The sequence below is a fragment of the Falco peregrinus genome, chromosome 7 (assembly GCF_023634155.1).
Source record: "Falco peregrinus isolate bFalPer1 chromosome 7, bFalPer1.pri, whole genome shotgun sequence".
NCBI classification, from domain to species: Eukaryota; Metazoa; Chordata; class Aves; order Falconiformes; family Falconidae; genus Falco; species Falco peregrinus.
In genome coordinates, this window is record NC_073727.1 from 53,115,785 (window position 1) to 53,259,963 (window position 144,179).

Below are 144,179 nucleotides of genomic sequence, written 5' to 3' on the forward strand. Positions count from 1 at the left end.
TTTTCACTACATCAGTTTAGACATATTCCAAAGCATACAGAAGTTAATGAGAATTAATGGACCAACTTAATCCTTTTTATGTTATTATTGCTTTTTACATTGTATATTTGTGTTTACAGAGGCCCAATATGAGCCTGAAGCAGCTGCACATTTATCTGAATAAGCAGATTATAAAAGAAAGTGTCACTTTGTTATGGGGTTGAACTATTCCCAGAAGAGAAGGATCGAGCTCTGCACCTGGGATTGTTAGGTATCAAGCAGTGCAGATACAGAACAATAAAAAATTCATCAGATTTTGGAGAATGCAGGGTAAGTCCAGCTTTTTCCATGCTTATTGAATATTTTATATGCTGTGCTGCTTAAAAGAAAATTATCAGCAATGATTTGTGTGTTCTTATTCTGTTTTTCTGTAAGCATCAGGTTTATGGCTGTTGCTCCATCTTGTTGCTATCTCCAATAAGGAGACAGCTGGAGAAATTCTCCAGGGTTTAGGAAGATTCTTCTCCCAAAAGTCTTTCAGGAAGAGGGCTTGCCTGGGGTGGCTTCATGCTGACAGCTCTTGCGGTGTTGTGTGTCTGGCTCCGAGGCTCTGGCTGAGGCTGGCATACCAGAGCGGCTATAGATAACTTCCTAACGCTCTTTTGGGGAACCTTACTAAAACTGTCATGGCTTTCAGTTACATTTCTACTTGTTTTCAGGGGAATTTGTGAGGATTTAGCAGTGTTAAAGATCAGGTCACATCTGTGTAAGCATACTGACTTTATGCAAGTAATTAACACATAGAGTGTCTTAAAATTACATGGGTGGAAGGCTCTGTGAAAGTGCAAAGCATTTTACTTATTCATTTTGACCAGTATATACTGGAAAACTACCTGAGACAAAACACATTAGTCTATATAGCAGTTTTTGAGTGAAAACAATCTGCAAAAAACAGAGAATCCCCACAAATGCTTTACAAGGCAACCGTCAGCCTGCGCTGTGCTTCCTTGTTTGCTCCTGCCAATGCCAAGGTGCTCAGTGCAAAAGTATTTCTGCCTCACAGGGACTGCTTTTGACCTCTTTGGCCATATTTACTGAGGAACTACTCTGCCTGCTGGAGAAGGGGAGGCTTTGTGTGGCTTTGATTGAGTGTTGCAGTCCAGGAAGAATGGCAGGGATCAGGGCTGCGGGTGGGAGCTTCTGTTTACTCACCGATTCCCTGGCAATTCACAGCAACAAGGAAGCAAACATTGGAAAGGTTTGTGGTGCAGCAAGTTTTAGTGTTCAGTTCTTATCCAAACTAAAGTCAGCTACCAGCCTAGGCAGTGTTGACTTTTATAAACAAATTCTTACCTATGAAACCTCAACCATTAAGACTACACCCCCATGCCTTTCTGAGATTACAGGATACTAAACTGGTGGAGAAGATCAACTATGATGGACAGTTGTTGGGATTTTTATTTTTAGTGGGATAAAATCTGATACTGTCAAGTTAGTCACTCAGAGATCTCCTTATCAGCGTCAAAGTTGGAATATCTTCTTGCTGTTGGTGTCAGGGAGTTTTTCTCACAAAATCCAGTTCTTCATGGTTCCTTACCTGCTGTGCAGTGGGTGCAGTGCCTAAAGCGAAGTATGTGTTTGGAGAGACTCTTGGCAAGTGTCACCTGTTTCCAAATCGCACCATTCTTAGTCTTCAGATTATATTTCTCTTATTTGTATTTTGGATGAAGCATGACCAGGACAAGGAGTTTCCATGCTCCTGGTGCAAAATGTGGTGTTGGTGGGACAGGCCACCAACAGCCTTTTTATTGCTCCAGTACTCAGTAGTAACTGAGAGTAACCTTCATGCTGCTCAGCATTTGAACTTTGTACCCTATGAATAACTAAGTGATTTTTATGGGTACGTGTTGTTTCCTAGGTTTAAAAAAAAAAAAAAGTCAAACAAAAAAACCCCAACCGACTTGCATATAGCATTATACTCAGAAAAATCATTGGCAGGTTGGAAGTTTTAGCTCCACTCGAGTTTGACCTGAGGTGGGGAGGCCCAGGAATGTGGTGTTCCCTTTTAAGCTTTGGAAGGAATTGCAACATAGGGTCGTGGGCTCTACTCTTTTCTTTAAATGTGATTTCTTAGCCCATACTTTCTGATCTGTCCCTGTCCAGTCAGTCCTCTGCCTTCACTATACCAGCTTGCTTTTTTTTTTTTTTTTCACTCCTATTGAAGATTTGTTCTGTAGGGTTCTTATTTTAGCGTACAAGCACCTGCCCAGACAGCCCAGACTTCTGTTGTTTTACATTTGTAGATTTCCAAAAAGTTTCCAGTGGAAGTGCAGATTACTTTAAAGGGAGTTTAAACCTGCAAACAACATAATGTTTCCTAGCTACACATAATGTATCTGTCAAAGCAGGTATCGAACGTGGTAGGGTGTGTATACATCTTATGCAATCCACTTACATTAAAGTAGGAAGAAGACATTAAATAATTTTCCTGCTTGCGAATGAAGATCTTGGAGACTCTGCATTTCTCAAAGAATGTGAATAAACTACCATAGAAGACAAGATGGGGGAGCTCACTAGCTTCAGCTGCTGAAATATAGCCCCCACCCCAATTTTTTAAGGTAAGTAGCAAATGCCTGCCCCCTGCCTCAGAAAGACCTAAAGTGTCCAAGTGCCTAAACAGGCGAAGCAGAATGTTTGTGTTGTGCAGCTGTCTCTGCCATACCGCTCTCAGGGAGAACAGATGCAAGCTGTAGCAGTGTTAGTCTATCTTTCTGAAATAAACATTCTTGTGAGCTACTTAAACATCAGGCGGTTTTCTAGCAATGTTTTCCTTTGTGGTTTTTTTTCACTTGCCATTTGTTTTCTCTTGTTTCCTCCTGTTATCCCCATTCCCTGCTTTTTGCAGTCATCTTTGCACATTAGGCACTTTCTCTGAATTTAGAGGCTGAAGATTTAACTGAAAGACAGGGTCAGGACACTTTGGCAAATGCTTCTAGTGGTAAACAGGTTTTGGTTTGTGTTGTAACAGAGCCTTACATCTGTTCCTGTTTGTCTGAGAGTTTAGGATTTAATACTGAGAGAGCAGGCAGCACATCTGAGCCATTTCAGCTGGCAGAAGTATTGTGATTTTGTAGTTTTTTTGTATTGCATGTAACCTAACAGTATTTTCATGTGTGTATATTTATGTATACTTTTCTCTGTACATAAATAGATATATATATGTTTTACAGTTTCTGAAGTTGGAAGATACTCTACATTCAGCCTGGGCTAAAAAAAATAATCTCTTGCATGGAAAAAAAAGAAGGCAAAGCACAGGATTTACTATGTCAGTATGACATGACACATTTGTTCATGGTGGGTTTTATTGCACATCTCTAACATGGATTGCAGAAAGCAGGGCATGGAAGCAGATGCTTTTAAGGAGGAAGACCATATGTCACAGCAGACAGCCAGTGATCTGGCAAACACAGTGCCATCTTCCAAAATAATGATAGAGAAGGTCATGCCTCCTTTATCCCTGCGTTGGGTTGACAATACAAATGAGTCCTCTAGCAAGCAGTGTCCACTTTTATACAGTTCAGAAGCTAGTGGTATGATAGGCAACAGTAATGTCTCCACAGATAACTTGGGCCACAACCAAGCTTTTCAGCATGCAAGGCAATTGCGTTCTCCAGCCAGCTCTGATATTTTTCCTCAGAAGTTGACTCCCAGTGTAACCCAGGATGGAATTCATGATGCAAGTGACACCTTGGAAATGTTCACTCCTCTTCTGCTCCCTGCCTCAGAACCTGGGACGAACCACTGTGCTCCTACCTACAAAAACATGGAACAGGTTAGTTTGCTTTATACAATCATTGAATTTATAACTGCATATTATACATTTCTGATAGCTGTACAGCCACTTCAGGAAGAAAGGGCCTGTAACTTTTGTGTCTGTCTATAGGCAGGAAGCTTTACTGGCAAGCACTGGGAAGTTCATCATAACCTGGTGTCTGATGCTGTTGCTCTAATGCAGGGGTCCTCAAACTACAGCCCGCGGGCTGGATACAGCTCCCCAGGGTCCTCAATCCGGCCCCCGGTATTTACAGACACCCCCCCGCCGGGGGTTGGGGGGGGAAACCAAGCAGCCGCAGATGGCCTCCTGCCACTTCATCTGCGCGCCGGCCCCCTGGTTAAAAAGTTTGAGGACCCCTGGCCTAATGCATCTACGCAGTAAAGTGCTTTTCCCAAGAGGCAATTAATCAATTTTTCTCTTGTTTCTCTTGTTTGATAGTTAGCATTACCTACCTCCCTCTGGTGAAAAAGATTGCATGTTCTGGCTCCATGTTCTCATGTGGGTAATGGTTGTGGGGCATGTTCATGTTCTTGTTTCCATATGTCTTTCTATCAGTTCTCTTCTCATGCTCCATCTCCTTTTTACCTTTTTTTCCATTTCTTTTTCATTTTCTTCTTAGTTTTGACAAAGTGATGGACAGGCATAACTCCACAGTAACTCTTCCACTGAGTGCTCTATGTTTTTCCCATAAGACAGGAAACAATACACTGCTTTAGTTGCATATTTTAAAGAAATTTAGGTTTCCAATACAGTTGAAATTATTATTTAGGATGTGTCTATGCTGCCAGTCCTCAACACTTCCTCCACTGGAAGTCTATCATCATTTTAATATTTTTTGCTGATGGCAAAATCAGAAGTACCTGTGCTAACAAGTCTGCATCGTTTGCCTCTTGCCCTGAGCCCACTTCGCCTCAGGGCTTCTTTTCTTGACACCGTTGGTACCACCTCTGCACAACAGACAAGAGTTAGGAAAACTGTTGTTCTTCAGTCATATGTTGGGAGACCTGCAGCTGGGCTGTGCCAGTGCAGTGCCTCCCAACCATCTAAATGTCCTGTAGCTGAGGAGTGCCAAGGGGGGCATGGAGGCTGCCCTGCAGTTCCCCACTGCCCTTCTCAAGGGGATATTTAGGACCCAGTCAGGAGTCCTCACCACCTTCAGCTTTTATCTAGTGAAGACTTTAGTACTTTACACATAGGGACAGGAAACTTGTTATTCCTTGATTGCTGGGAAATTATTAGTGTAGGTAAGGCTGCAGTTGCAGATGACTTCTTGTGAGTCCGAGGACTCTGCTGCTTCTTTTCTTGGGTGACATAAACTGGATCATTAAGTTTAATGACCAGAATGTATCCTGTGATACCCTAAACTGTCAACAGCGGGTCATAAAACCTGATACTTGGTCTTGGGCATTCTTTGTTCTTTGGTGGCTTCTGGCATTTGCCTATGTGAATTATGTGAAATGTTCTCAAAAGATTCTGGTAAACAAAAAGTGAATTTGGGGTTTGCTTTGTTACATGGTGCTCCTCAAGTGGTACCAGACAGAGAGGCAGTAGAGGTAAAATGATGCTTCCAGTCAAACTGCTAGGAAGCTCCTGGCACCAACAACATGAGGGTGTCTTCATGCTGGAAGTTTTAGTTCTGCAGCAGATCTGGTACTTCACAATAGATTAAAAAAAAAAAAAAAAGACAGAAAAAAAGACTTGTCTCTTGCACTACTGATCTCTGGTTGTTTAGGTTGTTCTGGTTGACAGGACAGAAGAAACAGGTGAGTGGGAGGAGGAGTCGAATAAAGATAAACTCAGAAAAGCAGAAGGCCAAGGGAAGCTGGATAGATGTGTACCTGCAGGGAGGCATGGGGGAGTGCCTGGCCTGCAACAGGACTGAGGAACTAGTGGCAGCAATTTAGTCAGGAACAGAGTCAGTCCTTTCTCTGCCTTAGTGAAGATTTCTGTGGAGGCAAAGGTTGGACTTATTCTTCTCTCCTTTCATCCCTTATTTTAGACAATGCTCGTATTTCCTCTTAATTGCATCTGTGCTTTGTGGATATTGACTTTTGAAAGCTGCTTTTCATTGATGACACTGGTAATTTCCATTTATCAGATTGTTCAACAAACAATTAAATGTTAGGTCCTGGTACATTTTGAAGTTGTACAGTGAAGCCTGGCTTGAGGGTAGCATCTACTCTGATGTTGTTCTAACATCTTCTCAGTGCAAAACTTCTCTCCCTTTTGTGCTTTATCTTCTGTGGTAAGGAGATCCCAGCACACAGACCAGAAGAAAATGCAGGCTGATGTGAGGCTGAGTAGCAAAACCTGGCAAGGCATGGATTGCCTGCACGCTGTCAGTGTACCCTTTGAGCTGTAAAATGGCAAAAGAGTTTTAAATGCAAATGTCAACATTCTTTATTAACAGTAATACACACTTTAAGAAATACCTACCCCAAAATATGGATATGGTGATTCTTTCTGATTAAAAACCATCCAGAAATATAGTTTAATACTCTTATCTTCATGATATTTTCAGACTCCAGGGCAGCAGGACCAGGTGATGAGGCAGCAGATGGAGCAGCTGCAAAGGCTGGTGGCTGAACAGCAGAAAATCATTGCACTTTACAACCCAGGTACTCAGGGAATCCCTCCTGGTGCTGCGGCACCCTCACTTGCTAATGTTTGCACTCTAGCAGTGAAATGTGGCAGTTTCTTAAAGAGATTTGATAGTTATTTTCGGGGGGGATCTTTCTCTGACAGTTGGACTGAAACATTCATTTCTTTACGCACATTACACACAAGCTGTAAACCCCAGAAAACACTTATTTCCAGCTTTGTATATTAAAATTCCAGGAGAACCATGAGGAGTCGTCCTTTATGTTTAATAACAGACCTGTACAGACTTCTGTTGACGTACAGATTTGAATGGTACGGCAGAAAATTATAGTATAGTGGTGAGCATTACAGAAAAGCTGAAATATCCTTTTTTTCTGTACCTATATATAAAAGTCACAGCTTTTACCTAGAAATAGGAAGAGGAAGAAAGTCAACACACCATGTTTCTGTTAATAGACTCTTACCTTTAATAGTACAGCCTGTTCCTCACAGCATGATACAACTCCTTGAACAGCTTCATTTTACCAGTGGCATTGCCAGAAAATGCCATCTGCTCAGCAAATAAAAAAAGAGGAGCCCTCCCTCCCCTTCCCACCCTCTATCCACAGCAGTAGCACATCCTCCTCCATATGTGACCCCATGGTGAAAGTGGAATTAAGGGAAATCCTGTAGACTTGTGACAGCATTGTCCTGGCTTTAGCAGGGCTGCTTGTGCATAACATCAGGCAGGGAGCATCCATAAAGGCATAGGAAGGCTGGGTGATCCTTGGATTGCTGCTGCTCCTCATATGACCTGCTGGGGAGGCAGCTTCGCCTAACCCATGTGGCAGGAGCCAAAGCAGCTGAAGGCATCCCCTGACTGCATCTGTACAGTGATCTGGCATGAGTTTTCTCAGTCTGATTTCAAGCTTCTTTGCTCAGTGGAGGACCTGCAGGGGGTCTCATTCTACTAAGATCTCAGAGGATAGTCAGAAGAACTAGGAGATGGTGTGTTAGAGTTCAGTGTAGCCTCATGGGATCTTGCAAATAGCTTTTTAGAGCTAAAAAGCTACATTTTTGTTCAGCAGTTTCTTCCTGTGCTCTAACCATATATAGTGTGAAGAAGTCCTCTCAGTTAAAGACAGCCATGTCTTTTGCTGTCCATCCATGCATATATAAAAATACTTCATAGCATACATAGTTTGACTGATTTGGACAGAATCATTTATAAACAAAATTCTACTTCAGTTGCCATATAAGGAATATCTACTGTCAATGGTCAGCTCAAAACAATAGACATTACTTTAGACAGAGTTAATGATAATAATAAAATCATCAAGAATTTATGGTCTCTTGACTTCCCACTGTCCCCCACTCTGGAAACTCTAGGATTTGCCACTTATTAGTTGGCTTTAGGGAAACATGGCCTTACATTATTGCTGCCATAAAAGAAACAGAAATTTTAGCAAGTTTTATCTACCTCACTGATGTATATAATAGTAGTTATTAGCCAACAAAATAAAAGGGTTTAGAAAAGTGGAATTAAACAACATTGGCCAGGTAAATCCTTGCAGGCTTTTAACTTCCCTCTCCTCCCAGTGTAACAAAAATGTAAGAAAACAATAAACCCTAGTCTTTTTAATTTATGTATATGTATGCATAATTAGATCTGTATAAACATACCATATGGTCTCTGCTAGCTTCAAGTGTCAGTGTTTTTGAAGAATATCTGAGCTCTGGGGCTTTGCTTCATTCAGTCTCAGCTGAATGGGGTCAGAAAACCTCCTGAAGGAATGACATATTTACATACCCAGATGCATTTAGCTAGCATCTAAAGCCACAAACAACATAGTTACTTGCATGATAACTGACCAAAATCTGAAAATTCTTATTTGTTAGTGGAGGCAGTGCAGGCTGAGGGTAGCAAAGGACGTTTCATAATTTGGTCCCATTAAGCTTTAAAGAGGTAAAATATGAAGAATTACTAGGGCTATGATTTATCTTATTATGATAAAGGCAATTGCTTTAATATTCCCATGCATTCAAAGACATAATACAGTGACCAACAGTACAATCAAAACCTCATTGAACTACAGGTTGTCATTTCAATGTGTCATGATAACACAGACAGAAGTGGCTTAGCCTGCCCGCTAGCTGTGCGGTTAGAGCATCTCTCCAGAAGTAGTGAGTTGGGCTTTTTTTTGTGTCTGTGCCAGACAGGATTTCAATCCAGAGATCAATCTTTTTCCAAAAAATGGCTTAAATGGGGGCTGAGGCAATATCAGTTGCAGTCACTCTCTTCTTCTTGTTGAAGTCAGATCATAGGACAGCAGGGAATCATGATGTGGAGAAAAAAAGATAAGAAACAAACCTAGTTTTATAACCTTATAAAGGGGTCTCTTTCCTGGAAGTGGTGAGCCTGGCCTCTGGTCCCTATGCAGAACTGCTTATCTTTTCCACTTGGGAGTCTTCTAATAAAATATTAAATATTTTTTTATTTAAACATAAATATAAAAAAACCCTAGCTATCCAAAGCTGAAAGGAAAACTTTCTCCTCTTTTGCACTGAGGAGTCCCTTAGAGATATTTTGCAACACTTCACTTTCACCTGCTAAGGGACGTAAGGAGTCCTAGGGGAAATATGTGTTTCACATGCTTAGGAGTACTTTGTAATTTCTTTTTAATTCAGCATCCCCATAATGTATGATACTTTTGGTTATGACAGATAGCTGTAGCAAGCATGTTTTAGAATTTAAATAAAATAACAAAAGCAAAATTTGATTATTTCATTCTAAACATGCAAAGCACCTGGGAACATGAAAGCAACAGTGTTTTTGTGCAATACCAGTTTAGCAAGAGATTTCTAGTTTGGTGCAAAATATTTGCCTTAAGCTTCTCTAATTTTTCTTCTCTGCTAATTATTTTTAGGCTTTTCTGTTTCTCCTGGGATACCTTCCCACCTAGTAGCCACAATGCCACCCCTTCCATGCTTTCCGGTTGCTTTCACTCCTGTCCAGTTCCCATCAGAAAATTCTTCCCAAGTTGAGAGCCCAGAGTGGTTACAGACCTCTCCCTCAGCAATGCACTCTGCTTGGCAAAGCAGACCCACGCTGTTTGTTCCAAATGAAAGCAGTTCAGAAATCTCAGGAGAGCACATGCAGCTTTCAGATTCAGGTGGGTAAAAAGCACTGGAAATCTGAAGCTAAGGCTATTGTGCTGTGCCACTCCTGTGAATTTTTGCTCTTGTTGGTGAGTGTTGCTGATGTTATTGCAGGTCAGGGGAAGGTGTTTTGTCTTTACAGTGGCTTGCTATAAAAGCTTTTAAAATATTTTAAGCTTGTTTTTGCTTTTTGAATCACAGTCCTGACTCTCATACTGACAGAGAAATTTGGCCTTCTAGATATAAACGGAGCAGAAAGTCATTGAACTGGAAAAACTAAGTTATATGAAGTAGGGAGTATGTTATACTTAAGGGGAGAAGCATAAAAAGTAGAAAGTGGATATAGCTTCCAAAGATGAGAGAATAAGTTTCTTTAGCTAAGAAGGCCTGCTCTTTGTCAGCAATCTTGGTGTTTCTCACATTGATGCAGAGCGGCATTGTTTGGAGGAAAAGCAATGTAAGGTGCTACTTGGCATCTTGTCTTTGCTACACTTTGCCAGCCTTGTCATCTGTGGGAAGACATCAAGGGGCAAGAAAGAAGAAAGAGTGATTTGCAAGAAATCAAAAGTTGATTTCAGAATGAAGAGGAACAAAAAGGAGTGGGAATGAAACTGCTTAAAGGGGAAGATGATGTAAATCAGACCTGCATCCTGGATTCCTTTGAACTTTTATAGCAAGACCTGGCTGTGAAGCTGTTGAGACAGCCCTGTAGTACAATTGAGACTTTAATTTCATATTCTTCAAGCTAGCTCAGAACCAATACTCTCACTGAAAGTCTTGACTTCTTCTTCTGCCTTGCACTATGATTTTCTTGCTGGGTTAACCTGAACCTGGGTCAGTTGCCCAGTGATGTTTATCAGAGCTTCAGAAATACTTCTGCCAGCACAAACTGGGGAGGGGGGTGTGGGCTGCTGTCACATATGAGGACAGCAGAAATCTGTGAGCAAGAGCACACTAGGACAGGGGGAGGTATGGCTGCTTTTTTTTTGGCAGCAGCGCTGACTTAGACCTGCTTCATGTGTGTAAAACTAAGGCGTGAAGGTGCAGAGGCCTTAGTACATCAGGTTAACTCCTGACTGGCAGCTGGTCAGTGCAGTTGCCTTTGAAATACGCTTCGCTTGAATGTGTGCTTGAGGACTGGGCTGAACTGAGACCTTCCTGACTGTTGTGATGAGCGTGGGCTTTTTACTGCTGGAAAAATAAACGTGAGTATACCAACAGCCTGAGTAACATGTCATATTCTTATTTAAAGGGATAAGCACTGAGCCATTGCTTCCGTGTACTGAGCGCCCCACAAAAAAACTTTCCAGACAAGATGCTCAAGAAGAGAACAGAAAAGAAAACAAAGGTGAATTGCACAGCTGCTGAGACACATTGTTCTTGCCTTGCATTGGGAAGTGCTAGTCAAAAATTCCAGTGCTGGGACACGTCTCCTATTAGAGCATTCTGGAGACAGCATAGCCCCACACGTAAGGCTGTGCAGAGGCACTCATGCGGTCTGTGTCCCTTGCTGCCATCAGCCTGCTGTGTCACCTCTGCTTCCTCAGCAGTATTCTGACACAAGGCAGGTGAGAATTTTGCAGAAACGGCACTGCTTGTCTGCTGTCAGACTGGAGATTTTTGGTGTGTAGCTGGGAAAGGCTGAGGGAAGGATGGATTCCTGCTGTTGGACCAGAAAGTCCTTTCACTGTGTTGCAAAGTACTTCAGTAGCACTGGGTGCATTAATGTGACTGTGAGCTATAACGTTTCCAGCTACAGCAACAGTGTGTAGTACAAATGAGCCGGTAAAGGCTTTTTGCTGGAGTTGAAAGGCCGAACTTGAGCTAAAAAAGCAAGTCTCTATTAGCTGACACTTAGAAAAAAAGTTTAAATTAAGTGGGAGCCTTCTTGTTGTAGTGAACATAGACAGTTAAGCTTCAATAGGAAGAAGTACAAATTTTCACTTTTGTGAATAGGAAATGCTCAGTCAGAAACTTTCATGTGTACAAATAGTCCTTGTTAAACTCTTTAGTGAACTGGGCTGCAGGTCACATAATTACAGACACATGAGTAGTTCTAGCAAAGTGTCTCCACTGCAGTGTTCTGCAGCGAACACATTAACCAAGCATTACAAATCTCTAGATGCAAGGAGTACAAATCATACCATTTGCCCTTTCCTTATTTCCAGCAACTAGACTTGAGGATCAGGAGCTTCTATTTTTCCTGGGTTGCACCCTTCCACCTACTTAATTCAGTTGTGTTCTATAACGTGTTTTCAAAAACCAAAATCTTGCATGTGCTGTTGAAGAGATAAACATTTCTAATTTATTTTGTGATGTTTATTTTACATTTATTCATTCTATAAAGGCTTTGTTTTCATTGACCTTTTTTCTGCTGCTTAGATAACAGTCAATTAAAAGAAAGGAGTTCCCCTGAAACTTTTTCTGCTGTCAAAGAAGAACAAAGAGAACAAGTAAAGGAGGAGATTTCCCCATCTCCCTTTGGCATAGAGGGGAAGATGAAGACTAGAATCACAGAAGACAGGTGAGAAATTATCTTCGTCAGACAAGCTACAAAAGCATGTTTTCCTTGATTGTACACATACTGTATGTGTTATATTTGCAACACAAAGGCTCTTTCCTTTGCTTGAGAGTGGCAGGTATGCATGGGCAGAGATTTGACAGGTCTAGGGACTGGCAACTGATCTACCTCTGTATAATAGGATGCTGGTTTAGCCAGTTTAGGTGAACTGGTTTTGCAACTATGATCTTCAAAGGGTAGAAGTAAAGCAGAAGTTGGCAGGGAGAGACAACATCTTTTGTTATGCCATCATTTCTTCTGCAGTGGCCATCAGTTTGTGATGGCAGCATCAGTCTGAGTAGCTCATTCATCCTTGTCCTTGCTCTATCTCTTCAGCTGTACCAAAAACAATGTTTATGTGCCTATATAGTGAACAGGTCAGCGAAGCGATCCTTCTTAAAATTATCTGGAGAGAGGAGATATGTAACTTTTAACTTGGATCAGTTCTCTGATCTAGTTCATCACTGCATTGCAGAAGGAGTTGTACCAGCACACTGAGGGGGTGCTCATGGCTAGGCAGGAATGGGTAGGTTGGCATTAATGATGGAAGTAGAGTTGTTACCTTTCCTCAGCTGATGCAGATAGAAGTGGGAGCTTTTTTGGCACACTGAGCCTTCCATTAAGTATAAAAGAGAAGCAGCAAACTTCTAAAGAAGTATGGACTGAGAGTAACTGTTATGTGTTTTATTGCTTTAACCATGAGGGCATTGGGCAGAGAAGGAAGAGAGGGACCTCCAGAACAGAAGGCTGGGAAGAGGTGGCAGGACCATGAGCACCTCTGGGCAAGTGGGCCTGTTCACATACACCTTTTTTGGATCAGCAGTGAGCTCCTGAAATCTGTCTCCCAGTCAGCCCCACTTGTGCTTTGGTTGACGTTGTGGTCTCAGCATGAGCCAGTTGACACTGAAGCCCAGAACGTACTCCAGCTCTTCATGACATTTTCGCTATGGGACCAGGCTGCAATTGATTTGAAGTAAATTTCCTTGAAATGTGTGTTGCCTAACGTGTCCTCATCAACATGTTTTGCTCTACAAATCTAATCCTATTAGGCCATGCCAGAGCCAGACTGACAAACAAAAAAGATTGCACGTGGTGTTAGCTGTACGTGGGATATAGAACGAACAGGAATGATGTGCTGCATAACCAGTACCTCTATTACACCCAGAACTTTTTAATATTCAGCAGAAATTATTAGTAAGTGACTAAATTAAGGCTCTAAGCACATTTCCGACGAAATATGTTAATGCACGCTGTATTATGCTTAATTTTGAATCAGCGTTCAATTTGTCCCTCCACAACACTATAGACATTATTTTTCTCCTCTATTACTCTTCACCACCTAATTCAAACCACTCTGTCAGAGAGACAGTGAGTTCTTTGTGACTGTAACCAGCTTTAGTCTGGAGAAAATGTCTGAAATATTTTTCCTTTTGACAATTTTCTATTTTTAAGGAAAGACTGATACCAGTCAAAAAAATGTTACTACCTAAAAGCATAATTAATGTTTAGTCTAGACAGGATGTTTTAAAATTAGACTTAGATGTCACATAATAGTGGGTTTTTTACTAATATGCTTCACATTTGAAAAAAATTGCAGAGAACATGTCAGTTCTAAACTCAACATCAGCTCCATGAGAGTTATCAAAAGAAAATTAATTGGAGAATGTTACAAGTAAGCGCCTTCTTGTTCCTTGCCTAGACCAATCACACCAGCAGCTGGTATCAGACAGAAGACTTCTGAAGAATCTGTTGAAGAAAAACTCAAAGCAGACAATCATCTTATAGAAAAAGAGCAGAAGGAGCCGCAGGTACTGTGCTATTGGTGCATTCACTTTGGTTTTGACAAGTTCTCATGGGCTTGGGTATTGTGTGGGCTCTGTTTTGGCTCATTACATGGCAGCACATTTTTCCACTATTCTATCATGTGATACTGGAAGATTTTTCCCGAAAGTAAAACCACTGTATTACTCATTCCCAGTCATACTACCCACTGTTTCCCACTGGATTCCTCTCTTTTCACATACTTTCTGGGTCACAGTTTGTGCCTGAGTCTCAACACGCTTAGCTAAATTAGATCTTAAGGTTGATTCTGTTTATTTATTTCATAATAAATAGTCCATGCGGTCTCTTATGTGCCACTGATGCAACAACGGGGGCATTTCTGAATACAATTTTTATACAAGGATCGAGTACAGTAATACTGTTCTGCTTTTTGCCGTATGTACGGTTTGAAATGGGTTTGTCTGACACCTCTAGGTGTCAGACTCAGCACTTCGTTAGTCGTGTTGACTTGGAAGATGCACATTTTGTCACTCAGGGATTTTCTCTGTGCTCCCTGGCAAAATAGCATCTCAGGCTGATGCATTTATATATTTCTGTGTCACACTGTAAAAAACACTCACACTTCCTTTAAAAACAAAGAAAGAAAGAAAGAACTTTTTTCATCTTCTATCATATAAACACTTACCACCATTTTAACCATCTGACTCTACTAATGAATTGATAAAGGTGTCATATAGCGACTGCTTCTAAAAGTTCCTATACCTTCCCTGTAATCTCAGGGCTGTTACTTATGTACTCAGTTATCCACAGCCAGTGTCTTTAAGACTTCTGGTGTCTCAGGTTTTTCAATTAACATAAATATCTTCCTTTTTGGAGAATGATTCTCGAACTGTGATTGTCAGGATTTTTGGTGGGTTTTTTCAGAGCAAGGCAAAAGTAACACCTCGGAAGGCTTTTCTGAAACGAAAAGAAGGTATGGCAAGGCTTAAAAAGAATAAACAGAAGCTTTTAAAAGAAGACAGCAAGCATTACAGAAGAGCTGGTTTGGATTGCTGTGGTCGTTTCTCCCAGTCTGGCCAAATGGATGCAGGTATACTGCAGCCAGGGGAATGCTCTCAGTTAAATCTGCAGGTCAGTAGCTCCGTGCAGATAAGTACACATGAAAAAAAAGCAGACTGTGCTTTAGCTGAGTGGGAGATCAAAGCTCAGGCTGACTATGAAGCAAAAGTAGTTGAGCAAAGTGCAGAAGAAAAAGAAGTGATTGGGAGAGATGAAGACACAAAAGAAAATGATGTTGACTCACCGCAGAGAAGGTGGCCTGAAATCCTCCAGCCATGCCCTGAAACTGTAATAGAAATGAACCTACAAGTAGGTGAGGAAAGAGAAGCTCATCATATGGATTCTCTAGGACAAGCAGACAGAACTGATGGAAGACCTGTGAAGGGCACCCCGCAAAAGGACCTCGGCAGTGTGGATCAGCCTCGGAAGGGTCATCTTAAAGAGGGAGAAAAAAAACCCTTGGAAGTCCTGCAAAAGCATTATCCACTTCAGGATTTAGAAGGACACTGCATCAAGGAGGGGGAGTGGAAGGCAGGCCCTGCGTTCACACAGCATCAGAGGTGGGTTCAGGTATGGCCACAGGAACTTGTTTCAGGGGACCAGAGCTCTGAAAGCAAAAGACAAATCCATACTGGGTTTAAGATGGTCAATGGTAAGATAGTAAAACTTACAAGTAGCTCACCTGAGGCTGTGGGAGTGGGAAGCTCATCCTCAGCCTTGCATCAAGAGTGGCAAAGGAAGGGGACAGCTGCCTTGACCTGGCACGTTGCATCTTTGCCCTGTGAGTCAAGCTGCTTGTCCTCCAACACTGAAGATGACCCCAGACCTCACCATGTTCAGTACTGCTCCCAGCGTGAACTTCAGGGAGTCGATCACACTGACAGACATTTGGATCTCTCTGATGGTGATTATGCTAGTGATGAGCCCAGTGGAACTGAAAAAATATCTGTTAGAAGATACAGCAGATCACCCCCAAGGAAACAAGATATTCAAGCCATCTCAAGACAGCAAGGTCTCTCCTGCAGCACAAGCAGCAGCGATTCCAGTACTGGGGCTGTCAGGCTGAAAGGGAGCAAGGCTTGCTCTTCTCTTCAGCAGCCCCCCTTTCATCTCACAAGATTGAAAAGGAGAGAGCATGAGCCTGAATCAAAGAACAAGAGTAGGGCCAGGTATGCTCAGAGCCCACATCTGCCATCCTCAACAGCGGCTGGTGAGATTCGTGCTTTCGAGATTAAAGGAATCCCTACAGTGGAGGAACCACAGAAAAAACTGTTTACAGACACATTAGGTAAGAGCTACCCAAGTTTTGATTTACAATTATTTTCTATAGGGGGAAAAATTTTCTCTTGGATTTATGATTCATTCTGCCCGTGCTCCCTAGATAACATTCACCTCTGTCGGTGTCTCTCAGCCCTAAACTGGGGGGAAAAAAGAAGAGGGGAGAGAGATATTTGCAAGCCCCCTGTTGTCACTAGCCATTTTTCCTAAGTCTGTTGCTTGAGATGCACTTTCAGGTGCAGACTTTAAACCCATGAGATGAGTGAGAGGTTCAGAGAGTCCCTGGAGTCAGGAACTCCCCTGGAGTTCCTGGTACCTTAGGTATGTTCTTCCTACTAATGCCTTTACAGTGAGATGTTCATGTTTTCTATTTACCCTTCTCAGAGATAACATGACTTTAACAAAGGTGGGCAAAATAATTTCTCAAATTTGCATGTTTTGTTGCTAAGACACAGAGAGCCTCACATCAGTGGAAAATAATGACTGCCTAAGAAAATCTTCACTCACTTTGTCCTGAATGAGCTCCCGGTTCTTTGGTCAACCAAACTTTCTAGCTGTTTGGCCCAGATGGCAATGAAACAGTATCCTGCTTGAGCAAGATTTAGTCCTTTTTATTAAACTGTTTCTTGACTTTTCTTCTCTCTTGGTTTCCATTAAAGGTCTTCACCCACACTGGCTCCTCATCCCAAACCCACTGTCTGTCTCTTTATGTAGGATCAGTCAAAATCAGTTGTCCTGCCTGCAATAATCACCGGGGCAGAAATACTCTGTTCTGATGGCTCTCAATTGCTCTTTCACAACTTGCTAAGCACACTCTGTGTCAGGCTGCTGTTAAAAAGGGGTTCCTGAGGCCTCTTAGAAAGTTATACTCAAAATAAGGTTGAACAATCACGTGACATTCACATTCCTGAAAAGGAATTTGGCTTCCGACACCAATATATCCCCAAATCCGTTTCACTTATCACGCTTTGTAGGGCTTGGATTGCACTGCTAAGAACTGTGCTAGGAATAGAATACTTGCACAATTAGGCAAAGATATATTAATTTTTTTTTATAGATTAAGCAATAAAGCTTAATGCGCTTATGCAGCCTGTGGTTTTAAATACATAGAGAGTGTTCATGTGTATTCACAAAGTTCAGTGTACTAACACAGATGTCTTTATAGAAGAAACTCAGAGCATCCTTACCAGCGGATTAGAGAATGGCATATATAGCAGAGGAACCCCTGCCCTGAACAGGGTGAGAGAACAAGAGAAAGGAATGCATTTTCACAGGTAAATCTGTATACACCAGAAATTGATTTGTGTGTGCAGCGAGGCAAGTATTTCCTTTAGGATCCTTAAAATCAGGTTGCTAATTCTTATTTATTAGCTAGCTTCTTTTTGAGGGCATCTATGTTGTCTCAGAACTCAAACGCTTATTTAGCTGTCTAGATTAAAAGTAAAGCACCTAACTGAAGGGGGCCAACTCTGAAAATACTAATGCAGTTTGCATCTCAAAGCTCAGTAATGCCAAATGCTTTTTGAAAGTTGCTGAACAACTTCAGACTACACTGAAATGAATAAGAACTCAGGATAAGTTGTTTTATGGCATTGTGCCTCTGATGGAGTAAAGGGTAAATATCTCATATTCTCATAACTCATTCACATGACGTGCACCCATATTTCTGAAGTTAACAAAAAGTATATAGCATTTATCAATGACACAGCATTGTTATTTCAGGAATACCTGTCTTCAGACTAGAGGATGCATTTGGTACCATATAAATTAAGAACTTGAAAATTCAAGAGAGTTACTTTTGTAATTTGTAATTATTAAATACTGAAAATTGGTTTGGTTTGGTTTTACATCTTCATAGAAGTAAAATAGTTCCTTACCACAAAATCCCTGCAAGAAATAAGATTTGAATCTATGAGGTTTGAAATGGAAGTGCCTTCACAACTGTAACTACAGGTTATGCAAATGCCTCTAATAAAAATTGAGCATGCTCACAATAAAATCAAATGTGTATTTTTAATGTGATGAAATCTGCTAGAAGTTACTAGGTACCATCTACTGTAAACACAGGAGAGATTATTTTCCTCTTTGCATTTCAAGCCTAGTTCTTAACTAGTGCCAAATTAGCATAATTTATTGATTTGGATTTTTGTTTTAATATGTAATGCAAAGTAAAAAAATATTTTTCACATCTGCTTGTCCATTCCTCTTAATTTCAAAGACCATGGGATTAGTGCCAAAGGATATTTCTGAATTACATTTATTGGTTTGTATAATTTCCTCTTATAGCTGCCTTTCAGCAAAATACTTTCAATGACTTAAGAATAAATAGTTTCATTAAGGATCCTTCTTGCTTGTGATCTTGCAAACATATTGAAAGATGATCTCCAACTGACTGTGATAAGTGTTCCAGATGTGAATATTTGTGGGATTTGGCAGTTCATAAAACTGCTAATGAAATTAGGTGTTGCTCTTACTTTTACTGGTGTAAATTTGAGCTGTGGAGTGATGTACTGGTGCAGAATTACTGCAGTGCTGCACTCTGCCAGGACTGCATTCGCTGCCTACTGACAGTGCTGCCTCACAGATGACATGGCTTTGATTTTTTTGTAATAGTGCAGCTTTTTTTAAGAGGTTTCCATGGATTTATTCATGTCATTAGCCATAGTAGCCCCTAGCATTTCCACACAGATGTTTATCCAAAAATGCCTGCCTGGTATAATGTATACATCTTTTTGCTCACTTTTTGTAATTTATGAACTAAAACTAATTGCAAAAAGCAGCTTATCCTCCTTGACTATATTGGCCCTGTGCTGAACCATGCAATCCAAGAATCTGCTTTGCATTTTTAAACCAGTAACCCTATCAGGAACACAAGATGGCCACCACATAGGTAGCATTTCATTTATGCCATGTTGGCAACTCGTGCTTGCTGGAAGCAACAAAAATGATTTTGAGAGCAGCATGGCATGCCTGGACCTGCCCAGTCTATCCATTCTTTTGTTTCCAAGCACTTTGTTTTCAGACCTCTGCAGGCACAAACAGTGTAGGCAAGATGGTGAAAGCTGTTGGGATGTAGTGTGGTGTGTGCATCTGGTGCCTAATGGAGCCTGAGCAGTGCTCCAGGCAGCAGCCTGTGGCTCCAGCCTTGCAGCACTGAGGTAGTTGCTGCTGGCTCTTGGCATCAGTCAGAGGATTCAGTCTGGTTATTTCCTTGTCCCTTCAACAGGAACGGGCGGGTTGTTTGCCATTTTTAATACATAATTTCCTTTAGAATTGAACCTGTACTCTTTCTGGACAAACAGCAGTAGCCAACACGTTGGAGTTTTTTTCCCCTTCTACATTTCACTAAAAGACTTTGTCTTGGAACAAAGACTTTTGCGTCATGCGTGTTTTTGCCTCGCAGCCAGTATGCTGTGATGTGCCTCACAGAGGTGTGTCTGGGATGCATGCAAAAACCTGACTTAGCACAAAGTGCTTAGCCTTTTTAATGTATTTTAGATATCTGATGTGCATCTAGCTCCTATTTGTGTTTTATAGCTGGGGCATGAATGGATTTTCAGAGGCTCGAAAGAATTATGGTGTGTGCTCCTAGTGTCTTTGGTTATTACATTTCCTCAGGCCAGGATCTGTTTTCTAGCCTTGAGGCAGAGGCACAGCAGAACACCTCCAGATGACTAAGCTGTCTTACCCTGCAGACCAATGTGGTTGCATCCGAGCTGTCTGCTGGACCTGATCCCTGGCCTGCCCTAACTTCCAGACCTTGCTTGGCATGGCCCGGTGTGGTGCTGGATGGCCAAGGCGAAGGCCAGAGGTCATGCTAGCAAAATAGCGCTCTGCACTGTGCACCTGGGGTCATGCTCCAGCTCTCATTAGTTTATTTGTACAGATGTAAGTCTTGTGTGATTCCAAAGATGCTGGTATCAGCTGAGATGCTGGAAGGATAGCTACCTGGATTTTATTTACAGGGTGCAAAAAACTTAAGACAGTACTTTTCAGTGGAAGGTGTTATGTATAGATCTTACACTTCTGTTCTGGATCATTGTATTTCAGGGCAACTGGTCTGGATATGGAGCAGTGGTAGGCTGGACTTAATCATGCGGGGGCTATATTGGCTAATTCAACTGTGTTAATGTGACAAGAATTAATACTTCTATAGACTATTGCTGAGTCTTTAGCATGCCTTAATGAGAATATTAGACAGGCTTATTTAGGATAGAAAACAACCAAAGGATAAAAATTAGATAATGAATTGTAAAGAGCAGTAGGGTATGGGGATTTCATTTATCCCTTAGTATTTTTGAGAACTTTCATGTTTGTCTGCTGAAGTGCTAAACTTCATCACTGAGAGGAGGAACACATGAGGTCATGGCTGCCTCCTGCAGCTCGTGTTGCTTTTTGATTAATAGTGATGGCCAGATGGTGGCTGTAGGTCATGAAGTGAGCTGAAGCAGGAAGCTAACAAATAATTTAATATCATATTAAAACTGAACTAAGCTGTTAGATCATAGTCATACAAATATACTTTGAGGATACATAAAGATTTATACTCTTCTCCTCTTGCTGAGTTTTTAAGTGCACTTCCAGACCACTCATGCCTTGAGCCATTGAGTTCAAAGGTAAAATCTCTTCTGTATGCTGAGCTCCAACATTTAACTCTTGGAATATATTTACCTATGGAAAGTAAAGTACTTTACCCCCTTTCGTTCAGGTCCATGGCTGTTCTGATTTGTAGTAATGATGAGGCTGCTGGAAATACAGCTCAGTCCCCAGCCTTGCATGATGAAGTGCTTCATAGGTGCAATGCCGGGGAACAAGCTGTGCCTTCTGCGGATCTGCCCTAATTTAGCGTTCTCTGAATAGAAAAGGTGTTTCAAAGCCTCGAAGTTCATGGTCATTATGTTGTCAGAAAATTTCAACACAAATTGTTTTCTTCTGCTCAATAGAATAAACTGCATGAGTGTTCCCAGTGATGAAGTACCTAGATTTTGACAGGTGCTGATAACTTGTTGCCACTCCCAGCAGTATCAGCATATACGAGACATGCCCAAGCCCTCCAAAAATCATGCCCAAAGAAGGGTCCTTCATTATAGTCTTTATGCCAACTCCATATTCTTTGTTTACCTTCTGAACAGAGCGCGAATGGACCAGCTTAAGACTGTCAGGAGCCAGGAGCTGACTCACTCTTTGGAATACAATAGCAATGCAATGCACCCACTGCAGAAAGAAAAAAATGCCCACAGCAAGTTCAAAGGGACAGCTACAGTCACTGGTGAAAATGTGAAATTGGAAGAAATACAAGTAAGCTGTCTTCTGTACAATAAATATGCAGTTCTCATCAATTAATATCCTTCCATGCAGGCATCTTATGGTAGTACCTGAATCCTTCCACTTGCCACAGATGGCCAATTATTCGTGCTACTTATTGAGGACAGCTGTATATACAATTGATATGTTTTATGTTAACAGGACATTGCTTTGATTTGTGTTTTAAATGCACATCCAACTTTATTTAAGGAAAAAAACCCCAGGTTGTTCTTTCTATTTCTTAAGAAAGGTTGAGAAATTCCCATTTTACTTATAATTCCTTGCACTGATTTGCCCAGATCTGAGCTGCTCCTTGAAAAAGTTCCAACTCCTGCCACAGCGGGCTTTACATCTTCTTCATATAAGAAGCCATTGTGCCAGTGGCACAGAGGTATTGGCCATCGTTCTCTATTCTCATCCCTGAGTTGGGAGTTTGTTGATTTTTTTCTTTAAACTATCCTGATCTTTGCCTTTGAGGTATTTTGATCATATCTAGCTGTGTATCTAACAACCTAACCTGCCTAATAACAACCCCGAGTCATTTATTGTGGTTTCCTTTTGGGGATTCTAGAGGTTTGAATCCTCTATTTCAGCCTTCTTAGTGATAAAGTAATCTCTCAATATCTCTAGCTATTATCCCTATTAAAACAGCTAGACATAATATGACGAAGTAATTTTCTAGAGGAAACACTGATAAAGAGAAGAAAAAAAATGGTGAGCCATGTGAGGCAGCAATAAAGGGGGCAGCTAGAAGCTATATTTTTATAGGATAAAAGGATAGGCAATGGTAAGGCTCAGAAATGTCTGGAACAATGTTCTGCTGCAAAAGGATGTCTAAATCTGATATATTTGACAGCATACTGACAATTTCAATTATTTTCTTGACCAGAAAATTTTCAGAAAAAATAAAACTAGCAAGATAGTACTTTGTTCAAACTTTCTATACTTTCTTTATTTTTCATTTGTATATTTTTGAAATACATGTTTTTGTACCATACACATTGTGAGTGTTTTCTCTGCTTGTGTTCCATATTTCTCTAGAGGTAGCATTTAGAACAGAAAATTATTAACTGTTTCAGTGAGGTCATTTTAGTATTTTGAATAAAAATAATTTAAATGTCCTCTCTGCACAATATTGAAACATCAGCTTTCTTTCCACCTGTGATTAAAAAAAACGTGTTAGAATTTCTACCAGGGAGTAACTGTGGTTCCTGACTAGGTCTTAGCCCTAGAGATGAAGTTTGATATTTGTTCCTACCTGACAACATGAGTGAGAGTGCAAAAATTTAATTTTCCACAAAGCAATTACGAAACACTTTCTGAGTCACTTATCTGTGTGATTCTCAAGTTCAGAAGTCTGCTTCTTCTTGAAAATGGCTGATGGATATGCCAAATTCTAACCAGGCAGCTCACAGCAAAGAAAGGATGGTGATTGGGTCACAAGTGGGCAGATACAGAAGTGAAGGGAAAGTTGGAAAGGGATGAATGTGACGATTCATTGATTACAGTGCAAGCTGCACATTTCTAGCTTAACTCCACCAATATTCCATTTGCAGTATCCAGTGTTGGCTTCAGCATGGGTGAGGGAAGGAGAAGGGAGTAGAGAAATATAATGGAGATGCATGCATATGGAAAAGTCCTCTCCAAAATGCCTCAGATGTCATTACTTTCATTTTACTGAACTGAGTTGAAAATTACATATTTGAAATCCCCTGCTGTTTGTAAAGACCATTTAAATATTCAAGTACCTTTGTCACCACATGAAGCTCTGATGAACTGACACTTTTGCCATTACCCTGCATTCCTGCCTTGTTTTGAGAACATTTCCATTTAATGATGTTTGTTTGCATGATTAGTTTGCATTTCCTGATTTTCCTTCACACAGCAAGGATTTCTCTCGGCTCACTTTGTAACAACTGGTTTGTTTTAAATATAGGAGTTTAGAGGATAGTGGGGTTTTGTTGGTTTGGGAGGGTTTGGGGTTTTTTTTGGGGGGGTTGTTTGTTTTTTTCTTTGAAGAAATAATTTCAAAGACGTTCTTTTTATGTTGCAAACCTTTATATCAACGAACTTTATACTGTAGGCCAGGGGTCCTCAAACTTTTTAACCAGGGGGCCGGCGCGCGGATGAAGTGGCAGGAGGCCATCTGCGGCTGCTTGGTTTCCCCCCAACCCCTGGTGGGGGGGTTCTGTAAATACCGGGGGCCGGATTGAGGACCCTGGGGGGCCGTATCCAGCCCGCAGGCCATAGTTTGAGGACCCCTGCTGTAGACCTTTAATCAGAGCAAAACACTCCATGCTTCCTTCTGGATGGGTGAGGTGAGCATGCCTAGTGCAGAGCAGGGAATGACATCGCACACTTTTTTTCTACTGATAGATATTAAAACAGCAGATTGCTGGACTGCAGGAGGAGTTCAAGAGAAATGAGTCCTGCTGGCACGCTGCCTACAGCAAGCTGAGAGACCAGGTTGAGATGCTGACCAGACAGAACATGGAGCTTCGAGATGAGCTCAGTGTTTCAGGACATCAGAAACAAAAAGCAGAAAAAAACCCCAAAGCTGTGAATTTCATGGACAGAAAATCAGAGATCCTGGTACTGGAAGATATTATCTGTTTAGTACTATCTGGAAAATGCAGGAGTAGTTTTTCTTTGGAGCTGGCATGTGTGAATACTGTTCCACCTTTTCTGCCATGCTTAGCCTGAAGGGCGAAAAATCAGCTCTGTAGTGAGCCATGTTAAAGTACATTCTTTGTGTGGTCCTCTACCACTTTGCCTTAGATATTCATGTGGGGGGCACCTCTACAAGGTGATTCAGCCAAACTGTCTTAGACACATCAGGCCTGATGTCTCCCTCCGCTACCTAGGGAGGAAGGCTAGATAACTAATTTACATTCAGTACCTAAATTAGACAACAAAAGTCCTCTGAAATTAATTCTACTATTTATGTGTATGTATATATATATATAATGCCATTCACCTTTTCGATAAATCAGCTCTTCAGCTAGGTGCAGGCTGGTTTCTGGCAATAGATATAGTGGGACCTTTTCAATAGATATGGTAGGACCTTTTATTAAATCTCATTTCAGTTCTTATTTTGTGCTGTAAACTTTCTGGGACAAAAATGCTGTCAGTGGCCTGCCTTACAAAGGCACAAGTTGGGATTCCTGGATGGGCATTACAGTGGGGTGGAGCAGGGAGGATAATCGGGGTGGGAATTATAGCTGGCTAGTGTGAATGTCTCTGGCGACCTCCTGAAATCAAAATGGTTTAATCATAGGTTTGCAGGTTCTTTTGTAATTTCTCATTTGGTACCCAATTTGTTTATTATACTTGTAGGGTTACTTGTTACATTACTATGTAACTGGGTAACTTCATTTAAGGGAGTTAAAAGAAGGGAGAAGGATGCTTTTACCCATCTCTTTCACAGGAGACAGCAAGTCTTGGTGAAGTTAAATGGTTCAGGCTAGAATTCAAAAGACAGAAGTCTAGTTTGACTGGGTCATTTAATTCCCTGTGTATTCAAGGATGGAAAATATGTGCCTTTAAAGAAGGATCAATTTCATCCTATGTGTGTCAAGGCGACTAGAACAAATAATTATCTTCTAGACGGTGCAGTCTGGTGAGATGAATCCTACTCTTCCACAGAGTGGCTCAACTCAGGAGAAAATAAAATTGAGCCATTTACTCCTAGGTATTTCCCTAATTTGCAAATCTAATTTCTGGTAATGTATCTTTAAAAGATGTTACTACCACCAATTAACCTGTCCTTTGCTTTATGGAGTGAAGAAGTTTTGTTCTTTCTTTTTATTTGATTTTAATGTACTTGTTAATGAGATTTTCCACCTAACACTATTAAGTTCCATTGAAAATGTAATTTCAAGTCACATTTCACTTTATTCTTAGTTTTCCCAAACCCGCCTGTTCATATGGCTTATTCTTTTATAGATTGTGAAGGTCAGAAAAAAAGATTAGAGTCACATGTACAGAATGAAAAACCATAAAGATTCCAATAAAAGCAAGGATAAGAAAAAGCTAATTGACTTCTGTAGTAGGCCAGATTTCTGTATTATTTCTACTGCTTTGGGACACTCACTGGTGTAGAACTACTGCTTAAGCCACTGAAGATTTTTGCTGTGTGAAAGTAATATTAGGATGCTGTATATAAAGATGCTAGGATGCCGTATATAAACATTCTTGTGTCTGATACTGGGGAGTTTCAGTCCCTAGCAGAACAAGATGTGGAATTTCATTCATTGTGTTTAAATATAATATTTTTTATTACAACAGAAAAGCAGGTGGCTTTTAGGGTTATATGACTCTACTAGCTGTGACTTGAACTTGCAATTATGTATTTATAACAAATTCTTCACTAGGTTGCAGAAGCTATTCTGCGAGAGACAACATCATCATCCAGACAGGAAGAAAGATCATGGAGAGATAATCCCAGGAGCCACAGTGTCTGTCATGTGGGGCCGAAGACATCTTTGCAAAAACACTTCTTTAGAGATATGAATAACAAAGTATGCATTCCTATTGCCAGAAGTCACTTTTCCACAGTTTCAACTATTTATTTAAGAGAATGTTCTTTGGAATCAAAATCTGTGCAAATGAAAGTATCTGTATAAGCGTGGTCATAATTTCTTGCAGTGGGCTTGTGCTGTCACTCAGCACAATTTAGCTTGTAGGTTTTCTTCTGGTTTTGCAGTAGCAGGAAACAAAACAACTTCTCCTTTTCCAGACCTAACTGAGTTGCCTGTTATTCGCATGTATGCTCTGAATTCATTATACCAGCAACTTCACAGATTGGTTTTAGAGGGAATCACCATACCCTGCCTCAGCAAACCATAAATCCAGTATTTTGTCATTAAGGGCTTTACTTGCCAATAAGCACTGGTGGCCTTCCACCTGATAAAGTCAGTGGGAAAATCACTTAGCTTTTTACAAATTGTGACAAGTTAACACATTATGTCAAGTGAGGTGCTTGTTTCTGGCTGGTATTTCTATGACTGTTTCTCCACAGCCGGTTTACCACATTTCTTACACATCTCATTGTTTAGAATCAATTGATATCTAAATATTTTGTTGTGCTTTCCTTTCTCTTGGCTTTGTATTTCTTGTTTCTTATTATGAACATCTTTAATATTACAAGTCTCCTTTCTTCCTTTTGTTCACATTTAGTTGAAATCTGTGCTTTGTTCAAGTGAACAGTCTCTGAAATTCCTCCTACTTACTGGAAACTAATCTGATTTCACTGGCTAAAGCAAAACTTAGCTCACATACACACCACTCTCCCTGCCTGTTCAGGGATTGAAATCAAATGTAAAACTTGTCAGATGAGAAAGGAGGCAACTATTCCACTCTAGTGATCCTGACAGTGTGTGTTTTGAAAGTCGCTAGACAGCGGCTTTGGTGAATCCTGCATGGTGCCGGATATGAAAGAGAGATGATGATAAGAACAACTCTAAACTGTATATGCTTAAAAGAGCAGAATCAGTCATGTGTGAAATAGTGGCTTCAAACAGGCTGCAGATATTATGTGCCTGTCTTCAAGACTGGCTATATTTCTAAGCAATATATGTTGTTTGTAACTCAGAAGGTGCAGGGTTTCAACTGCAGGGAATTGTTTTGTTTGTTCTGTACTGACGTCGGATCTCCCCAGTCCCTTCCGCAGCTGGGATGTCTCCATTCCTCTGTTCTGCGGTGGGCAGAGTTACTAACCAGACAAGTAATGGGCAATATACTACCTGCAGTTGAAGGGGCCAGTAAAGTCAAAAAGCTGTCTTTGATAGCTTACCCTAGAAATTTTCAAGGTATGAAAGAGTTTGTTTCATCTGAACATCTCAAGTATCCTTGTGAAATGAGTTAAAGCCAGAAACATTTATTCTACATAGAGATTCCCTAAGACCCAGTGAGTTAATTTTCATCCTGTGGCACACAGCCATGTGCAAAAAAAATTGTGGCTTCAGCAACAGTTCTGAGAAGGGGGAAGATGAGGACAGCAGACTTTTGGGCTCACCATTCTCTCTGCTTTCACCAGCCAGCCAACATTGGCTCCAATCCAACTGGAATCCAGCACAAGCATGAGCTAGACTGGTGGGCATAGTGCCCAGGTGTCCTGAGTGAACTCTGAAATGTTTGACAGAGACACATGTTCTGTATCTGGTCTGAATGCAGAAGGCAGCCTTGCGGTGAATACAGTAGGTGCCAATTGTTTGAATCCGAAATTGAAGGCTCAGGTAAATGGAACATTAAACCGATGCCCAAAATCTGTGCCAAATCTGTACTTCACTAGCTCCTGTGACAAAGATAAAAAATAAGCTGGCATCCTCTGCTTTCTACCTGTTCTTCTAGTTTTGAAGTTTTGCTTTGTAATTAAAATCCATTTGTTTTGTTGTCACCAGCTAATCAGCTGATTAATTTTTATTCGGTTTTCAGTGGAGATAAAACCCAGTTGATCTGCCTTGTGCATGTTTGGAGGCTGCTTCTTCCTCCGACCCTGCCAACCCTTTGTACCAAGGGCTTCCTTTACTGGCAACTCACATGTTTCTGAGGAAGAAAAGTAAAAAGATTTATTGAGATAATTTGATGACTTTGTTTATGAAAGTGATGGAATTGAGAGAATCTTTATCAAGAACCTCATCATGTGTGATTAACCCAAATACTTAGTACTTGAGTCTTTAAAAAGTGTAGAGCTAAATTGCAGTGGTTGCCTGGGTTACAGTGATTGCTATGATTTATGAAACAATCTCTTAGAATGACATCCATCTGTATGAAAACAGAAACCACACGTAATTCACTAAACCTGTCTTTATTCCTCTGACATTATTGCCTTAAAAATTGGTATGCTAGTGTATTTAAAAATGTGTAATCTATGTGATGCATAAAAAAATGAAATCAGTAGCTTTTACAGTGGCATATGTAGCAAGCTGAAGTACCTTTACTAACGCTGTTCTGCATGGAGGCTCACCCAACTCAGTTGGTTGTTCTTTAAATACATCGTGAACAAAACTTGCCATGTTCATGGAAACACCTCTTCTTTCTTTCTGGCTTCATCCTTCTCCTTCGCTTTTGCAGTCCAATACATCCTGCTTCATGAGCTTGTTAGTTCTTGAAATTATAAAGAATGAGCACGTGCCTTTTCTCGTTATATTTTTAAGGTCTGTACAGGTTTCTGTCCCTTGGCTATGGCACCACCCATTGCATCAGTAAATGTTGACTTCTGGACACACTTTTCAGAGGGGGCTTTTAGACAGCTGATGAGACCTCCTTTTCTGAAATAAGCTTTCTAGGCAGCTCTGTGTTAAAATTCTTGCCATAAAGTATTTCCTATTTACAAGTCTTGTGTAGGTAGCTCTTTAAAAGCTTGAATTGCAATGTTCTTTCTAAAACACACCACAGCAAAAAACAAATGCTGCCACATGTTAGTGTCTGGCTGAAGCTGATGGATATTTGAGCTGCTGTGGCCCTCTTGGCACTTTCTGATGACAGTGAGCTGGCTGGCTCAAAACCAACCAGGCAGAAAAATCAGCTCATTTTTGCCTGTTTCTACTTGCTGAGCCAGGTCAGTCCCCCACTGTGCTTCCTGGTGCCACTTAAAGGAAGGGCTAGAAATGTGGCTGGGGACAGAGGAAGAGAAGTGGGACTCCAGCAGTCTGGGCTGAGATTGGCTTGAACTGCTGTGAAACTGCAGCAATGGCTTTTCAAGTTCTTTTACATCACTTGGTAGTTTTAGTCTTGAGATCTTTAGCAACAAAATGATGTCTTAGGAGCTCTTTCCTTCTATTGTCTGCAATTTCTGAGATAATATCTCTTAATCAAAAATAGTTTTAAAAGTCTTTAGTACTATACCACTTGTCTCAAGCTGAAATGCCAGGCATATTTTGACAGTTTGCCTACTCACTTGTATTTGAAATCATGATTATATTTGGAGAAGTCAGGCATATTCAGTCTGCCTGCAGAAAACATCTCCACATTTAAAATAGAAATCTTATTCCTTTTACAATGAATTCTATTGATTTCTGTACCTTTTAGCATCCTTGTCTGAAAGAGCTAACTAGTTGCCTATCTCCTGCTCAGAATGTTTTATGCTTAGAGGAAAATATTTAGCCTTTTAAAATTCTACAACTTTGTGGTGTTGCAATAGGTTTCCTTTCCTGGCTCATTCCTTGTAAGCACATCCATTTCATGGAATGTCATTTATTAACATAAATAAGAGATCACGATCCACAACAACAACAGATTGCCTAAATTTGTTTGATCAAATGAAGCAAATTTTACAGCTGTCAAAAAATGGCCATAGGGACTGTTATCAGAGAAGGAATTGTGCAGTCTTCCAGTCCTTGTGCCTTGTTAGTCCCCTGTCCCTTGAGCAATTGCTCATGGACTTGGCCAAATTATGCTGATGGTAAAAATATTCTTTCAATGGACTGCTCACACTTACCTTCCCAAGCAGCCACTCTCCAGTGTGCAACACATTTCAGAATCGAAGTACCTGATACCATTTCTATGTTGTTGTTTTTTTAATGTTTCTTTGTTTCTAAATGTCATGTGCTCACTGCCAGTCATTCACCAGCTCGATGCATTGTCTTCTGCTATCAGTTCTGGCAGGCACAGACATCATGTCTTGTCATGTCTGGAACGACTTCAACAATGTGGGCAGTGAGACAGTGCCTTTGTCTCGTGCTGCCAGGCATTTCTACATTAGGTTCAGTACCTTCAAAGTTTTGACTAGACAAGGGTGCAGCCTAAGTTTTCCTGTCATACCAATGTAATGTTTTCTTTGCAGCTTCCAACCCCTGGCAGTCATTGTGTAAATCTCAGATACCTCCTGGGGTCATGCAGGAATATTGTATGTTTCCTCTGTGCTCTGATCTAAGGTCTCCCAGAAAACGTGGGGAAGTGCTTTTGAGTAACTGTGGTCTTTCCAGTTAATCTGCTATAGTTTGTTTGAAACTGTTCACATCTGATTTCCCTCCTGTGGCTTGCATCTATCTTAGGGTCCTGCAAGGCTTGTGTCAGCTTTGATTGATAATGGCAAAATGTAAAAAGGGTGGACAACTGGCAAGTAAGAATGAACTGTCACACAATATATTTTATGGGGGTCAGCTCAGTTGCAGGATCCCCGAGAGGGATATCTTTGCTGCTGTTGGCAGCGTAGTTGGGACTGAGGGATGAGAGCCTGAGAGTAGCTGTTGGCCTCTCACTGTGTGCCTTGGGTTAACTTTGACTTACATCGTTGCCCAAGTAAAGAGAAAGGTGGGAAGGAAAAGAAGACCCCAAATAGAGAATTACATATGAAATATGCATGTGTGTCTGTGTATGCCCACATACACAAATACTTTCATAAAAGTTTTAAACAATGATGCACCTGTTGTAGGATTTTTAATGCTGTTTGAAGATGTTTATATCAGCTTAATATAAATGTATCCAAACCTTTCAGGCAACAAAAAGCTCTGTGCAAAGGGCTGATCCTTTGCAATCAGTGACAAAGGAACATCAAGAAAAGAAACCATCTAACTGCTCCCTTGGCAGAAGCTCAACACCAACTGGCAGGAGGACACCTCACCAGGGAAGACTGACACCTCTTGAACCAGAGAAAGTAAGTTTGGTTTTTCTTTTCTTTTTTATTTTTTATTTTCTTTTTACAGCATTGTTTAGTAGCTGGATTGGGATCCTGGTCCCCATATAGCTGCTGCTGGTACTGTAGGGTTTTTGCCAGAAATGTTCAACACATTGAGCCAGACTATTCATACATTAAGGTATTTAGGCATCTGCAGGGCAGGGCACAGGTGAATGCATTGAAACCTGCCCCCCTTGCCCTCAGAAAAAGTTCAGAGGTGATCACATGCACCGACACTGCATGGGCCAGTGGCTCCCTAGGGTCCAGGGGCTGGGAGCATCAGGGGGTCCCATGGGGTTGGGCAGGGCAAGGCCCATCCCACAGGCCCAACCAGGGAGGAGGGCAGGCTGGGGATGGAAGTCAGGGTCAGGCCAGGATCCCAATTGTCAAAGCCCGTGGTGATAAGACAGGTCTGGGGTCATGACAGCGTCAGCCCACGGGCCAGGGTTAGGATCCAGATCCATGAGGTGCATGGCCAGGCACAGGCGTAGCCACAGTGCAACCCAACAAGGACGAGAAATGCAGCTCTCAAGGGAAGAGTCGGGATGGGGGGTTGGGGGTGGCCCTCTCAGGCTTTTTCCAGCTCCTCCACCCGAGTCTCTCTCTCCACAACAGTCTGACCTAAGATTAGACACCCATACCACATCAGCACACAGACAGCTGAACTCCTAGGAAGGGGAAGTATGCTCTTGGCCATGTCACAGATAGATCCCATGTTACAGTGAAGCATGACTGTATGTCAGGGCTTTTCCATTTTGCTTCAGGTTGGACACCAACCCTCTCCTACTGGGAGAAGAACAGATGACAGGAAATCACCTGGAGCTGTCTTGTATCTGAGTACTGGTTTTAAGGAGCCTAACTCATCTTCCTATGTAAAAGGTAAGATTTGTGGGAACTTTCTGCTTGCTTAGAGTGGTCTGCAAATGACTTGGAGACACTGGTTCACAGCTCTTGGCTCACAGGCAATATGTTGTCACTAAAACTCTCCTGTGATTCTTAGAAGAATGATGAAATTTGTATTGAGAAGAAAGGGAGAGCAGATTGTGGTGTTGCCTGCTTACTCACTGAGTTTGTTGCCCTGGAAGCCCAGAAGATGGGAGAATGGATGTGGTCTGCACTTCGCTTTAGTCCAGGACAAAGCACCTTCAGGAGGATGGAAAGCTGTTAGCAAACATTATCAGTATAAGAAGCAATGTGCTGCAAGAATCTGAGAGCTAGCATCTTTAAAAAACCTTCTGAGATAGGTACGGAAACATGTGATTCAGCAATTTTCATATGTTTTCAATGACCCCTTTTACTTTACTTTTCTTACAGGTTCGTCTATGCCCGTTTCAGGTAGCTCAGAAGGCATGCCGCTGTCACATAACCACAGCAAGGACACTTGCAGCTTTGCACTCTGCAGTAAGAATGAAGAAACAGAGGTATTTCACCGTGTAACTCTGTACAATAACTCAGTGAGTCTGCTATCTTAGTTTTCATATACAGCATGCTAACTCCCATTCAGCTGGGGACAATACTACCCTGGCTTTATTTTCTTGCATCTACTCATGGTAAGTACACTCTTAAAACAATATTGCAATGGCTTACAAATGATATAGTAGATTTCTGTATCGAGAATTCCTGCACTACTGTTGGACATTAATAGAATTATGTTGCCAGTTAAAATTTTAATTTAGGTTCAGGAAGAAGAGACTCTTATTCTTAAAAAGACAGAAAAATTGCTAAAACCTCAGAATCAAGTGGCTTTTTTGACCACAAACAGAAGTGGTCATAACTGCATATGACAACAAAGTATCTACAGACAGTTCTGCTTTTCTGGATGCTGAAGCAAAGGTTTCAATTCTGGCTCTTATGTGACCAGCAGCTGTCTTCTTTGCATTTGCGAACTAAAATAAAACACACTGAGAAAAAGAAAACCTTACATTCCCCTTTCCTATGCTATGCAGCAGACACAGCGCTCTAGGGATGGATCTGGCAACATCAACAATTGTATTTGCAGCCTTTTACTGGAGCATATCATTGCCCTGTGGGAAGCAGTACTCTTGTTCCTTTGAATCCCACAATTCACATTACACCGTATCTTCAAACTGTAATTAACATCAGTTAGTAACTGTTCTGGATGCTATGTGCCAGATGTCAATTAACTTAAGGTTCTTTTGTGCTGTCAGACAGTGCAAAGAACACTCATTGTAACGATAAATTGGTAGTGTAACATCCTGAATAACCCTTAAGTTAGCATTACCTACAGCTAAGAACCATGTAATTTGTTTTGGAAGAGCGGGTCTGGCTAATACAGGTACTTTTCTTTGCAAATCAGTAACCCGATATCCAGAGATAGTTCTATTCTTTGTTCTTGTGTTTGTTTATTCTTTCCATTTCCTATAGTGTAGTTTTGCCAGAATGCGCTTGTCACCTCATTTTTTTGTTTTCTCTATTCTGCCTTTTGCTTTGCAAACTGAAGTTGATTGGAGTTAATGTGCAACATTTCTAGTTCTGACTAAAAGATCAAAGTTCATTACAAATGCAAGGCAATACCAAAAAGAAGGGCAGCTTTCCCCTCTGTGTATGAAGTAAATATGGGTTTGACACATTTGATTAAAATTAATGGCACTATCTTCAAAATTTCTGTTTATATAACACTGACTGTGATGTTTTCATAACGTAGCCTCCAAAATCGATAATGTCTAGAAGGTCAATGTTTCATCAAGAAAGAAGAAACAGTGAAGAAGAGGTGCAGGAAAAAATAGAGTATCGTGACGGAAAGGTGAGATAAAACAGGATGCAAAAATACTTGAAGAGATCCCCAGTAGGACTGCAGTATAGATGGGAATCACTGCTTCAAGTAGCCATAGACAATTATGTCTCCAATTAAGTGTGTGTTCCTTAAAGGAGAGCTGAAGTGTAAAGTTCAAACTATGGAAGGTAAGAAATACGTATAGATGGGCTGGTAATCAAGTAACCGAGTTACTTTCTTATCTGCCACACAGATTTGCTCTATGACTTCCACCAAGTCCTTTTTCTTTCAGCCACCTCATTTGTGAGCTGGGAGGAATATCTGTTAGTGGGGTAGTGCTGGTGTTTTTTAGTGCCAGATTACAGGCCACTCTTTCCTTGGAAGTGAATCTAATGGTAGTGAGCTGTGCCAGCAAAACGTCATCTGTGGGAGAAGTCTTTCATTATACACAGCTGGCTACACCTGGAGTAACATCAGTGGAGTTGGGCTCCATGCAGCCTGTCCAGTTTGCTCAAGCCACCTGTCAAAATCCTCAACGATTCCCCAGCTGCATCTGGAGATTACTCCCAGCTGCCCCTAGTCCTGGGAGTAGCTGGTTTCATCCCTTCCCTAGAAGTCCCTGTCTTCTAGGAGGGGATGAGTGGGCAATTCCTGCTGGCTTCCCATTGTGTTCCTTCAGTCCTCGCCACAACACTGGATAACACGTTCCTCAGTGGCCATGTCACCTTTTCCACCCAGCACCTCAGGAATGGTCTTGAAAGGCTGACTCTGTAGATGAGCCTAGGCATTGCAGATCTGGTGCGTTGCTGTTGGGAAAGGCTGTCAGCAAGGCGACTGAGCGAGCTGGTGCTAGTTTCACTGCTGACAAACAAGCACGCTTTCCAATGCTGTCACTGCTCAGCAGGGCCAGATCTGAACTCGGTCTCTTCAATTACACTGCTCCTAGCAGGCTTATCCTGTTGAAACATTCCCTTGATATTGACTGAGTTGCAACTCTGGATAAGGTTTTTAGCTAGATTAAGGCAAGACAGTAATTCAGTTTATGCACCTGTTCAGTCCTGGGCTTCTCATCCCACCCTGCCCATACAGGTGTTGATTAATGAAACCATAAGCAGTCACAGAAATGGCTTCTGCAATATAACCGTCATTCAGGGAATGTTGGTTTGAGATGCCAATTCCTTTATCGCTAATGCTGAGATGGGGCTCTGTGAAAGTTTCTGCCAATCATGATTGCCTGTGGTAGAAGTAGCAAAATGCAGTATCTGTTGTTTTGACCCTCAACAGAAAAATAATTGTGAAAAAAGTTCACTCTGACATTTTTACCACTGGATTTAATTCATAAAATTGAGTGGTCAACTAGACTTTCTTGTACAACTAGAGAGAGGTCAAAATGGAGATTGATGCCTTTAGAAAGACATATTACTTCTCATTTAAACTGTGTGGACTTCTTGTAGCAATGTCTTTTGTCATAAGTAGGTGTAAGACCATCTTCCCATTACTAACTAGTAATGTTTAAATGAAATAATTTCTAAAACCTAAAATCTTGTCCTCAGGAATCATTACAATGCCTGCTTGGGGAAATACCACATCTCTCTTTCCTTTCCCCAAGCATATTTATTCCATTATTTTCTTTTTTTGTGTTTTTTTTTGTTGGGTTTTTGTTGGGTTTTTTTTGGGGGGGGGGGAGGTGTTTTCCCATTTTGTGCAGAGTCTGTTAAAATTTGAGCCATATGGCAGAGCTATACCACATCTTCTGGTTGTCTTCTTCTTTAGACTTCACCAAATTATATTATGGGATTTGATATATGCTGAACAGAACCAGCCACCATAGTAAGTCCAGGAAAACTGATTAATCAGAGGCTATGCTAGGTATAAAGTCTTCCTTGACCAATGCATTGTTTCTAAAGCATGCTGATGGCATTATTGCCCCCTGTTGTTAAGAAGTCTTGAGCAATTTTGCAGATCTCCGCATGCAGTCACATTTAATTCTGTAGTACTGAATGTCCACACAGGGTTCTGTTACTTGAAATAAAATGGTGGTCAAGATATGTCAGCAGTCTGTGTTGATACAAGTGGTTCAGTCCTTTGGGTTCACACAATTCAGAACTGGGATCTCTTCAGTGACCTGTGTGGAAAGTGTCCCAACAGATGTGAAATAAGTACAGACAGTAACGCACAGAAGTTGGTCAAGGAAAAACCCTATTGCCACAAGGCTGTGCACCTCACCTCTCTTAAGAGAAAAACAAGGTGGTGGAGTGAGAATTTGGTCCAAGTGCTAGATGTAAGTTAATTTTGTGAAAAGAAAATTACTTTTAGCCTCTTTTACACACAGATAAGGCAAAAATAATGTATCTGTGCTGCAGAGATAGCTTTTGAAATACAAAGGCATAGCATAACTTACTTCAAGCTCCAATTTAACTGGAAGGCAGTGCAATATTACTCATTTCCTTTGATTTCATTTACATTAGATGCTTTATGTGTTTGAAGGTAGAAGAGGTGCTTACTGATGGACGTCGAATCATCACTTTCTGCAATGGTACTAAAAAAGAGATCAGTGCTGATAAAAGGATGACAACAATTAGCTTTTTTAATGGAGATGTAAAGAGGATCATGCCAGATCAGAGAGTGGTGTGTATTTTTTATTTTTTTTTTTTAAACAAAATAATTCAGTGATTTTCCAGCAAGGTCCTATCATTTTTCTTGATATATGAATTATGGGAGAAATTGATGAGGAAGGGTGTTGGTTTAACAACCCTGAGCAGTGAAACTGCTTCATGTACAAGGACAAAAGTGGAAAGAGATGAAGGTAACAGTCAAAAGAGATGAAGGTAACTGTCAAGGCAACTGCCAAAGAAGGAACAAATGGGTAGCTGGCCAAGCAGATAAAAGAGAGTGAAAGAAGGCAAAGGACAGGGGCAGTCACCTGGAGCAAGGACTGGTTTTTACACATTTGCAGGGTAGTTAGCCCAGGAGGTTCTTCCCTCTTGGCATTATGTAAATATAAATAGTTAATAAAGAGAGCTAGAGCAGAAAAAAGTGAAGCCTTGGCAGCAGTGGAACTATTTTAAATTAATAGTGCATGGGTGGGAGCCTAAGTGGAGGTGGGAAGATGACTTTCATGTGTGCACTGTTCTCTTGCATGCTGCAGAGATGAAAGTAGCATCATCTAGACACAGCCATGAGGAGGGGAGTGAATAAGAGAAAGGAACAGCAATGCAAACATAGCTACTTTTACGGATGGCAGATGCAGAAAATGACCTTGAAATGACTTTTTTAAGATGGCTTATTTTTAAGCACAATGTTATGGTTGAATCTGCTTATGCAAATATTGTGAGAATGCTGCAAACACTTCATTCTCCTTCCAGATTTATTATTATGCAGATGCACAGACAACCCACACCACATATCCAGATGGCCTGGAGGTGCTGCAGTTTCCTAATAATCAGATAGGTATGCAAGTGCTCGTAAATGTGAACTCTATGTGCAGGAAGGTTTCTGTTAAGAAAGTGTCGTCTGGTTCTGACACCAGCAGATCGGGTATTTTCTTCTCATTTTGCATTGTCTTTGCATTTCACTTCCAGTGTGCTCCATCACTTTACTGCTCAGTTTCCTCCTACAAAGCAAAGATAATAATGGGATGTAAATGTGTATTTCCTAATTTCGATTATCTGATTATTTGATTCTTTAATTTCTTTAGCAGTATGCTGGATATTATTTCCACCCTCACTATGATATCCAAAAAAAGAAATCTGATCTAGCTTTATGTAAAATAACATGAAAGAACACTAGACAGACTTTTTACATCTTCTTTTCCACAGAAAAACATTACCCTGATGGCACACAAGAAATTGTATTTCCAGATCACACAGTGAAACACCTCTATAGTGATGGATTCAAGGAAACTTTTTTCCCAGATGGTACAGTAGTAAAAGTAGAAAAGTAAGTCTCATGTTAATGACAGGAACCAGGCATCTGACACAGGTACAATGATACTGACATTTCAAACTGGTTGGAATGTGCCTGGCTGGTAAATTTCCAGATGAAAGAAGACAGGAATTGTAAGATAAGGAGGGTTTTGCTACAATGAGGCCCTGAAAATTGTTCGCTTCCACCTTGGATGCTAGGTGACTGGTTAGCACTGGCAAAGTGACTGTGAATTATTCCTCATTTAGTTCCATGTAACTTCCCACTGGCCAGGTGGGAGATCACCAGCTGTCTGTGCGGGTACTAAAAGACTCAGGGTGAGGACTCCTGAGCTCCATTCTTAGCTTTTGGGTTCCCTTTCTGATCTCGGGCAAAGCATTTCATGTATTATATCTCTATTCCTTTATGCCAAATGAGGAAAAACAACAGCAGGACTTTGCCTCTTCTGGGCTTAGGGAAAATCCTGTTGTAAGACAGATTTCCTGCTTGCAAAATGCCTTGAGGTGCCTCTGTGAAGAAGCCACGTACAATGCAGAGCTCACCAACCATCAGGTATTACACTATGTGTTGCAGTACCTTTGTGTTGAAATCTCATTGTGAGATCGGATATCTAATGCCATCCTATGTAAATTCTGAGGTGAATTATAACCTGGCTGAGGAAGTTTCCTCTTGACGTTATTTTCCTCTTTCATTGTGTCGCATTAGACAGTTCAGTGAGACAGGTTAATAACAGACAGTGCCTTCTCGTGACTTCTTCATTCATTGCTATTTCTTTCAGGAATGGAGATAAAATAGTGGTGTTCAGTAATGGCCAAAAGGAGATTCGTACTGTGCAGTTCAAGAGGCGGGAGTACCCTGACGGCACTGTAAAAACGGTGTACTGCAATGGCAGGCAGGAAACCAAGTACGCCACTGGAAGAGTTCGAATCAAAGATGAAGAGGGTAATATCATCCTAGATAAGAAGTGATTCCTGCCCTCAAAGGGCTCCAATGTACGTAAGTAGCTCAACCCATTTTCTTGGCTGATCAGAACTGTTAGGAAGATTTAAGCCTTGTGAAAATGAATGGATGGATCTGTAGGGCTGAAATTTACTTTGGCTCAGTGACGGGTGCTTCGTTTGGAATAAACTTACCTGAATGAAACGTCGCTTGAGTGAGACAAGAAGGAGATGCAGTCAGGCTCTGTTTGTGTTTTTAACATTAAAATAAATGCCCCTAGTACTTCTCATCAAAGTGTTTGTTTCATGATACTGATCACACTTTCCCTTTTCTGCTAGTTAGTTACAGAAGTGACTACAATTAAGGAGCATGGCATAAGAACCTCAGATCTACAAAGCTTTTTGAATTTCAGTTCAGTGCTGCCTTATGCTGACTAAAACAAATCTACATGGCTTTTTTGTCTCAGTCGGCCATCATGAAAAATGTGGAAGTAATTAATGTTTGGTTGGGTTCTTTGAAGCAGAAGATCCCAGCATGTATCAGGCCTTACCATGAGCTGTATGTTAGACCAAAACTCCTGAGCAGGATTTGAGTGAACAGTCACAGCTCTGGATGCTCCTTCCAACCTAAATTATTCAATAATTATATGATCATAATCTAAGAACTCTGTCTTGGGCAATTGAAGCAAAAATGTAATGTTTATTCCATCCCGGTCATTATTCCAGATGAAACAGCCCTTTATTCTTCCTCCAGCAGTCTTTCCTCAGACCTCCTCTGTGTTGCTTTGTTTTTGAATTAACCTCTCCCACTACCGCCTTTATTCTTCCAGTAATACTTTCTGGGCAGTGAATCTCTCCAGCTTTAAGGCTCTCTGGATAGCACATGATACCAGGGGGATTAATCATTTATCAAACGCTGCTTTCAGCTGCCTTCCCCATAGACTGCTTGTCCATCATCTGTCTTGAATTTTTCCAAAGCACTGAAGCATTTCCCCTATACAGCTCAGCTCATTACCTGCCCATTGACTGGGAAGACCAGTTATCTCCTTATGGTCTTTGGATTCCTGTAGCAACAAATGCACTTCAGTAGCGTGCTGCTTTAGCCTTTTCTCACACCTAAGTGCAAAATAATTGCAAGATTATGGAATTCAGTCTTTCTTCTCTTCAGTTTCCAATGGATCAGACTATCAGCAAATCACCATTCAAGTTACAGACCATCTTTGGAAGAAATAGATTGAATAGAGCAAGAAGTGTTACTAATACTGATCGTACACATGCTTCAGTTTATTAATTTGATTATGATGCCATGAACATCCATGCAGTTTGATGTTGGCTGGTGTGATAATAAAATTGCATTGATTTTCCTTTACTCCTGTATAACAAAGGAACAGTTTATAAGCCTGTGCTTTTCACTACTGAAATATTTAGTGTATGTCTTGTAAAAGAAAACTCTAATTAAAAGAAATGCAAGATAGTGTTCTTTTCAATGTTTCACCAAGATTTTCAGTTGAGTGCTGCCTTACACTGACCAAAACCCACTATGTTGATTTTTTTTTCTCAATTAAACATCATGAAAAAGGTGAATGTGATGAATGTTTTTAGTTTGGCTGGAAAACTAGATGTGATACTATTGTTTTCTAAAGGACTGCTGTTTTTATTCGCAGGAATTCCTTTTAACAAAAGGTTCCTGTTCTCCAGTTAATACGCTGACATTCCTTTTGTTTCTATAGTAATACACGAAACAGGCTTTGTTTGCAAGCCTTAAAATGCTGTTTGCCAATCAATAATCTGTGCATATAATCCCTTCTAATTGTAAATTAAATAAAAAATAATTTTATTTGTGTGCTGCTTGCTTCTTGCTTCATTAAGCATTCTTGACTGTACTTGCAGGAAGCATTTTGATCCTGAAATAATTTGTCCTACAGTCCTGCACAGGTGTAACAGATAGGGGATATGTGCAAGTCAGTCTCTGAAATTATGCATGCAGCGATGCACGTGTGCAAACACCTTGCTGATGTATGCATTGACCCTGCTGATGCATGCATTCACCTTGTTAGCACCTGCTTACGGGGAGGTTATAATGGTACCTAAGTATGGGCCTTGTTCTACTTTCTGGCAAATCAACGGCAAACCTTCCATTGGTGTAATCAAACGGTGGGACTACTGAGGATTTCACAGTATTTTTGCCAACCCCTGTCTGGCTACTGTTTTTACCAAGACATGTTTTTCAAGTAACATTTTATAATACAATAGCAAAGGGTTTATGAAAGTAAAGGCACAAATTTGGTTTGAAAAGGAGACATAAAAACACCTACATAAATGAGAAGCTCTGTCAGGTGCTATAACTTGGAATCCTTCACAGACCAGTTATGACACATGCCACATTATTTTTCACAGGCTGATTCTCACATCCTATCTCCTCCACCTTCCACTTGCATTAATTAGGTAACCAGAAGCAGTGATGGCTCTACCAGCTATAGTTCATAGTTGTAGGAACACAAATAATCCAAATTAAGTGTGACTGCATATGGACTTAAACTGTAGTAATACACATACCTACTTTACTATCTTTTTTGTCCTAGAGGGTTTATAGCAAACAAATTCTTATGAATCCTTCGGGGATGTGGCACACAGCTGGTAAGCCCCACTGCTCATCTTTCTACAGGTTTTCTGGCATTAGTGAAAGCATGCTACAGCCAGCATTTAGCCTAAATTTTGATTCAAAATTAAAATAGTGACTTCTGAACAGTTACTTCCATTCAGACGGCTGGGGGCAGCAAAGATGTACAGGGGAAGGGCGGTATTTTGATCACCATCTCAAATGCTTCAGTTCAGTGTTAGTATTTTTCCGTGCACAGATGATCACCAGTTTTAATGCAAGCAAAACAAAGCTGCCAAGCCACTGTACCCATCAGGTGGCTAATGCAGTCTGTGAGACAGAGGTTTGATCCAGTCTTCTGAACGTGGTATTTGCAGTTTATATGCTGCCCTCTGATAATGAATTTCTCTGTTATCTTGGGAAGCCTAATTATTTCTTTATTCAGAGCTTATCTGAAACAAAATACTGGAGCAGTATATAGATTTTTTAAAAACTACTTTCCATATGAACTACTACAGAAACCTTCCAGTCATAAAATGAAAGTTATTTCATACTGTTGTTTCATACAATGCAAAATTAATTTCTGGAAATGAATGTTGGGAAGCTCACCGGATTCTTCAATGATAATTTTGTGTCATTCATATTATAATGCACCTTTGTAAACTGAGTGCGTGTTGAATGCTCCATGGTGTAAAGTGACCAGTTTTTCAAGTCATAAAGACCCCTTAGTTAGGAAAAGAAAAGAAGCAAAGATCAGTAGGAAAAATAATTTCGAAAGACTGGCATTTCTGAGGATGTTTTGAGAAATGCAGTTCTCTGTTTTTATTCTGGAATTAGTTTAATATTGCAAGAAATACTTTTAAAACCAGTACTTTAATTTTAATTTTTACATTGTGTATTGTTTGAGTTATCTCTATTTGTAATACAATTCCAGTGTACATCTGCCTCCTGCCAGCTAAAATTGTTGTTTATGATGTCTATATAACCTAACATCAACACAAAAGTTAAATAGCCTACCCTTTTCTTTGTGTTCTGCTGCTCTGATGTTAACTGTTTGCTCACTAATTTATTTCCTTTATGATGCTTCTGGGTAGTGGCTGTCTGCCATGGTTTAATGCTGTGGTGGTCTGTCACGCAGAAAGGTGAGTTCCACCAGTACAGATTCCAGTCTGAGTCATCTTGCTCCTTTTTGTCGAATTCAGTCCAGCTGTGTTCCAGTAAAACCTCACAGGCTACTGCAGGGACATTCCCATGGAGATGGAACACCAATGGCCTCAAGACATCTCTTCTATCATAGTCCTCTGCCATCATCTCCACCTTATTAGCTGAAAGAAAACATCATCACCAGAAAGGAAGCAATGAAATTAATGCCACAGATTGTGCTAGCAGTCATCACCTTTGCTGTATTCTTAATACCTGTCACTCTCAACATATTCTCAAAGCATGTCGCCCCTGTGTGTTTCTATGGTCCACGACTGAGAAGTCAAAGGCCGTTTTAGCTGAAAGCTATGTAAAGGCCACTGATTCCAGACAGCTGTTAAGACAGCACAAAGCACTGACTGCTGCAAAGTTCTAGTCTCCACACTATTTACCTTGTTTTTGAGGTAGCTTACAACAGCAGTAGCTGTCCTAAAGCTTATAATTCTTGAATACTTAAGACTTTTTGGTTTTTGCAAATGCCTTCAGCCTAATGGCTGTAACTTTGCCTAGTAAAACTTACCTGACACTGCTGCATTACTGAGACATTCTACCAGCTTAGCATGTTGCCCTGCTCTGAGCAAACTCTCTTGATTAAGATTAAAAGCCCAATGCAAAACTGACGGGAGACAATAGGAAAATGCCTGTTGCTTCCAATGTTTTTTTCCTCCTCTGACATACGCTCATTTATCTCACTGATAATCTGCTGCTGCTCCTCCAGTGAGCTCCACCCCAGTTCCTGAACAGCAGGGCACATTCTTGTCTCACGACTTTCCTCTCAAGGCAAAAATGTTCCATAGAAAGGTATGTAGATTCTGAATGAAATACCATTTCTCACTATCTATAGTGGAAGCAGATGATGGTCCACATCTATTTTTATGGATAAAAAAATGTTTTTTGGGTTATTTTGGGCATAACAATTCTCAAACAGTCCATGGAGTATGCTTTTCCCTCCCCAGCTAGTTCGATATATACAAGACTCAAACTAAAACACCTGTCTTAGCCTGTCTGGTGGCATAGTGGACAAAAAGTGCCATGGATCTATAGATTCGAAAGTGTTGCTGTTTCTCTCAGTTTTAATTTCCTGAAATCCTACAGACCTGCTCATTGAGGATTAGACTCCATGTTTGGAACAGAATGTCTTGGGTGAGAGAAGAATGTTTGTACTGAGGACCATTCTGACATGACATTACCATACAGACCTCCACCTGCTATCAGAAAGTAGCAAGCAAAAGAAATACAAAGTGAGTGGGACATATGCTAGACAAGACTCCTTCACATCCAAAGTGACATCCTTTCTTTCTTCTCAGGTTGAGTTTTAGACTCCAGAATGAGTAGCCTCTGCCTTCCAAACAACTACAGAAACCCAGGGAACATGTCACACCTGTAAGTACTGCAGGCAATATGCAGCTGATTTGGCCAGGGATGTGTCTTCTATGGAAAAATTACAATCTGTTGAAATGGAAAGCTTTTTTCCAGTGAACAAAAATAATCTTTTGCCAGCTTTTTATTTAATTTCAATTTTCTTGTTTTGAAATTTTCAGAATATCTTATTTTCATTTTTTTAAAAGACAATGTTTTAGAAAGTTTTTTAAAATGTTAATTTAGTTTTAAAACTAAAACCCCAAACGTGAAATGAAATGCTTTACCATTATCAAAATGTAAGTTAACATAATTCAAAAGTTTTGCAAGTTGCAAAGCAGTTTAAAATTCTCATTATTTTATTTGTATGTGGAAAGCAATTTAAAAAATCATGCGGAGTGAAAAAGCATGTTTCTTTCTCCACTATGACATTTGGTATGATGTACCTACATCTTGGCTGCCTAATGCATTCTGCTGCTGCTAACAGGCTCTGAAGAGCTTGCAACTCTTCTACAAGCAGGTTGTGGGGTCTGTAACAAGTGCGTTACAATGCAGAGAGAAAAACCAGAAGACTCTATGGGGACTTGATGGGAGGAGGGTTTTACAGAAGAGTTTGGGTGGTATTTCAGGGAGGCTGGGAAGCTGGACAGCGGTGTTGAAATATTTTTTTATACTTTTATACTTCACCATAGGACTGTCATGTGCAGGTTAAAAATAGCCCTGGACCATCTTATATCCTGAAGCGAGGGAATCATTGCCTAAAAATGAAAGGATTTGAAGCAAGCTTTGGTTCAGGATGTGGGGAAAAAAGCTTCCATTCAAAAGGGACTTTAGGCCTCATTAATGGACTGACACTGTGGTCAAAATTTTAATATCTGCATATGATGACTTTCTATATTCCAAAGTAGTATGTAATTCTATCTTCCGGTAGTAATATGTGTATTAATATATGTAGTGATGTTTTACAGGCAGATTTGCAGTGCCCTTCCATTGCAGTTTAAGCTAGTGTTGGAAGGGAGCAACATCTAAACTGCACCGGGATTATTTCTCTGAATCCCCTCAGAGAGCAGAGGTTCCCTCCCTCTCAGACTGCAGCTGAACCCTCCTTATGAGAGCTTTCTTTGGTTGAGGAGTTTGTAGGGAACGGGAGAGAAACATGATGAGTAGGTACTGAAGAGTGGTCATGATGTAACAGGACTTACATAAAATACCATGAAGAGGAAAGTAGTCTTGCAGAGAGTGCTTCCTTTCAGACCCCAGGACGTTTGCTGCTGAGCTTGTGCACAAACCTAGTGTGGTGGCCCTAGGAAACTTTGCTTCCACTGTCATCTTTGTCATCTTTGCTTCCACTTTCTTTCCTGGGAGTTCTTTTTCCTGTCTGTTTATTAAACAGCATTATGTCACATGCTAAAACACAAAACAACAACAACAACAAAAAAAAACCCAACCCAAACCAAAACACCTATACAAAACTAAACAAGTTTTATAGTAGCTGGTTTGATTCCTTGAGCAGATTATTAATTTAAGAAAAAAAAAAGTGTAATTGAAAGTAGCCATGCTAAGAATTTGGATGAGTCAACTTACAGACTGCAGTTAGCTTTGTCTTTTCTGTACATCTCAACATTGCTATCAGCAGTGTTTCAGTGAAAGGCACTCTTGTACGTGAATCCAGCGTGTCATAAACTGTGCCATCACAGTCTCTTCTAGGTAATCACGATTTAAGCTGTTAGTAATGTCTGAACAATGAAGCCTTCTTTGGTGTTTTGTTCATATAAGCTTGTATTAATGGAACACGTTTCATACCTCTGGCATTCCAGGAGTAGTTTGCAGGAAATTGGCCCACCAAACCTAGATATGACAAATGTCAGCTTCAAATTCCCTGGTAATTAACTGCAAAGAAAATCAAATATTGTAAGTAACAACAAACATGTACCCACTTTTAAGGAAGTCATATCACTTATAAGCAGAAGCTCTTGAAATGCAATGATGAAGCAGTAACTCTAGGATTAGGCATTAGTCTAAATGAATGAACACAAATTTAACTCACTTTGCTCTGTATAAACGTGTGCCCAGATGAACACCCATCTCTTCACAGCCTGCATCCCCAGAGGGCTCTGTGTTCAGCCCGTTCTTTAATAACTTGGAAACCCACCCACGTGTCTGCAGACACTGTTCCACAATGCAAAAACTGCTCGGGCTGTCTCTGACCACCCTGGAACGTAACACCTGCCTACCCAGTGCTGGTGTTCCCGGGGATGCGCGCGTGTCACCTTGGGCTTCGTGCTGGCCACAGCTGCTTCCAGTTGCTCGGTTTTACACCTATGGGAGGAAATACAGTCCTTAACGGTCAGGCATTACAAGTGTGAGTTTGCTGGGTCAGGCACTACAGGCGTGTGTTTGCCAAGTCAGTGCAGAATGTCTCTGTAATTAAACTCGGCAGATCGACCAGCGGTCTTCCCTATCGCCTTTAAGGCGTTGGGGGATGGCAGCTTAATTTCAAGGGTCGGGACATGGCAGCTTAGCTCTGCCACCTGCCCAGGGTGGACTCCTGCCCCCAGGATGGACCCCCACCCCCAGGATGGACCCCCACCCCCGTGGGTCATGGAGGGAGCCTGCTGCACAGCGCCATGAGGCAGGTGTAGATGTCCTGGCAGCTGCAAGTGTTGGTCAAGCCCCTCGACCTCCTGTGTGTGCATCTGAGACCCTCCAGCTGCCTGGACCTTTGGTTCATGCCATAAGACACCACAGTATTATGTGCCTCATTACTTAATATATCATTATTAATTACTTGAACCTACCTTACATTGCACATGAAAACCATAATAAGTGGGCTTCCCGACACCTACATCCTCAACAGAGATTGATGTATGGCCCAGCCTCAGTCCCTGAAATCTCTGGAAGAAATGACTTGGCTGTCCTCTCTCAAGGCCTCTCTGGCATAGGTAGCCCCACTCAGTGTCCTCATTACCTTCATGTTCTCATGGTTCTCTTGTGTGCAGGCCTGACTCTCCTCCTATACCTCTGGGGAACCACAGTTTGGGACTGAGGATACCAGGGAACACAGGGCATTCTGTAGGTGAGCAATAGCAGGTTTATTACCCGTTGCCTGGTTTAGAGCTCTGGAAGGTTTCAGGCATGTGTCTGGAGGGGGATTCATTTAGCTACAACTTCAAACCCTGAAGCCAGTGTCCATTGAGATGGCCATACCTGCTCTCATAAATATCAGACTGATAAAAGCTAGTGTTTCTTTGCAGGATGAACACTGTTGTTGCCGTGGGTGAGGTAAGAGCTTGTGTGGCAGTGAAACATGGGATGAAGAAGGATGAGTCCACCTACACCGTGCTGCTGAGTGAGCCCTCAGCACAGACAGACCTATGCTGCTCACTGGCTGCCAGGCTGAAGCAGGCCCTGTGGGGTCTTCCTTGGCTGTAAAAGAGCAGAGGCCTCATGTCACAGCAACTTAACCATCATTTTGTTTCTTGCATTTCAGTGAAGAGGCGTTCCTAGCTGAACTTCTGACTGAAGTTTTTTTGATATGCTATGCAGCAAAATCCCCGTTGCCTCTATAGTAAAGAAAATCACATCAATTTTATAACTGTATACTATCCATGCATAATGATGTCCTAAACGGAAGTTTCCATTTAGGTCATGTCCAAAACAGATGGGCATCTTTATCTTCACCCTTTCCCAGGAGTAACCATGTTCACTGCATCACCATGTGTAGCTGTGGTTTTCACTACCACAGTACTGGAGTTTTTCCTCACATTACCTGTGGGGTGGAAGAGTTGGATTTCCCCCTATTTTACAATTGGGGAAAAGACTGCAGTAAGGTTCTGTGACAAATAAAGAGTGGAAAACAGCTCCCCAAACCACAGGCCACAAAGTTCTGTCTCCCACGCTGACTCTATCTGTGATACTGAGGTTCTCTCCAAGGTCAGAGCACCTTTTTTTTGCTCCTTCGTAGCTCCTCACAGTTTTAGCTTGAATCTGTGGAGTGAGGACTCATTTTCTGGGCTGCCATTGCTAAATTTTACTGCAGACAAATCCTGGGCACACTGAGTACAATACAATTAAGGAGGTGTGCTGGGTTGCCCCTGGCCACCAAGAAAGCACCCACCTGGTTGCTTGCTCGCTCACCCCACCAATGGGATTGGGGTGGGGGGTGGGGGGAGAATGAGAAGAGCAAAAGTGATAGAACTCCTGGGTTGAGATAAAGACAGTTTAATGGATGAAGCAAAACTGCGTGTGCAAGCAAAGCATAATAAGGAACTCATTCACTACTTCCCATTGTCAGGCAGGTGTCCAGCCACTTCTTGCAAAGCAGGACCTCAGCACACGTAGTGGTTGCTTTGGAAGACAAACTCCATAGCCAGGAACACGCTCACTTCCTCCTCCTTTTCCACAGGCTTTTATTGCTGAGCATGGCATTGTGTGGTACGGGATATCCCTTTGGTCAATCTGTCTCAGCTGTCCTGGTTGTGTCACCTTCTAGTTTCTTGGCCACCCACAACCTATTTACTGAGGGGGCAGAGTGACAACCTGGAAGCTGGGAGCTGTACGGCTCAGCAACAGCCTAAACATTGGTGTGTTAGCAACACTGGTTTAGTTACAAAAAACCAAAACACAGCACCATATGGGCTGCTATGAAGAAAATTTACCCCACCCCAGCCAGACCCGGTACAGGAGTAAAGAGTAAAACCTATCAAGCTGTACATCCTCTGAGGAAGGGATCATATTTTTGTTCTATAGCATCTCATGTAGCGTGTCCCGATTTCTGTGTTGGGCTGTTACAAATAATAAATGATTACATTCACACAGATCAAATTTTCACTGATATTGATCTCAAAAATCCTCTTTGCTTCACTTGCCATTGAATATTGCTGTGTAAAAGAGAATCAGAAGAGGATTTGGAGATGAGTTTCACTGTTATCGAGATGAATTCAAGTTTCTGTATCAGATGGAAGAAGGACAGGGTGAGAATCAGCAGCAGCCTAGTGAATCCATCTGTAATCTCAGGGCAGCTGGGATACTGTCAGGATTCTGCAGCCACAGTAGTTATGCCATTTGTATTTCCAACACAGAGATTAACAGCACGCCTTTGAGCTGACAGGACAAAGGCACAAGAGAAAGGTGGATCTGTGAGGGAGCCACCTGTCACCGCCTTTTCTGCAGGACATAATGAACTCTTAATACTTAATTGTATGAGACCTGGAAAAGAAGCTTATCGTTTGAAACTCCATGAATAAACACAGGTGAAGTCTGAAGGGGGAATCTAGGTGCTTGGGAACAAGAAATGTTAGATAGTAAATTAGCATGAAAGGTACAGTTATTTAAAAGCCCTAACAATTTGGGGATTTTTTTCCACATCAATTGTATTATTGATTTCTATCATGTTGTCACACCATATGGTGCCTCATCCTTCTGTTATGGTTAATAACTGAGAAGAAGTAGTTTCAAATGTTAGATTCATGGCATGCAGCAACTTAACTAGCCATGTAGTTTATTTCCAGGGGCAGCACTCATCTTGGAGATGAACAGCATTTGTCTTCAATTCCTTTTCTGCTGTCTGCCTCCCACAGAGGGTCTGATCATAGCGTCATTACCAATAATGATCATGATACCTGTACAGTGCTTTCTCATCAAGACATAGGGACACTGGCAGTAATTGCACTGTAGCATTCTTCCTGCAGTAAACCCACAAAAATCCAAATCCGGAAACAATACAGTATGGATAAAACTATACAAAAGTTGAAATGAGATGAGGGAAATCCTCACTTGAGGCACTGCTAGATGCATATAGGTCACAAGCAGATACTATAGCATTGGCCCATCCTCCTTTTCTCCTTCTCACTCTATGACTTTCAGTGTTATCTGCATCCTTTTCATGGCTGTGTTCCCCAAGTAACATGCCCTGGCTGTTTATCTTGAAAACAGCTCTGTCCATGGATGGGTAAGTGGGAAAGTTCATAATGACTGAAGTATTTGGTCATGTGCAAAGTATCTCTTTTGGGAGAAAGGTGCTGTAAGTGGTGACAATAAAACTGGAGACAGGAAAACCAAAAGGGAAAGAGTGCTGGGATAGAGGGATAACATGGACTGAAACACAGTTGTCTGTTGTCTGCTGACAAGTTTACTTACAGCAAGTGTTAAAGAATGCAGGTTAAGAACAATGTAAATCTTTATAATTGGTGGTTCCATGAAATGTTTTGTATGGTCTGCAATCAACTGAACAACTCCAGTTGCTGTCATCTTCTGATTTCACATGCGGGCTTCAGTTTTGATTGTAAAGCTATGGTAATAGGTCTCATCCACAGATACAAAATGCGAGGACTTTTAAGAGTCTTGTTTGCATTTATCAACATTTTATTGATTAAAAAAAAAAAGAGAAAACTTTTAGTAGGTCATCTGTATGAAAGGGTGAAGTCATGTAATCTTCCTTTATAAAGCTGAGATGTCAAAAGATATTTGTACTCCTAAGACATTTGCATTACACTGGCCTTGAAATCTGTTCCTTTACCACCTTTCTGGAGACAGCACACATTGGAAGACCCTTGGAGACATGTCTGTAGGAGCTGGACAGTTTGCTTTCCCTCCATTGCTCTGACCCTGTTGGATTACATGTGTGTTTCCTGGACGAGGGGTCCTACATTTCCCTTCTTTGTAGCAGTACCTGTCCCAAGGGAGCTCTGGGCTTTGAGGTATTCAACCACTCCATACATCACCATAGACAACGCAAGCACAGACAATAAAATGTACAGTTTGATGTAGACTTGCAGTTTGGTGCTATAACCAAAGGCAATGACAAATCCAACTGATTCCCAGAGACGGTAATTTGCAAAGGCAGCCTCCTTGTGTTTCTCAAATAAAGTGCCATAGAGTGCTGGAAGGAAGAAGAGACACACCTTGTGAAGATTAAGTCTACAACCATGTATTTTCTGCAAAGGGAATAAATAGACCACAGTGGGGAAGGTAGACCCTCCCTCAGGAATGTCAAAGAAAGGAAAATACAAGCTTTGTCTTAAAACATTTTCATGCTCCTGTGACTTGTTTCAAGTGAAATAACAGACCAAAAAATATAAAATAGAGACTATCAGAGAAAAAAGGAAGAAAATGGGAGGAAGGAAGAAAGGATGGGCTCTGTTGCAGTTGAGATGGCAGGAAGTTTATTTTTCAAACTATCAGCCACAGAAAAAGATGGTTCTGGCACTGACAAGTGAGTAAGTCAGAAGGAAGAGGAGATGGCCAGAAATGGTCCTTGACTCTATAGAGTCTCCATGTGTAACCATTGAGAAGGTTATACCAAGTCCTTACAGGCTTTCACAGAACAGGTGGTTTTGTCTAGGGACAACATGGCTCTCAGGGACCAAATTGCTCTTTCACTGTGGAGCAGAAAGGGTAAAGAACAATAGGGACCTCCCTGCTGCCATCCTTCAACATTTTTTGGGCAACCTGCAAGGACCCTGCATGCACCTGTTCTTCAAGCTGTTTCTTTTACCTACCTAAGAACATGCAGAGACTGTTCATGTAAAATGCATGTTCTTTGTTTTCACCAGAACTTGGCCTCAGGACCCTCCTAGGTGCAGCTAGCACAGTGTTGCTGATGGTAGTAATGTGTGCTATTCATACTTGCCGAGTTAAGGGACGTGAACTTACCCAAAACACTGAAATCAGAAAGTTGAGGAGAGTGCTACAACTGGGCTCAGATTTAATATGCGGAGGAGGTTTACCTCTCTGAGATAACTAGGTTTTCAGATTTTCAGCTCCTGGATGGTCTGGCAAAAGAATATCCTTGATGCATACAGAACCTCTGGGCAGCAACTGGAAAACTTGCTTGACATAGAGATATAGTTAAAATGATAATCCTAACGCAGTCATGTTCGGTGGGAGGCTCCCACTGTGTTCAGTCAGCTGCACACCCACAGTGGGGAGTCAGGGAAGGATTCCCAGCCTCTGGGTCCGGCTAGTCGGGCACACAGGGAAGGTGACAGAGCTTGCTTTCCCCTGGGTGCTGAGCTAGCATCAGTGGTGATAAAGAAGCGGGCGTTTCCACTGACTCAGCTGTAGTGTACAGGGAGGGAAGGAGAGGAATATCATGAACCTTGACTCTCCTCATCCGCTTTTCTATTTAACAGCACATCTTTTTGAAATATTCAGCCAAAAGGCACAGAGGAGTACAGAGTTATCTAAAAGTCTGGGTAGGCTCGACTAACCCTTCAATTTTATTAAGAAGGAGGAGACATCATCTGTATGTAAAAACTTACTACATTCTAATTACTATAAGAGGACATTTCCTGAGTATTTAATTTTAGAAATGATGGAAAATCTGGACAAGCACATCACAAGATGTACTTAGTTCATTAAACTGGCTGAGTGTAGTATAGTGTGATTTATTTGACAGTCCTTCACAGTTTTGCCTAATAAATGAACAAGTACAAGTTGTTCATGTAACTTTGCTGATACACCCTGTGTTATCTTCTGGAAAAGGAGTAGTGAGAAGAGTTTAATATAGGAAAGTTACTGATCCCATGACAATTCTATGTGTAAAGATTCTGGCTTTCAGCTAGTACTTGTTTTCCCTTGCTATTTTGAAGCCTTCTTTTCCAATCAAAACAACGTAAGGACTGAGTGAGAACCTAGTCCAAGGTTTAGCTATAGGAAGGCGTGACTCGGCAGGAAATTTCTTGTTTCCAGGATTCATTCCAGGAAAGCTACATAGGAGCACAGTGGTGGTTTGGTGGTTTTACTTCGAACTTAAACATTCGTCATTATCACAAACACTGTCAAGTGCAGTGTGGTGCAAGTTGCCAGGCTGAAGTTTTAGCAGGACCTGCCAGGCTGGCTGAGTGCAGAGGCTGCTAGGTCTGAATTCTTGCAGGTCACTTCCATGGAAGTTATCCTCCCTATTTACCGTTGCCTGTTTTCCCACTCCTTCCCCTGGTACTAGTAGGCATGGGTATATAACAGGACCGCTGGAAATCAATCCCAGACTGATTCATATCCTTTCTAAAGACGCACGTCAGTCTGGGAAAAACTTTATTTTACTGTAGTCTGCCCGATAGCTCTGCGCTAGACAATTGTTACACCCCAAGCACACTTATTGCCAGTGGGGTAACAATAGCATTTGTGTTCAGGTTAGATAAGAGAGGGCACTATACACTCCGAAATGAATCAGCTTTCATTGGAAATAAGTGAGAGTGTCCACAGACGTACACAAACATATTAGGAAACTTTTGTAAGATGAAGTGACTCACCTACTGGCAGCCCATACATCCTCTAGGGGGAACTCCAGTATTAACTATCTGCAGCAGGCCAAAGCAAGCCATCTTCTGTCACCACAGAATGACTTAAGTATGTGGCACAGTGCCACTGTATTTATTCAATGGTTAATCTACTGAGGCCCAAGCAGCTGTCGTGGGAGCTTGCCGAAGGAAGGACTGCAGAGCTTAGTCCCCAAAGCTGTTTTAGAGGTCTTATCTCACCTTTTAGACTTTGGGGCTGGAAATTTCTCATATGATGTATATCTATATAAAACTGATGAAAAGGAGAAGAGATTTAGTCCTAAATGGGCATTTCAAACTGAAGAACCTGTTTGGGGATGCAGCATTATGGAGTAATGTCACTGCACCTCTCTGATAACGTTTCATGTCATCACTTGATGTTTCATTGTGACAATGTGACAAAGCAAACTGTATAATTCTATAACTGGCAGCTGTGGAACAGCTAAAGAAGGTACAGACAAAAAAAGATACTGTGCAAGCATAAGGAACATTTGGGTTTTTCCCAACTAACACAAAGATGAAATTTGAACAAGTATCTGTCAAGAGTCTGGGAATGGACATGACCTGTTACAGTGCTGTAATAGAGGTCAGTCTTGTCACTTAGCTGCAGAGCTCACTTGCCACCAGGTGTGAAGCGTTGCCCACCATCTGTGCCTCATTGGGAGGTTGGGAACTGCAGCCACTTCCCAGCCACCTTCTCTGACACTTAGGTCCTCTGTACTTACCCCTTTTTTCCTAACAAGGGCATCAGGTCCATCTGTCTCAGGCATGCAGGGACCTTACTGAGGGGATGTCCACATCTCAAAGGACATCTCAAATGTATGTAAATCCCTGAAGAGAGGGTGCAAAAAGGATGAGCCAGGCTTTTTTCAGTGATGTTCAAGAAAAGTGGGCAAGAAGTGGTGAGCACAACCTGAAACATGGGAGATTTCCTCAGAACATCAGGAAAAACTTCCTCACTATGAGGGTGACTGAACACTGGCACAGGTTGCCCAGGGAGGGTGTGGAGTCTCCCTTCCTGGAGATATTCAAAAGCTGACTGGGCATGGTCCTGGGTAACTGGCTTTGCCTGGGTGGCCCTGCTTGAGGAAGGGGGTTGGACCAGGTGACATCCAAGTCCCTTCTAACATCAGCGCTTCTGTGATTCTAAAAGAAGCCAAATGTCTGAGGGCAAGGCTTTCTGGAAAACAGAAAAGTGGGATAAAGGACCCACCTTCCAGTGGAAAAATAAGATATGGCTGTCAAGAGTGTTGGGAAGAAGCCTGATGAGCAGTCAGGAAGACTGGCTGAAGGAGCAGGAAACAAATGAAGAGTTTTACTTCAGAGAGAGCAAATCCTCACTCTTGTCCTTCCATGAACCTCATCAATGAGGGCACTGATTTAAAATTGTACCAAAGGCACAGGACTGTGGGCTGTGATGAGAGAAGGTGCGAGTGTGTCCCTTGTATGTAATAGCTCTCCTCTAAAGGATATGAGCTGGAGCTGCTGCAGGGACAGAGAATCTGGCTGGTCACTTCCTCATGTGTAGAGGCAGGGACCCTACATGTGCTTGAAAAGAGATCACAGTGCCGGGCAAAGGACTGTGGTGTTTTCCCTTTGGCTCTCTAGGAGGGACATGACAATTTATCTAGTGGGCAAAATCATCTAAGCTGCTGCAGCGACCAGAGGGACCAGAGGGAGGGAGGCCAAGACCCGTAAGCTGGTGTGGGCCCAGATGTCTAGTTCTGTCACTTGCATATTCCTATGGCATCTGCCAAATACAAACTTGAGACAGAGGAAAATATTCATGGAATAAGAGGCAAAGTAGTGGAGCAGATGGGAGAGCATTTAACTATCTTTCTGACTTGGGCTATGGCATTGATTTAAAAAGAATGTGACTGACAGTCATGAGCAGACTTTACTTCATCATCATAGACTATAGCTCTTTCTTGCCCATTCCAGCATTTTAGAGTCTTTCTTTAGTGCCTGTAAGAGAATTTCCTCTAATTTTGACTAAGGGAAAAATTTGACTAATTCCTTAAGGAAGTTGGTTTGTATCAGCTCATTATCTGAATTCTAAGTACATAATAATTGCACTATATCATAAAGCAGAAAAAAAGATTGTAAGAACAACCATAATGCACCAGATAAGAAGTCCAATGGTATACTTCCAGTAATAGACTCCTGGGATAACAGTGTAAGAAATGAGGCAAGTATACAGTGATCTTTCCCCTCCAATATCCTCCTGATGCTGGCAATCAAAGACAGGGACTTCTGAATTGGAGATTTCCTCCGGACCACCAGGTTTTAATAGCTCCAAGAACTTTTTCCCCTGAAGTTATGTAAACCCAGCTTAAAAACATTTACATTTTTGGCAATGAATTCCATACTTTGGTTATACATTGTGTCAAAAAAAGCATTTATTTTGAATTCTATAAAGCCTGCTACCTGAGAAATTTATTTGGTGCCACTAGTTCTGTTATTAAGAGAAATAGTGAATTTCTAATTACCTTCTCCATTCTATTAATGATCTTACTGACTGCTTTCCTTACTTACCACTTGTCCAGGGTAAAGAGCTCTATTTTGTAGGTCTTCCTTCAAGTGGAAGTCTCCCATGACTCTGCTCCTTTTTATTGCCTTCTTATGCCTTTTCACATCGATTTTTGAAATGGAGCAGATCAACTACATGGATTTATTTGGTTGCGTAATGTTGCTCTCTGTGGTTTTCTCCTTCAATTTTTTCTAATAACTCCTAACAACCAATTTGCTGCTTCTTTTGTTGCTAGCCTTTGAGATCATTTTTTATCCAGAGTGCTTTCCTTTATTGCAAAAGACAGACTAAATGTATCATTCTTGTTAGGTTTCTAATTTTCTTTAAAATATGTATATTCCTCCAGAATATTTATTCTGAATACCTGTTATCATCTTCTGCAGTGTTCTTCTCTCTTCATCTTGGAAAAAATTGTTTAATGAGTATTTTACTTTCCTATTTCGAACTTGTTCCTATTTCTTCTACTTTCCCATGAGCTGACATATTACTTTTAGAAGCTGTCATAAACCCATTATCATTTTTATGCACACCTTGTTTTATAAATACAAACATGCAGATTTTTATACCTCAATAAATACATTTTATTGTCACCAGGACTTACCATTAGTTTGTGTCTGCCAAATAGCATCAGATAGGCCCCAAAGAGCAGGGAATATGAAAAACACAGCAAGCTGCTTAGGATGAGGTTTCCACAGCAGTAGTGCTATTATACAGGCGGTGTTTGTAACCATGGCTGTTGATTTAGAAAGGAAGAAGAGAAATATAAATGTGATTACAAACAGGATAGATAGTGGTAGATAACACTTCTAAATTCTTCCTCCAACTAGAGCACAAGGCAATCTTAAAATCCTTCCAGTTCAATGAGATTTTTTGCTGACTGAGTTGATATCACATGAAACGTAAGACAATGCAGTCCTTTGACAGCCTTCAATTAGTAATTGTGAGCACTTTTCTGAGCTGGGAGATCCTGGGTGCTGGTATGGCTGTTAATCCAAAGGAGAGAACTGCCACTGAGTAGAAGGGGCTGCTGAAAGACTTGCAGTCACTATGTGAAGCATGTGGGAGCTGGGAGGAAGCACTAATATGCTCTCCTTACCTAGTCCTTAAGTGTAGGTTTTCTTTCAGGACCGCAGGAGACAGTTAAGGATATCTAGAAGGTCTGGTGACTTTTTGTCTTGCTTTTTAAAAGCAGTTTGTAAATGAGCCATTGATTCCTCTGCCCACAGGTGCACCTTCACAGGCTGAGTACAAAGACCATTAAGCAGAACTGAGAGGTTCAGAGGTCTTGCTTTACTAACAGTACAGTAATAATATAGTAATTTGGGTGTAGTAGTACTATTGGGGGTTTTATACTCTAAAATGCATTTCATAGAGTGAGACATACACCTAGGACAGAGACATACAGAAGAATCTCTGAACTAGTCACTGTAAGATAAAGGGCTCCAAATTTCTTCTTCCTTGCCCAGGTTTAAAATTTCCTGTGGACCGTGGAGGAAATGCCTAGACTGTCTAAATGCACATTGACTCAGTCAGAAATGTTTCTAATAATACAGATTACTGTGTAGTGGAAGTAAGATATCAGTACACTTCAGTATGCTTAGTGGGTATAGGGACAGAAATTAAATACTTTTGGGTATTTTATATGCCTCCATTACTATGTTATACACTGGAGAGGGAGATGTTCTTAAATATACAAATCTCATGGCAACATGAAAATTACTGTCCCATACATGAGCCCTCAAGCTGTTCTAGCCTGGCATATGATTTAACTTTATTTTTCTCTCTATAGCACAAGTAGTGAAAACAACACAAGGCCAACCTTTAAAAATTTTCCTGAAATTCCCAAACCGGTTGCTAAAATTTCCAAGTTTACCATTCCCTGAGTTTCAAATCAAAAACTTATCTCATGAGCTTCTCTGTTGCTTTTGCTCCATGAAGGTGAGGAGGTTTCCCCCCCAGTGGAGAAGTCCTTCTCAGGTATAGTGTAGGCCACAACATCTGTACTGTAAGACCATTTATCATTGGTTGCATTACAGCTATAAAGCATCAAAGCTGTAGGGCACTTTCTGAATAGATAGTGCCCTCAAAAGCAGGGTGAACTATGCCACCAGCAAAGTGATGAAAGGCAGTGACCTCACCACAGTGCTTAACTGTGCTGCATCTCTTCTCATGAATGAAGTTTGCCTCCAGATTGACTTTGATTTTAATTGACAGCTGACAGAAAGCTCTCCCTTTGTAGTGCATACAAAGTGGGGAGCACTGGATTTGATATATTACATGAGATGATCAGGCCTTCATGTGACCTTTACATACCTATTGCAAATAGAAGTTTTCTACCCATGAAGTGAGAGATCTTTCCAAAGAGCAGAGAGCAGAGGGAGTTTACAGCTGAGAAGCAGATCATCACATAACCAACATAAGGTATGCCCAGGGCACAGGTCACATAGGTCTGGAAGAGAAGAGACAGTGGTGCCACATTTTCTTCAGTGAAAATATAGAGCTAAGATTCAAGGGTCTTAGCCTGAGTATTCGGTAAAGAGCCAGCACGGACAAGATCGAAAGAGCACAGCTAAAGAGTTTGCTGACAAGTCCCTGGTGTATTGACATAGTTGGCCTTCAGCAGTGATATTCCTAACCTATTTCCCAATCATGCTGGTGCCATGCAAACAGAGCAGTAACAAGCCAAAAAAATCAGAGCACAGCTCACTATGCAAATAATACTCCTGAAGGGGGCACGAGGAATTCTCTTCCCTTCCCTTCATAGCCCAAGAGATGAAAATTGACAGTCAGCACTATGGTCATTACAGAGCAGCTCACAAGAAATGAAGATGACCTCACCTGTAAGAGCATACGACCAACGGAGGTGGCCACAGAGCCTCCCTTTCAATCCATTTAAACAGAGCAGCAACCACACTCTTCTGTCTGCTTATATGTAAGGTCTGAAAGCTTAAGTGTCAAATAAGCAGCTCAGAAAGGTTGCCCCCTTTCTTTGGAGGCTTTCTCAACCAATGTCTGGAGAACACACCTGCTGTATGCCTAGGTTTGTAGAGAAACTGGAGGAGCAGAGGTGGCTTTCATCGTTTCAGTCCTTCAGGGTTTGGACCTGTTGCACTAGTGACCAGTGAGGGCTTTCGGCCAGCCACATTGAGGATTTGCCCTCTTACCGTAAAGGCTGTCAAAATAAAATACGTGGTATGTGTGCTGACTTGCACTTATCCAAACTCTAGGGAAACCAGAAGGAAGGAAGATATAAAAGCTTTGCAGACACTTGGCTTTTCTCCCAGTTTGTTATTTACAACAAGCTGAAGAGTTTGAACCTGTAGCTCTCTGCTGTGGCCTCCGCTGGTGAGTTAAGCTCTCTACAGCATTATTTTTGAGGCTGTTCCAAGGGACATATTTACTGCTGGCCTCTCCTGTTTGAAGATGTCACTCAGAGTTCATTCAAGTAGAAGTAAGCAGTAATTTAGCAAACCACAAATCACCATGGAAAACATCTTCATTTAACAAGTAAATATAGATCAGATGCAACAGTAAGACACAAAGACACAAAAAACAGTCAGGCAGAAATAGTTTTCATTGTCATCCACACCTTTGTGTAGTCACCAGCAAGAAATCCCTGTTCAAACCCACTGTACATTGTCAGAGGGATTAGAAGACACTGTCTTTTATCTTTAAGATGCTGGAAAGTTGCTAGGAACGTAGACCAAAAGGATGTTGTCTCTAGTATTTCATTCTCAGTCTCTGCTTGATCCAATTTGATCTGGTCCAGAAATATAACAATCAGCAACACAGCTAGCACACCACTAGCTGCAAAAACAAACCAAAACATTAATGAAAAACTGAGGAATGCTGGAAGAATGATGGGAAGTCGCTTGCTGCTGTTATTGTTCTGACTTAGTGCTTAGGTCTCTGTGGGATGTTTTGGCAGATGCCTTTGATTCCGCTTCAGTCTAAAGGCCATTTCTGTGTAAACACAGTGGGCTGATCTACATTCACATCTTCTGCATACAGCTGTGCACCTCGCAAATCCCCTCAGTTTAGCTGTGGCTGGCCTGTTGTGACAGCCGCTGGGCCAGCTGCACGGCCACAGAGGGTGATGGCTCACCCTTCCAGGGCAAGCCCAGGGCCGCAGGGATGGGGAGCTGGCCAGAAGCAGCTCCCTCGGGAGCTGTAAAAAGGCTTTACATCAACACAAGAGAGGAATATTCACTTCCAGTGCCAAGGTTTTCATGGCTAGGGGGAATCTTCCTTCAAATACATGGAAAGAAAAATAAAGGACTTGAAGTAGAACTGCTGTCTTGGATCCCAGTATATGTTGCTTTTTTTCTTTTTCTTTTTTTTTTTTTTAGGTCAGCTTGGAGCCGTGCTTTGAGTATGGAATATGTGCTATATTAAATATGATAGTGAACAACTCTGGATGACTTGAAAAAGATGGCAGTTACAGCTTTGAAGCTATAATTTCCTAGCAGAAGCAGTATATGAAAGAATACGTGGGGCAGTTAATCATAAAATGGTCATGTATGTATCAGTCTAGGTTTGTTGCTTGTGGAGAGAATCAGTGTGATTTTTTTTTCACGTTATCAAGTAGGTAACTGTGTCTCATGATATACATGAAGCAGCCACAGATTCACAACTAATTGCTTCGTTACAGATGCCAGGCATGATTATGTTTCCTCTCTTACCTATGCTGACTAGAATTCCATCCTAGTGGAATTCAGAGTAACAGGAGAACCACACACCTTTTCCCATCTACTTTCCCTGTTTAATGTGCTCCTATGGATACAGTGTATGGGCATGCTCTTTTCTGTGAACTTTTAATGTCCAGATACATTAGCAGATTTTCAGTAAATTGCCTCAATTTCTTATTGCTTATTATTTCTCATCCATGTCTCCTAGAAGGAAATTTTATTCTCCAGTGTCCTGGCTCTCCACCGTGGCTGAGCTGTGAACCCTTTGTGATGTAGGTCATTTCGGTTTTGCTAGGGTGTTTATTAGTGCTTATGGACTGCTTGCTGGACTTATAAGGGCAAGAGCAGAACATCCGCATCTACAGGACAAATATTCTAACAAATATGTCCAATGAATCAGGAACATTTGTAGGAGATAAGTAAATGCATGGCTTAATAGTGGTTGGTATGAACATAAATAGAAACATCCACGGTCCTTGAGAAAACTAAACAACAAAAGACTTATCCATTATTGTCTCCACCCAAGCTGGGCAAAATCTGTATTCAGCAACCAAATAGAGGAGACATCTTAAAAAATGTCTGTGAATGAAGTATTTAGCTATGCCATTTCCCTCAAGGTAGGAAAAGACATATCTTTTATGAAGAGCTTAAAAGAAAAATGAAACCCTACCGATGCAGGGTCAGTAGACAGCAGGGCTGCATTCATTTTGCATGAGCAAAGCCTAAGGGAGTGTTGTATATGTTAGTCATCATATTTAAATTTAAACTTGTGAGCCAAATCTGCCTTTAGCAGAAAGGCATCAGCTCCAGCACACTCTGGAAGGGAAGTGAGGGGATATGTTTTGCATTTTCTCACCCATTAGGAATGGAGGCTGGGGAAGCAGGGAGGGTTTGCTGCAATGCCCTTGTCCAGTGAGGGCTGGCTCTAACCAGATCACATACTCGCTGTTGGAGCATATGACAAATTCCATGCATCTGTCTCAGCGTAGAGAGTACACCTATGTGCAGAGACTGCAAAGATATTTTAATAGAGCTAAGGTGACATGTTACCTTGCCAGATACTTCCTATTTATACAGAGAATAACTTGTTTTGAGCCGGATACTTTTTGAACTTTCTTCACAGAATGAATCTTTACAGATCTATTTATATCTTTCCAATTTTTGATGGCATCAGCTTTCCTTGTCTTTGACTCCTCCTAGCCTTATGCAAGGAAGGCCTATAGCAGCTGTAGCTACTAAACGGGACATGCGCCAGTTTGCCTAGTGCTTCTTTTTATCTTCGCCTTTCACACTAAGGTATTATAATTCAAGCATCACAGCTGACAATTGACTGCAGTTGTAAAATCTCAGCAGGGATCCAAAAACCTTCCCCCAAATGATTGCAGTTCTGGGAGCCGTGGTTCTGGTCCACCTCTAATTACAGTGCAATTTTTGTGCTAAAACTGTTTTACACATGGCAGGACACCAGCCAGGCATCCCCAGGTGACTAGAAGCTGGTGAGTTCAAGTACCACTAGCTGGGCTGCTCTTAGCATCTTGGACCTCTGCCTGCATATATAAATCTGCCCAATGCCATCAGTAACTAGTTCACTATTGCTTATCCTGAAGATGGTGAATTTAAAACTGTCTCAAACATAACTGGATAAGCTGCTGTAATCCTCTAAATGCCATGTGGGCATACTTTTGATTCTAGCCTGTAGAGCAACACTGACTTTGGTTGAAACAGTGGGGTCACCACACTGGGTTTCAGATTGATTCCAGATGAAAAGTGTAAAGAATGTCTTGTTCCTTTAAATAAAAATGATACAGCACTGGAACAAAGCATTTGAAACTATTTAGGAAGGAGTTGTTTACATCTCTCACATATCTTATTTCCTTTTAGCAAATTGGATTGAAGGAGGAAGTTGGAAACTTGATCTGTAAAGTCATACTGGGTTTCACAAAGAGTAGGTTCCCCATCAGTGATATTCATTAAAGACTGCGTGGGTTACTTACCAGTGTAGGTTCCTAGCAGAGTGTAGATTAAGGAGCTGGAGGATTCTGCTGACCCGGTGGTGTTGGTGGTATCAGTCATGCAGTCATATGCTCCGCAGCATGCCAGGTTTTCTTCTGAGATTTCCACTAATTCAGTAAGAACCAAAAGAAAGGCAGGTCACAGAAGAGATCAGATGAGTACACACTATATGTGAGGACATAAGGAGAAGGGAATCCAGTGCTTGGTGATTGATCCTGCTTTCAAGTTCTTCCTAATTAGAGATGCTTAACTGCAGAATCCCCTTTAACACACAAAAATTCGGTTTAACAGAAACAGTTGCTCAAAACAGAACACTGAATTGATGGGTACATGGAGTCATAGACTAAAGCCAGAGGCTGAAATCTGAATTCAAGCTCAGTTTGCAGTATTTAAAGTTCCAGCATGTATCTGTACCTCTTAATCATAATACCCCACAAGACAGTCCTTCAGTTTACAACTCCAGTAAACGGATCGACAGCCAGAGCACATGATTCCTCTCCAGATAATTTCTGTATACATTATAGGAATGGAAAGCAGCTCAAGGCATCTTTTTGTTTTATAAATTCAAATTATGATTGCCCACTAATGCAGTCTTCCAAGAAATCAATTCTTCCTGGCTTTATTATTTTATTACTGGTTTTATTACTCTTTGTGAACATACTTGAAACTAGAACAGTTTGGCAGGGTTTACAGTAAGACCTTTGCTTTGTTCAGTCCCACCTGTGTTGTGCTGGGCACGTGTCAAAGCCATACACATGCATGCACTCATGTACCCTGTGTGAGACCACAACACCGTGCCCACTTCCTCCAGTACCTTTTCTGTAAAGAAAAAATACTAACCAAAGTGTAAACCTGAATAAGCTGCGTAGTGGGGGAGGGTGGTCAAAAACCCCATACAATTATTTCTATGCTTTCACTGAAGGATTTGTCACTAGTCCAAGCATAACAAAGGGCAAATACAGTGTACCTTAGCTGATTCCTTAAACAGGACTTGATCTGTAATTTTTCAGTTAAGGTTATTGTGTAACTACTTTTAGTGTGCTTTTCCCCATTGCTTGTGATTAAAGTTACTGCAATGTGAATCAGCCGTTTATATAGCTTCATAAACAAGTTCAGGTTCAACATCAGATAAAACCTAATAACATAAAGAAGGAAATCATTGCCTTTCTTTAGCCAGTGGCTACTGCTATACAGTTTTGAACAAACAGACCCTCAGCAAAATTACCATATGCAAAAGGTGAGTCACACTAGTGAGGTGTGGAAGAGTGTAAAACAAGTTTTTTATCTGTTCATGCATCATCTGAAGATGAAGATGTGCATGCAATTAGTGATATGGAAGCTGCAAGGCAGCTCCGTTCCTCTGGAAATAAGGCTGAAACATTGATGAGTGACAAAGGGTAACTCTTGTAATTTATATTGATTACTGTCTTCTGTTGTAGTATTACCTCATACTGTAGCGTGCCTTGCTGTGTCTGATGCAGTGATGCAGGCGTTGTGTCAAGTGTACATATGCATCTGTATTTTATGCATTTTGATTCTGCAAATACATACCATATCTTTCCAATTGCTCAGTGAAATTATATATCTTAAGTACATGGACAATATGGGTGGATATGTTAGAAGAGAGCAGAAGAAGTGAGTGGCTGGAGATCCTTACCCCCTCGCCCCCCCAAGAAGCACCCTCTAGGTCTAGGTTAAAGCTGAGTCTCACTGAGAAGGCATAGTTGGGAATTTTATGGTATGGCTGCTCATCACTGTTGTGAAGATATGTAAGGCCTTTGGCTTTGAGAGCTGTTCACAGCACACCACCCAGGAACGCAGCATTTCCTGAAATCCAATGTAATTAATATAAAAGAAATAAAAGAGTTTCTTTAGAATTTAAAGGAAGATCCCCAGATGTAAAACTAGGAGGGGATTCGCAAGACTAAAAAAAAAAAAAGAGTATTTTAATCCTCCTAATATGATATGTGCTGTGAAGCAGAGGGGAGTAAAATGGTTGCAGTCTGTGCAAACCCCATAGCTGCACCACAGCCTCTGCCCTGCAAATGAAATCAGAAGAGGCAGTCCCTCCGAAGACATTGTGTGGCTCACTGATCAGGTCAGCAGGGCTCTGTTGCGCTTGATACAGTCCTTTAGCATTCTGCTTCGATGGTGTTTCATCTACAGTTGCTTGGGTTTAGAAGAAGCATGATTTAGCCTAAGTATCACACTTTGTGACGAGTACTTTGCCATAAACCCAAGGATTCAAAGATTAAAACGTAATTCTAGTTCCCTGACATTTAGTTTTAACCTTATACCTATTTGAATACCCTCCAGAGGACATACTGTTTAACTGAGCCAGGGAAGAGAGGTAACTTCTTGCTATTCATAGTAGCAGTGTATATGGAAATCACTTTCCATGTCCATCCTGTTCTGAATTTGACAGGATAGGGAATTCATGGGAGACTGCGATGACAATACACTGTAGCACTTTGAATCTCTGAAGTGGCATCCAAGTATTAATTTATCTTCAGAACTGCCCTTTTAAAACTTACATCAATTACAAGCATGGGAAACGAGGGCAGCACTGTTAAGTGATTTCTTCAAGCTACATCGGCATCTGCTGCCTGAGCCTGAAATACAGCAGAGGAGCCCTGGCATGCAGACTCCTGCCAACAGCTTCTTCTGTTCCTTGACAATTCTGTAAAGCACTCATTTTCAGCAAGCACCAGCATCAGCTTGACTAACCTTGAATGTTTAACAGCAAATTAATCCAATACTACAAGCTTCGTGAAAGAGCTGCTTCAGTGTTTTGCCTTTTGTTTTAATCCACTTTAAATGGAAGTCAGATGTGAAAGACCGTCACTGCCATCCAGCCTATCTATGCTTTATAACACAGGAGTGGAATTCAAAAGGAATTCAATAGACTTCTATTTTTGAGCTAGTTGTCTGAACCGTCTTTATAGCCGATGAAGGGTTGATAGAAAATAGACACTTCCAGAGAGCAATTTAGCCCATGTATTTTAGATATCTAGAGCTAACTCCCATCTGAAGTGTCTGTTTTCACTGACTATGAGGGCTCAGCTACAGAAATCTACCTTTTAACTGTCTAGAACTAGCAGATGTTTATAGAAAGAAGGGCCAAGATTTTTAAATATATTTTACCTTTGGTAGAAGCTTGACTAAATATCAAGGATGAGATAAGATTTCCGCAGATGCCAGAGGACTGAAATATCAGAAAGAAGACCCCAAAGTATTGGTTGATAATGTCTTTCCCATTTTTTCCTGCTTTCTCAGCGTATAAATTGCCAGCAACAGTGAGGTAAGTGCATTTGGCAGACCAGAGTGGTGCTCCTCCTAAGCCCAGGATCACAGAGGTAGGGATTAGTGTGTACCTGCCAAAGAACACTTTATTTAGCATAGTTATTATCCATTAGCATAATAATCATTTACCCAAAGATCCAGAGGCAAAAAGAGACATCAAAGAAATAGATTTCTCCTGTGTGTGATTCAATAAATCTGTTACATGGAACCAAGAAAGGGGCAGTCCTAAGAGGTTTAGGATGTGCAAGCACCCCCTGCTGTGTCCAGGGGCTAGGCCTAGGCTGGTCAGCTCTGTGCTTACGTAATGGAGAATTAAATTGCACCTGCCCTTCAGAAGGTGGATCACAACAAATTTCCTTTGTGGAGTTGTGTCCCCTGCCACTGGAGAGCTGACGTTGTTCATCCACCTCTGAAAGGGCAAGGGCAAGGCAGGAGCTGGCTTCCTCCTGTGGTCCTCTGCTCTCAGAGCCACTGGCTGGAAGGCAGCCTTCCCTTCAGTCTTTTCAAAAACAGTCCTAAAAGTAATTTTAAACAAAATCTCTGTTCATTTTTTGTTTGTTTGTTTGTTTTGTTTTATTTTGTGTTTTTTTTTCCTTTTCTGAAGGGAAATCTCTGCTACACACATGAGCTAAAGAAGCAGCTTCAGGTAGGTGGATGGATGCATTCTTTCTGGCTTTTTGCACATTTTCACCTCTCTGCTTCACCTGCTACTGGATTTGTTTATCCATGTTTCTTGCAGGTAACACCTTTTGCATCCAACTTTCAAATCCACAACAGAGAGGTAGCATAGGAATTAAGAAAAAGAGTTTTGCCCTTACTGTTTTTGTTCAAACACAATAGACAGGGTTAAAGTATTTAAATTGTACCAGCTAGCATAGAAGTTCCCTAAGGAGAATGCGATGTAGCAGCACATAGAGCCTGTGATGGTCCACTTGCAGCCCAGCTTCTTGATGAGGATTGGAGGGAGGAACATGGATGAGAAGATGAGTGCAGCATAGATAACACTTAGGGAAGCAACGCCCAGGCCTTCTTCTGAGTGGAGACTGCTCTGCATGGACAAAAACAGTGGCTGAGACAAATTTTATCACAGGGACATGTTATTATGGCATATGGAGAGAGGCTTCAGGCAGAAATAGAGGCACACAGAAGCTGCGGCTGTGTAGTACTGTCTCTTTTCCCCAAAGCAGCCTGATTATGGATTCATGGTTTCCCTCACAATGATAGCCCATTTGTCAAAATACGATGCAAAACCAGGTGAGGATTGCTTAGAGTCAAAGCCTTGGTAAGTCAGATTTTAGATTATTTAATGTAATTCATTCGAGTTTCTCTTTGAAAACAAGCTGAATGAAGGGCAACTTCTTTTCTTGGCCTTCACTTTTTGTCTCAGGCAGGAATATCCTCAGATCTGCATTGCAAGGGCTGACTTAACAACAGTGGAAGATTATTTACTTTAAACTATGGGTCTGCTAATTTCTAAATTCTTCTGAGGCCAAGGTCCAAATACATTAATATGTTTTCAGCAGCCCTTTGTAATTGGAAGTAATTGATTTACCCATATTTTCTCAAGGGAGGAATAACATTTTACTGATCTAACCAGGTTTTATATTTTTACGCTCCAAATAGTTCTCCTCTTGGCTTGACACTGTGGAAGTTGCAATGAGAAGATCAAGATGCTGCTTAACAGTGTTTTCCTGTTTGTTTTCATTAAAAGCTGACACAATCCAATATGACTTTGGAAGGGGGAATGGATGCTGGGAGGGTAGCTTTGGAGAGTGCTGGAGGAGAGGGGGGCGGCTGGTATTTGCACTGAACATTTCCAAACACTTCCAAGCCCTGTGGTGGCTGTGTGGTCCAGCCATGCAGGACAATGGTGGCAGCTGGGCAGCACCCTTGGCAAGGAGCAGGGATCAGGACCGTGAGGTGAGGAGGTGCTCTGTTGAGCAGTGTCAACACATTTGAGAATCAGAATGGTTGTTTTGTAAACAGGCAAAGAGCTTTCCTGGTAACAGAGATCTTATTTCTGAAATACCACATGCCTGGTTTTGTCAGCTACAGCTGACAAATTAGAAGCCAGGCCTTCAAAATCATATAATTAGCTGATTTGTTACTGGTTTCTTTTGTGGGGTTTTTGGTTTTTTTGAGGCTTTTTTGGTGGTGGTGATGGTAGTGGTTGGGAATGGAAACAAATGAATAAATGACGAAAATTTTCAATGTTTCTCCTGCAGGCTCCAATATGGTAAAATAACTTATTGCTGATTGCACCTTAGCAAGTCCTCTTTAACCAGCAGAACAAAATGAAGAGAGAAGAGGGATACTTCATGAATTGGCACCACTCCCTCCTGCAGCATTAGGGAGGCTTTATGTTCCAGCACTTAACCTGAGCGTGCACCGTTTCAGGTTATGGGGCTAACTTGTGGCTTCTTGGGTTTGTCTTTCCCCTGCCTCATTAGTTTGCCCAGCTCATAACATCTCCATCCACTTTTGGGACTGTTTTTGCAGAACTTCCCTGAACTCAGAATCTGACAGTGTCAGCAAACAGAAACTGCTCAAGGAGGGGAGGAGATGTGCAGAGCAGGGCCCTCTTCCTGGAATGAGGTCAGCTCCTTGTTATTGCAAACAAATACATCATGGTATGTATCAGACTCCACCTTTAAAACATATAGATGCCCACACCAGTGAGAAAATCCAAGCTAATTGATCAGGGTCATATTTTAATATCCTGCCTAAAGTTACTCATGGATGGCTTATATCCACTTATTTGTTATCAGACCAGCAGAATCTTCTAGTTTGAGAAGTTCCTCCTTGTGATTATCTACTCTGAAGTATTCATAGACAGCAACAGTAACCCTTAGTCTTTTATTTTGGCTGTGCTAAACCAGCGAGATCTGATGGTATTCTGAGCCTTCAAGTCATTCTTGAAACCCGTCTCTGCTACTGTGGTTTAAGATGTTCATGCCAATACAAGCCACAGCTGCCTTTGATTTAAAATATTTTTTTTATTATTATGTTATATCATGATGCCAGGAATTATTGTATTATTTATACTTCAGTCATTTAATGGATTTGGCATACATTTTTATTATTCCACGTTGCTGTATAATAATAAATATAAAACAATTTAGAAATATTCAAAACAAACCCTTTCCAGAAATGGAATTTGTTTTTCATTTTGCAATGTCTTCTTTTGAGAAAAATCTCAGAAAAATTTAGTTTTCACCCAAACAACTTTTATGGGCCTAAAGAAGTAAGTCTGACACGATTATTCAAACTGTTTGAGAAGTACTAGAATAAAATATTTAAAAAATGCTATGGATCTGGATGACAAATACTAACCTGCAGCCAGCTGATGTCCTAACCCACCTCATAAAAAATAATTGCACGTGCCTTCCTCCCAGAAACTGTGGAAAGACTGACAGTTTTTGCACTACCAGGTAGGTGGCCTAATGCCCTGCCAGCCAGTGGGAGATACTCCGCTTACCTGTAGACTCTGGAGTCCTCCATAAGCAGTGAAGAGAAGTAAAAATCCAAAAGATATTACCAAAACATTCTTAAGATTCCTTTCCATGTTGATTCATACAAGACAAAAGGTCTGGCAGTAGACAGAGCTGATCCAATTATTCCAGGGGGTGCACTGAGTTGGAGAAAAACAGCTTATGTTTCGTTGGAAGAGGTCACGTCTCACTGCACTGGTAGTGGAAAAAGTTGTTAATTATTTGAGGATTGGCCAATGAACTTTACTTTTACTGATACTGAAAACTCTTTATGGAATTGTTACTCATTTACCAGTTGTGACAGAGGCAATAACGAGTGCTCCCAAAGGACATCTATCAGGTTTTATTAGATAGGTATAAAAGTCACTTGCAACACTTGGACCAATTTTAGTCTTGCAGTCATACATTATATGGCTCTCTGCTATCACTAGCAAAGGAGAAAAATGCAAGCAGTGAAATGATGCTCTGTCATAAAGATACACTAATCCATAAAGGGCGAAAACTAAAGGATCATACTGAAATCCATGTTAGGCCAATTGCTCAGCTAAGGTTAAGGAAGCATACTAGGAAATGAGATCGATTGTGTTACAGCGTTGTCTGTACACCAGCTCTATACCTGGGCAGTGCAGCGAACCAAAGTTGCTGGCTGCTTGGCAAGCGGGAGAGTCTTCCTCCTTGGTGAACTCTGTGGCTTTGGTGTTTCAAATTGACTAAGTCATACTCATGAAGATCACTATTTCCCATCTTTCCCATCAGCCCAGAAGCCAAGAAGCATGAATTTAGCAGGTACCCAGAAAAAACCCAGCCTTTGTGGGATGCACTTGCCAGGGCTACCTGATTCAAGGAGTGAAAACTTTCCTCCTAGCCAGCCCACCTTGCCCTGCGTGCCCCTGCTTTCCCCTGTTTTCAGAGCCTGCCCTTTTGAAACTGCATTGTCCTTTTGTTCTTGAGGCACTGACCATGCTGCAAGTCCTCACTGAGTTTTTGAATATTCCCCTACTGAGCAAAGTCCTCTTTGCCCCTAAGCCTGGCACGTCGAACAGACCCTTCCTGCAGCTGTAGCAGAGGAGAGATTTGAACTTGGGAGCAAAGTGGAATCCCAATAAAGTCCGTGCTATAACGTCGACAGATTCAAGCGGAGGTGGTCTTTAGGATGTCTGCAGTGTCTGGTGGCAACGCACCGCTAAGACTTGATCTAAACCCCACTAGGTGGCACGGTTTTGCTTCCCACGGGGACACTCCGGGGGGGGGGGGGGGGGGCGGAAGCTTTAACGCATTAGTTCATTTAATACATTAAAGAGGTCACAGCTAGTTTCTACTTCGGAGAAAATTCCAGTATGTGATTTTTTCATTTTCTTCTTTTGTCTTATAATCTTCTTGAATGAAATAGCACAGAAAATAAAATCTTCTAATTCTCTGTTGTTAATGGCACTTCTATATTGCAAGCCTAGATAGTGAAATGCTGGCTTTTTGTTTTCCAGACTACTATGCTCAGCATGCAAACACTTTCAAGTATATCACAATGCTGCTCTTGTTTTGCAGTATTTGTAATCCTCTACAAGGCTTATAAATGAAACTGGTGGTAGTTTTTCCAGTCTTTTTAGATTTGTAGACTCTTGCAATTTTCAGGTCAAGACATTTCAGAAAAAAATTATACCTGGTGATAACATGCTTGTTTCTGGTTTGGATCCCATAGAAACAGTCTGCAAAATTTTAGGGGTTTGAGATCACAGGTTTAAAACCACTGGAAAAATGAATGAGAAAATGTAAGAATAATGCTTAACCTAAATAAAAGTATAATTATCACCTGCTCCAGCAGAGGCAAGAACCAAGGATAGTGCAAAGTGCACTCAGTTATAAAAGGCTTTATTTTAGTGCTCTTTCTTGACATTAGCAGTAATAACAACACAGCTTTAAAAAAATCAGCATTAACTGGATGCTATTTTTAAAATGTAGTGTTGGATAGGTTATCTGATCAGCAGATCTGCTGCTTCTGCTCTGGAGGAATTCTTAACTCCTCAGTCACGTCCTCTCAGCAGCACAGCCTTGAAGAGTATACTGGGGAGGATGGTGGGGGGGGTTGTGGAGGTTTTTTTTCTCTCCTTTCAACTGATCAAAGACATTTCAGCCTATTCCACATCCCTTGCCCAGAGCTGTGGCTTATCCAACTGCCTGGTCCTGAGCCCCTCCTTAGGAATGTGCAGAGTCTTTACCAAGGTGATCTGATAAGGCAGAGGATCTCTTCCTTTGGTACCAGGCAGCGGAGGCTCTGGCAGGCCTGCTGTGTATCACCCTTGACACCTCTTTCATTCTTTCTGCCAGCCTAACTAAGATTAAGTGACCCTCAGGAGATGTGCACTGCATTTTGGGCCCAGCTTTCCTATAGGAGACTGCAGCCACCAAACTGAAATGCCTCGCAGAATGCAATCACAAAAATGTGAGATAGAAGAGGCTAGTTAATTGATGACTCCATCCCACAGCTGATTACGTTTGTTTTCCCATGTTTATTTTCTCAGTGTAAATAAGGACAGCCTTTGCTCAAAAGATTATAGTACCAGAGGCTAATCTTCGGAGGGGTTTGCGCTTCATAATTATAATGTCCCTATTTACTCTTGGCTGGTTAAATATATTGTTTAGGCAGTTACTTTAACAACAATAACAAAAAAAATTACCCTACACCCAGAACACTCACCGTAGGATTTCTGCCTTGGGAGGCTTTTAATTGATTAGCTCCTTGGTGGTATACGATGATATCCTTTGAGTCTATCTGTAGAAAAGATGAGTATTTTTATATGCCAGCTGGCCCATGGTTTGGCCACCCACATAATATGGACAAGTGTTGCAAGAGCTGTTCTCTGAGCTGACCCTAACTGGCACTGGTCTCCAAGGAGCTGACACTGACAGGAGGTGCAGGGGACATGTGCTTGCCCATGGATGCCTCCAAACAAAAGGATGGGAAGAGGGGAGAGTGGACATAGAGTCTACATGTTCCAAAATTAAACTGATTCTTCCCCTTTTTCCATGGTGAAGGCACTACAGATGTACTAGAGGGGAACATCAGCCTGCTGTCCTGAGCTGTAGCAGTACTACCAGGCCCTCAATATGCTGTCTGGCATTTGGAGCCCTCAACTGTGGTAAAGCCAGCAGATTGCATGGTCCTTCTTGGTAAGCTACAGAAAACCACCTGACTCACACTCCCAGCCGGTTGAACCCATGCTGCTGCTGTTTAACCCACCCTGTTAGACACATGAGCCCTATAATGTCTTTCCAGAGACTAAGTGGGACAGTTGGGACACTCCTTTGACTAAGCTACCACTGCCCCAATTGCCCACCTCCTGGGGCTGTCACACAGAAGACACCTTTCATGGGCTGCAGCAGTGTGAGTGTCCTGAGGCAGTAAGGTACTTCTCCAGAGAGTGGGGTAACTGTAAAACATAAGGTTGGTGCGCCAGGCAACATTAAATGGTCTAGATGTGAAAAATCTTTCACAGTTTGCAGATGGCATAGGAAAGTGTGGCTGAATCCTAGGACATGCCCAGGCACATCTAACTACTGCAGCCACTCTTTTTTCCCAAAGTCCTGTTCTCCCAGGAAATTAGCCTGTCCTGACAAACCTGCAGTGTTCTCACCTGCCAGCCCAGTGCCCGAGTTCTCCATTTTGATTAGCCCCTTCAGAAGAAAAGGGGCTAATTAAAATTCAGGGCTGCTTGGCCCAGGCTGCCTACACGGCGTTTCCTTTCTTGCTGCAAAAGCCTGGCCATGTTGCTCTGTTCTTCCCCTCCTCCTTCACCTGCACTGGTGCCCTGCTGATTTTGGAATTGATACAGGAATGGCTAAAACTGATGCACGTGCCTTACGAAACCCAGCCATTCCTGAAGGGGCTTTAGAAAATACTGGCTGTTACATGTTGAGAGAGGGTCACAACTCAGATGTGAGGTTCATAACGCAGAGCTGAACAGATTAAGCAGTAAAAGCTGGTTTTGCCTGGGAAGGGGGTCGGAAGGGACTTGCTGGTCAGTGAACTCTTACCGGCCACAAATCGGAGGAAAATAATTTTTGTTGGGCCAAAGGCTTCAGCAGTGTCAGTTGCTCCTGTGTGCCTTTAAAGGTCTAAACATCTCCCCCTCCTCCAGCATTTCAGCTCTAATTTCCAAATTTCTTGTATTTTCCTTCTCTCCTTTCAAATACTGCTCCTTTTCCATCATGCAATGCATCCACAGATGCTGTCCTTTCATCTGTTCTCCCAAGACCCCTCTACATGCATGGCTGCATAGACATTGGTATGCCATTTCTGTCTGAATCCTACCTGGAGGCACCAAACTGTCAATCTCAATCTCCCTTTATGTCCTTGATGTATGTAGTCCTTCCTTACTGCTTTTTTCCTTTTACTGTTCCCTAGCCATTACCCTGCCTTTGTCTCTCTGCTTCTTCCTTCCCTCATCTCCTGAGTGCCAATGGACTTTTTGCTTCTTAAGGGAGTTACCTGAAAACTACTGGTGATGTTCCCGTCTCACAGACTGCTACACTACTTTTAGCCTCACTAGCTGTAAGGTCTCTCTCCCTTCTCCGTCAACACTGCTCATAATATCTCATGAGGCTCTTTTCCAGCCCCATCATCTATCACTTAAGGAAGAGGAGGGCACACGCCTTGTTTTCTGGGCTGGGAGCCAGCTCATGGTAGAAGTGGGACCAAATGGAAAAAGAGCAGAGAGGGTGCAGGCCATAGGCTTGGATGAAGTTGTGACTTTTCTATCAGGAGAACCACATGGGAGACTTTCCCCACAGGACACTTGTCTGCTCTGCTAAATGCAGCTGTCTAAATAACCAATATAGCCTCCATAATAAAGGCAGGACTCAGTTTAGGATAGGATGACGTGGCTCCAGTCCAGGTTCACTGCCATGGTTTAACCACAGTGCCACACAGGTTCTCACTCCCCCACAGTAGGATGGGAGAAGAATTGGAAAAAGGTAAAACCTGTGGTTTGAGATAAGAACAGTTTAATAACTGAAATCAAGGAGGAAAAAAAACAACAAACCAAATCCCAACAATAATAATTGTAACTAAGAGGAGTGTGAGAGGGAGGAATAAAAGCCAAGGGAAACAAGTGATGCACAATACAGTTGCTCACCACCTGCTGACCGATGCCCAGCCAGTCCCCGAGCAGCGATTGTCAGCCCCTAGCCAACTCCTCCCAGTTTATATACTGAGCATGACATTGTATGATATGCAATATCCCTTTGGCTAGTTCAGGTCAGCTGTCCTGGATGTGTCCCCTCCCAGCTTCTTGTGCACCTACTGACTGGCATGAGCATGGGAAACTGAAAACTCCTTGACTTAGAGTTAAGTGCTACTTGGCAACAACTAAAAACATCAGTGTTATTAATATTATTCTCGTACTAAATCCAAAACACAGCATTGTAGAAGTGTTTCTCACTAAGAAGAAAATTAACTCTATTCCAGTCAAAACCAGGACACTCACTCAAAAATTATGAGACAGAAAAATAGTTCCCGTAACTGTTAGGCTTCTTATAGATGTTACCTCCTGTGATTTCCATCTCTCGTGGTGGGAACTTTCAATGCATGAACACATCTATGAAAGCGTTCACAGACACTAAGTCTAACCTTGGGAGAGATTCAAGCATTTCGAAGGTAAGCCCCTGCCCCTGTGTGGCAGACGACCTCTCTGCAGAGGACACCTAAGGAGATCAGCCTCTCCAGGCTGACAGCTTCCCCGTGAACAACCCCCTGTTTCTCCATCAGAAACCAGTATTGCATTCATTCTCTTATTAAAAGGTGCTTTCATCTGGTTCAGACTCAGCCTACTCACATTTTACCTCCTTAAAACTGTTGCCTGACCACTGACATTGTACATGCGCTTTGTCCTGCATTTTGGATGTTTTGAAATAGCTGGGGTAAACCCATTTCTATCCTAAACCAGTGGCTGTGACTCAGTTGGTAAGACTTAACACCCTGTTACGATCAACATGCCACTGTTGTGATCTGTGCTTTTGTAACGAAAGGCTGGGGAGGCGGGTCCTGCATATGAACAATAGACTTCTGTATGGCAGCGGCTCTGAAGTCTTAAGAGCCATTTACTGGAAACTGCTGGACTGCATACTGGTTGTTCAGATGAGCATGCACCACAAATTCCTTATACACATCCATGACGTGGGCTGGGAGGATAGGATGGGACTGTCAGCAACCCAGACCCTGTCCTTTCACCTTCCTTTTTTAGTTCAGAGCTGGCTGCTCGTGTTATTAATGTCCACTATCAAGCTAGCACAAAAAAAAAGGTCTATAATGCTTAGCCAGGAAGCCCCTGATTTTGAAAGGCTATTGCAAAGATTTGTGACCAGTTTATCAGCTTGTGGAAACAAAAGGGGGAGGAGAATGGGGCTTGATCCCAGACAGCGGGATAGCTTAAAGGCGTATCAGTGTAGCATTCCCAGGATGTGGAGGTTCTCGCTCTCCAGTGCCTGCCACCTTTCATTTGTCCGTTGGTTGTGCCCATTGGGTGGACACTGATCTAAGAGAATATTTGCCACCTATTTACCAACTTGCCATCGATGTAAATATCTATGGCAGATAAAAGGAAAAGGTAGCATAGGTCTCTCTCTATAAGCCTTGCTCCCACTCGCTTCAGCTTTCTGTCACTGAAGATGCTGTTACTACTATACGAGCAGTAGCTACCGAGCTGCAGAAGTGTAAGCAGGGGCTCTTGAGAGCGGAACATAAAAAAATGGCTGTTCTGTACAGGCCGGTGTGCAGTATGGCATGAGAGAAAGGAGTTGTTATAGGCACAAGAGATCTATTAGAATTAATCAGAATAGGCAATTTTGTTGTTTTCTTTCCTGCAGTAAATTTTGAAAATAAAACTTCTTCCCTGTCCCGGTAGGTATCACTGATTGCCTGGGGCAGGGGGTTACCTGTTTTACCTGGCCTTTTTCGTGACAGAAAATATGAGGAAGTTCCATACCCTTCCCCTGTGGTGACAGAGAGTCTCTCGCACGTCTGAGCAACAGACTCTTTCCCTTGCCCAAGTATTGGTGAATCATGCAGCTGTCCATGACACTGTTTCTCTACCAGCTATCCCTGTCCCTTTTCCTCCCATCCACAGCCCTGCCTTCTCCCACACACATCCCTCAAGTCTCAGGCCCATTAGTCTGCATCTCCTTGTGTTCAAACAAATCAAATTACCTTTTCAGGTGGCTTCCTGTACTTTGAAATTATGGAGTTATGATAGATCTCCCTGGAAACAGGTACCAGAGTCCAGGTGGGAACGTCTTGGCGGTTGCTGCTCTGAACAAGCTTCACATTTCACATCTGCTTCAGGGAGACTAGCAAGCCCTCTGTGTTATCTTTAATCTTGCGCTGATCTTTAAAGAAACTGCCCCAGTATGCTCATGAGGATTGCAAAACTCCTATCCCACCCTTCTCTGGAAACTCCTCCTCATTTTGTTAGTCCTTATGTGGGCCCTGAACCAAGAAACAATATGTTGGAAGACAGGACAGCTACAACTCCACTCTTGTATATCATCTGAAATGTGAGTAATCACTGTTTTGATTGTATTCTTGTTTGTCTATTCATTTCTTAGCAACTGTTGATATTCCACCAAATTGCCCCTGCCTCCAGAGAAGTACTGAGATCACTGATCAGTCACTCAGTCCATTTCACAGAAGCCATTCCATAACTTCAGGATGGTGGACTATCAGTCACCTCCAGCATGGTGTGGTGGACACTTAGTGGGGACTTGAAGGTGAAAAGTGACATCCTGTTACCACTAATTCCTTAGTCATTTAGCAGTACCACAGGAATAGTCACTGCATACAAATAGTTTCAGCCTGAATTGTATCTCTGGAAAGTCATCATTGTTGGTTTTTTTCCTATTAAATCACTCACAGATTCTGTTCCAGGATCCAGTGCAACCACTGGAAGACTGCTGGCTTTGGCAACAGTAGATTCAGTCCTTCATATGCCAGTGGACAATCCCCTTGGCTTTCCCACATGAGAGAGTTAAAGCTTGGTGAAGTCAGCTTAAGCAGGAGGCTAAAGACTTCCGAGCATTGTAGAACAACTCTGGAGAAATGTGGAGGAAAAACGGCGAGCTTAGTGGGCAGGAAATCTAGAAGCAATATCTAGTTCCTAACAGACTGCTAACTTCAATAGGCTCTGTGAGAAAAGGCATTTCCATTCTCTTTGCTAGATTCCCTAAGGCCAACAAGCAGACCAGAGTGGACAAAATATGTTTGTGGCTCCTTAAAAAAAAAATATATTCAATATACTTGACTGTCAGAAATTACAAAAAAAATACTAAACATGGATTTCTCCTTGCCAGTCCTCTGGAGGTATGGTAGCTTTAATTATTCAGCAGTAAAGACTGACTTGATTAAGTCTTAAACATTCTGTTCCAGAGCTAGCTTTTTAAGTGACTATGTGTTTTTCTTAAACAGACAAATAGGAAGAAATCCAGAGTATACTACAGAAAATCTCAGTGCCTCTTCATTGTGAGATGCCTACCCTGCAAGGGAGAAGAAACTTAGAGAATAAAACCACATCATACGGAGAGGGAGCACCAGGGGGTTTACTGGAGTGGTTAGAGAAAAGCCGACAAGCTAGTGGCCTCTTTTTCTGATTACCAAACCCTTAAACAAGAAAAATCTTCACATCTTCTTGTAATGATCAGAGGCAGAAGATACACATTCACACCTCTCTATTAAAAGACCAGAACACACGTGAAGAGGGTTTTAAGCATGCATTAGTCTAGTTTTATGTGTAAGTATGTCCAGTTCCTTCTGATACTTCACCTCCTTTAAGCTGAACTCTTATTGGGCTTTGAGGCTGTTTTAAACTACAGCCCCTGGGAACAGCTCTGGTGCCTTTGACCGGCATGGGAGTTAGGTGGTGTGGGACGCAAGGGCTGTTTCTCCAGAAGCCCTCCTACAATGGAGAGGAATGGTAAAAAACAAGTGGGACTTCAATATGAATTGAACTGTTTGTGGTAGCTTTTGACTGGAACTGGAGCTGTAATGAGACATGGTTTGGTACATAACGGTGCAGGCTATAACCTAGCTGTCTGCTGTGCAGAATTCCTCTGCAGAGATGATAACCCAGCCAGAAGGAGTCATCAGCTTCTTGTCCTTTGCATTGCTATTGGAGAACCACCAGGAGCTTAATCCCAGGGGCCAAAAGCATTCTGGGCTTGGTTTTAAAATGTGTATTGCTCAAGCATCTGTTTTGGGTTGCAAGCATTCTTTTACCCTTTACAAGTCAAGGTCATGATACGGGCTTATAATTAATTATACTTTTAAATCTTCCTCCTTTCTATTTAAGTTTCAGGTGTAGGTGCAGAATTCCAATGGAGATCAGCTTCTGCTAAGACAGAGCTAAATTCTTTGGCAGCATGAGTAACTCAGACCTCAGAGAAATAAATTAAATATTGCAGTCTAAAGTGTTTGCTGAAATTAAAATTCAAAATGGGTGAAAGTTCTTTCATTTCAGCTTTTAAACAGAAGGACGGCTCTCCTAAAGATGTAACCTATGAGGCATGTCAAAGGTTTTTGACATTTGAAATTATAGCTCCAGTACTGAGGGGAGGCGGTCAATTTGTAGCTTTGTGCTTTTTCTCCCTGTAAATGTGAGTAATTTCTTTTAGCCCTCAGTACATCACCAGTATATTGTTGTTTGAGGAGCTGCTTGGATTTAGTAGATGAGAATCAATACATGAGCCATTTACTGACTGTGAAATTGACTTTTATAATTGAGAGACTGCTGAAAATGTATGTATATCTGAGGGAAGCAAAAATCAAACTGCATTATATTATACGTTTGCTGCAGATCTGAAAGAAGGAAGTTGATCCTTTTGGATAAAAGTCACAGAATCACATGAATATTGGATGGAAGGGAGCACTGGATGTCACCTACTCCAACCTCCTACTCCAAGCAGTGTTGCCACCAGCACTAAGTCAGATCAGCCAAGGATTTGTTTAGCTCGGGTCTTGAAAAACCTCCAAGGATGGAGCTTTCACAGCCTTCCCCATGCTGTGCTACCCTCCTAGTGAGGAGATGTTTTCCTTTGTGTAATGTTAAAGTAATCACTCATGGTTTCTACTTATTTTCAATATTCTATTAATATTATTCTGATAGGAGAAAAGAAATCCTATCTGCACAAAATATAAAGGCATGGGAGGAAAACCTCTTTCTATGAGGCATCTCAGCTACTTAAAACAATCAGTCTAGGCTCCCTAGATGCACTTTCTATTAATAGGGAAACAGTGGCACTCCAAGACGCAGATTCAGAGGGACCTCGCTAGGTACTGGCCAGAACAAAAGACCTTCTGCTACTTCATCGCTGGAGGCAGTGGGATTGTTTATGAAATCAGCTGGCACTTAAAGTTATTGAGTCAGGGTGTGTTGTGCTCATTGTGTGTAATAGACTGAAACAGTACTGAAACATAAGTGGAAAAACTGCTGTGAGACCTGGAACAACATAACCTGGGCTGAAGTTAGTGTTCCTGTACCAAGAACCACCCCAACATTTCTCTCCAATGAAATGATACAGGATAGTGGGAGTTTCCTGCGGAAAGTTCTGCTGATGAATCGTACTCCTCAGGCAGGAAGCCCTGCTGCTGAGACTTTTCCTAGGGACAAACGTGAGCAGCGTGTTCAGACACTAGATGTTTATGGAGAGCGTCTGTTATTTTACAGACCGCTTGGATACCTTACATGGCCTTATCAGGGAAAGGAGTAGCTGGTCTACAGAATCCATGACATCTATGACAAGTACACGGTAGTATAAGCACTTGTTAGAAATGGTTGTAGTGCAAAATTAGGCTTATAGTCACAAATAGTGCCTTAAGTCTTCATTTTGGGTTCATACCTTGGATCTTTGCAGGTAATGGGCTAGTGCAAATCTCTGGGTTAAAATAGCTTTTTCTTTGGAGGACTGACAATTCAGATAGAGATACAGAGTTGGAATACCTAATGTTAGTTTTTGTAGGGTTTATATACTTTTCCTGCAGAGTTGTCAGTAGGCCCTTTTTTCTGGAGTGGAGCATTCTGGTGCTCCAAACGCTGTGGGGTTTCAGGAACTTCCTTTAAGAATTCAGAAACACTGTTTAACTTGCTGCTCAGGTTTGATGCAGTCTTTCTGTCTGGTGAACATTTTCCATCAGATCAGTTCTCAGGTATTGAACTTATTTGACACCTTCTCTCAGTAACTTCCCTTGACTTGCTCAGCATACTAATTTTCCTCAGTGATTCTTCCATATTTATTAAGAGGCTGAGTCTGACCTATGTCACAGCTGATCTTTCTTTTACCCTGCTTATCATATCATCTCCCCCCCCCATTCTCTGAGCCATGAGTCAATAAAGAGAGAAGCTGAACGTAGCAGATATAGTTGACCTGTCAACTTGAACCTGGAAACCTGCTCCTTCAGCATCTGACTGTTTAACAAAAACTGGGCGTGGCAAATTACCAAATGGAGTTCTGTCTGTGACTTTCTGCTTTTCCCTAAGAACTTTCTGTGAAGACCAATTTAGTATCACAAAGCATATAAAATGAAGAAAAAAAAGCTGCCTTCCAAAGGTTCAAAGACTCCCTTAGAAATGTGTTGGCAGAAGTTTCATGAAAAAAGAAATCAGACATCATGTTAAAAGCTGCAAAGTCAGCGTGAAGATCCATAAGGGCCAATGCACCTTCAAAAGGATGGGGTGGGGTAATGTGTAGGTACTGTGTCATGGCATTCTGTGTTTGTATGTACTTACTACTTTGAGCAACTAATACAGAAATTCCTTTATGAACAGGGGCCAGACCAATCCGGTGACCTAATTTGCATCTAATTTACATAAGCTATTGAGTTTTAAAACAAGGGAGGAATTTGACAATTTAGTAACATGAAGAAACATTTTATTTTTGTGTGGCTACTAAAATTGCACTGTATTTAGAAATGAGGCAATCAAATAACAAGTTTTTGATTCTGTTGTTCCCAAGGAGAGAGAATATGGGAACCAAGGAGGAAAGCTGAAAGAGAAAAAGAAATGTGCCGTGTGACTTAAAGAGCTCCTCTGGTTCATCCATCTGTCTCATGGCAGGATCACGTCCACCTAGGTAAGTTCTTAAAAATTTGTCGAATCTCTTCCTAAAGATGTCCAAGTAAATAAGTGGTATGGACCTCTCTTGGCAATGTGTTTCAGACCTTTTACTCTTACAAACTTCTTCAAATATATAACTTGAGTCATTCTTGCTTCTGTAGGAACCAGTTATTGGGGCCTCACAAATTCCAGGCAGAACAAGGAGGTAATTTCGACTGTCCTGCAGATTACATGCCTGTCTAAAAAGTCTTGGATGACACTTCTAATATTATCTTGAATTCTAATCCTGTCTTGCTTGTGATCTCAGTGTCATATCTTCTGCAGATGTAGTTGGTTCTTTCTCTGTTCAGGCCTTCAGGTCATGAGTGAAATCAGTAAGCAGGACTAAATCCAGAACAGATACCTACAAACCTCTTACTATGCCTTTCCACTCCAATTGTGAACCAGGCTGCCTAGTCACTGAACATAGCTCTCTGTGGGTTTGCACACAACCTGCACTAGTGTCACCAACACTCTAGCTGGTTTACGGAAATGTCACATGAACCAGGGGTGGGAACATAATGAAATAAAGATATGTGACTCCTACTGCTTCTCCTCTAGCTGCAAAGCCTGTTACCCATTATAGAAAGGAAATTGTGTTGGTGTGACATAACTTTTTTCTTAACAAATCCATTCTGGCTGCTACTTATTTTTGTTTTTCCTTCGACAAATATTTCGTAACAAAAAGACACTAATTCTTTCTTTTTTTTCTTAGTCCCCACACCCCCACCCCCCCCACCCCCACCCCAGGAATTGAAATTTTGGTGACAACCGTGCAAATTTTAATGCATTTTTCAATCTGTTTTTAAATACAGAGGTGATCTTCACTCTTCCCCTGTCTATGGAAAAAACTTTCTATACTGGAAAGAGGGATGGCAATATGCAAATCTAAGGACAGCTAATTAAATGCACAGGTGGGAAGACCTGGCTTAATACAACAAGCCATCTGTAATAAAGGTTATTGGAAAATCACTTGATAGGCATGTATATTGGAGCATGTACTTTCACTAAAGTCAATGAGTCTACTCTGATTGACAATAGCTGAGCATTACTGCCGGTATATAATTAATCTGTGGGGTTTGGGTTTTTTTCTGCTTGATTTGACATCCATTGAAAGCCAAAGTACATTAATGAGACTGTATGAATTTCCTGTAAAGGCAGGCGTATCTTCCTAGAAGCCTTGCTGATGAGCACATAGGAGTACTGTATTGCTAGTCTATCCAAAATGATTCAAAGAGTAAACAGTCCATTCCTCTTATATTTGACAGGGAAACACAGGGCAGGAGAAACAGCATATTATGAACCCTTTTTGTATTTGTGGGGAATTAGAAGCAGATCCACAGAAGAACATAAGGCTTTGCAACTCTCAAAGCATCACTCTTATGGCGCCTAGGAGAGGAGACCTGGATCTGGTCCCTGCTCCATGTTTTGCTATTTCATAGGATAGTTTTGTTTTGGTTTGGTTTGTTTTTTTTCTAGTACATAGGATAACATACAGGATCCAGTATTCAGTCTATTCAGTCTGCCCATTTCCTCTTCCCCTACAAGGTGAATACCCGTGTCACTGGATTACAAAATCATTCACATGCATACTGTTTTTCCCCCCATCTAATGCATCTTCTTATCTTTTTTTCAAGTGGGAAAGGAGGAGATGGATCATATAGCCCATAAGCTAGCAGGCTGGGCACCCTTCTCGCAAGAGGTAAGAGAAATGGGCTTAAGTCTCTGCAGAGAGAAGGGGGAATTGAATTTGTTTCTCACAGCCGGTCCTACAGAGGTGTATTAGGCACGTCTCAACATACTTGGGTAAAGACCCTCTGAGGAGATAGGTCCTATGGGAAGTATCCCCTAGCCTCTTATTGCTAATTATAGTTGTAATCTACTAAAGGCAGCCATCTGGGAAGTGGTACTATTTAAAGAACTGTAAGACTCTCTAGCTTTGGAAGGTACTGTGTAAAATCAGGTGCCATCCTGGTTTACATAGGCTGTGCTCAATTATCCACAAAATTCATGGGCTGTTGGGAGGGACTTAGGTCTTAACGTTTCCTGCCATCCTTTTATGGGTGGATGATTTGGAATCTTAAATGATAGCTTCTTCTCTTTTATTTTGCTTAACTATTTCAGATTTAAATGCTGAATTATCATATATTTGAGTGTTTTGAACTGGGACTACTGGTAGGTTTTTTTCCTTCCTAAACCCCCCAGAACTTCAATGTGCTGCATTAGAAGAACGCTATTGTTGAGACAGAAAGAAAATCCAGACCCCTCCTTTGGAGACATCACATGCAGTCCCAGTCAACCATGCTGAAGAAAAAGGCAAGGGGGGGCGGGGGGGGGGGGGCGGGGGCAAGGGAGGGAAAGATTGAGGGAAGAGAGTCTGTTAGATAGGAAGAGACAAAGACAGCAAACCAAAGGCTGAGAATCCGTGTGCTTGCTGACTACAAATAAACACACTACAGAAGGGGATTTATGTAGGTTAAAGGACAAAGTCGGTGCAAGATCAAGTAACAGTGAAGTAGCCACAGTTAAATAGAGGCTGCATATAAGCAAGCTGTCAAAGCATCAGAGGAAAGACATTCTGGGGTGTCTATCAGAGAAAGTGACCTGAGAGAAACCCAGATAATTTAAAAAATAATTGTATCGGTTTATGAAAGTGACAAATGGCACCTGTCAGACTGAATTCAGTAACCCAAGATGTCCTGCTTAGTCCTGTGTCCTATGTCAGCTTTTCAGTAAAAGGTTTATTTCTTGCTAATTTTCTGGGAGGTTTATTTTCTCCTGTGATGGAAATGCATTAAAAATATGGATTCTGATTGTTGTTCAAGTTGCAAACTGAAATATTCAGGTTCAGTATATATTACTCATTCAGGAGTGCACAATCATGCAGGAGGATACTGTTCTAGCAGCTAATAAGCTGCTGGAGGAGACTGCATTGCTTTCGGCCCCAGGCTGTCTGAAATGATTTTTCAGTGTCTTCCATTCCCTGTGCTCATGAGATCACAAAGACAGCACTACCAATTCTAAATATTCAAAATTATACCCAGAACTCTTGCTGTAACTGCTAACATCATCATTTTGTCTTTAAGACAGTAAGATTTCAAGAATCAGAAGTGTAAGATGTCATTTGCCCCTTGGTTTTGGAGAACAGTCTTCACTTTTTATAGTTATGAGGATAACAGCTTACTGTGTGTTTTAAAATAAGGGCTGAGATCCTTGTACATAGTTCGTGAAACTGGGACTTCACAAAAATACCATGTAGCATGAGAGTCAAAACAAAGCCTCCATCAGCATGCCATCTCTTTTCCCAGGCAAAAACATAAACCAAAGCAAACTCTCCAGAAGGCATTCTGGTGACCTAAGTGGTTTTATAACCCATCCTTCCTAGCAATGGGTATAGAGGAAAAAGCAGCAACATGGAGGTGCAACGTGAGAGTACTGGTTTGGTTTGGGACCAGGGATCAGGAAGGACCTAAGGGCAAGAGGCTTCCACATGCAATCTTCCTTACTGGGGGCACCCAGCTCTGCCTTTGCCTGAGCAGGCAATAGAGGAGGGACTATCCTTGGGGCTTAACAAGGAAAACTTGGCCCCTGGAAGAAGCAGCAGGAAGCAGAAAAAAATGTCTGAACCACCTATGACTTTAATTACTTATTCTTAGTAAACCAGACCCAACCACCACCAGTGCAGTCTAGAAACACTTTTTCCTGAGAGCAGCCAGTCCATGTTGATGTTCCCCAGGTACGTGTAGCACTAGAAGCAGTAATGCTGGAAGCCCCCAGGTTCTGGGCATCATGTTCCAGTTAACCAAAATCAGCCTGACACTCCTGACCGTGTCCGAACAACTGGGGAGCCTGGACACAAAGTTATGTGGCCAATTAGTCAAACATAATGTTGCAATGCTTCTTGACCTTTTAAAACTGGAATGAATTTGCCAAACAGGAAAGAGTAGGAATGAAACAGAACCAGTAATTCAGAAACCCTCTGGGTCTAATCTGTCAATGCCTTGCACCTTCAGCCTCACTTCTGGTCTCTTAGCAGAGGAATTTGTGAGTGTCAGCAAATTTCCAGGGGTGAAGAGCAGAATCCTGCAAAACCTGCTCTGCTGCTTCTGCTTGTGTGAATTAGAAGAATGTGGTGTTTTATCCCCATTTTATACTGACAGAAATGTGTGGCCCTGTGTACCTGTGGCAAGTGCCTGTCCTGGTTGGGTTGTTACCTGAAGATTGATTATGTGTGACCAATGCACCGAGGTGAGGACCCAGAGCAGCCGTACCGGTGCATGCCTTGGGTCCCTCTGCCCCACAGTTTGATTTCTGACTGTGCCATAGGCAAAGGCATGGGGAGGAATAAGGCTGGGGCAAGAGCATACCGTGCTCCTCTCTGCCACTACCTAGTTGTTTTCAGGTTATTTTCCAGAATCTGACACAGTACTCTTTAGTAACCCTTAGCTGATCAAGTACTCTTCAAGTACTCTGAGTCTTTTGACCACCCAAAAGTACAAAAAAGTTCTTGTGCCCCCTCAAACCATATCAACATAATGATGAGGGTTTTTTCTGTTTTGTTCTCTGTCTCTTTCCTGATAGTTCCTAATACCTGATTTACTTTTGTAACCACTAACCCAGCACTGAGTTCATAAAATACACGTGGAGGAAAACGGCTAGCTGGGTGGCCCAGCTTTTACCATTGTGTTCTTTGAAGTCATCTGGTCCCCCTTCAAGTTTTCGCCTAGTGATGAATACTTGGCTGAATTAAGGGAGAGATGTAAGGGCTGAGGAAGCCATGGGAGAAAAGGGAGAAGCAGCAGTGACTGTAAGTGGGAAGGCAGCTACGGCTGCACGAGGAGGGCAGCGCCTGGCTTCCCTTCCAGCTGTCTTTGTTCTTCCCTCAGCAGGTTCTTGAGAAAACTTGGGCAGTTAAATGCAGAGGATGAGGTACACAAATAGCATCACCCCAGCCTCCTCCTCCAGTGGTTGCTGAGGACAGGATGGCTTTTCCCAGCATCTGCTGAAAGCTGCTGCCTTTACACCTTTACCCTCAGTTGCCCGGGCGCATTACCCTGCACAGTGCCTGCATGGAGCTGCCAGCAGCTCTGCCCCTCAGGAACATGCACGGTCAGTGAAGACAGTGCCAGTGAGGCAGCAGCTGCCTGGATTTAGTCGTCTTTTTTTTTTTTTTTCTCATCGAGATTCGCATGTTCTTCCTTGATAGCTGTTGCCTTCTCCTCTGGAAATAGTGGCTGCAGTCTGTTTTCCTGTTTGTTCTACTTCGGGAGTATTTGCAGTGAGGTCTCCAGGGCTGCCCACCCTGGCCCCAGCACCCCATTCTTCCCTTGCAGCCCTTGCCCCCTGCCACCTCCCTGGGTGGCCCTGCTGCCAGGACCTGCGGGCACTGCCCAGGTACTCCCAGAGAAAAAAACAGAAAGAAAGGAAAAAAAGAAGTAACTCATGAATAAATGGAGTTGCATCTCCCATCATCTAAGAGTCATGGAACTGCCTTCCCTGGCTTCAGACCAAGCTGCAAATTATTTTTGCTGGGCTACCCAGGCAAGGTGGCACAGGGAGCCAGCAAGGGCACCCCGAGCAATGAAACTAGTGGCCACAGTAGTCCCCCATGTCACAGCAGAGCAGTGACTCAGTAGGAAGGGGGCTGCTTGGTGGGTTACTGGCAGTGGTATGAACAACACCATGATCAGGCAGGGGGTTTCCTAGGAGAAGGCTCCTCCCTCACACTGGCAGTGTGTCAGCCCTTCCCTGCATTGCCCAAACTTGGGAAACTTGTCTATATAATTTGTGGTAGTGAGAGATTACATCTGCGCTTTTCCCAGGGAAAAATAAAAAAAAAAAAAAAAAAAAAAATAAAAAGCAATGCAAAACCTGGAGATGGATTTATATTGAAAAATCAGGCCTGGGCACTAATTTGGGGAGATTTGAACTGGATGCTTAGACTGGCTTCTACCTTAAATGAACACAATGAACACCAGATCAAAACTCAGTGAAAGCTTGCATCTAAATCCAGATGTGAACTGTGTGGCTTGTAATTTTCTCTGCAGGAAATTGGTTTTATTTAAGTAATACAGTAGTCTTCTACCTGGGCATTCATTCAGTGAGAGGGACAGTAGCAGGATACCCTGGGGATGGCCCTTTTTTAGTTGCCTGGAAAAAATATTGTTGCTGACAAATCCGTTAAAGCAATAGCTTCCCCTTAAGCCTGTGTGATATGGGTCCTTATGTGTAGTTACTGACCATGTCTTTGCTGAGAAAGCTCATCATTGGTACTGCACCTTTTGGTCTGAGGAAAGGTGAGTACAAGTGGAGCATCAGTGCAATCAGCAGCATGACTGGAGAATGTCCAGCCTTTCCAGACCTGCCGCTGTTCACATGCTGCACTGATATTGTGCAGCTCCTAATATTTTGCTGCCCTAGGCAACCACCTATTATGCTTTTTTGTTGCAAAGCCAGTCTGCCATGGAAACACTTCCAGTCCACCAGCAACTGCTGTGCTGTTAGGTCATTCCAGAGATGTTAAACACGGATTGCAGATGTATGTGTTGGGACCTGAAACATGAAGTACTGTGTTGCTTTGGGATTAGACTGCCTTCACTCTTGTTCATGCCAGCAGAGTCTGGTGCAAGTTCCGCTGTATCGCCTCAGACTCTGTTTATGCCACGGCAGGTAGAATTGTGCACCCAAGCTCTGCCTTTAATTCTTGTTGATGTCTTTTCATGAAATGCAGTATTAAATACTGCATAAGCCAACAGAGTGACCACCCCGACGTCACCAGCAGCTGCCCAAAAGCCCAGGGTGAGTGTGCTGCATGAACTGCTGTCCTCAGGACAGCCAGGAATAGGGAGCGGTGTGCGTCAGCTGTCACTGCAAAGCAGGCAGTGACACAGTGGCATTGTTTCACAGGGCTGAAAGCTTTACTCATGAGCAGCAGCGAAAGGACGGCAAGGGTTCATTCAACCCACAGGTTCTGCACATGCTCAAATCATGGCCTTTTAAAGCCATGGTGTCTGACCTCAGTGACTCAACACGAGGAACACCAGCAAAACAGAAAGGAAATACCACAGCACCACGCCATTGTTTCCAGGCGAGAGGGTTTCTGGTAGGGAGCCAGGTGCTAACACCCTGCCTCACACGGCAGCCGATGGGCCCTGCGGGGCCAGGTGCTGCACACTGTTTGCCTGTCAGAAGCTGACCTGCCTTCATGCAGACCAAAATAGGCTGTACGTTTCTGTGAGCTGAGCTCTGCCACTCCACTTGCATGCAGGATATACAGTATATCTGGAATAATTAATTTTTCAGTCTATTGTTACTTTCTTGTGGATCAGACGGTCGCTGCTTCTGAAGCCTGTTGACTATTCAATACCTCTTCCTGTTAAACTTCGTTATTCCGGCCTCCTACTTTTTTTTGTTTGGTTGGTTTTTTTAGGGCCTGTCTTTTCATTTTCCCCTTGAACTAGAGAATTTGCCTGGAGTATGGATGAGTCACAGATACCATATTTCCTCTTCTCTGAAGCACATCTACATTTTTGAAGAATTACAGCTGACAGCGATCAGTCATACGATCAAAAATATCATTTCAAGGAGGAGAAAGGAGAAACAATGATGCTGAAATCAGCCTGAAAGGTGAATGACTGAAAGAGGGAGAGAGAGAGAAGTAAGACACGATGAGTCTTAGAAGGGCAGCCGGATGCAGGCACTCACTGTGCAGCATTTGATGGCACTGCCTCAACTGATAATGTTCCTGTAATCAGAAACACTCTGTCATACCTGTCAGCAGCCATTCAAGCATATTACAGGCAGCTCTAAATACAAATATCAGAAGCAAAAGGGATAAGCATCCAGAAATTCAATTGATTTCCTGTGCTCGTAGCCCAGCGTCTTCTGAAATGAAAGAAGGGTAGTTTATAACAGGACGTAAAATATACTGCCAGCCCTTCATTACCCCATCAAAACCATTGGACTGGTTTTAGGTGGGATAGAGTTAATTTTCTTTATTGTAGCTGGTATGGTGCTGTGCTTTGGATTTGCAATGAAAACAGGGTTGATAACACAGGGATGTTTTAGTTACTGCTGAGCAGGGGTTACACAGTGTCAAGGCCTTTTCTGCTTCTCACACTGCTCTGCCAGTGAGTGGGCTGGGGGTGCACAAGGAGCTGGGAGGGGACACAGCCAGGACAGCTGACCCCAGCTGACCCAAGGGATATCCCGTACTGTATGGTGCCATGCTGAGCAATAAAAGCTAGGGGGAAAAGTTTGCCAGGGCTGCTTTGCTTGGGGACTGACTGGACATCGTTTGGCTGATGGTGAGCAGTTGTAGGTTTTGGGGATTTTTTTTGCTTCACTTGTATTTTCTTAGTTCTGCTTTTCTTTGTTTCCCTTCTTTACTTTTAAACTGCCTTTATCGCAGCCCGTGAGTTTTCTGTCTTTTGCCTTTCCAATTCCCTTCCCTACCCCGCTGGAGCCAGGGGGATGTGAGCCAGCAGCTGTGTGGTGCTTAGCTGCCTGCTGGGGCTAACACACAACAGCCACACAGCTCCAGAGGTGCTCCACATGTTCTGGCTCTCACCTGAAGTATTGCAGTAATATATTTTTAAAGCCTTTCATTTTTGTCTCAGAGGTCAACTGAAAATGGAGGTTCCCAGCTTGTCTTGTGTCCCATGCTGTTTCCTTAAAGCAGGTCTTGTGGTTTTCTTTTTCATGTTTCTGTGGGATTTTTTTATTGAAGGCTTTTGGTGTTTGTTTGGTTGGGGTTTTTTTACATAAACTGTAACAAGTATTCATTTCATAAAGAAATCTGCTAGTGAGGTTACTAAAGGCTAAAGTTTATAGGGCTACTATAGCTTCTGTCTTTTCATCCCCAAATTGTAAGGCTGTGCGGGGCTTAACAATGGAAGTCCTATCTATGAGTATCAAAGTGAAAATCACGCTTCTCATAATCAGTCATTGACATGACAGCCTAATTCCACTGTCTCTTTCCGTATATTTGAGTGTCTTACACGAAAGTCCATCAAGTGCTCATCTGTACTAGAGAGTGTTTGTGTAACGATCAGTGATGGCACGCTGCAGTCAGCTGGAGCCCCAGAGAGGGTCATTCTGACCTTCAGTCATGACTAGACGAAGATCATGTTACAATCTCACTGCACGGAACAAGTTACTCCAATATATCTTTTGTAGCTTCAGCAAAAAGTAGGCTCCATAGCTTCTCTTTTGAAGAAGCATTGGTAGAAAGGGGTCTGCTCATTGCATCTGCCTCTGAGATCTCACTGCACAGCTGAAGGATGCAGCTAGGAAGATGCAGTGTGTGCAGCCATCCTGCTTTCTGGCCATCTCCTCATTGCCAGCATCATGCCTTGTCTCACCTGACAGTAACCAAAATGTTACCAATTGTTCTCGCTACTCCCAGGCAGTGCACAGGACTGAGGACAGGAGAGTGCCAGCACTCAGATGCTGCGTGGTGGGAGGCTGGTCCTCTGGAGGCCTGCTTGGTGGGGAACAACCTGGGGTGGGAAGGACAAGACAGCAGTAGAGAGTAAGGTGCTCGTCATCCATAAAAAATTATCACTGTGGGCTTGCTTACTTGTCTGAAGATCTGCTGATAAATCTCAAAATATTGAGAAAAACAGTGATGGAATGGGAATTTATTTATTTATTTATTCTATTATTCTAACTATTTATTGCTTTTTCTTTGTATAGTTAGAGCCTTATTTACCAAATCTGTGTTGGATGAGACTTTTTGCTCCAGTAAGTGAACTGTCGCTCACTTCCTCAAGGACTATCTTCACCACCTTGCAGTTCTGGGGAAAGTGTGACCCTTTCTTCCCTCTGCGTGTCTCAAAGACATTCCCATGATGACAGGCATTAAGGCAGTTCTAGGTGGATGGCCTTCCAGCCCTCCATTGATGTGTGAGGGGCAAGCTGGCTTAGTATGAGCACTGCAAAATGGGTAGTTGCCTGAACAGTGTTCAAATGGGGTCTCCCTATCTGAGAACATAAGTGGTCCCTAAGCAGACCCAATGAAGTTGGTAGCACTCAGCTAACAGCAGGTAGTAGGATATTTGAAGGAAGGACTAAGGAATTAGTAGATAAGAGAGTGAGGCTTCCAAACTACTTGCACATGGAAGAGTATTGCCTCTGAAGTTTTCACGGCCATTTGCTCCAGCATCGTGGGTTACTGTGCAGTAAAAGCACAGATGCTTTGGAGCCAGCCCTGCCTGCTGCGGTTAGTATCTGGCAGTGGGTTATGTTATTAAATGCCCAATGATAGCTTCACTGATGTTGCAACCATTCCCTGACAGATTTGAAATGTTGCTGTGTTTGCTAAAGGGGATGTTATTTCCACAGCTGTCCAGGTTATCTCCACTGCTTTGCTTTAACATGGGTGAGTGTGTCAGCCATGGCAAGGCTAATGAGAGATACCAGATCCACAGCCCGAGAAACTAAAGAGCTGGAGCTCCAGCAAGGCTTGTCTTTCCTGACAGTTCCTTGTTCAAAACACTTGGAGGGAGGCTATTGTCTGACCCAGTGAGTCCCTGCTACTGGGAAAGTCCCTCTGGACCAGAGGCCATCAGTGGCATTTAGGAGAGTGCTTGAGTTCAGAGCTGACTGAGGAACAAAGGGTCACCTTCTGCTGAGCTTGTCATTTCTTGGACGTGGCTGAGAGCTATCTGTTCTTTCTTCCCAGTAGCTTGCTCTAGTCAGTTTTGCAGAAAGTCTTAAGATTAGCATAACAGCAGTGACTGTAGCACAGGTCTTTAAGATCAACTCAATACTTTCAAACTTCAAACAACCAGACATCTGGGTACCTCGCTAAGTGATAAGTGTGGATTAGCCAGTTTCAACTGTGTCCCCAGACTGCGTATTCTAACAGTTCTTCTTCAATGAAAGTATGAGGCACGTAATCTCTGGAGCTCACTGCCCCTGTTAAATCACTACACACCTCTGCCTTTTCCTTTTTTCAAAAGATAGCAATGACCATTCATGGACCCCATGGCAGTGCTGCTTTTTTCCCCAGCATTTCACGATCCAAATTAAAATTCATCACCCCTGTTCTAGAGCCAGCAACAGTGAAAGCACAAGTGAGTACCAACTACCAGCTTTTCAGCCACCTCTGCCCATACTCTTGTTCAAAGTAGCTTTTGGTAGTACAGGAGCAGCTGGTGTCTTATCTACATTACATTTCCTCCTTGACAATGCTGAAGTCATAATTTTGGGAAGTTTGAAGAAAATAAACCCAAAGTAGACAAGGGCAATCAGTTTTTCTCCTGGGGTTTGAACCAAGAGGACCTACTACTGCCAAATACAGTTGTCATGCCAGAGTAACTTGATACAAATCACTGGGGTTACAGATAGTGCAAACTGTATGGGAGGGGAAAGACAAAGTCTTTGCCATAACCACATGTCCATTGCCTTTGTTGTCTCGCTTGCTTTAGTGCTGTGAATACCAGTAAAGGGCTGTGGTATGAAGGAGAGGACTCTGTTAGTTTGAGATGAGAGAAATGGAATTGAGCAAAGGTTTGTGCAATGCAATACAGCAAGACTCAAGGCAGAGATGTTCACATCAGCACATAGAAATGCCAGACTCCCAGGAGTGACAGCAGAGGTGCTTGCCAGAGTTTACTTTCAGGTACTGAGGAGGCAAGATGACAGCAGGCTTCAGTGTGCCCTGTTTCATTGCTGCTTTCAACCTCCTTCATGTTGATGTCTCTGTGGCCTGTACCTCTAGTTTTGTTGCCTTGGTTCCTTGGAGAACATTGTGTCTTCTCCAAGAATACACAACACGAGGCTTAGCAGCCAGGATAAGCTTTTCTACCTGAGGTTGCTTTGGATGACACCCCAAAAGGGACAGCTTTTGCCTCTGGCCTTTAGAAAAGTGCCCCCGTGATAGCTGATTTTCCTGATTCTGCCAGTACTTTTGGAGCATTGATTGTACAAAGGCGTCAACCTGCAATGGAGTCAGTTCTTGCCTTTACACTAACACTTACCAGTGGTGCAGTGATGTTCTGCAATTGGTGGTCAAATGTATAATAGGAATCTTTATAATCTCATGGGATGCCCGTTTGGCTCCTTTTGTTAGGCTGGCCATTTCTCACACTCACATCTACGTGTGTCTGCCTGTATATACAATCCTGAATGAATTCCTAGTGATAGTGTACATTGAAGGTGTACCTGGATACTAAGGGAAAACCTCCAAACAAGAGCTCAGTTTTTTGGAACAACTTTTGAAGTCTTAAATTTTGCTTCCATTCTGCTTTGGAATAAATTCAAAGCTTTTCAATGAAAAAGAAAAGGTTTTCAGTTCAGGCTGTCTCTCAAGAAATGGCCAGAGTCCACCTTAGAGCTTTGCGACCTTCTGTTACAAACATCATTAAAATCAGTATATCTTGGTGAAACATTTTGTCTTTGAATTAATCAGCATTTTTATGGAATGGCCGAAAACTGGAGAAGTTCTTATTAGTTGTGCACATCAATCAAGGTCTCTTTAAGATGCCTGTTTACTCTGTGTATTTGTTATGAGCTTAAAGATGGTCAAATGGTTTAACAGTTCAGATTGAAAGACTTTTTGAACTTCCTGCTCTGCGCAGATTCTATTCTTCCCTTTCAAGTGGAAAAATTAAAGCAGTGATTAACAAATCTACATCTGAAATTGGGAGATCTCCCTACAGACTGCAGAGGCTGCTTTATGCAGGAAATGTTGTTTCCAGTAATTGAATACGGTGATATAAATTATAGCTGCTCAGCCAAAAGTTTGCACAAATCAAACATAATGCCTCTGATTAATTAGTTTTTCTGTTTATCACAACACCACAATCTTCAGGCCAAAGATGCTAGTTCCGCTTTTATTTACAGCCTTCCAGGAGGCAAAAGGCTTACAGAGAACGGGAATTGCTTGGCTTCTCACATTGCTGCCCATCACGTTGCAGCACTTGTCATTGTTTGCCCAGCACTGTATGTCCCGTTGCTGAGTTAGCTGTCCTGTGATCCTGGGACACGTGTAGCATGTGCACGTGCATAAGGATGTGCCTGGACATGCATGGCAATTATTTGGTGGTGTTCTCTGTCTGAAAGAGATAAAGATAATGGTTTTGAGTTTTTTAATGTGAATTGGGAAAGCAACTCCTGGATTCCAAGAGTGAGGGTTTTGTAGATGATTCCAGAATTTGTTTGTGGTTTGGTGGCTGGGTTTTTTCTGTATTTCCCTAACATTTAATGTCCTCGGGTAATAAAATCCCCATGTAAAATTGTATTGCTTGTTCTGGAAAATGGGTCTGGTTAGCTCCAGTGAAGCAGAATACTGATATGATAGTCTATTATTGTTACTTTCTACGTTTTAAAGCACTAGCGTTGTGTTTAGCATTGACTGAAACACAGGAGATAATGGGCAGCCTATTGACTGTCTCTGAGCTCACTGCTCAGACAGGGGTTGGGATGGCAGAAGGTGATCTGTTCAGTTCCTCACATAACTCTGCCGCACTCTGCTGCTGAGCACTGTAGCTCCATTCTCATGTCATAGGTACAGTTGTCAAGCCATCCCTGGATTTGTCAAGTCCTTAGTCATTTGGGTTCTGGAGAAGGGAAGAAATTAAGCTAAAAAGTGAGAGCTCTGGAATTTTCCTTTACTAAAGAAAGTAACATTGTGTGAAGTGCCCTGATATACGTATGGTTTTGTAGTCCCAAAATACAAAGCATTGTTAAAAACCTGACCAGAAAACCTGATTTGCATGCAAAACCAAAGTAATACACAAAGTCTGTGCAGATGCTGAGGAGCAAGTGAGCTGCCTTCCCAGAAGCCAGGCTGCCCTCCATCCTCACAGGAGACGAGCAATTTTGATGCTTGTGGAGCAGGTGGAACGGTGAGTGTGGAGTGCCAGGAGCACATCTTCCTTACCATGCAGCTTGGTGACCTGCTCCTTCCCACTACACGGCTGTCACAGAGGTTCCTGGAAGAGGGGAGGACTCTCTGGTTTGCTTTGTGGAGGCAAATGGCAGTCTTGATTAAGCTAGAGCACTGAAAAGTATCAGGTAATATCAGCCTTTTTTCAAAGAGGGAGGGAAGAGATAAGGGGGAAAAAAGGGGGGAAGGGGTGTGAATGGGAAGGTCTGCTGGCACCTTTAGAAAAGGCGGAATGCTGTTCCATAGAGGAAATAAACTAAGATGTATAACGCTCCCTGTAACATTTCACTTCTTGATCAGGCAACGCCTTTTTGAAGTTAGTGGGAATTTTCCACTGCTTTCAGGGGATTTTAGATCAGGCCCATCCAATTGTTTGGGTTGCTGATGTATATACGGCCCTTTACCTGTTGATTTTAATGATTGCTGCAAGGGAAGAGTATCGGTTTCCCCCTCACTCAGAAAGTACATCGTGTGATGTAGCTGCACCCTAACATGTTGAAGTGAATGGGTGGACCCAGCAGCCCGGTGTTTAATTACCCATACTAGCTCTGAGTTTACTTCAGCAAGGGAGTTTGTGCAGAGGACATGGCTACGACATGGTCCTCTGGAAGCTGGACCCCAGGAAGCAATAATCTGTCCTGCTGAGCAAGGGCTGCTTTGGAGCCAGCTACCGTGCCGGGAGCAGAGGCATGCCCTAACCCTACCCATACAGTACAGGTTCCTTTTTGGCACCTGCAGCTTTGGGAGAGGGCTCTGCTCTGTGCCAAGCAGAGGGTTAGGGCATTTTGTTTGCATGGTTTGGGGTGGGGTTGAAGTTGTCCTCTGTTTTCAGAGGAGAAAAAAGAGAAGCAGAGTGGAGATGTTTGCAGAGTATGTTAGCAGCAAGGTCAAGCCTGTGGGTTCCCATCGCGCTGCCTGTTTGCAGTTTCCAGACAGACTTTTATGATTCTGAGTATCCTGAGGAAAAACCTGTATTGGAATCCTATTAATTCTTTTAAAAACACAATACGAATAACTGAGGTTTTATTTTTAATGGCTAAGAAACAAGTGAGAGGCCCGATGTCTATCTAAATGTAGAATCACTCAGTGTTTTAATGTGCCCGAAGTTAGAACTGAACCTTTGTTGTTCCATAAGGTCAGATAACGCACTGAGGGGGCCAGGTGGGTGTTACTGGCTTGCTGCTCCAGGCTCTCCAGTGCTGAAGTACACTGCTGCCATGCTTTCCTACAACTTGACTATTCTGGCTTTGCAATGTCCCTAGTTTGGAATTCTTCATACCGATATTTTTGTATGTCCTTTCTGAAATGCTCTTACTTGGGATTTTAGTAGACATTGCTGAGTTCAAATCCATCCAACAGCCACTGAAGTGAAAAGACTATCTCTTTGGATGCATCCACTGTTCTGACAAAACACAGGGGACTGGTGTCATGACTGGGGAAACCTGCTGTGATTTCTTAGGACTTCTGGGTAATGAGTATGGAACTGGTTTTAATAAAGTGCTTAGCTGTGTAGTGAGTTGAGCAGAATACCCCTTCCTCTCATTATGCAAGAGGTGAAAACCAAACAGAAACGTTTAGGATTAATGCCTGTGCCGGGACTGGGTCAGGCACCAGACTGGCAGGACAAGAAAAGAGACTTTGCCTCTGGAGAGGAGGGGCTCGGTTCCCTTAGAAGAGAGTGCAGGAAAAATTACATGCAGGAGAAGGACTGAAGGGTATGAGATAGACTCAATGAACACAAAAGACAATGGAGAATTGCATACAGGTATGCTTGTTTTGAATAACTTTGAGGGCCACCTCTGATCTCAGGAGGGCCACAAGCAGGCTGAGCACAGGTCTCTGCTCCAGGATGGCTTATACACATCCAGCTAGATAAGGATGCCAGAAGCAAGGGACAATACTGTTAGAGCAGCCTCCGCTCACTCTCACAGGAAGCTCAATATGCAACAGCAGCATGTTGAATGTCCAGCAAAGGATTTCTACAGGGGTGGTCATGGCTCCACAGGGGAGCATGATGTAGGAGTGATCAATGTGCATTAGGCACGGCACTCCAGCAATGCGGAGGGGTAGCTCAGTTAAGGAGCAGTATTTCTATCAACACCTGTACATCACAGTGTACAGGGTTTGCAGCCAGGCAGGGTCCTCTTTAACTAGCACGCTGCTTGGCTCGTAAGCTAAAAGGTTGTGGCAGAAAGGGAAAAATATGAAGATGCTTTTTGGTGTAATACCTATCTGAGTGTTTTAACATATTCATCTCTGTACCATCTGAGGACACAATTTTCAGCCATGGCCCTATGAAATCTTGTCTCCCACAAGGTGTGGTTGTGTTTTACAAGTAACCTTGTGCTGGCTGAAATATGAGCCCACAGCATTCAGACCAACAATGCTGTACAAGTTATAGTGTTTTCCTCATGCGCCTGAGTATTGGTTAGCTGCAAAGCTGCCAAAGGACATCCCACAGTCAGAGGAAACTGAGTGTAGGTGGGCAGCCCAGAGCCCAAGTGCATACTTTACAAACTCTCAGTTGCTATACTTATAGGGGAGTCACACAATACTCATCCTACTATCAAATTCACTGTTGGGTGTGTTAGGATTTTTCTTTTAATTCAAACAGCATGTAAAAGTTGCCAATATTTTCCAGAAGTTTAATTTCTGAATGTGGGAGAAAATTAATCAAAGCAAGCTAGCTGACACATTTATATGTGTGCAAATGCTACTTCAGTTGCACACTCTTTGGTTTTTCTAAGTGCCAAAAAGTATTTTAAAATATTCTTGTATTATCTGAGGCTGAGGGACTCTGGCAGAAAAAAGGAGCTTGAACATCTCCATTGTCTGATGGCAATCTTTCAGTGTTGGATGGGCCTTCAGTGCTGGAGAATAAGTGGCTTTCTAACTGGCCAGCATTACCAGCTGGGTAAGGAAGCACCCACTCACAGAAGGCTTATGTAAAATATTTATATTTGTGCATATACAAAAACTTTTGCCCCCAGGGATTAATCCCGTCTGGCATAAGATAGAAATTGTTGGGGTTTTGTGATGCCTCAATCAAGTTTTTAAAGCAGAGAGCCTTTTCTGAGAGACCTCCTAGGGTAGTGTCTGGTGCAAACAGCACTGGTTATGGCAGACTTCAAGTGACTGGCCTGTGACGGCTGCCGCTGGTCTGCACGCTGTTCCACAGAGTCAGTCGTGTCTGTGGGGTTTGCTGACACCACAAGTGAATGGGCCTGGGAAGAGCTCCTCAGAGATTGGGAAGGAGCTGTGTGGACATTGAATGTCCCCCAGTCCTTTTCCAGTTCCTGCTATGCATGTTGTGCAAAAGAAAGCCCCAACCCCTGCAGTGAACAGTCCCAAGGAGGGTCTTCTGCCAAGGGATCTTCAGGGTTTGTCTCTCACCTGCATTTGTCTCCTGTGGCATTTTAGGCAGAGGAAGGGTGGAGCGATGTCTTAGTCAGGAATATCTTCCATCTCTTTTCCTTTCCTATGATGGAAGAATTTTAACTTGGCCTCTGAGGCCACCAAGGTCTTGCCCAGCCCATTGCAGGCTGTGTCCATGAGTCATGGGCCAGCAGCAGCTGACATGACTCCAGCTGGCAGGAAACAGCTTGGAGTCAGAAAGGCAGAAACAGGAGGATGAGAGGAGTATCGGCAATGACAGTCCTCTCTTTTCACTCGGTTACTTCTTGGATTAACCAGTTTTAAAAGCCATTAGTATCCTGACAGCATAAATGAGGAGAAGCCTGTTTCATTTAGATGATGTCAGGAATTAATTCTCTACTTTGAAGCCATTCTTTCTGCTCCCTGCTTTGTCCTTCAAAGACATCCCGGACAAGGCAAACCTCTTTACTCACACTGCACAGTCCCTATTCCTGCTTCTTTTTTTTCTAAACTACACCCCAAAGGAGCAGAAAGGCTATAGCAATATTACCTAGCCCTGAGACAAGCCAGAAAATAGGTGTCCTCAGCCATGCACCATTCTCCATTCGTAGAAGTCCTGGCCCAGAGGTGACTCGGTAATTTCATTGTTGGAACTGAGTGTTTTGCGGGCAATAGTAATGGTGAGGAGTGGGTAGCTGATGGCTTTTTTTGCTGAAGATAAAATTAATTTCTGATAAGTGTAATGTGGTAATTGTTAAGGGGGAGACAATCACTTTCTTTGTGTTGTGCACATAAGCAGCACAGGGAGCCTTGACTACACATCAGGGTCCCTACCCCAAATCCATATCTGGGTACTTCCTAAGCCTGTGTTCCCTTCATTTCCTTCTAGCGCTCAGGGGCCATATGAGCAGGCAGGAACTAATTTCAGAAGAAAATACCCTTCATTTTTTGTGACTCAACCTCCATTCTTCCTAAGGAAGCTGAGAAGCACGCCAGGTGGGGTACTGTACAGGTGTCTTCTGGATGCTGGCTTAGGCATCTGGGGCCTCCCAGTCCTGTGCAGTCACAGAACATTTCCTGACATTGTTCATGGCAACAGCTCTTTGTTTCATCATTTTTTGACCAAAACCACATTTTCCCACTGCTACTGCAAACCATATTATTCTTGAGGAGGCCGCATTTCAGTGGTTCAGTGACCCATGTATAAACTAGCTTTTGTACCAAAACGATTAAATTACTGTTTTGCGGTTTGAAATGAGCAGTGTTGCAAAAAAGCTGAACATTATCATTTGCTGGTTTTATTTCCTTCCTTTGGAACAGGAGTGAATGAAACAATTGTGATAAATAAGACTATATTACTCATGCCTTGTACTGATAACTAATCTGAATCTGAGAGGAGTGTATTTCCCCTGTAGGACAGATCTCTCTCCAGACAATTTGCAGCTTGAGTGTTGCATTTTGTTTGTTACTTCTCCCCAGGGATTCAATCTGATGTGCTGTTCTCCTTTGCTTGCCCCTCCACCCCCAGCATTTGTCTTCACGTGCTGCATCCAGGCATTGCTTTAAGTCGTTACCTTTTGGGTCTGCCTGCCTCACAGTGCCTGGCAAAGCTGAATCAGCTAGGACTCTGTCCATATTACTGAAGCTAATAAAAGCTTTTTCATTAACATTAATGGGAGTTCAATCTTCTTTGGGTATGCTGCTGCACATGCTGAATTTCTGCTGGTTTTTAGCAGAACCAAGTGGCACAAAGCCACTCCAGTGCAGGCCAAAAGTGTGCTCTGAACTCCCACCGACATGCACTGGTGTAAGACACATGGCAGATGTTGAAGGTCTTGTCCTTGGACTTGTAATGCATTCCAAGGGTTTGGTATGAAAGGTACTATAGATGCACAGCTCAGTACTATAAAAGTAGGAAAATAAATATAGTGGCACTTTAGCCAGTTCAGTGGCTTCTGTTGTACAGTGTATCCAAGAGTGACCAAAACAAACCACTTCAAAGAAAGGTGCAAAAAATCCCTCCATCCCACATTAGGTAGTTATGGGATAATTCCTCCTACTGCTTCTTCCAACTCACCATATTTAATAGCTCACTAGTGCACTGAAGCTTACAGATGTACACATCTAAAATTCTCACATCACTTTTGAGAATTAGTATTTCTGATGCTGGATGTTCTTGTTTTCTGTGTTAGTGACTGATCCTTTTGTCTCTGAGACCTTTGTGGGGCCATGAAGTTGTTCCACTGAAAGGTGTCCCACTAAAAAACCCACTCACTGCTGTCACAAAGCACAGACGTCTTCCTCTGGTCACTACTGGCACAGCTCAACAAGCAAAGTGAGCTTTGTGGAATGGTGAGAGGAGAAGTTTTAGGGAATCATGTTTCAATTTCAGTCTTCCATGAGGTGTGTCATCAAAACAGTGAACAGATTGTTATTTTAAGAATATTGAAAGACCTCTTGTCTGTGTCCTCTTAAATAAATGTGATTTCATTTGGGTTTCCCCCTCATGTAATAATCATGGGCTACTTCTGCTGTGCTTGCTAAGCCTGTTCACTCTTCACCGGATGAAGCTTACCTATTAGTGCAGCTTGCACTAGAGGTTATCCAGTGTGGCTGAATCCCAGTTTTTGCTCATTTTGTGGCACACTGCTCATTAGGCAAGGTGAACGATGTTGTCTCTGTGTAGAAGAACAGCGTGTAGGTGCTGTCTCGTTTTCAGTCTGTATCTCATTACAGATGTCCAGTTTCTGTGGTCACTGAGTTTCCCCTTGTTGCTTGTTAGCTTCCCGCTTAGTGTTATCTCCTCATCTTTCAAGGATGCAATAGTCAGCTCTGCAGGGCAAAGGATCTCAGTAGGTAGATTGTTTTGCTGAGGGAGAAGCACACACACATAGTTTAGCATTTAATGAACAGTTTCCCAAGAGGTGCTTTTAAATCAGCACTTAGAGCTGAAGGTGTATGGAGAAAGATAGATAAAATATTATCAGTGGCAAAAGAAGTTATATGAAATAAGGATGGGAGGATACTATGCTGTAGACACAGAGCTAAAATGCTGAGACTTTCTTGTAGGTCAGATCCTGTTTATGAAACAGTAGAAGACTTTTGTACAGTTAGTGATGAATGCAGGCGTGATGGAGAGCTGAGACAAGGTATGGCTGTTCCCTCCTCATGTAGTGGGCGTGTGAGGCTGTGTCAGGTGGGGGAGATATTTCCCACATGATAACGGGGTGGGAGAGGCACTGTAGCTACAGCCTACTTACACTCTGACACTGAGAAGGTGATGTCTGTGATTTGGACTTGTTATTCCTCCTTCTGACTGTGGTATCCTAGTCTCCCTGCCAACAGCCTCATGCCATTCCCCTGCTAATAAATGTCCATGATTCCTTCCCCTACCACCTCCTACCCTCACCCAGCTCTTTAACCCATTGAGAATCCCATTTCTGGAAGCAGCACTGCCTATCCTCAAATTGCATCTTCCTTCAGGAATGAGGAACCTCTTTCCTATTTAAAAGTTTCCCAATTTCCTTCCGCATTGAGGCAGTCCTAGATAACTCTTCTGCAAGGAGACAGTCCAGGCAGTAGTGATGCAATTTAACTTCTTTTGTGTGGGAAGGTCAAAACCACTAATGCTGTTGCTTGCCTTTCTAAAGGGCCCCTGCCTGTCAGGAGCTGAGAGCTCATGCATTTCTGGAAAGCAGGTTCCACTAAGAGGTCTCAAGTGGGTCATCCACAAAGTGATGTACTCCAAATCATCAGGTGCACGCTTTCCCCCTTGCTAAACAGACAGACTTTACTGCTTCCTTTCACTCTTCATTTGCTCTCTCACCTTTTGCAGAGTCCTGCTCTCCCTCCATGTCTTTTCTTGGTCGTGCCAACTAGATGTCTGTGTATCATCCTCCTTCCCCTGAGCATTATTTTCTCCTGATAGCTTGTATACATTTTGACTCCTTCAGCCTGGGTGACTGAGTTCTTCTCTCGCTGCTTTGCTCAAAAATATTTCTATTTTTCCTCCAGGTGTTCCCCTCTCAGTCATGACTGACAGTATACTGACTCTGGTTTCTGCAGAGGACTTTGTTTCCTCTCTTCCCTCACCAGCAGTGACAGGTTTTGCAATTCATCAAAGTGAAAGTTTTAAATACTCATAGATCTTCCAGGGATCAGACTCTGTGACCCTCAGCTCTTATTCACAGTATTCCCCTGTAGGAGGAATCACTCCTGAACATACAAAGTTTAACTTAAACCTGGGTCCAAATCAAGTGTGGTACCTGCACATCTGTGCAGGTTGAGTGATGATCAGTTTCTGAGCTGATCAGGGTATTGTGCCTAGGTCCATACCTGTCATGAGCTGATCCACATCTGCTGATTCAAAAACCTGTGATCACTGGGATACATCAAAATCACGATACCATTCTGAATTTTAGAGGCTAGGTGTGTTCCTTCTTAGGCAGCTGGAAGCAAGGAAAATTTCAGGACATCAAGCTTTGCAATGCACTCTCATTCTTCTCTGCTCTTTCTGCAGCACAGAGAAAACAATTCCCCTTTGGACTCAGGAGTAAGAATCAAGCAAAGCGATAACTTAACAGGGAGGAGCAGAGTTGGTTGGTTGACTGTTCTCCAGTTGTTGCCATCTTTCAGGTGGCTTTTTATAGCCCCCTGTGACTCAGACAGTCTAGAGGATCCTTGAACTAGCAAATGACTGCCCCTGCAGAGACAGCATCCATGCAAAGGCAGAGTCCTTTTATACAACAGGGCTCCAGGGAGCAGATGGACAAGTATTTTCACCAAAATGCAATGATGCTATTTAGATATCGGTGAACACTTTGGAGAGCATCCTTATCATGGCTCTACACATCCTATGTTGCTTACTGGAGTTAGGGCAAGTTGTCATTCTCAACAGTAATGCTTCATTCATGTTGCAAAACAACTGCAGCATAGATGAGTGAGAAAATCTGTCCAGAAAGCCTTTTTACTGGGTAGGGAGAAAGGGAAGGGGCAAAGGAGAAACCCCTATACAATGAAAGCTATATTTTACCAAGTTGACTACAGAACAGAAAGACAGGCATTAAAATGCCTACTGTAATGTATGTTAGATAAAAAACCAAGAAAAGTTCAAAATAACTTCTCAAGGTTAATTGAACAGGAGTGGTTTTTTCATTTTTTTCTGTACAAAAGCTTTTCTATCTCTGGTGTTTGAATCTTCTCCCAACGTGCTGTACAAAGCTGGTGTATCTCCTGCCCTTAAGGAGAAGGGCTATTGGTCTCCATACTTAGTGTGGGATTTCTTTAGATTCCTGTTCACTCCATTCTTTTCACTAGACCTTTATCTGTGTATCTGGGTGCACTGAAGCAGATGTGCTGCGAATAGGGAACGTGTTCCCAATTCTCCTTTTATTCCTTCCTGATCGATCTGGAGCTGAGAGCTGTGTAAAGTGGCAGTGGATTTTGATTTCCCATTGCTCTTGTCGGACTGGATTTATGCTAGAATAACAGCCAAGCTGTGTATCTCTGGTCTCCCACTGTAACTCCCGTTGAGACAAAGAAAAGGGCCTACTTCAGCAATTAAACTAGAAGACGTCTCAAAAATAAGTAACATCTCCATGGCTCCCAACCCCAAAGGCTCCATATGGACTCACCTGGCTGGGCATCTGTGGAGTTTTGGCTCTAGTTCAAGAGGCACAACTGCTATTCACATGTGTGTTTCTGGGTCTCCGTTTCTGCCTCATCCACCACCACCACCACCACCCCAGCCCACAAGCCATCCCATATGCATAAAGTTTTAACACTGGCTTGCTGCAGATGAAAGATGGCCACCAGCCCCAGCAGGTCAATGTAAACCCCTAATAAAACATCCACTGGTATTGGCAAGAAAGGCTCTAGGGAATATATCTTCTGGAAAGACAACGATTAAAAGAGATGGTTGGGGTAATTGCTCTTGATTGAAGAGAGAAATACTTCTTCTAGCAGAAAAATGAGCACTTAAAAATGTTCGGCCAGCCGAGGACAATTACCCTGCTGGTGATGTGCAAGTACAGAGGGCAGTTAATCCATGTAAATCACTCTTGCAGTCAGGATAGTGACTGGAAAATACCACCAGGCTGGCTGTTGCTCTGGATGCAGTCAGGGGGACTTTGGTGATGGCTGGGACCAGGCTTGCTGGGCACAACCCCTCTTTTCCTTGCCATGACTTCTCAACAAGTGTATTCGGTTGGTAACAAGGTGTTTTCTTCCACCTTTCAAGCCTGCAGAGATAGCCTGGGGCCTGAGCACGGAGAGGGAAATGATTCTCCCCTCCCAAAGTGTTGCTTGTGACACACAAGCTGCTTCCAAGGTTTAGCTGACAACGCTTTGTTGTTTCGGGAGCCTGCCCCACATACTGACTGCCTACTGTCGTGGCACTGGCCCCAACAGGAGAAGCTGTTCTTCCTGTCAAAGAAAATATACAGGCGTGACTGAAATGCATGCAGAATACACCGGCTGAGGAAAACAAAGCCGTTTCTGTGGTCTTTCCCCCCACTCATGTGTTTTAAATACTGAGTTACGAAATCTTACACACACACACACACAGACCCCGCCTTCCTTGGTTGCACTGGGATGATGAAAGGAGAGCAAGCTGGTTTGTGAGTGATACAAAAATGGCAGTTTTCTAAATTTACTCAGAAGCCTTCGGAACCAGTCCATCCTGGGATTTGCCTGCAGCAGGAATCAAACCACCTGCTTGGATTTCCTTTAACTTGCATGAATAAAACACTTCAAACTCACTTATGTGTTACAAAAGAGGGAAGGGAAGAAAAGCTTGAGCACTGGCACGCTTCCCCGCTGCCCCCTTTTCCCTGTAACTGTGAAGTTCTGAATTCAGATGCTCGTTTGCACCAGCACAACAGAGAGAGACAAGCCTCCCAGTTTTGTCTTGTTTAAGGAGAATTAAAAACCACCGAAGCGCTGCCTTAGAGTCTCAAATGCAAGCATTACCTCATCACCATGTAGTGTTATTGGCTGGAGATAACTGGAGGTGGGGTGTTGGTGCCTACCCGCTCAGTGAGCACTGGATTTTCTCATTATCTCTTTCTCTTTATTTCAAAACAACTGACCCTTCTAATGGATGTCACCTACAGGGACAGCCTGCCTTTGTGGGAGCATCTTACAGAACCTGGGAAGAGCAGCACAAACATGATCATAAAGAGATTGAATGAGATCAATAGAAACAATTTTTAAATAAATAAATAACTCTTTAAATGCAAGAAGCAATTGTGTATTCAGTATGGCAGTTTTAACCATGCTTTTAAAATTGCTATTAAATCCACAGAACAGCTCTAAAAATTATTAGTCATTAGACTATTAACATCCATAGTCATTAGAATCCATAGGGCTTCTTGATATTTTTTTTTTTATTGTTAAGTCTCTGTATGCTTCATAAGGCTAAATCATGTCATTTTTATTCAGGACCATCCTCTGTCATTGGCTTTTAGAAGAGTCGTCATTGATTGCAGTGAGCCTGAAAAGCCTGATGACATTACTTACCTCTTGTGAGGACCTGGCTTCTCAGTCATTGGGAACATACTGCCCTGTCAGCAGGCAACAGGGATTTAGGATTTCAGCTCTAAGGTAAATCTCCAAATACTTTCTGGGGGACAAATTTACCTCTTCTTTCACAGACAAGGAGAGCAGCAGCAGTTTAAGTCGCCTGCTAATGTGATAGCTGCACGAAAGTGGCAGAATCAAGACCAGAGGGGCTGTGTGAATCCAAGCAATGCTCTTGCCACTGGCCTTGGTTTTGACTTAGATCTCACTTCTGTGAAATTCCTTTTGGCACGAAAGCAATTCAATGTAAATTAAGCAATGATCTCAAGGTTTACCTCTTGATGAATAACGTGGCCAGGTGCAGACCCAGTTCCAAGATCCTCTTCAGCATCTGTGCCATACAAAGCTGTATGCCATGTGTGCTGCGAATGGCCTTTAATCCTTTATTTCCTTTATGGTGGTTATTAATAGGGGACTGAATTCTCTCTCTCTTTGTCTCTCTGATGTCGTTTCCTTTGTTTCCTTTTAGGAGCAGCACAAGGGGATAGAGAGCAGACAAACTGCATTATCCTGGTAATTGACTATCAGCAATATAGTGGCACCATGGCAGTGGTAATGCTGTGTAACAATTTGCATACATTAGTTTTCATGTCCCAGGAAAGCAATTTCTGTAGCATTTAAGAGGAAAATAGGGAGGGAAGAAGGGTTGATCTGGGGTGAATATATGATTTTAATTCAGAATTGTATTCAAAGAAAGGGAATGAGTGAAGCTCTGGAAGTGCTTGGAGCCTTGTTAACACGGATGCAATTATTCCTGAAGCAGTTAGTTACAGTGCTGATGCAGTTTGGAGAAATACTCAGCAACTTTAGGACCTACTGATTTCAACCAGCACTATGGGCGCAGACTGTCTCAGCCGTAAGCAATGTCGTGGCCCTGCATGCGCAGCGCTCGTGATGCTGCACAGTCGCTGCCCACTCCCTGCATTGCTGCCTGGCTTGTGGATTTCAATTCCTGCAAGGAAAAGAGCTCTGAGCCAAAGAGAAGTCCCCCCAAACCTGTCACCATATCAGATGATCATGTACTAACAGTGTTTCCATTGGAGAGACAGAAGCTTTGGCAGTGAAAATTTATGTCACTGCCAAACTCCTTTGCATCCTGGGGTCCTTTACACATCAGGGCTATTAGAAGAGATGGCAATAGCCTCTTGGACATTAAGGGAAAATAGGGGCTCGGAGCTGGAATGGGATTAAGGAGCCCATTGCAGAGGCTGCTCAGAGGTAGGGAAAGAAAGTCCAGCTGCAGCCGGTGTGCTGTGGTGGCTGCCAAGTCTCAGCTGCCCCTGCGCTCCAGATACAGGGGTGAGCTTCAGCAGAGGAACAAGTAAAGCTCCTATACAGGCAAGACTAAAAGCCCTATTTTCCTTTGACCTAAACCGCTACATGGTGGTACTGATGCCACTAGTAATGCCACGCTACGGTTATCTCAGCATGCCTCTGAGCCCAGTTTGGTTGAAGCATTTAGATCTGAAAGAGGGGTCCTGTGGTCTGGCAGGCAGCAGGGGAGGGGGTACCCCAAGCTGGTTTCACATCAACGGGAACCTGCAAGATCTGTGTTACCTTCACAGACATTTCTCCATGTTTGTATCTGTGTGACCTGGGTGCATGTGGCCTTGGAATTCTGTTCTTTTTGATGATTTACTCTGTGACTTTGGGAAAATTGCTTCATATCTGTGTGCCTGAATCTGCCCATCCATAACATGGACGTATTAATTAAACAGCTTCCTCAGAGGGACATTGTGAGGTTTAATGAATTCATGCTTGCAAAGTAATTTAAGATTTCAGATGAAAACTGCTAGAGAAGTGCAAAATGCATTACGATTAAAACAGAGAGAATACAAAATAATAATAATCAAAAGGCCCTGAAGCTGCTGATCACTGTAAAGGGGGGATATTTATACTTGAACTTACTAATAAAAACATCAATCACTGTGTTACAAAGTAAGGTTTTTTAGCTATGCAACATTAGTTAATATTACGCTATTTATTATTCCATTTAACATTCCCATTGTTTTGCACAGAAAGAAAAATCTATTAAACTGATCTACTCTGGATTTATATCAAATGGAGGTGGGCATTGTGCCCAAAGTATGTCAAAAGGGTGGAAAGCGCTGGCATGCCTGTTCACAGGGCTATCTTTACTCGCTATCTTTACTCGCAGCAGAAGTCTATAGGATGACCTGCCTGAGTGAGTGCAGAAACTTTTGTGGCATCAGGGCCTTGGTGTGCAGGAGCAAGGGAATGAAGAATCCTCCTCTCACCAAAAGCAATGGAGTCCGCACAGAATACCAGATCCTTGGAAAGGAAAGAGGAATTGTGTAGCACATGCCAAAGCCTTTTCGGCTATTGTAGATTTCATTATGTAACACAGAAAACACGGGGATCAGTGTGACCTTACACACCTCCATTAAACGAATGTTATTTTTGTGCATGCTCAGACGAAAGCTAAAGAGAGGAAGGCAATGACTCTTGTGAGGTATTTCAGAGAAAGCTGTTGGCAAAACAGCAGAGCAAAGCCACAGCAGACCAGGCAAGGACAGAATTTGCATTCTGTTCGTCAGGACACAATCAATTTGTGTCTTGATGCAAAACGCAGAAACTTTTGAATACCAAAAGCCAGACCAAGACTGTGTAAGGTTTAGGCCAATTGGCTCAACGTAAACCTTATAAAGCACAATCCTTGCTGTGCAGCCTGCAAGGCCTGTGTCCCCCCTCCACGACAGGGGAGGCAGTGGATCCCTTGGCAGGGAGGTACCCGCAGGCACATCAGTGCAAGCTGTCAGCACTGAGCAGACAGGTAAGAGCTGACCTACCTTACAGACAGGGACAAGTCCTCAGACAGCTGCAATGGTCATTGGTTTCTGTGCTTCATGTACAGCTAATAGCAAATAAAGGCCTGTGCAATCTTTTAAATAAAGATGTTATGCATGCCCTGCCTTCAGAGGTCAATGCTGAGTTGGGGAAGAAGAGCTAAGAGAGTATTTTGACTATTCAGAAGAGTAAGGGCTTAAGTTGGACTTTGGATTTCAGTTTCCAAGGTACACCTATGAAACTTGGCTCTCACATGGGTAAAACATGAGCATTTTTAATGTAGTCTAGGATCTGATTTTGTTTTCATGCAGCTGTGTTTGATCCCTCTTGAGTTTAAATGGGCATTTGTCTTGGCATGGGAGAATCTCGGAGGCTGGCTGCTCTGGGCATGGCAAGCCCACACAGCCCCTGGGCAACTGTCAGGGTCCCATCTGATACGAGACTGAGTTTTGAGAGCTCTCTGGCCTCAGCTTCCCATTTTGAGCTGGGGAACTCAAGCAGTGCTGGTCTTGGGACAGCAAACATACAGAGCCTTGATCCTGTAAGCCAATTCCTGGCTCATCCTCAGACTATGAGCTCCCAGGAAAACAAGTTACAGAGTAATCTGGTTTAGGAAGCATCATACATGCAACATAGCTCTTAACATCCTTGGACATTGTGTTTCAATGAAATATATATTTTAGGGACTTAACAGGGAATGAGAAAGGGATAATCCGTCTCTATTGAAAAGACAAAAGGGGAAATGTGGGAAGTATTCCAGCCCTCTGCCATAAAAATACCTTAATGTATTAGTCATCTGGGTGATTGCAACATGTTCTGACAGTTCTGATGCCAAATCTGTGACTGAAACACCGAGGAAAGCCAGGTGTCAATAGTCTTTCTAGCAATGAGTGACACCTCAGATACAGTCTTTGAAAAAGCCTGTTTTGTGTTTCATAGCTTGGGGTCCAAATGTTTACAAACCCAAACTCTGAGTTTACCTGCACTCTGGGAAACGTTTGTGGGTCTGAGAGTGGCTGCATTTCTAGAGTGGTACAGAAAGCCTCAGTCTTGCTGTTGTGAAAGTAATTGTGTGGCTTATGTCACTGAGAGCAACTTCACAAAATAAGAAGTTTCCTTAGTGCTGTGGGCAGATGTGAGCCAGCTGTGGAGCTGGGACTGTGTTATATGAAGTAGTTCGTGTCCTCTTACAACTGGTCTCATCTAGGGGAAGGGAGGAATAATTTTCCCATTAAATCTGTTCCTGTCTAGTGTATTTCAGATACTTAGCATTCAAATTTCTTCTCTTCTTGGGATATAGACAGATACTGAAAAAAAATAATGTGTTGCAACTGGATATCACTCTTCACTTAAATTCCTCAAAGTGTATTGCAAAAGTGAGAAAATGCTACTTTCCCCTGTTCTCACAAATGTAAGGGGTATAATGCCAGGACAGAGGCTGCAGGTGGCTGAAGAGAGTGATGGAAGAGGGGGGGAATAGGATGCCTATGTTGGCTGTGTCCAGGGGTTTTCCAGGCTCAGGAAAGCAGGTGGAGGCTGACAAATGAGCTGGAGACAGTTCTGTAATCGTGGGCTCTACTTGCTCACCTGCTAAGTGTTGGAGTCCTGTTCAGTGCCAAAGGAAGGAACTTTGGAAAGGGCAGCAAAGCACATTACATTATGAGAAGTGATCATAAATATCTCTGTAGTGGAAGAATAGTCCTTGCTTAGAGCCATCTGAATTATCAGAGGGCTTACTGCTCACTACATTGGATTTCCACGTCTTATTAGCATTTCAGGTTGTCAATAAAGCACTTCAGTATATAAAAATAGGCTGTCTGTGGGGAACTATAGGTGTTAAACCAAAGAAGATCATGAAATATCCTGATTTTGACTTCCTCCCTGTAAAAGGTCACCAAACTTCATCTAGTTACTTGCATACTGATTTTAGCAACTTCTGCTGGACTAATGCAAGTTTGATTCTGATTTGAGGGTGTCAAGGACGTAGGAGTCACCATTGCCTTTGGCAGCAGCTATTCCATGAGTTTGTGTCTCTTACTGGAGGGCCTAGGGCTGAGCCTGGTGAGAGGAAAGACTGAGAACAAGGTTTATTTATAACTGACTAACTAACTTTAATGTTTGGCCGTTGACTCTAGAGGTTTGCTAGCTGCTTGTTTATCCCTGGGAAATAATTTCTATATACTTTGTTAAATCATTTCTTGATGTCTGTCCTTTATCTTGACTTCCTTGTTCTAAGCAAGCTGAGCTTCTTCATTCTCCCACTGTAACACATTCTCTCTGGCCAATTAAAAACTTGTCTGGCTCCTTTCTGCCTCTCTTTCAATTTTCAAGTGTCTTTTTAAAAACTTAGATAACAGATTTGTCTACAGTATTCCAGCATTGACCTTGCAAGTCTCACATACTCTGATAGAAATTTTCATCTGCTCACTCCTCCTCTGTTCAGATACTTCTCTCTTCTTGTACAGAGCCAAGAACCATGGTAATGAATGTGAAAATTCCTTTTTTCTAGTTCCAAATATAGGTAATTGTTTGGAACTACATGGTGTGAATTTCTCAAAGTGGAAAATGGAAATATACTAGATAGGTAAAGGAAGCAAGACAAGAGCCTGAAAATAGCCAACTATTCCAGAATAGCTCCAAGAATAGCTCATTTCCCGTATCTCTAAACCTATTCTTAGGCTCATCATTTACTGGATGAACTCTTCAGTGTACTTCTCTTGACACTGCCTCAGTTAGGGAGGGCTAAGTGAAGTCTGGATAAAACAGTCTGCCCCTTTGCAGCTCTGTGCTTTCTGTGTCGGTATCTCTGTTGGGGTTTATATCCATGCACATGTGACTGCACAGCTGCTGCTTCTTCCAGTTGCCCAATCTTTCATCTTCTCACTGGTCTGTGAAGTACATGGGTGGAACCTTTCTTTTCACTTGGAGGAGATGTTGAGCCATAAATGTGTCTGTATTGTTAATTTTACAACAACTTCACATTAAACTAAACACTATTATTTTATCACACTGACAATGATCCACCTGTATTACTTTTCTAAGTGTGAATAGCAAGGAACTTCGATTTAGGATTAGAAACAACAGCTACAAGCAGATGTTTGAAGACATATTTTCAAAAAGTTGGTTTTCTTCAATCTGAAAATGAGGCCAGCCAAAGTGATATTGGTCAGCCAAATTTCCAGCAGAAATTTTGGAGAACTCTTGAGACTCTGGCAACTTCTTGTTTAAAGAGAAGCAGATCTCTTCTGAGTATCTAGCCAATAAACCCCAGAGCCAATGAAGCAGAGGATTTCATAACTTTATTAAAAGTGGGGTAGAACAATGCTGATTTATGAAAAAAAATCAGAAAAAGACAAAAAGCTAGAGTGTGAAATAGAGTGCATACCCAATTATAAATTTTTACATTTATAACAGGCCAGTGGATTTTTTATAATAGGCCGGTGGACCGTCCTGCTCCCACTGCAGTCAGTGCAACAGACCCCAGGGAAAAGCAGGGCTGGAATATCGTCAACTGCCCATTTATATTTGTTTATTTATTTATTTATTTGTTTGTTTGTTTGTTTGTTTGTTTATTTATTTATTAAAAAAGATAGTTTTCAAGACTGGGCAAAAACCAGTTCCAATAAAAGTCAAACTGATCACAGAGTTCTAGCCGACATTTCTTGTCTCCCAGTTTTACTGATTCTTTGTGGATTCCCTAGCTCTTATTTCTCCAGAGCAGGAGAATGAGGGCGATGAGCCAAACGGGCTATTATTTATTACAGTCTGTAGTGGGAGTGATGGCAGCTGTTGATGGTAGTTTTTCATTAACAGTTAAGTAAAGCCAATAAATGCTGTAATGCACTGCGCAATGGCAGATGGTGAGCTACAGAAAGAGTTTCTACCCCAACCAGTTCTTCATGTTCATCTCCACTTTGAACTACCATCCAAATAGGAAAGAGTTTTAAAAAGACCACCTGTTCAGCTACCTTATTCCTTCATAACTTTTATGTGTCTGGAAATGTAGTACAAAAACAAACTGCTAGGATAAAACAGAATTCTTGCCACCAAAAGGAGGAGAAAATATCCCTTTCCACAGACAATTTGGCTCCTACCTTCAACACAGTTTCTAGCCTATTTTATGCTTTTTCTTTGCAGAACTGAGTGGATGCCTAGGCCTGGAACAAATCACCAGCTCATGCTGAACCTCAAACCTCTACTGCTTTCTTTTCCGTAACCAGTAGTGTAGGTTAAGGTAGACCTGTTCCACACTGTTCTTTGTGTCCCACTTGGAATTCCTCCTAAAAACTTGGTTACGTTCCTGGTCAGTTAGCTTTATGCTTAGATGTTATAGGCAAAAATGTGATTTCCCACAGAGAAGCCTAAGCCTGACTGTTTGAAGTGGAATAATGTGAAGGACAAAAGCAATATTTGATTCTTGAATTTCGGTGTTATTATCCTGGGAAAACTTCTCTTTTTCTACCAGCATCTCTTTCTGCAAGGTCTGTAACTACCAGCAGAAAGTTCTTGCTGGTAGCAATAACAGCATTACTTTGGATACTCTCGTGATGTCTAAAGTACTGGATCTAGAGAGATGTTGTAAATGCTTTCCCAGGCATTTTGTAGTGTCTTGCATATCTAATGATGGTAATGCACTTCTAGCATTGTAATTTTTATGTTGAAGAGAAAAGAATATCAATAATGGATTGGACCATGGTACTAAACCTTTAAGTAGTTCCCGAGTCTACTAGTGGTCCCTGCTGTATTCTGAGTCAGGAGCTAGTGAAAACAGCAGCGCACTTATAGGCCCTCCCTGCCAGTAGATAGGTTATTTTGTGCCCGAAGCATCAGTGCAGTTTCTGTACGTTATTGCTGTTATATAGTGAGAATGATGCAGCACCATATTTCCAAGTGAATGCACAAACTTCATGAGTCATAGCTATGCACTGAAGGGAGGGACAGAAACTAATTTTTGGTTTATCTGTACTGCAGTGACTGGAAAGTTAAAGCAAAACAATCAAAACTATAACGTCAAAGTCTGGTAAACTGGTATGCCGACGCCCATATGAAAAAGTAACCTAGTGCTGAAAAGTAAGATTGCTGTAGTTTAATCCATGTGCTCCAAAAGAGCTGCTATTCTGAGAAAGGCTGGTAACAGCAGGTGTATTTCCCATGTCCCAGCTGCTTCTTTGCTATTGTTTGGTGAGATCATACCATTTACAGAAAAATCACTATAAACAGCAATCCAGCCAAAAGGGATTGCGTAGGCTTTCTGCAATACAGCAAACACCTCTCAGCAGGATCACTAGTGCAAAAGCTGCGGTTTGGTGTAGGATGCTATAACTGGCAGTCTGCCTTGAGGACTAAACCGAAAGTGTTCTGCTCTCCCTCAGTCTCTTGCTGCAGCAGACATGGACAGCAGCTGCTTGTCATGAAGGTAGCTGGAAATACATGGACCCTGCCTACACTGTATGCCACTTCTTCATTCAGCCTCTGGGAAGAAGTATTTGTGAGCTTTGCTTACTTGTACCTCTTTGCAAACACTCATTTCCACTCTTAAACCATTAAACATCAATTGTAGCACTTTATGTACCTATGAAATGGTGGCTTTCCATGGCTGTTAGGAAAAAATTAGTAGCAAAATGTTCAACGATGGCGTTGTTAAGACTACATGATGAAAACATACCAGCATTTTTCTTATTAGGCGAACCTGTGGAAGCTCTTGTGGATACAGCTTTGACCTGTACAATCTACAGAGAACACATTGATCCAGTTGTGACTCTTTTTTAGATACAGATCTTAAATGTGTGAGAAAAACATACAGATACAAAACCTTATTTTTGGGTGACAGTGTGGTCTGTTACAAAGTGGAACAATATCAATGTCACGGAAACTTTATTATTGCTCCCAGCTGATGAAATCTGCTTTATCGCCAGCAACCTTAATATACTTCTTTTCACAAAAGGAGCATAAACTGTACTTAGTTATTGTTTTCGGAGGAAAGTCAATGAGAAAACAGAAGACACTTTTCCATGAGGGAGACTGCAATACATATTTTTCCTCCCAAACCATTGCAGCGACACTGAGAGCAGAATCATGCCTGCCTTTGCATGTAATTACAAACAAAATGTCTGCAATCCCAAATCAAAAAGGACCTCACACAGCTGCTTAAAACATCTTTTTGGGAGCTACCTCTGCTGCATGTGCAACTGGTTTCAAGCATCTCATTTGAACATCAGGAGATCTGTGACTGCAGCCTGGGACACTATAGAGGTGATTCTGATCCATAGCGCTTGGACCCAGGCTGGACACCAGCCCCAGGTTACAGGAGGTCTCTGTCTTTGATTCAGTTCTAGACTTCTTGCTGTTTCTAAATGTAAGAAACAATGACAGTCCTATTAATTTCCAATACAATTGCATGTTCACCTCCTATCTAAAAATCTCCTTATGATTAACATCAGCGGAATGGATCTTCAGGAACAATTACTCTCTTCTGAGGTGGCACTGCTTCCTTCCGCAGAGCTTGTCGTCTCCTCCCCACTGGGAACTTCTTGGTTAAATCCGGGAATTAGCACCAGCCACCCTCAGTGGGTTTAGCAGCTCTCCTCAGCCTCTGCTGAGCTCCAGCCCTGCGCCAGGGGAACAGCACACATCTGACCAGGTGTGTGAAGCCAGTGGATGCTACGGTCTCTGCCAGTGCAGCCATCTGCTCGCAGCTTACCAGCGTGGAAGGAGGTGTGCTGGTCTGAGCCCACGGCACAGCTCTCGGCTTTATAAAGTGCCCCGGCGCAATTTCTCTTCAGTGGCTTTTGATTTGGCTTGGAGTGGTGGGGGGAAGGGGCAGGGGCTGACTTGCTTTTTCCTTCCTCAGCTGGGGACTTCCAGTGTGTCATTTTCTTCTGCACATCTTAACTCTTCAATCAGGGGCAAATATCATAGCGCATTATGTAAATATTAAAGACAATTGCAGAGCTTCAATTAAAGCCAACTTTGTTTCTTTTCCCCCTCCCTCCCTCCCTCCTCTCGATTTAGTCGAGAACACAATAAACCTAATCAGCTGCCCCAAATTATGCATGCATTAGCCCGTGAGATTCAGCAAGGCCAGGCTTCTCAAGAACAAAGAAATATACTGAGCTCCAGCATCTCACTTTGTTTTCTCCAGCCATCTTTTGTGGTGTGTCATGGGAAAAATTCTAATGAGTCTCTCCGAGAAATTCCTGTCAGGCGCAAGCCAGTGGCTCTCTTTACTCTTTATTTTCCAGATAGGAATTTTCTGTTATGCTCTCCTCTTGTGAAGAAGGAAAGTTTCATCAGGATAGACTGGACTGGCACTAGCTGATCATAATCTATAACAGTTTTGTTTTTCTGGAGTTGATTTTCCTCCCTTCTCACACAACTTGAAGCTTTTTGGCACTATTACACATTGACAAACACATGTGGGTTTGCATCTATAAAATAGTTTCTCTAAGTCTACTTCCATTGTGCATGGATTTGATTGTACTTGTCACATAGTATTTTTTATAAAATCTGCTATAAAGCTGAGGATGTGATAAGAAGTCTTCTGCTTCTAGGGAAATTTCTGGCACAGTGGAGATGCAGAAGAATGTGCTAACCCTCCCTCCCTCTAAATCTTCCAGCTAGCAAAACTACTCAAATTAACAAAGCTTCAGGAGGGAGATACACGCTGTCCTTCTGACTTATCTTTAGGAGGGGAGGCTGCAAGCTGGTTCATCTTTTATTCTTCCCCCTCCCCCCCTTATCTCTCTGCTGTGGGTTTAAAGACAAAATTGTTTTCATTTCCAGGTCTGGATTCCGGCTGGTGTGACCTGTGCGGCTCTGCTTCATGCTGTCTGACCATTCCAAACGTGAGCGTGCTTCAGATTAGCCTGGTTCTGCAGCTCTCAACAAATGAGTTGTTTCCTGACACCGGGGTTCTGAATCAGCTGTGTGCTCACATGCGTGCGCAGGTGGGGAGGAGGAGGGATAAGGAGGGGATGGGGAGAGGGGGCAGCTGGGGGATGTGGACCTCTGTCCCACTGGGGCAGCGGCTGGGCTGCCAGAGCCACCTGGAAGCACAAGCTGGTGCTTTGGGGTCTGTCGTGTGTCCCCAGGCTCAGCTGTCATTTTGAGGGTGTGCTGCATGGTAGTGGCAGGGAGCCGCTTGGACTAAATGGTTATGTGTGTTGTTGTTTGCTCATTGACAGAATAATAACTTGCTGCTCTTTGTATTAGGGGGAAAAAAATCCCTGAAAACGCAGCCTTCTGGAAATATTTGTGCTTATTTATGTCAGTGCGGCAGTCTCGATTTAAGAAGATGAAACATAAATAGAAATTTCTGCTGGTCTCTGGGTGGCTCTCTCACCAGTGTGCCACACATAGTTTAGCAGTAGGCAGGCTCAGTGTGTGCCTGGGGTAGGAAAGCACCGAGAGGAAATGAGGCCAAAATGTGAAGCATGACATCATGCCATCTACTGAACCAGCACCCATGCTTAATTTCTCCAGATTAAAGACAGATATTTACATATCTAAATTGAAGCTGTTTTCTTCAAAAGGAATTAAATTCATTTTCATTTCAGAAAAAAAATAAATAGGAATTAAATCTATACCATTTAACACCTTTCCTGAGATAATTATTTACTATTTCTTAGAAAATAAGTATCTTGGATTTGGTTGGACCTTTGTGTGCTGATATGAGGAAGCCATTCCTGCAGCACAGCCCTCTGCCCGCAGAGGAGGAAGGTGGAGCGGCCTCCTCGGAGGTGCAGGGGACCACCCAAGAGCAGGGCCATTGCAAGGGACCACATCAAGAAGGGAGACCAGCTCTGAAGCAGCTGAAGGGAGAAGGGAAAAATTTTTTTATTTGCCATCTCTGCAAATCATCTTCCGTCCACCAAGGTGAGTTCAGAGGGGTTCCTAGGCCAAGCTGAGAATTTGTTATCCTGTCTCTATGTTATCCTACTCGGGTTTTGTTTTCACTGCCAGGAAGGTGTTGATTTTAGTGTGGATTAGCTCACTTTAGTTTCCCAAGGTCAATTAGGTGTCAGGTGTGTCCCACTAGTTTGGGGCACAATGCTTTCTTTATTTACCTAGCTAACAAAAAAAAAATCTACAGGTGCCTAGGCCCCATATGGATTTTAAATGACATAGATATGTCTTACTACATATTTCCTGCTATCACTACTGTTTTTTCTGGTGAAAACACAACCTTAGATTTTTTTACTGCCTGAACCACACAAGAATATACTATGAATATACCAGTTACTGACGGGCAATGGATTTATCCTTTGGGCTGCAATGTAGTGAATTTTAGCTGTGTCTGAAGTCCTAGTTTTCTGAGCCCATAAAATTTCTGTTCATTTGGATACGTGTTCCCTCTCCTTTGCTTTAATATACCAAGGTATATTACACTTCTCAGCAGAAAATGTTGGCAAATGAGAACAAGTGGGGAAGTGAATTTTCAATCAGAAGAGAGTTGAACTATTAAATTTAGTGAGACAGAGATGATTTTAAACATATGGTGAGTAGGAAATTTTGTATTAATTTACCTGATAAATGGCGTTCTTCTTCTTAAGCCTAGAACAAATAGGAATACAACAGCTTCTAAGTCTTTTGACAATCTCATCTCCAGGTTTTAAGGATCTGCCATTCAGCATTTACATTTAATCTTTAATTTCAGAAGAAAGGTGCCCTTTGGTCTGGCTGGCTCTCTTCTTTTTATGGAACAATCTTCAGAATTCAGTTGTAAAGAGGAGAAAGAAAATCTTGTTTAATAATGAAGTTGCAAACATTCTGCCTTTTAGATCTTGGCAATGCCTGCTTGCCTGTTGTGTAATGTATTAAACTGTTATTTGTTTGGGGTTTTAATGCTCAGCTCTCACTAGCACGACTAATGCAATGAAAACCCGAAGGATTTGACTTTGCTGTGATAAGCCACTGAAGGAAATGAAATGCATTTCCAGAATCTCTGGACAAAAGTTACCACAATAGCTTTAGTGCAGTTTTGTTAAAGAGGCTTATTGAAATAATGCAATGGAGAATTGTCCAGCATACTGCTGCACAGCTAGAGGGTAGAAGTTCTTTGCACGCTACTAAACAGCCAGTCTGTTGAGCTGGTCTTCAATATCCCAGGCGAGGCTAAAAGGAAGCAGCTGCCTCATAGGCAGGATGCAACAGCACCGCAGGTATAAAGGGAGACCAGGGGTCTGAGCACATAGGGCTATAGAGAGGGAAAAAATATGTCCTCTTATGTGTGTATGAAAGGTGTCTGACAGCTGAATCTCCCAAAGCAGTTTAAAGGAAGGGCAAAGACAGTCTGGGAAAAAAAGCACAGTAAATGCTGTGCCTGCCACATGTGGTGTTATGCAGAGGGTCACTGAATAGCAAACAATGATGCACCAGGTACAAGTACACTAAGGTAATATACAGCTAATATTAGCTTTGATATATGGTTTATGAAATGAAATAACAATCATGGAACATTTTAACCTGCAGAAAAGCCCTCCTGGGTGGAAGGAATAGGGTAGCAGAAGGAGTGTAAGAGATGTATACCAAAATTATTACTGTGATCACAAGGCATAGGCTAGCTGGTGAGGGAACGAATTGAGGACAGAGAAAGGAAAAGTTTTTGAGGCATTCAAGTAGTTCTTGTTAGGTCCTAACTTCAAGCCATTATGAAACTAGACCAAGATGCCCGTTTCTTCATCAAAGCACTTCACCTTGCTGCAACACACTGGTGAGAAAACTGTGTTAAGTTAGTGCCACTGACAGAGAGACAAGGAATTGCCTTGCTTCTGCATTTTCATAAAAGAGTTCTATTATTAGAGGCTTATCTGGTATAAGTCCTAGAGTACTATTTCAGAGGGGGGGTGGGAGGGGTGGGGGGTAGGGATGGGAAATCAGAAAAAAGGGCAAAGGAAGGAGAAAATTGTGGGTTGGAGGTTACATCAGATGCTCTGACTTCCAGACAGTAAAAGAGATGGTCTGGCTAGGAGCCAGGTAAGACAACTTGAGCAAAAGGCACATTTCCATTCAACTTTTTTTGAATCCATTGATTTTTTCCAAAACTTAAAAATCTAGCTGCCTCTGTGGAACATAATGGTTTTGGAGAATTAGAAATTTTAGCAGCTCCATCTTCCCCATCTCCCACGCCTGTGGTTATAGTTAGGGTTTAAACCAAAATCTCTCCCTGAATTATCTGATGCTACATCTCAACTCTTCCCCTCTTGGCACTGCTAATACAACCCCATCATCTTCACTCTTAAGTTGATAGAATTGCAGATAGTATCATGCCACCAGCCGTGGTGAAGCACAGCCTGAAGACCCTCCCTTTTCAGTCAGCATGAACTTGCAGCTCCAAATCCAGTCTGCCTTTAATTTAGAGACTTTCCGGTCATTTTAGGCTGTTCATATATATGGGCAAAGAAAATCCTCAGTGACTGGATGCAGAGTTTCAACCTCTTAATTCTTTGGGTTTCTCTGTCTCTGAGACATAAATGCAAATCATAATGGTCTCTCAGACACATGTGGAGCAGATGTAACACTTGCAGGTTTGGGGTTAGTTTTCTTAAGGTTCTGTTGCAGTTATACATTGAGGGAAGAAAGTTTTGGCTCTTCAACTTCCTCCTTAGGCCACAAACTCCCTTTTTTTCTTTCTCTATTCCTTCATGTGTTCTAGGATTCATAAGATCTAGGACTAAAATAAGACTTTTGCACCACATATACTACTTGGCTCTGACCTGCTTCTATACGGTTTCTGTGGATGGGATACAAAGGTACAAACATGCGGACTTAGTCCACTTGCTGTTGGACCTAAGAGAAGAACCAAATGACCATGGCTTTCAGACTCAAAAGAGCATCCCTGGATGACAGCAGGTGAAGGTCAAGATTTCTAAAGGGAAGTAACTAATTTGAGCACTCCAAGATGTATATATTTTATATTTTGCAAGTATAAACAAACTTTGTAAAGGCAAAGGTCTGAAATACACGTGTCAGAAACAAAGAATTGAGCACTGAATTTAGCTGTCTTGACACTCTGATACTGCTCCTATTCTGGAACTATAACTACAGGTCTTCAGGCCACAAAGGGTGTCTTTTTTTATCCATAGAGTTTCATTGTTGGCTAAGCTTTTCAGGTATCTGGTTCAAACATACAATATATTCATGCTGAGTAACTTAGCTGAACAGTTGACTCATCAATATTTACATCGGAGACCTTTATAAATAACCCATTGGATTTCCACACACGCATTTACTAAACTTACAGTTATGACATCCACCACAAGCCCCAAGAACTTGCCTTTGGAAATGGTTGATGGAGGTAAGTTTGTACACTGCTTGAAAGAAAAAAAATCCAACAACCTTTATTGGCATTTACATCTTTAAAATCTGCCTTCGGAATTACTTTGTTGTGTCACTGCTGTGCTGCATTGTTTTCAATTGTCATTTGGCTGGTTGGGATAAATGAAAATGAACGAGTCGATGAAAAGGCTGACTGGGTTTTAATGCTGTCAGTAAAAATGAGAAAATGATCTTCCATTATCATAGAATATCCCAAACCGATATGAGTTGCATATCATCACAGAGAATAAATAATATATTCAATTTATTTCAAGATTTTACACACGTTCATAAGGAGCTCTTCTTTTCCAAATGATTTGTAAGTGATCGTAATCTGTTAATATCACTCTTTTTTTATTAATGGGAATTGTTAATCCAAGGCTACAATGCTTTTTTTGAAAGAAGGGATGCAAAGGGCAGCACAGGTGTAAATCTGGAGTGGTTGATTTGCAGGCAGTGGCATTATGCTACCTGTAATGGAGCCTTGCTTCTTGGAGTCTTTTCAGTGATGTGGAGCTGAAACTTGCGTGTGTGGTCTAACATCTTTGTGGTCTTTCTGTCCCGGGGTTGAAACCCATGTGCTAATCCTTGATGACTGCACTAGCACCTCCTGCTGCCTGCAAAGCTGATCAGCCTTGCCTGCCCTTCCCGTTGATTCCTATTTAAAGGCTGCTGAGGAACTCAAACACTTACCGTGGAAAAGGGGTGGAGTGAGGGGAGAGAAGGGAGAGCTCCTTGAGAGTGATCCTAACCCAGGCGGACCTGTCTCTCTAGACTCTCTCCATTGATGGGGAGAAGGGGACCTTTCTTCTGAATACTCCGCTGAAAACCTGACTTCAGGCACTAAGGAGCATGCCCTGGGAGAGGCTGTTGGAAGGACAGTGTGCCTCGTGGAGTCACAGTGACTTGATGAGCACTTGGCTCAACTTACAGAATCTTCACATCTACTGTGTTGCAGGATGGTTTTTGCAAGTATCACAGCAAGAACGAGTTTTATAGAGGGATTCAAACTCTCTCTAGGTGTTCGCAGGGAACTCCCCACAGGCAGCAACTTGAAGAGAAAGAAAAATGCTGTCTCAGGATATCTGCTTCTTCCCATTGCATCCCCGTGGCTTGTAGAACGGAGGCACATCACATATGCATCATGTGAAGCTGAGGCAGCCTCATGCCCTGCCATGGGAAAGGGGCCTGTGGTTGGGGAGACAGAGGAACTGAGCCTGCTGACAGGCAGGATCCTCAGGAAGAGGTGAATGTCACTGCAATTTGTCTCAATGAGACCTTTGATGAAGTGAGAGTAATGATAATTTTGACATTTTAAGGAACTCTTCTCGCCCCTGGCAGCGTTTCCACTGACAGCAGAGCCATTTCTCGAGCAGATATTGTAAACAACAAATACAGTCAGCTTGTTCGGTGCCATGTATCTCACTGAGGACTCATCCCTTTGGAGGAAACAATCATACACAGCCAGTGTTCACCACAGCAAATAATACTCAGTATCACAGGCAAAAAATGAACTTTCAGCTGAAGTAGCTTTGATCACTGCTGATTGCTGCGATGTTAAATGTTGCTTGCCCCAGATCGGGAGCAGCCAACCTTCCAGAGCCTGACAGGAAAGAAAATAAAATGTGTAAAGTCAGAGAATCACAGGTTTTATAAGCTACTCAATTTAGCATTTGGCAGGTATTTTTAGCATGAAGCCTAATACAGCTATACTACGCAGAGTCAAATATGTCCAACTTATCCTTTCACACAACAAATGTAGCATACCTAAGGCTTATTATTGAAAATAGTTATAACAATAATTACAAAATTTTGCACAGAAGAAGGCCAGTTCTGGCCTCAATGCCAGCATTGGACCAGACCAGGGCTCCCACTCCAGCCCTGACAGCAAGTGGCACAGTTTGCAATCACACAGGTAAGCTGTCACCCTCCCAGAACGAAGCAACCTCATCAATACTATCTATTGTGAAAAATTCCCAGCATCGAAACACACCCTGGCATTGCCTGGGACAGTTGGCACAGGCCAAAATTGTGCCAGTAAGCACACCAACAGTTAAACAGTGCAGATTCTTGGGTGCCAGGGATTGGATCCATGCCCTGGACCATTTCAGTTTGCTGCTGCAGTTGCAGCTGCTGTGACGTACAGTGCTGTTTATGTCCTGCGGTGATTTTCCAGAGAGATGGCTAGTGTTCTGCTGCGCTCACATAAAGAATTGCAAAATGCAGCACCTTTCCGTGGTGGGCTCATGATAAATAAAAGAACTCACAATAAAGTTATACTCCCTTGGCTAGCCGCAGAAAAATAGAGCCTTCTCCCTCTCTTTCCCTTGCCAACTGGTCCCTAGTCCCTGCAGAGGGCCAGGCACCATCCATTCCCTCCTCAGTTGGTTGGCAGGTCTCTGCACAGCATGATAACTGGCAGCCCCTGCTTTTCCTCCTCTGTCTCACAGAGCCCATTCACATCGTTTGAGAGACACCGCAGCTCCCTGGTGCTTCAGTTGCTTCTTCCCCCTTGCAAGGCTTCTCAATGGTGTAAGCTGTGTACCAGCAATACACAGAGGGACGGGGTGCTGCTGCCCTGCACAGACCAGTCACCCCACCAGGTGGTCCCAGCATGGACTGGTGGGATGGACAGGCAAATACAGAAAAGGACGCTTGATATGCCAAAGAACTGCAGGCAGCTTGGGAGCTGGTTTGCCTGGTTCATGTCGGCCTGGTTCGCATCTACTCTTTGAACACCATATACTGTGAAGCGGGCTGTGACAAGCCAAAAAGCAGCAAGCGCTCTGCCTGCAGAGGACTGACTGCCTCTTGCTGTGTTTATCTAACCTGATCATTGCCTCCGTTCAAATGGTTTTTTTCATGTTTTATAGAAACTGCCTGGTAAGGTCTAAGGAACAGTTCAGGGATTTTCTAAGGGATCGATTAGGCACAATTCTTGTCAGGCTTCAGCAGGCTTAGCGGCTCACTCCAGTCGTGCCTGTTGCAGGGGGCAAGACCCCTTGGCAGGCATGCCTGGATAGCATTGCAGCAGAAGCTGTCTGAGTGCGTCCTATTGCAAAGGCATCCAAGAAGTTGGAGGATGAGTTTAGCAACCTCTGAAAAATAAACTGGTTTTATAAAAGCCACAGTCCAGCTCTGCAGCTTAAAGCCACTGACAAGGATGTGATTCAGAGGGCTGTTTGAGCAGGTACAGAGTAGTTTCTCTGCAAGTTCAAATCCGTATCTCACTAACAGGTTGGGGAGAACAGGCACTTCTTCTGCTTTCAATCAAGCTAATGAACTCTCATATTGTGCTGGCTGGAGCAGACGAGGAGATACAGATATAAACTTCCGTCTTTTCTGCGTGCTGTACAAATATTGCAGCACGTTGTATGAGAAACATGCAACTCTGAGATCAATATACAGGATTTGTCATTTAATTTCTTTTCAAAGGGCTATTAATAGTAAATCAAACATCAGTTTAACATAAACAGAGTGTGGGTGCCAGCTCTCCCTTTATAGCACAACATATACAGATCTTCACTCAGCTTAATCACTGCAGTGATAACACTGAAGCTTGAAAGAAAACTCCACCAGCATTTTAAAGGTGGAAAATCCTGTAGGACCTTGATTTTTGATGAGCTATTTGGAGTTCACGGTAGTCTTAAATTCAGTGGGGAAAAAAACCACCTTTCTGTTGTCCACAGAGACTTGGTTGTTTGATAGCAAAAGCAAGCCTGGCAAAGAGCCAGGGCAGTGAGAAATTCCAGTTAAAGAGCTTAGGCCTGACTGTGGCTTTTTTCATCCTTTTCCAAGAAACAAAAGACCATGTCCTTGTCAGACAGCATCAATGCATCTTGCTCAGGGCTGATTAGAAGGTTGTTGTGGGAAGCCATGGCTAAATAACAGAACAAAGTCTTGCGTCTGCTCCTGCTAGACTTCTAACTTGCTGACACATCTTCTTTCTGTACTGAACCACTGCTCCACACAGTCATTGGAAATACTACTGACACATGTGGTGCCTTCAGGCTGAAGGGATGAAAGCTTGGTAGAGAAATGGCAAAACAGGGGAGGAAGCAAAAGTTCTTTCAATGAGATGTTGGATTTCAAGTTTTCGTCACTTTCATAGGCTTTTGATTGCCAAGAGTAGGCATGGGTTTGGATTACTTCTGCTTTTGATACGAACTGAAGATAGAATGTTGCAAGGTCTTAATCTTCACAGAAGAAAGACCTCTTTTTAATTGGACCTTCAAGGAAGCTCAACTACTTATAAAACTAGATGCTTGCTTTCAGGTAAAGGAGTCTAGAGATGATGATTGTCTGGTTTTGAAGACGTTTATTTTTGTTCTGAATCTTATTCAGGGAATTGTTAAACTATTAAATCTTCAGCTTTTGCCTTCCTTTCAGAGCCATAGTGGTTATGGAGAAAAGAGCAACCTCTTGGCTGCTTTTTAAGAGCTTTATTTTAATGATAAACTCTTGAAATGGCAGTGAAAGGAAGCAAGGAAGTACAGTCTAATATCAAGACAATGCTGTTATCCTAGAAAGCTTGCAGACCTACATTCCTCCATCCACAAACCGTATTTAGCAGTAAGGAGAAAGTATATGAGGGAAGAAAAAAATCAGAGAGAGAGAAAGAGTGACAGTAAAACTACATGTAAGACAAGCTTAGAAAACCCCTCTGGATGAAATTTTCAAAAGTTTTTTCTGTTCCTTTTTCAGTACAGGAAGGCATACAGCAACTTCTTGCACCTTTCACTTAGATGCTGACACTTTCACCTCTCTAGAGTGAATTGCAGATGAGCTTTGTGAGTGGGTCCTCCTGCAGGTTACAGTAACACCAGTCAGTTTACACACTGCAATTACAGATGTGGTTAAAATATTAAAGTGTGTGCCTATGACCCCTGAAAGAGGATGTCTGACCTGCCTGCAGCTTAGGCTGAAGGAAACAGAGCTGATCTTTTCTTTCTTGCACAGCCACCAGTCCTATGTCCTACTCTGCCTTGCTGAGTGAAGCTGTGCATACACAGCACACTGTATGTACACAACACTGCATTATTGATCAAGGCAAAGTAGGTCCATTTAACACTGTAGCTAACAGCTGGAAAGCTCTTGGTGATGCTAAATATGTCCTGGCACCTGAGGAAGGCTAGAAGCTGTAGAAAGAAGACCAAGTGTAATACCGCTAGAGAGGGTGAGCAGTTGGTGGGTGGGAATGGCCAATGCTAAAGAAGGGATTGGTTCAGTGGTTGCACAGAAAAATAGAAAGGAAATAATTTTGACTGGAATAAACTTGTTGTTGTCACTTGGGGTTATTCTGGTGTTTTTTCACAGTATTTTTATTTCTAAATTCACATCAGCATCACTAGAGATGCCTGTTGAGGCTTGTGGAGGTATCAAAGGGAGACATTAACAGAAAATTATTTCTTCTCTCTGGCCATTTTTGATGGAGAAAAGGAAAAGGAGAGATGACTAAGGGTAAATATAGAAGAAGGTAGAAGAAGAATAGAAACTACATGCAGCAAGGAAGGGAACAGAATGAACTTCCACAAAAATCTGACCTGTGCTTAAACACTTATCTCAGAATGGTGAGGAGGCTAGAGCAGGAGACAGGCTGAGGATGCATTATTGGTCTGGTCTAAGGCTTTTTTACTACAGTATACCTAAAGTTCAGTGAATTTGTCTTAAAGACCTTTGCAAAGGCTGTGTGGGCTTTGAAGGGAGAATTAAAAATCATTTCCCTGTCTTGTAGAGCTTGGCTGCTCCATTCTGCACATCCATTCCCTATGGATATGCAGCACAACACTTAGTGTGACTTCCCAGAGAGCAAATCCATCTAAAGACTAACCTGGGGAGAAGAGTTTTCAACCAGATCCATTTCCTGATCTCTGAGAGGCTGAGCTGGCTTGTGGCAGTTTAGAGCAGTCACCATAGTGCACGTAACATCACGATTATTACACACCATGATTATACACACCACACCCCCAGCCAGGCAGGGAAAGCTGGTGGGGAGGCTGCATCTGCTGCTGGGGTGGGACGTGCAGCAGCAGTGGTGGGCAGACAGCTGGAGGTAGCAATGTCTCCAACCTCTGTGCCAAGATTTTCCACGGGATGTTCTAAAGAGCCCTGATATACAGTGTACTGTATAAAATGCAATCGAAGAAAAAAAAAAATATAACAAATAATAGTATGACAAATGGAAAAATGTTAGCAAGGACTCATTCACATGATGTTTTGAGTAAGTCTATCCTTCGAGATTTACTCTAAAAGCTGTGGTTTTCCTCTCTGCACTGGGGATAGTGTTGCTTTTTTTTCATATTATACATTATATATTTTTACTCTCCAGATCAAGCAGAATACAGTCCTTTTGCCTAGAAGAAGTGTGGTTTTCTCCTTTCTAGATGGATTGTTATTTTGGTTCCATTCAGCTAATGTTATGTATACTTCACAGGGTTTTGTTCTCCTTTAAGATTTGTGGACTGAGATTGGTTTGTTATTCGCATATAATAAAAGCTGACAGGAGCCTTAATACAGGAGTATGATTATACAGAATAATTAATAGTTTTTTCTTCTAGGCAAACAGATGCAGTTGGAAAGCATGTCCGTTTGCAAGGACGGCTGTCTTTGTTCAGTTCACAGCAAGCCTGAACCATTAGGGAGTTTTAGGGTGTAGAGGGTTCAGGCAGCTGTTCTGGTCATTTTCAGACTCCAGATGTCCAGCAGAAAAGTCCCTTTTCTTCCTGTTGAATACATTAAGAATAATATGTTGTTAAAGAGGACAGCCACATGCTAGAAATAGGAAAATACTACTTTAAAAAAGGAACAAAGGAAGGGGATACTGGCTTTAAACCTTGGCTTTGTGTTTTCCTTTTCTTTCTCACTTTGAAACCTAGGATAAAAATACCTGTATTCTCAGAAAGGATTGGAGGCATCAAATATTTTATAAAGCTTAGTCAAAATTAATCTAGGCAAAAACCCTACAAATGCAAATCAAGAACCAGAGAAAGAAATTCAACTTCTAGGACAGAAAAATGGCCACATTCAGTGTGACTGAAACTAGATATTAAAACACATTAAATGATGACCATCATTTTAAAGGGAGTAGGGGAAGAGAGAGACTTTTAAAATTAAGTCTAAATACTTATTTTCCCTGTTCTCAGAATGTTTCTACTTTCCATTTTGATATGGTGTTTTGTTCTGCAGTATATCTAATCTTAGTTTTTCTAGGAGGTAAAATGAATGACTTAATGTTTTTTTGTTTAACCAGTCATGTGAAAAAACAGTTATATTCACAGTTCTGTTTGAAATGATGAAATGCAAATGCATCCTTCCCTGTAGGGGCTGTGTGCTTAGGATCCTTCCACCTTTGCACGGAGCTCTTCTTACAGCAGCAGGAAGACGGCCTGTTTAGGCACAGGAAAAAACCTTCCAGTGGTGAGAATTAACATTAAAGATATGGACAGGCTGGAGAGGGTCCAGTGAAGGGCCACAAAGGTGATCAAAGGACTGGGAAGCCTGCCGTATGAGGGAAGGCTGAGAACTGGGTTTTTTTCAGCCTTGAGAGAAGGCGGCTTAGGGCAGACCTCATCACTATGTTCCAGTATTTAACAGGTGGCTACAAAGAAGATTGCGACTCCTTTTTACAGGGCGTCACATGGAAAAGGTGAGGGATAATGGCTAGAAGTTACTCCTAGGGAGATTCTGGTTGGACACAAGAGGAAAATTTTTCATGCTGACAACAATCAGCCATTGGAATAATCTCCCCAGGGAAGGGGTGGATTCCCCAAAAAGGCACACTTTTAAGATTCAGCTGGACAGGGTGCTGGGCCATCTTGTCTAGACCATGCTTTTGCCATGAAAGATTGGATCAACCAGATGATCCTTGAGGTCACCTCCAACCTGGCATTCTATTATTCTGTGGTTATGAGTGCTGGGAGAATGCAGGGGCTTGCTGGTTCTGTTTCATACAAGGGCACTGTATGCACAAATTCAGTATGGATTGCCCATATCAGTGTTGTGGGTGCATTTATTCACAATCTAACTTGCAACTTCTCTAGTGGCTTGATAATTGTTTTATGTCTACTCAGTGACCTCATCTCCTCATAGCTGCCAAATAAAAATCAAAAAGTGTCTGAACTTCTGCTTGTAAAAAACAGGGATGATGAGTTTTCCATCTAGGCTCTGTATATGCTCATTCCCTCCTGAACCGTCACTTCAGAATCTCATAGTTATTGCTGAAAAGGAAATCTGTGAAACACTTTTTAAATATTCTTGTCAGTTATATTTCACTTTTCTTTTAAATCGTATCTCCACGTATTTCTTTTAGCTAGGCTCAGACTTATGTGAGACAATTGCGGTTGAAGTACCCCGAGCATTTGGATGGGCTCTGATGTAGGTCCTCTTTGGTTTTTCTGAGGTTACAGCAATCCAGAATACTCTTCCTTTTTTTCTTCTTTTTACTCCAAAAAAGGGTACGAATGTCACACCTCCTTTATAGCATTTGGGACTGGAAAACAAGATGCAGTTATTTGGTGCGTGCACATCACCTTGCATTCCCTCAGCTAGCAAATCCTGCAAAGCACTAAGAACACTTGGAAATGCTCCTCAAGGGAAAGGGATGGGAGTGGGGGAGGGATGGAGAGAGGGAAGGAGGGAAAGAGTGAGCAGGAGGAAGACTGGGCTCCTTGGACAGGGTCAGAGACACTCTGCTGCCAAACAGTATTTGCCACTGCTATGGACTGACTTCCTCTCAGGGTGCAACACCCACACCTGGACTGTGGCTCTTCTTGGTTTCCCTCTTTGGAGGTGTTTGCATGGGAAGGGGAAGCCCCTTAAAAGAAAAGCTGTCTGAAGGGCACTGGGAAAGGAGAGCTTGCTGATGGACCACTAAAAAGGAATCCCCAATCATGACATGAGATGGCAATGGAATCTTCATATCTGGAAAGCCTATGTGTCAGCTGTATTATGCCACTTATCCCAGTCACTGCTACTAGTTCATATAATTAATTTCTCCTGATCCAAGAAGATGACAGAAAGAAAGCTGCATGTGTTTGAAGCCTCAGCTAGGGATACGGATTAAATGAAAGTTCAATGAAAAATTTAGCAATGAATGCTACAGCACTTCACTGGGAGCAAAATATGGGTGGAACAGGCAAGGGCTGGGCACATTATCGTTTCTGACATTAGGTTAATTGCATTGCTGATACTCTTCAAACTGCTGACTGAGTAGGAGTGGCTTCTTTCTGGACTGCCCTTCTTGATGCCAGAGGGAAAAGTCTGGATCCCACCTCTTTAAAAGCCTTGCTGAGTGAGTGAAGGAGATCACTGGCAAATGATTGAGAAAATATGCAGGAGAGACTTCTATGGGGGGATATGAGCATATGGGGGGAGATTCTTCATCCAGTGAATGATAGGGGTAGCACTGGGAGTTAAGCAGGATATTCAAGAGCATGGGTGAAAGGGGAGGAAGGAAATCATTGCTATGCAGTGAAGCGTCTTTCAGCTGTGACACCATCTTCACCATGCTGCACCAGGACTAGGGCAATTCCTATTTTTCCAGGTTTAGTCTTGCATGCAGAGTGGGAAGGCTACCTACAGTGGCTGCCACACATAAGCTAAGGGAGGAGCATGCCAAAGCTATGTATTAGGCAGGGCATTTCTAAGGCTGCTAATAAGAATGTGGTGCCTTATTCCTTCATAAAGACGATTCAGTCTGCTCTTCGAAAATCAGCCATCAGGGATTTGCAGGGTAGTCAAGTCTCTACAGAGCAACACAGGAGCTAAAGAGCATTTTTCACCCCATCTTGTCAATCAGAAGGCAGCTTTGCTTTCTGTGCTGCTCAGCCATGGATTGGTGTCATTTTATTTCAGCTAATACAGCCTGATTTTGTTACCATGCCAAGTAACCGAAATAGGAACACCTCTGGGCAGTGGAGAGAATAATAAAAGTTCCTATCATGGAGAGTGTGATGATCAGTTAAATTACGCAATTACAGAAGCTGGGATTTGAACCTTTTAGTTCCCAAAACCCATTGCTCTCCATGAATTGGACCAAAGAAGAAATCCCACTGTTTTAAGCAGTAGCCTGGCCCAGACCCCTTCTGCAGCCAGTTTGCAGATGGCAAGGAGACTTCACTGCAACAAGCTATGGTGGGAAAAATTATTGTCAGTAATCTGCCTACCGAGGCTGAAAAACATCTGTGAAGACCATGGTGAAAAAGGCACACATTGCTTGCAAATGTCAGATGAAGCAAGAAGTACCATTCATTTGTGGACACACGCATGAAACACAAGGCAGAGCTAAATGGTCTGAGGAGGGGTCAGTCCATGGGAGCCTGAACCACCCACATCAAGGCAAAGGGGTAAGCAAGTGACTCAAGTTCATGTAAAATTGGAGGGAATTGGGCTTGGACCAAAACCAAGTGCCAAGCTGAACTGTGGACTGTTTGAGTTTCAACCTAAATCAAAGCTAAGCAGATCGAGCCCTTTTCTAACAGAGAAATATTTTGCACACCATATAAAATCATATTCACCTGATTTAGTGTCTAAGAATACAGTTCTCCTTCAAAGTATGTTTTCAGGGAGTTAGTTTTATGGGCTGTTGTATATGGAAATCATGTTATAAACTATACATATAGAAACGCCCTGTAGGATATTAAAGTTTTGTTCTACAGGCACTTTAATGATGTCAGGGATTAGATAGAGTATCCAGCTCTGCCAAACACAGAAGTGGAAGTTCTTTACAGTCAGGAGAAGAGGAAAATGTTTTGGTACAAAGGTCTTACAGAGATCACCTGAGACCAAATATAAAGTGGCAGATGTGTCACACACTCCATGAGTGAGAGTGGTATATCCTCCCTCTTTCCTTAAAAAGCAGAATTAATTACCTGCTTTAAAGCACACACACACACACCGAGAAACGATGTGTCCTTTGCCAGAAAGAAAAGAATCCATTTGAGCTGTCAGATGACAAGGTGATACTTTTGCATTCCTTTTCAGTTTTAAATCATAGGTTGTGTTTAAAGCAAATTCTTGTGTTCTTCTCTGTTTGAATGTAACTCTTTGAAAGGTAGAAATTAAGGTGGCTGATGCTATTTATCCAGCTAATTGTGTACTAATTTGGTAGAGTACAACATGCTTATAGTTTTGGAAGGAGAAGAGAAAGTCTAGAAAAGGGGTGAGATCCACCCTGGATAATGTCCTGATGAAATATACAAATTATTTTTTTTCTACTTTTTTTTTTTTCAATTGAACATGTGAGGAAAGTGAGTTATGGAAGAACTGTAGATACCATGACACCTTGTATGTGAGTAACTGAACTTAAACGAGATCAAAACATCATCGTACCCATATAGTAGGTCCTGAATATCCCTTATTCAGCGCCTTGAAGTGTCATTTATAAAAGTACAAAATGAGTATAAAGTACTAATGAGGTCGTGATCTGGGTATTTTTCACCAGGCTCAAAAGGAGTCCCTGTAGAAGATAGCAAAGCACTGCTGAATAAGGCCTGGGGATATTAAGTGGCTTGTCACACAGCAGTCACTAATACACCGGGAACAGAATTTGCAATAATGAAACACCATGTTTTAGCTGCTAAAAGTGTTTCTTTAACTTCTTCCTATGTCGAGGAAGATGGAGAGAGCAGAGAGGGAGAGGGTTGGTTTCCAGCACAGGGGGCTGCCTGTGGAGCCTGGTGAGGCTGCAGGGGATCTGGCTTTCCAGCTACACTGAGACGCAGCGGCAATAAAACTAGGTTTAGTAATTTGGCAGGGGCCAGAAAGGTCATGACAGACTGCAATGTTCACATGGTCTCTAGTAGGAATTTGAGATGGTTCAGATGCAGGGATTTTGCTTAGGCCCTGTGTAAAGGAGGATTTGAACACAGAAAACTGAATCTTACAGCCCAGATTTTGAATAGTTTGTGGGTTTTATGTGCTTTTATTGTTCACACCCTTCCTCTTGAAAACCATTGCCCCTGTACACATGTTGGAACAGAGCACTTATTTGATTGTGGTGATTTTCTTCTCCAACAATCATTTATTGACTTACCTTGAATTACAGAATTGGAAAACAGCTGACTGTGAGGCTATGGGAGCAAATAATGCATTGCACAATAAAGTGAAAAGTAACTGGAATAAAAATCCCACCCTGAGCCTTTGCTGAATGGCGCTTGGGAACAAGAGACTGTTTCTGTACAGTGTAGCTGGTGGGTGGCATGTCGTGTGGAAGCTCAGCATGCACTTTTCAGGTGCTACATTTTCCTTTTCTTGACCTTTCCTGGCTTTCAAATCTGATTTAATCCCTCCCTCAAGGGAGTAGTATAGCAGCAATAATCACTTCATTTATGCCCACCCACAAGTGACCGCAGGGGAAATATAAGAGAAAAACTTTCTATTGCCCTCATTGGGGAATAGGAGAAGAGATTATGTTAGACAAGAAAAGAGAGGGAGAGAATGAGAGAAAGACATGCATATGTTTTTTCCGTATCAGAGCTGGTGTATCCTCCAGGCAATTATTTCAATAGCTAAGGGTATTTGGGTATGTATGACTGACAGGGGAAAACAGACTTCACAAACTTCACTGTACAGAAGAAAAAAGGTTTGTCTCACATTTCTGAAGCCTGGTATTTGACATTTGAAATGCATATTGCATGTGGTTTGCACCTACTGCAGTCAGAAATAACAAAGTTTCACCTGAAAAATCTCTTGTAGCAAAAGCCAGAACCCCAAACTTTTGGCCATTTCCTTTGCTTCTCTTTTCTTTGAGCTGCAAAGGCTCCAAAGGACGTTTTCTGAAAATATATTTTTTCCTCTGGAGCCTTTTATCAGAATGAAATCTTCAGGGTAGCTTTAAATGGAAAGAGGGAGTTTACCAGTATGCTACATTGCTCATCTAATGGATTGCTATGTAAGTAAGTGGACAGATATTCTAAAATACTGATCATTTCCTGTCTTGCAGGTGAAGTACATAGATACTACTCACTGTACTTCCCAGCTGTTGATTTCTTTTTTTTTTTCCTTCTTAATAATAGCTGCATTAAAAAAGTTATTTGCAGATAATATTTTTTTTTCTGTCAATCTTGCTCTGGCATCACCAATCTGGAGAGCAACTGCAGCCTAAAAAGCAATTATTTGCAATGACACTGGGACACACGGAGAATTTTAAAATGTGTCTTTAGTGGAGATTACATCAAAAAAGCCCAGAAAAACCAAAACACTGAAACAGAGCGCCACTTACCTTTTAATGTTTCACAACAAATGTGTCCTTGACAAGTGTGCGGAGGGTAGCTACAAAAGAAAAAAATTACCTTAGCATAGGAAGAACTAAGCTGCTAGAAACAAGAGATGCAGCCACTGCACTGCAGGAACTTGTGAGGGAAATGGGGGAATGGTGTTTAGGACCAGTGGCTTCCATTGACAAATAGTCCTTGAGGTCCCCCATGGAGTTAGGACCTTTAAAGGAAGTGGAAAGGCACCTGGGAAGATGTGTTAGTCCAAGAACCATACCTGAGGCAAAAGCCCAACCTCTGTTCCCTGCCAAAGCAGCCTTTCGGAGCTGCGCTAGCAGGAAATGGGGTTGCCAGGACCAGAGAGCCACTGCAAGGTTTCATGGGTGAATATGAGTTTTCACGGGTGAATATGAAGTTTCATGAAAATATGCCTTGCCTGCAGAGAATTTCCTGAAGGGTAATCATGTTTGGGAAGACCTATTTCATGCAATGTCATGTTGAGTGATCATCCCACAGGTGGAGGCGGGGCTGTGTGTGGGGGTGTGTGTGTGTGCACATGGAATGGGGTGGAGCAGAAAGGATGAAGAATAAACTGTGTCCTGCTCCCCTTGCATAGAAGAAAGCTGGGAGGGGATGTCTCAGAGAATCCTCCTCCATGGGGTCAGGAGCAGGACTGTCCTCCACACCTTTTTTACCAGGCAAACCAGCTAGATTATTCTTCTCTACCTCCAAATACAGGTTTTTTCTTATTTTGAGACTTACAAGGGAGCAGCTGAAAGTCACAGACCACAAGAAGGGTATCAGAGGTTTCTCAGTCTAGCCCCTTTTCTTTCCTTCTCTCAAGTGTTGCATATTCCTACTTTATTTTAGAATAAGGTTCTCAGAGTTGGCTCTAGACAGCAATCAGCTAGCAGAGCACAGCATGAAAACTATCCCAAAGGGCCTTTGAGGGCCAACTTTTCATCCAGGAAAGTGCCAAAAAGCCTTGGAACAATGGCCATGAGCAGCTGCAGTGGATTTCTGCTGCCTCAACGTTTCCCTGTAGATGAAGAGAAGCTGAAAAAGGAGTAACTATTGCTGTGACCTTGCTTATGGCTCAAATGTCATGGAATCCTAATTTTTATTTAAGAGAAGCCAGTTTCACTGAGATTTTAATTGGAAGAGACTGTGATGCAACGGAGCAGAAATTAACCCACAGAAGGTATAATTCATCTAATTTCCAAAGGTTTTTATTGCTGGTCCCTTAGGCCCTAAGCACACCCCAGGCTGTGTTTGGGATAAGAAATACTTGATTTCTCTTGTCTCTCATCAAATTAGACTAGCACAGCCAGTACTTAGAGGATTGTCATTCCCCAGAAAACTCCATGTGTGGTCCCTGTTTCAACTCAGCAAAAAATTCAAATGTTCTCAAACAAAAATACATAAGGTTATCTTAGTCCCAGGCTCACATCCCCCAGTTTCCTTAAGGTAGAATTTTTCCACCCACTTCGTTATGCAGCCGGAAATATAAAAAGTTGTATAAGAAATGCATTCCCATTGCCCATCCATATATGCCCCACATCATCTAGGAGAGAATTATGTACTACTCCTGGAATGAAGCAGCAACGTCCATCTTTCCTCCCAAGCGTTCGAGTACTTTCTCTGAGGGTGTTTTTCCAAGAATACCTTTCCAAGGCTGTCACCTTTTCCTGTGGACCTATTATCAGCATGAAAAGGTGTGCTGCTGTGCAAGTCTTTCCTTGCCTCTACCTTGCTGTTATGTGAGCAAAACAGCAGGCTTGTCCAAGGGGGCAAGAGTGAGCTGAGAGCTACCCCGTCTTCAGTCCTCAGTGCATTCATCATCTCATCATCCTTGTTTTCTTCCAATTCTTTGAAATCATATTTATAAAGTGGCTTTATCCAAGCATAACAATGTATCCACCCTGGCCCACTCTCTTCTCTTGGTCCAGAGCAGAACTTACTGTGCTGGTATCTCCCTCCTTAACACGGAGGCTGAGAAGCTGGAGCAGGCTATCCTTGCTCCCTTAGTGCTACGGCCCTCTCTGGTATGTCCTTGGCGGCTCATGTAATCTGTCTCTGCCTGCTATCCATGTATAAAATGCCAGTAATAATCCTTGATCCACAAGTAGGATAAACTACCCTATATGTTTAAGGCCATGTGGACACAAACTTTGCTTGTAACATTCTAGCTGTGTCAGTGAAGTAGCTGAAACCCCTAATCCTGCCAGACACGAAGGCCAGCAGGGTGAGGACAAAATGCCTGGCTCTTGGCATTCAGTGCAGATGTTTCTTCTGATGTCTTGGAGGCCCTAGTAATGAGAGGGAGATTTTTCCAGAAGAATTTTGGATAACAGAAACATCTTGACACATCAGCATTGCAGGTCATGGGTGGAACATCTTGGGCACAACCTCTCTGCCCATGGCAGCAGCATTGTTGCTGCTGTGTGAGGCTGGAGTCCACAAGCATGGAGAGCACATGTGGCCTTTTGGAAGAAATATTTGATTCTGTGTACTAGGCTGCAGCCTGCTCTTATTTTCCCAAGCTTAGTCTGAAATATATAGTCAAACCCCTACAGCTGAAAACGAACTAAAGCTGAAAAAGAAGCCAAACCTCTAATAAGCAGTCGAGCAGCCTACAGCAAAGTAACAACCTGGCCATGTGCTTTCCTGTTTCAGCCATCTCTCTCCAGCAGCAGAGCTCTTGCATGCAAGCAGCCCAGCCTAACTCATCCCACAAGTGTTTTCTTCCTGGACTCACCCTCACTGTTTCTTCTCAGCTCTCCATTCATCTGTGTTGATCAGTCAATTAGATGTTCAGTGAAACTACCTGCCATCCTTTTGACAACACTCTTACACGCAGTGCTCTTGCTTGTAAAAATTGCTAACCAGTCCAAGTTGATGTTTAAGACAGCCTGTAAACATGTCCTCACCAGTGACTGATAAGGGGTGTTTCTGCACACACTAATGAATGCATATATTGAGATAGATGCATTTCATCACATCAGGCTTTACACCACTTTCTCTGGGATGAATTTTATAGACACAGTAAGATTTTTACAGCATCTGAAAAGACTCAGGTACTGAAAGGTAGATTTATACACCCTCTAGTTTTACAAATACGGTGTGCAATCAGTGGTCAGCGGAGTTTAAAATGACCTCATTAAAGGATTTTGCCCTTTTAGCTGCAGAAATATAAGTTAAGTCCTGAAGAGTACAGAAATGAAATACACAACATAGTAAGAATGTAAAATGGAAAAAATTAGGTATTTTATAATTGGTTGCTCATTGCTACAAACTTAATTCAGCCCTTCATTCAAAAGAGGTCCGCAGATATAACCAAAATTTGTAGATCATAGTTTAAATTCATTTCATATCCATTGTATTATGTGGTGTGATGGGTTGACCCTGGCTGGACACCAGGTGCCCACCAAAGCTGCTCCATCACTGCCCTCCTCAGCTGGATGGGGAGAGGAAACGTAACGCCAGGCTGCTGGGCTGGGATCAGGGCAGGGGGAGATGGCTCAGCAGTGACCGTCACGGGTACCCTGACTCGGCCTGGGGGAGTTACTTTAATTTATGTAGTTATTATTAATATTAATGTATTCTTTATTTAAATCAGAAAAAAAACACCTTCCCCGCCCACCTCCCTTCTTCCCGGTCTGAGCTTCCCTGGCGGTTTCTCTCCCTGCTCCCCCAGCAGTGCAGGGACACTGCCATGGGGCTGGGGCCAGTCCCTCACACGCTGTCCCTGCCGCTCCTGCCCCCTCAGGGGGAGGCTCCTCACACCCTGCCCTGCTCCAGCCCGGGGTCCCTCCCACGGAGACGGTCCCCCATGACCTGCCCCAGCGCGGGTCCCCGCGGGGTCACAGCCCGGCCAGCAGCCCTGCCCCGGCCTGGGCTCACCCCTCCGCGGGGCCACAGGCCCTGCCAGGAGCCGGCTCCAGCGCGGGCTGCCCACGGGGTCACAGCCTCCTGCGGGCATCCCCCTGCTCCGGCGTGGGGTCCCCAGGGGCTGCGGGGGGGATCTGCTCCACCGTGGGCTCCCGGGGCTGAGGGGACAGCCTGCCTCAGCCTGGGCTTCACCGCGGGCTGGGGGGGAACCCCTGCTCCGGGCCTGGAGCCCCTCCTGCCGCTCCGGGCCTGGCCTGGGGGCTGCAGGGCTGCTGCTCTCACACAGGCCCACTCCTCTCCCCAGCAGCAATTGCTGTTGCTCATAATTTTCCGCCCCCTTCTTAAATCCGTTATCCCACAGGCACCACCACCGTGGCTGATGGGCTCGGCCTGGGCCAGCAGTGGGTCCATCCTGGAGCCGGCTGGCATGGGCTCCATCGGACATGGGGCAGCTTCTGGCGGCTTCTCACAGAAGCCACCCCTGTGCCCCCCGCTACCAACACCTTGCCATGCAAAACCAATACATGTGGTGTTCTTTTCATAGTGATCATAGATAATTGACTATTAACTTAAATCATTGGTGTAATTTCATCTTTTGCAGTTACTCCTAGCTTTCTCAAATGTGTTCTTTTGTCGATGTCTAAATAATGGAAATGTCTTGAGTCTGACCTATTTGCCATCTAGAAAGTACAGACTCTGAGATGGATTACCACTTAAGCCATGGCCACCTAAGTTATATGGAAGTATAATTAATGACCAGATTTAATGACCTTTGTACTGTCAGAGCAATGAAAAATTAGCCTTTCTAGAATTAATCCAGCCAAATTCTGCTCTACTTCTCCTATGCGTGGGAGCTGAAGTACATGGGAGGTAAATTTCTGAAACTTGATAACAAAGATTAGTCCAAGACCTGAGTAATCATTGACTTATCCAGGAAAAGCATAGTGGGCTGTTGATGGTTGAAGGTCTGATTTACCTTTTGTGCCGGTATAATGTTTTGCCTTTAATGGATTCATTTCCAATTTATACTGCTGTAACCAGTAAGGCAGAAGGGAAGTCTGTTATGATAAATAACGAATGAGGTTTTCAGAATTCTTTAAGCAATTAATTAACCCATAACTTCAAAACAGAAACATTCTTAGCACTGTTTTCTAGGGCTTCCACCAATATTATTTTAAAGGTTTCAAAACAGAGAGCCTTTGCTTGTTCCTGTGAGCAACTGTTGTGCCATCTTAAAGATGGCATTGTCTGCAAGATACCCTGGGTGCTTCCTTTAAAATTTTCCTTCTCCCAGTCTCATCATGTTTGGAGGCACTATGGAAAAGGGGTCATTCCCCAGCTGTTATCCGCAGCTCCCAGGTGGGACATGGTGGGTGTGGGCTGTCCTGGGCATCACACCCCCAGGCTATCTGCCTGCAGCAGCGTGCCACCCTGCCACGCAGAGGGCTCTCCAGCTGGCACTGCTGCCTCTGGGTAGCTTTGAAGAGGAAAACATATTTTGGGAGCCCTAACCAGAACAGCAGAAGTGGCTTGGAAAGACAAGTCAGACCCCTTGAAAGTCAGGAGGAAAAAGAACCCAGTGCTAAAGACCTAGAAAGCAAACTGTGGGGCATGGGCCAGCCATGCACAGGGAACACACATAGCAGATTTTTGTCTGGGGTGAGGCAGAACTGAGTGTCCCAGGTCCCAGGAGCATGTGTCGTAAACTGCTTTGCACAGAAATAAGGTGTCTTCTGTCCTCTGGCTGGTGGTTTTGCCTGTATCTGAGAGACAACATCTTCCACTTGATTTCTACATCCCACTTAACCTTTACTTTGAGAAAGAAATGTACTGTTGGGTGCACACCCATGGAAGTTTCCTGCCTCCAGCACATGTAATGGACTGACAGCATTAATTCTTCTACCAATGTTTTGCCAGAAGGCTGGAGCTAGTGTATGCTTCAAGTAAACCATGTCTTATAGCCCCTAGAGTAGATGCTATTTGACTGAGGTATTTTTATGCTTTTGCACCAAATTCTGCTCTCATTTACACATCCCCTTTTCTCCTCCTCTGATATTGATGTTGCTCCTACAGCAGCTTCAGAAGTTTGCCTTTCATCTGCCTATTGCTATTTCATCAGTACTTAGTGCAGGCAAACCCTCTCTTGCTGTTTGAGTTAAGAATCTTCTGAGGCATCCTCATGTCTGTGTCACCACCCTTTGTAAGGAGGTTTACTCTTCGTTAATTATTGCTCTTGGATTTCCCCAAGTAGCAGAGTCCAGGGAAGGAAGAAGGAGAGTTACCCACAGATCACCTTTATGTGCCATTAAGAGACATGTCCATCCTGTTGAGTTTTAATGGCTGTAGCCATTCTTTCTACAGACCTCCGTACTAAGACAGAGAGCTTCAAACAATGCAAAAGTCTTTGGTCGTGTTCAGTCTATTTCTACAAACATATGCAAGATAAAAGATCCTCAGCTAAAACTATCTGAAGGCTTCAGACAGTCCAGCCGCTGCTTCCACACAGATGTGCTTTTCATCCCACTCCTGAAAACCCTCCTTCATCAAGGCTGAAATTCTCGTCCTGTAAGAGCCAATTAGCACTTTGCCGTGGACTTCAGTAGAGGCCAGATCTCTGCCCAGATGTTCCTCCTTTGCTTTAACATCTTCCTGCACTCCTGGGCTCCTAGTACCACTTTGTTCCGCTCCCCGTCACACACTTCATTCCTTTTTTTCTCCCTGATTGACAAACAACTATTTCTGGCAAGCAGCGGAAGTGGCAGAGGATGCTTGCTAATAGCCTTGCCAGATGATGTTTCCATACAAGCGTGTCAGTGTCGTGACCAGCACAGTCATTCTCAGGGATACTGTGCCCTCATTCATGACAACAATCAGGCTCTCAAAATCCCTCACATAAAATAGCTGGCAAGAGCATCCTGTTATCTCCCTTTTTTGACTGTTAGCTGGTACAGGCTACTCTGCCTCACGCACTCTGTGCGCTGGATGCAGCTGTTTGAAGGTTTCAGTTTAGTTCTTCAGTTGCTTGTTCTACTGGTTTCTGATCTAATTGCTGTCAGGATGCGTAGCTGGTGCTTGAAGTGGTAGTGGGAAGATCTAGGAAATTCTTTTGAGCTTTAAAATCTCCTTAGAACAGCTCCTTCCCCTTCCAGAAAATTTTCTAAGCTTCTAAAATTTGTAAAGATAATTGGTCAGTGTGGGAGAGAACTTAGACTATAATACTAATGCGCACACACCACGGCAGCACTTCAATAGATACAGCTTAGCAAGCATTAGATTTACAGCCATGTTTTTGCTAGCACAGTCTGCAGAGTTAAATTCTTCAGCAGTCCTTAGGAATTTTCTGGATTATTCTCAGCCAGATAGAACTCATCTACCCCCCTTCCCAATCCTAATAGCCTCCCACATACAGTCCCCTTTTCTGGCTGTTGGCATTTGCCTCCTTTAGCATTTGGTTTCTGAGGACTGACAGCTCCTGATTTACATCTTGCAAAATGGCTGCTTCTCAAAAGGTAAGAGGTAATAGGGCTGGCTGTTACTTATCACATTTGATTATTTGGTATCTCCAGACTGGTGATCCAAACACTGCCTGCTGGCTCTGGGTCAGTCTCTGTTCCTTGTTCTGGCAGGACTGGCAGTGTATTATAGGGCAAACTACAGAGCAGGTAGGACTTAGATTACTGTTGTCATTCCCAGTTTATTTCTCTTTCCTGGGTTGGTATGGCAAGTTAATTTATTTATTTTCGTACAAAGAGCAATTATGGAGATATTGTGAGCTCCTAGTTGGACCACTTCAGTGTTTCCCTGAGACCAGCTATAACTGTCTTAGGTAATTTCAGCGTGTAATGGGTGTAATTAGACACACAATTCTTAGCAGTTAATTTCTATACCTTGCAGAAATTTTGAACTGTGCCAATTTAGGAGGCACAATATGTGCTGTACCTTTGGCAGGAGTTAGCAATAAATCTCCAAGGAAACCCCCTGGACACATGGTGTGTAAAAATCTCAGTCTGGTCATGGACTATTGACACCCTGAAAGGTACAATGCTGGTACAATGACCTTGAGTTGAGACCCCATGTGATGAAATCAGGAATGTGCAATTTAAAAGGAAGATAGCAATTTCCAATACGTAAGCATGGAAGGATGCCTTAAAGAGTGATTAATGTGGCATCCCATTAGCTTTAAGTACTACAGAACATCTGGCATATTTCCCCCTTGACTGCAAATTTCTGAGCACTGGTGTTATGTCATCTTACAGTATTCATTTTCTCCCCATCTCTATAAATCATCTTGGCAATTGTTGTTCATATGAAAGTAATTATATAAATTCACTTGATTAAATTAGCTTTCATCTAGTACAGTTTTTGGTTTTTTTATATGGGCATTTCCCTTCCAAAAATAACTCGGAGGAACTGATGCATTAGGTTTGTGCCATATGACGGAGATTATAGTCCCTCCGCATTGCTAAACCAGTACATTTCAGTACAGCTAGGGCCCAAGTGCTGCACCTGGGGTCGATCCACTGGGCTTCTCTCACATAAGCACCTGGGCAAAATTTTGTTCATGGTTGCAGCCAACTTACCGAACTGTTAACAAAATTCTGGAAGCTGCTGTTACTTGTTCAAGTTGTGCTGATTTGTATTGCCCTTGGAGGTTTCATCTTCTCAAAAGTCAATCAGAGAATGATAAAGACCAGACTGCATGGCACAATGACCTTGGGCTCTATTTTCTGTTACCACGTCTTGGGTGCTTTAACACTGAGCAGATTGGGCCCAAGTGTAAGAGGATAAAGTCAGAGCGATTAGGGATTTGTCCCATGACTTCAGCACAGTTGGATCCTCTTGAATGCCTTAAAAGCCCTCATGATTTATGGACGTAACTGTGCATGCCAACACAGACTTTTGAAATGCTAATTTTTTTGACGTCTCAGAGTTGATGAAACAAAACAACATAACCCACCACCTCGAGGAAGGTAGCAATATGAATTAGGCCCTTTGACTTTCCTCAGCTCCTGTCCTTTAAGTGTGGATCAGAACAGAACTGTACGCGGTGGCAGCCACAGCAAGGGTGATGAATGGCTCCCCATCCTCACAGCCCTTTTCTGACCATGGTCAGCATCCAGCCTTCAGTGTTGCACTGCAGTCATTCACCTTAGAGCGCTACCCACCACTTAAAGTATGAACCTCTTTCTCCCCCCACCTGTATTTTGAAGAGCAAAAGAAGGAAATGCCTTTTACACAGGGCTGATAACTCATTGCTCCTGACCACCCACTCTCCTTTCTTCAGCATCAGCTGTTGTGCTGTGGCAGGCTGACCCGACTTCACTTGGATGCTAGACAGATCTCGTCGTGCAAGAGTTTAGATTTGAGCAACTTGCCTGAGGGAATATGAGGTGGGAGGAGGAGAGATGAACATATCAAACCTGATACGTTACCACTAGTCCCTCATGCTGCATACACTAAGGCAAGAATGACAGAAGGCAGGAGCATGGGGAAGGGAGAGGGGGTCCTTCTCTCCACAGGCACTTGAAGTAACTAGTGCTCTGCTGTGTTCACAGAGTAGCAATGGTTGTGCCATTGCACTAGGCAGAAAACAGCCCCACGCTGTGTATTTTGGGGGTTTGGTTGGTTTGGGGTTTGTTTGGTTTGGTTTTTTTTTGGGGGGGGGTGAGTGTTAGGAGCTCTCTGACCATCTCATGAGGCACATGGCATGAGTTCCTATTTAATGTCCAACTTCTTTGCCCTGCTCAAGGTTTCAGGAACTTGG

General features: G+C 42.5%; 2 protein-coding genes across 4 annotated transcripts; one reads left to right on the plus strand and one right to left on the minus strand.

Annotated features, from left to right (window-relative positions):
• The first annotated feature begins 506 nt into the window (after nucleotides 1–506).
• LOC106113018 (centromere protein J-like) lies at nucleotides 507–42,040 on the plus strand. The gene is made up of 20 exons (XM_055811210.1): nucleotides 507–3,811; nucleotides 6,336–6,432; nucleotides 9,322–9,567; nucleotides 10,806–10,901; nucleotides 11,936–12,077; nucleotides 13,813–13,921; nucleotides 14,820–16,242; nucleotides 17,398–17,506; nucleotides 21,365–21,530; nucleotides 23,913–24,128; nucleotides 25,910–26,056; nucleotides 30,976–31,134; nucleotides 31,920–32,034; nucleotides 32,470–32,576; nucleotides 33,821–33,919; nucleotides 36,377–36,517; nucleotides 37,255–37,339; nucleotides 37,708–37,828; nucleotides 38,592–38,809; nucleotides 39,920–42,040. The coding sequence occupies exons 1-19, from the start codon at nucleotides 3,359–3,361 to the stop codon at nucleotides 38,779–38,781; spliced, it is 4,221 nt and encodes a 1,406-aa protein (XP_055667185.1). The 5' UTR covers nucleotides 507–3,358; the 3' UTR covers nucleotides 38,782–38,809; nucleotides 39,920–42,040.
• A 164-nt stretch (nucleotides 42,041–42,204) lies between these two features.
• Nucleotides 42,205–70,403, minus strand: UNC93A (unc-93 homolog A). 3 transcript variants are annotated; one of them, XR_003551741.2, is made up of 10 exons: nucleotides 69,200–70,403; nucleotides 66,588–66,769; nucleotides 65,563–65,792; nucleotides 62,400–62,525; nucleotides 59,307–59,524; nucleotides 58,031–58,166; nucleotides 56,319–56,450; nucleotides 45,713–46,228; nucleotides 45,112–45,612; nucleotides 42,205–42,675 (listed from the first exon to the last, which is right to left on the minus strand). XR_003551741.2 is itself a non-coding variant. In XM_005230884.3 (8 exons), the coding sequence occupies exons 1-8, from the start codon at nucleotides 69,284–69,286 to the stop codon at nucleotides 50,524–50,526; spliced, it is 1,377 nt and encodes a 458-aa protein (XP_005230941.1). In that variant the 5' UTR covers nucleotides 69,287–70,403; the 3' UTR covers nucleotides 50,250–50,523. The 3 variants fall into 3 exon arrangements, 1 of the variants encoding a protein (XP_005230941.1); XR_003551740.2 differs by having other exon boundaries at nucleotides 45,112–46,228; XM_005230884.3 differs by lacking the exons at nucleotides 42,205–42,675; nucleotides 45,112–45,612; nucleotides 45,713–46,228 and adding an exon at nucleotides 50,250–50,789.
• Nucleotides 70,404–144,179: the final 73,776 nt, after the last annotated feature.

Bases quoted from the DNA above. Each gene is read 5' to 3' on its own strand.
- LOC106113018 (XM_055811210.1), top strand. From the start codon at position 3,359: ATGGATTGCAGAAAGCAGGGCATGGAAGCAGATGCTTTTAAGGAGGAA. The intron at 12,078-13,812 runs GTGAGAAATTAT...TTCCTTGCCTAG, and splicing joins ACTAGAATCACAGAAGACAG to ACCAATCACACCAGCAGCTG. The intron at 32,035-32,469 runs GTAAGATTTGTG...CTTTTCTTACAG, and splicing joins CTCATCTTCCTATGTAAAAG to GTTCGTCTATGCCCGTTTCA.
- UNC93A (XM_005230884.3), bottom strand. From the start codon at position 69,286: ATGGAAAGGAATCTTAAGAATGTTTTGGTAATATCTTTTGGATTTTTA. The intron at 62,526-65,562 runs GTAAAATATATT...TTACTGAATTAG, and splicing joins TAGTCAAGCTTCTACCAAAG to TGGAAATCTCAGAAGAAAAC. The intron at 56,451-58,030 runs GTATGTAAAGGT...CTAAATCAACAG, and splicing joins AAAACTTCTATTTGCAATAG to CCATGGTTACAAACACCGCC.